This window comes from Candoia aspera, chromosome 6, assembly GCF_035149785.1.
Source record: "Candoia aspera isolate rCanAsp1 chromosome 6, rCanAsp1.hap2, whole genome shotgun sequence".
NCBI lineage: Eukaryota > Metazoa > Chordata > Lepidosauria > Squamata > Boidae > Candoia > Candoia aspera.
This window is the reverse complement of record NC_086158.1, coordinates 97004420-97148598: the sequence shown is the minus strand read 5'-3', so window position 1 is coordinate 97148598 and position 144179 is coordinate 97004420. Positions and strand designations below refer to the sequence as shown.

Below are 144179 nucleotides of genomic sequence, written 5' to 3'. Positions count from 1 at the left end.
ATCACCGCTCATCTCCCCCTGAAAATTACTTGGTGCAAAGGCTCCATGTATGGTGCCAAACCTTGACTGAAGGCCTGCCTCATTGCATCTCTGTCCCTTATGGGCATCTGTGCAGGAGAAGATCCTCAAGCTGTTGTGTTCCTATCATCTAGACACAAAGGAGGACAAACTGGTGCTTGGACCTTCTAGTCAGGTAATCCACACCTTTTGCCCTGAGAGCTTTTAAGTTGGAGAAGAGCAACTTGAGGTCCATAGCAATTGACTGCAAAGAGGATTTTCTTCCCAGCTGCCCCTATGGTGATACAAAGCCTACAGTACTGATATGTATCAGCTTAGCAATGGGTCGGTAATGTTATGAGATCGCATCCAAACAACGGTGGATCTTCAGTGAAGCTGTGTGCAGTGGCCTTGTATGTACATTAAGCCTGGCAGTGGCCTATGGCTACAGACTTAGGAAATGCAGTGCTCCCCATAATTTTCAGCCAACATGGACAGAGACCATTCTAGCTGGGGATAATGAGGGCTGAAGGTTGTGCTGGCTGCATTGTCACCCATCATCTCTGGAGTGCATTAGGTTGGGCTGACATTAGAGGTTCAGGAGCGATTTCTGATCAATAGCAGCTGATTCTTGGCAAAGAAATCTACTCCAAAGGCCTCTTCAAGGGTGTGGATCAGGTAATGCATTGTGACTTTGCAAAAAGATGGTGCTTCCATAATGACATATGATTTTGTTGTTTCAATGTCATGGTCAGGAAGGGACACCTATGCTATATTCTTGACATTTCTACACAGATGCAGTTGGTCTACACATTCAGCCACTAGGTCACAACTTGAACCCAACCAAACCACTGCCCATTGGGTTGGCAAGCTGTTTCCAAGCCTGTTTTTTTTTTTTCAACTTTATTCTCACCAGATGCAGCTTTGCAAAAACCTTTTCAGGAGCTCGAGTTTACAAGAAGGGAGACAGGGCACCCGATGTTGAATCAGCCCTTCTAATCCAAAGACACAGGGTGGAAGACACACACACACACACACACAAGCAGGAGACAGAAAACAATCTTTGTAATGATTGGAAAAAACTTAGAGTTTATGCCTGAGCTTTTGTGTGGCTGATGTTTAATATGTAGTTTGGTCGAAATGGTGAAGGCAAAAGGGTTATCTCATTCTTTCAAGAGAATGAAGAGTTAGTTGGAGGAGTACCAGTTGGAGAAACCCCCAGTGACTATTTTGCCCTTACAAAAAATTATGTGACCCAAGGACTGTTCATTGCAGATGGCAGGTGATGCAAGGACAGCAGGAATATGTGGAAATGGAGAATGTTCCATGGGATGGATAGGATCTATTATCCCTGTATTGACTGCACCATTAAATCACATAATCCAGCTCTCTTTGTCATGCAAAACCTCCTTCTATCAGTAGAAAGAACCATGAGAGCTTGCTTTTCTTTTGAGCTGGTTCAGCCCTGCTTTCCAAAGAGCCCTGTGTCTATAATTATGCTCCAGAAGCACTTACCTGTCTCCTTTGGTATAGTCCAAAGTGCAACAGGTCCTCAGAGGCTCATAATCATAAGCTCCCCATCCCAAAAGTGGCATTGCAGACCAAAAGCCAGCGAAACACCAAGCAAACAGCCCCATGGAGAACACGGAATTCCACGGTAGTCTGCTTCCTACAAGACAAGAATGGAGGTTCACCAACTTGCAGTGGAATGACAACACAGGAAGGAAAGGCAACCCCTTCAGATTTTCCTTGAGTGTGGACTGTATTTAGAGAAGAGGATCTGGGGATGAAGCTGCTGAAACATTAAGACGGAACTCTAGGGGTGCTGAAAGGATTTATCCTTGGATGGCCGCCTCTTGCAGAGCTGCAAATTTGGAGAGAAGAACTTCAGGTTCTCTTGTGAGTCCCTGATGCTTTTGTTTGTTATACATATGAGTTGGACGCTTTGTCTGATGGAATTTTGGGATGAGGAATAATATAAATATTAAATCGAAATGTCAAAAGCAAGGCATGCAGAAAAGTATGGGCACTTCCCTGTGCTTTTTAAATTTGGCTGGCAAAGATTTTAAGCGGCAAACAGGCCACAGGAATCAATCCGGCCAAAGTGAAGCATTTTAAAATGCATTATTTTCAATAGGACTTATGTGCCAAGCTCTCCCACTGAAATGAAGAGTGCTTATTAGTGGTGCCTGTGGATCATAGCTTAAAGGGACAGCATTCAAGTACAGCCTTTGACATCTTCAGAAAAGCAAAAAAATCAGGCCTGAAACCTGAAGGGCTATTGCAAAGCAATGATACAGTGAATAACTTTGATTCCTACATCCTAAAATTTGGTTCCAAGATTCTCTGCTTAAAATCCAGGAGTTCTTATTTTTAAATTATACTTGGTGATCCTTCCAGATCATGTTGTGTATGTGTACATTTTGGCCACAGTTCTCATTTTTTATATGTCAATCTATCCCTAAATTACACAACAAATACTTTTTTTTTCTTTCTTCAGCAAAGAATCGTTACCTTGTCGTGGTGCTGGAGCTTGAGCACCTCAGTGATGCCATGAGCTAAACTGTGAAGGGCCACCCAAGACGGGAAGGTCATGACAGAGAGGTCAGACTAAATGCGATCCCTGGGGAAGGTAATGGCAACCCACCCCAGTATTCTTGCCGTGAAAACTAAATGGATCAGTACAACCAGAGATATGTCGGTATACCATCGGAAGATGAGACCCCCAGGTCGGAAGATGGTCAAAATGCTACTGGGGAGGAACAGAGGATGAGCTCAACTAGCCCCAGACGTGATGATGCAGCTAGCTCAAAGCCGAAAGGATGGCTAGCGGCCGACGGTGCTGGTGATGAATGGCGAATCCGATGTTCTAAGGATCAACACACCATTGGAACCTGGAATGTAAGATCTATGAGCCAGGGCAAATGGGATGTGGTTATCGGTGAGATGTCAAGATTAAAGATAGACATTTTGGGCGTCAGTGAACTGAAATGGACTGGAATGGGCCACTTCACATCAGATGACCACCAGATCTACTACTGTGGACAAGAGGACCACAGAAGAAATGGAGTAGCCTTCATAATTAATAGTAAAGTGGCTAAAGCAGTGCTTGGATACAATCCAAAAAACGATAGAATGATCTCAATTCGAATTCAGGGCAAGCCATCTAACATCACAGTGATCCAAATATATGCCCCAACCACAGATGCTGAAGAAGCTGAAGTAGAGCAGTTCTATGAGGATCTGCAGCACCTACTGGACAACACGCCTAAAAGAGATGTTATTTTCATCACGGGAGACTGGAATGCTAAGGTGGGCAGTCAAATGACACCTGGAATTACAGGTAAGCATGGCCTGGGAGAACAAAACGAAGCAGGACATAGGCTGATAGAATTCTGCCAAGACAACTCACTCTGCATAACAAACACTCTCTTCCAGCAACCTAAGAGACGGCTTTATAGACTTCACCAGATGGACAACACCGAAATCAGACTGACTACATCCTTTGCAGCCAAAGATGGCAGACATCTGTACAGTCGGTAAAAACAAGACCTGGAGCTGACTGTAGTTCCGATCACAAACTTCTTCTTGCACAATTTAGGATCAGACTAAAGAGATTAGGGAAGACCCACAGATCAGCTAGATATGAGCTCACTAATATTCCTAAGGAATATGCAGTGGAGGTGAAGAATCGATTTAAGGGACTGGACTTAGTAGATAGGGTCCCGGAAGAACTATGGACAGAAGTCTGCAACATTGTTCAAGAGGCGGCAACAAAATACATCCCAAAGAAAGAGAAAACCAAGAAGGCAAAATGACTGTCTGCTGAGACACTAGAAGTAACCCAAGAAAGAAGGAAAGCAAAAGGCAACAGTGATAGGGGGAGATATGCCCAATTAAATGCAAAATTCCAGAGGTTAGCCAGAAGAGATAAGGAATTATTTTTAAACAAGCAATGCATGGAAGTGAAGAAGACAATAGAATAGGAAGGACAAGAGACCTCTTCCAGAAAATTAGAACCATCGGAGGTAAATTCCAGGCAAAAATGGGTATGATCAAAAACAAAGATGGCAAGGACCTAACAGAAGAAGAAGAGATCAAGAAAAGGTGGCAAGAATATACAGAAAACCTGTATAGGAAGGATAACAATATCGGGGATAGCTTTGACAGTGTGGTCGGTGAACTAGAGCCAGACATCCTGAAGAGTGAGGTTGAGTGGGCCTTAAGAAGCATTGCTAATAACAAGGCAGCAGGAGACGACGGCATCCCAGCTGAACTGTTCAAAATCTTGCAAGATGATGCTGTCAAGGTAATGCATGCTATATGCCAGCAAATTTGGAAAACACAAGAATGGCCATCAGACTGGAAAAAATCAACTTATATCCCCATACCAAAAAAGGGAAACACTAAAGACTGTTCAAACTATCGAACAGTGGCACTCATTTCACATGCCAGTAAGGGAATGCTCAAGATCCTGCAAGGTAGACTTCAGCAATTCATGGAGCGAGAATTGCCAGATGTACAAGCTGGGTTTAGAAAAGGCAGAGGAACTAGGGACCAAATTGCCAATATCCGATGGATAATGGAAAAAGCCAGGGAGTTTCAGAAAAACATCTATTTCTGTTTTATTGACTATTCTAAAGCCTTTGACTGTGTGGACCATAACAAATTGTGGCAAGTTCTTAGTGGTATGGGGATACCAAGACATCTTGTATGCCTCCTGAAGAATCTGTATAACGACCAAGTAGCAACAGTAAGAACAGACCACGGAACAACAGACTGGTTTAAGATTGGGAAAGGAGTACGGCAGGGCTGTATACTCTCACCCTACCTATTCAACTTGTACGCAGAACACATCATGCGACATGCTGGGCTGGAGGAATCCAAGGCTGGAGTTAAAATCACTGGAAGAAACATTAACAATCTCAGATATGGAGATGATACCACTTGAATGGCTGAAAGCGAAGAGGAACTGAGGAGCCTTATGATGAAGGTGAAAGAGGAAAGTGCAAAAGCTGGCTTGCAGCTAAACCTCAAATAAACCAAGATTATGGCAACCAGCTTGATTGATAACTGGCAAATAGAGGGAGAAAATGTAGAAGCAGTGAAAGACTTTGTATTTCTAGGTGTGAAGATTACTGCAGATGCTGACTGCAGTCAGGAAATCAGAAGACGCTTAATCCTTGGGAGAAGAGCAATGACAAATCTCAATAAAATAGTCAAGAGCAGAGACATCACACTGACAACAAAGGTCCGCATAGTTAAAGCAATGGTGTTCCCCATAGTAACAAATGGCTATGAGAGCTGGACCATAAGGAAGGCTGAGCGAAGGAAGATAGATGCTTTTGAACTGTGGTATTGGAGGAAAATTTGGAGAGTGCCTTGGACTGCAAGAAGATCCAACCCATCCATACTCCAGGAAATCAAGCCAGACTGCTCACTTGAGGGAATGGTATTAAAGGCAAAACTGAAATACTTTGGCCACATAATGAGAAGACAGGACACCCTGGAGAAGATGCTGATGCTAGGGAGAGTGGAGGGCAAAAGGAAGAGGGGCCGACCAAGGGCAAGGCGGATGGATGATATTCTAGAGGTGACGGAATTGTCCCTGGGGGAGCTGGAGGTGTTGACTGACAGGAAGCTCTGGTGTGGGCTGGTCCATGAAGTCACAAAGGGTCGGAAGTGACTAAACGAATAAACAACAATACGTTTTTTTAAAATAACCAACCAGAGGACCTACTGGTGCAATATTGATGATATCGGTCCCACGCAATTGCAGCTGTACAGTTAATGCTTGTTAGGGCTGTTAAAAATCCCTGAAACCCATGAATTTGGCAGCCATCGGAACCATAGGGCCAATATCTGAAAAGGAAGCAATGAAACAGTGGGAAAACATGTCAAGAGGAGTACTGGAGCATTTTTTTCCTAGGGCACAGCCTTAAAATGATAGCAAAATGGATACTCCAAAAATTATGGATGTGTTGGATGACTTTCCAGATGGGCTGGGGTGACAGCTTCCAGAATTCCCAGCTCACACTGCTAAAACAAAGAAAGTCATGAATTATACAAAGCAATGTGAAAATGTTGTGTTTTCTCTCTGTCTGAGACAGATGAAGTATGTTCTCAAAATGGGAGGGAAGAACAAAATCACAACTCCCTTTGCTGGGAGGTTCTGAGATGCCTCCTGAGGTATTTAAGGCAGCATCACAGAGGGAGTCCTTAATTCTTTTTGCCACCTCCAGGTTCTCCTTTGCAAATGCCTCTTCCTGCCAGTTTTGTTTGCTCTTCTTGAGCCAGTTTTGAATGCCAGGATGTGCAATTAAAGGAGGTGTTGGATAGAAGATGACTCTCCTGGGACAGTTGACTTCTGTTGATATGCTCATGTCCATGCTGTTTTCTCAGCACAAGACCAAGATTCTTTGCTTTTGCCTTCTTCTGGGATATTTTGGGTTTCCACATCGCAGCCTAGTCTACAGTTCTAAGATTTTCTGGTGATCTCCCATTCACATATTAACCAGTTCTGGCCTGCTTAGCATTTTTCAAGACCAGCCAAGCTCTTTCTGGTGGTGAATTCTCCTTGTCAATTCTGCCCGGCAATAGTGCTTCTTTAGAGAATAATGTGGCCTCCCTTCCTTTTTTCTCCCCAGAACAGAAACTGCATTTCCCCAAATTAGAATTGCCAAAGACATACATTTGCATGAAAAGTGCTGTGGGTGAGAGGTTAGATAGAGAAAATGATTCTCTGCTTTGCTCGGTGAGCATCAGTCTGGGGACTGTGTATGCCCAGAAGGTGCACAGCTGTCTTCAGTTGTTTTCAGTGCTACTTTTCAAGAGGAAGGGCCTGTTAAAAGAACCATGTATCCAAGTAAATAAAACCTACCTTAAGAAACTAGAGAATGCAGCAATGAAGGCATTGATGCAGATGCCGCAGTCAGACAAGGCAAGGTTGAATATCAGAAAATTCCCAGGGGTTTGAAGCTCCTTGACCTTCCAGAAAGAAACAATGGTCACGACATTCAGAGAGAATCCGAGTAAGGCTGGAAATAAAGAGATTCATTTTAGTGTGTTTTCTAATTTTGTCTTAGACACTTACGCTAGGTTGATCAGCACAAATCAAGAACAGCAGCAAGAGTATAAAATCTTGCAGTTTTATTTATTCAGATAACAGCATTTACATCTTATATAGATTAAATATGCCAGATAGCATGGGAAATATACAGTACATCTTCCATGAATATCCATAAGGTATCTTTTATGAATTCTCTATCTGGTCAAGTTCCAAAAAATATTCTAGGCTGGATTACTAGATGAAGTCCTTACTATAAATTATGTGAAGTCCAATTGTCAGATTTCTGGATCCCTTTTTTTCTTTTCTTGCTTATGCAATATAATGCCAAGAAGAGGACCTGATCCAGTTTGGTCTACGTTGCACACCCATCCCGCCTTACCTTCAGCCAGCATCACTGTGCCAAAGCTAGACATTTCGAGTTCGGTGAATCCTTCTGGAAGAGAGTCAGACCCTGCCATCTTCTGAGCTGTAAAACCAGACTAACCTAGGTTGTGCCTTGTCTGCCTGGTGTTATCTCTCTCTCTCTCTCTCTCTCTCTCTCTGACTGCCTTTCTGCTCTTCAAAAGCCCAAGACAATTTCCTTCTTCAAGTGTCTGCCCACTGCCAAATTTAGCTCTTCCGAAAGCAAAAAGTGGCCACTATCTGCCTTCAGTTCTGCAATCTGTATCACTCGTGAAAGAGAGAGTGTCAGAGGGAGAGAAACAGCAATGCGTTGGGGGTCTTTGCAACAAGCGCTGTGTGACTGTGAATTGAGTCATAAATCACATCATTTCAGAAAAGTACTTTTGACATGGACACAGAAGCATGTTTCTTTGATCCTACATGTGGGCAGTTTGTTTGAAAATAAAGGTCAGTGAAGAAGAACTCAGCCAGGATCTATGTTTTACTATCTTTATTAAACAGCATTCCCCCCCACCCCCTGCCAGTAATGGGCAAACTATTTTTGAACATGAGTTGAACTTCTAAATAAAGATGTCTTGATTCAAACACAACTGAGATCAGCCAAAATCAAACAAACTGGATCAGGTCCTCTTGGCATTATATTGCTTAAGCAAGGGGGAAAAAAAAGAACCAGAAATCTGACAATTGGACTTCATATAACTTATAGTAAGGACTTCATCTAGTTATCCAGCCTAGAATATTTTTGGGAAGTTGACCAGATAGGGAATTTATAGAAGGTACCTTATGATATTTGTGGAAGTGGTATGTTTCCCATGCTATCTTGCATTTCAAAAGTTGTATCTAAGATACCATGCAAAGTTACAGTTTGACGGAATGAAAAAAACAACAACTTCTACAAGTTTTTAGAATAGCCACTTACCCATTGCCAAAAAAGAGGAAATGTGTTTCCCCAAATGAGGATCACCAAGGTCATATAATGTATACAAAAGAGGTGATATATTGCTCTAACAGCCACCCCCCCACACCTTTAAAAAAAAAAAGGATTGTGGCTTTAAAGCACATTCAGATGCCAAACAAAGAGAAGGATGTCTTCAAACAAACCTTCAAAATAAAGGACTGTTTTGCATACTAGAATTCATGGTCCTGCTGTTTAGCATGTTTTCTAGGACTTAGTCTAGATTTCTACAGGTTTCAAATATATCTCTGAATATTTCACCGAAGAAGTGTAGGCTAATACTTTGAATGCAAATGTAGAAAGCAAATGTATAAATAGCAAGGGAAATTTTTATTATAGCCCATCAGGAGTCTTCAGGGAATATGGGGGAATAAAGCTTTAGTAAATAAATGTATAAACAAGTAAATCTTACACACACACACACACATACTCAGGACACTGGGTAGGTATAAGCTGTACAGAGATAAGCTTCATGTTTCATAATATATGTGTAAACGGAAACATCTCTTTATTTCACCTGAGAACCTCCATCCTAAGCACTTTTACAAAAGTCAACAGTAATATAATATTCTTTTGCCAGCAGCTGAAATATTTCTGTTTTATGTACATTTTCCTCTGCCTTCAGGGAAAATCTATCCAGAAATTGGATTTTTTTGTTGCACCACTTAATATCTCCTCTCTGAATTCAGGGAGAGGAACATCTTTATTGACAGCAACAGAAGGAGAAAGGTCAAGTTGCTTGTTAGCAAAGGGGAAGAAAAATTATTGTTAAGGAAAGTAGAAGTAAACCACGTGGTTGGGATTATTATTATTTGTTCCACCTTTTTTATCTATCTATCTATCTATCTATCTATCTATCTATCTATCTATCTATCTATCTATCTATCTATCATCTATCTATCTATCTATCATCCATCCATCCATCCATCCATCCATCCATCCATCTCTATTGTCTGTCTGTCTGTCTGTCTGTCTGTCTGTCTGTCTGTCTGTCTGTCTGTCTGTCTATCTATCTATCTATCTATCTATCTATCTATCTATCTATCTATCTATCTATCTATCATCTATCTCTCTCTCTCAAGGTGGCAAACATACCTAATTCCTTAAAGCCTCCTTTCACCTGGACCAGGGACAGGAGGAGAAAGAGAAGACCCCAACCATCATCATGAGCAATTCTTTCTCAGGCTATCTGACCTGCAATAGTAGGTCTGTCTGCTTGGGTTTCAGATATGGGCCACACTTCCCTGGAAGAATGGGTATTCCCCCCCAATATTTTACCCTGTCTTTCCTCTGATATCAAGATGGCTTGCACTATGCAACCAAAACAAACCATGTTAAAGTGCAGTGATAGAAGCCTGAAGTTACAAAACGTAGACAGATGTATATATCAATGTAGGGTGTAATCCTATGGTCTCTGGACCAGCACTTCAGAGATTAGAGGACTCCTCAAATTCCCCTCCAACATCAATGATAAAGTTCTTAGTCTCTTGTTCTTTTCCATGCTTGTGAACTAGGGAGAAATTTAGACCAGCTTCTCATTGTCTGCACACATGGGAGGGAGAGGGGGTGAAGGTTCCACAATCAAGCATTACAACCACCACCACCACCACCACCACAACATATCTCTCTCTGTTGATATCATATAGTATAGCAAAAATACTTTGAGCAGTTTTGAATAGGGAGAGAAGCTCCTTTAGATACTTGCCTCAGGTTTGAGCCTTAAACATAGGTCCTAAAATTAAGCTCAGAACCAACCAGGGTTGTCCAAACAGAAGGCTTGGAAATATCAGTAGTTAAGAGAGACAGTTGAAGTGCGTATGCAATTTCTGTTTTAAATTCTTCCTTGTTCCTTTTTTAAAACCTGAAACTGTGGAAAATTGCAGGGACAGCCTCCTGACTGTTTAACATACCCCACCTTACCTTCAACCAGCAGGATGGTGCCAATGCTAAAGACTTCTGTTTCAGTGAAACCCTCAGGAATGGGATATGCTGAATTAACCATGTTTGCAGTAAAAAAAGCCCCCAACCCCCCTCAATGTTTGGATTTTCCAACACCGCCAGCTGACTGTCCTGGTCAATTCTTTCCCCTGAATTTTCTTCTTTCCATCCGGTAACCTACAAATCTTACCTTCTTAAAGGGCCCAGCCACGTGGAAAGTCTTAGAGAAAAGCTTTGTGGTGTTAATCCCAACCCAACAATCCCTACAAAATTCTTCCTCACATCCTTCCCACGCCTGAAACCGCATAAAGCAAAAGGAAGCATTCTCTGCATTCACAAGAAGGCTTTTGTTAGAGACAGGGTTAAGAACCTACCCAGCTAATTCTGGAAAAATAGCTAAAGAATATGGGAATGGCAGCCAGAGCAAATATTATGCAATTAGGAGGTGGTAGGAAACAGACAAACATGATTAAATCACTAATCAAGGGAATGGGGGGAAAGGGAAATGGGGGTGTAGATATTCCTTTACTATTGTGAAGCAAAGCAAAAATATGCTTTGGAGTCCTTTGTGGTCTCTGAGCTTGGTTGCTGGCTTGCAGACGTTTCGTTACCCAACTAGGGAACATCATCAGATTCGCTCCCTGTTCATATACAGTAACTTGCCCTGCCAATGTTGGTGGGGGTGTGGTTTTCTCCTTGATAGTTCCTTGATTGTAGTTCCTCGAATCAAGGAATCCTGAATCTCCTTGGGAGTTCCTTGGGAGTTTCTTGAATCAAGGAACTATCAAGGAGACAACCACACCCCCACGAACATTGGCAGGGCAAGCTACTGTATATGAACAGGGAGCAAACCCCACACTCACTTACACTGATGGGGTTACCTAGCGGGATAATGAAACGTCTCCAAGCAAACCACCAAGCTCAGAGAGCACCAAGGACTCCACAGTTCAACCCTGAGCTACAGGGATTCTCTTCTATTGACAAATACGCTTCCCTTGTAGTGACTGGGAAGCTGTTGATAAAATTCTCCTTGGTCTCATTTTGTCAATTGTTGTCAACTGTTTCCACCTATAAGTCCGAGCCTGACTGAGAGGAGAAGTTCCAAATTCAGTTCCAAACAGGTGCTTCAGGAAGGATGGTGGCACGAACACAGTGGCCTGAGGCTCCAGAAAGGAACAAAGGATAGGTCTAAATTTCCATCAGTTTTTTTTTTAATGCTATTAGTTTGGCAGTAACTGTTTGCAAAGAGTTTGAAGTAGTCCAGGAAAGAAGAGAACCTCATCGCTTGCGTTCTTCAAAAGTTGAGATGCCAGTGTCTGAAGCCTTGAATAAAATCACTCTCCAGCCTTGGCAGTGCAGAGTGAAGGGGGTTGCCAGTGGTCTGTGCCCACCCCTGCTTTAGATGCAAGGGAAGCTCTTGTGCTACTTAATTCCAACATTTTTTTTGAATGTGATAACATCAAGGCTGGAAAAAACACGTTCCTAAATAGCATATTCAGCCTGTTAAATTATCCAGGTCTTTGTTAAATTATCCCAGTCTCTCTACATTAGTCAAATTAGTCAACTATGTTAATAGTTTTCAAATTGCCCTAAATTTCATTGGCTGGCCAGGCAAGCATAATACTCTTTTCTACTAGTATTATATATTTGTGTTTTTTCTTTCCTCCTGCAACTTGCCACGGATTCACCCATCGGTGATCTTTTGGTAACAAGTACAACCTCCCCAGTATTGTCAGAGATATGCTCTTTGTGCATTGCAAGCTTTCAGCCTCGAAAAAAATGAAGACTAGGTTTCTTTCTTCTGCTCATCTGTCTACAAATATTGATCCGAGCAGAGCTTTGCTCTTCAGTGCCCTATGGACATGAAGATGGGATTATGAGCCTGTCGTGTGAAATATTTTTCAGTGTCCCTGTTCTGAATTTGAAAAAAAAGTCTTTCCAGCATTATGTTTGTCAAAATTGCCCAGCACTTGCATAACCTCTTCTTTTCCATATTCCTTAGGTGCTCTTTTAATGAGGTTGAAAAGCCACTTGTTTTTGATTTGTCCTGAGATCACACAACAGAACCAACAGGTTCACAATCCACCAGGGGAATCTCTTTGTTTTGCCCTTCTGACTGCACCCTTATGCTCTCTGTTTTCTTTCCAGAGGAGTCTGTGCTAGGTAAAGATTTTTCTTTTTGCCATTAAACATTTATTGATATGCCAATAAAAAACAAAGGTATGAGACTGGACTTGTTCATTGCACATCCCAGGTCTCTGAAGACTCACAATAAAAACAAAACGAAGTAAAGAAAAGCAAGAGGTAGAAGGGATCTTGAACAAAGATGGGCAGTTTAGTGAGTTGAACCGTATATTCCGCTCTTCCACAAAGGCGATTAAGATGCTTTGCTATCACTTTTTTGCCATTTGTTCCAAAGTGGCATCAGGCTTGCCGTGTTTCCGATCAACAGGGCAAAGGGCGCCATGATGGACGACATTAAAATGATGGAAATCTGTAAGTGCCCCATGGATCTTTACTGGAATACCCCATTTCTCCTGCTGGCAGTTCCTGTTTTCCATCCCATTGGTGAAGGTGCACTGCATCAACAGGCCTAAGGTTGAGGTTTATGGGTCGTGAAGTGTCCATTTTACAAACCATGCTCAAAGCTTTTCACTCTCTTTCTGCTCTTTCTGAACTTTCTGGGAAATGCCTTATTTATTTCTCCAAAGGCACCCCAAGGCCTCCGGTGCAAAACAGTTTAAGATAATTAAGTGATAGACCGACTGTCATGAGTAAGGATGGCGAGCAGGGGGCTCCCACCCAGACTGTCAAGCGCATGCGTAGCACTGAGGAACTGTTCAGCCATTCAAAGAGACACAGATCGGGACCGCCTTAACCTTTGGGGTTTATATGGCTGGGTTTTCCCACGCTTCCTCAGTTTGTTAGGATTCTTGTTAAGTACTACTAATAAATATTAGAGACCAAGTCATTGTCTCAGTGTGTTTCCTGGTAATCAGGACATCAACCAACTGATTTTCATCTCTTCTGTGGATGGTAGGTGAAAGTCACTTTCATTAATTCATATAATAATGACCGAATGGGAGATCTTTTCTTATTTGTAACACTTGAGGCCAAAAACTAAAAGCATGAATATGAAGAAACGTTATGAATATCATAAAATTATGGTATTGGAAGTAACATTGGAGGTCTTCTAATCCAACTCCCTGACCATGGCTGTCCAGCCTTTGAAAACCTCCGGTGATGGAGCTTCCATAATGTCAGGAGATAGGTGTTCCACTGCTTAATGGCTTTCACAGTCAGGAATTTCCTTCTTATTTTGAGTTTGGATCTCTCTTTGCAAAGCTTCCACCCTTGGTTCTTGTCCTACCCTTGAGCACTATGGAAAATAAATCCACACCATCTTCCCTGAAACAGCTTTTCAAATATTAGGAGACTGTAATCCTATCTCTGCCCAGCCTACCCAAGTCTTTTAACCATTCTTCATAGGATTTAGCCTCCAAGCACCTTACCATCTTTGTTGTTCTTTTCTCCACTTTTCAGTTCTTCAGCTGTAGATATTCTCCAGAACTGTTTATCTGCATTGGTTATCAAACATGAAATTGGAGACTATTGAGACAAGGCTATATTGATTTCTTCTTAGATCTGCATGGATTGGGAATATCAGAAGGGATAAATAGGGCACATCCCATAGGAAAAACTGATGTCATCTATCTGTAGGCCATGCAGATGTCCCAGAGCTTCTCTGAAAATAATTGCTTTGACGTAATTTTAAGACATCGCTAAATGCTGCAGGAGAAATCAAAGCAAGAAACACACAGTACTTGACCTTCACTATTACACATACCTTGAGTTTATAAGGCACATGTTGAATTATCACACGATTTAAATGAAAGCTGGGATTTACTGTATATGTATCATTAAAACACTGGTCACCCAAACATGCCTGGTTGGCAACTGTATCAAGGTTCCAGCCCTGGATCCAGGGAAACTTTTTTCCAGTTCAACATGCCTGCCTCTCATTAAGTATTACATATACAAGGGTTCTTTTCTTGTCTCCTCCAGGACGTTTTTGACCATTGCTTTACCTAATTATTTTTGTTGTGGTATCATATCTAGAGTGCAGAAATCCAGAGGACAGCTAAATAAGAGCAAAGAAATACAGAAAACTCTTCACTGTTGGCCATGATCTGGTGTTTCTCAGGATTTTTGCAATCTTGATATGGTAGCCTTAATTTTAGGTATATCCCTAAAAATGTTAAGTGCAAATGCAATATAAACATTTGTTTGGGTACATTAAGCAGCCCTCTCTGATTCCCTGTTAAGGGCACAGTTAGTGGCTTAGGCATTTCACTTGGCATAAGTGTGATATTTGATGTAGTATTTGCAGAACTATGATATATATGGGTTAATTTGACATAAATTCTTTGATAGTGAAGGGGGTTCTTGTATGGTGAAAGTGCTGAAATTCCTATTCCCCTCCCCAGAAAACTGTATTTCCCAGAATTCCCTGTGTTCTCTCAATGAATCCCATTAAGGTTCCCTCCTGCCATATGTTCCAATGGGCTGCAAACAACGTTGATGCAGAAGTAAACCGAGAATTGTTGCTGGAGCTACCCAGCAGGGCTTAAAATAATACTATTACAGTTCAAGTTAATATAGAGCGATTTTGCATAAAATGGCACGTGCTGTTACCCAAAAATAAAAGAAGTGTATTTTGAATAAAGGGTGGGCAATTGGTTTAATGCTTTCCCCACCTACTCCAATATATTTGGCTTGGATTGAAGAAAGAATAATCATGCGCTGTGGAATCTAGAGTGAGCTTTACAATAGACACCATCTATAGTTCTTTAAAGGGACATTAAAAAGAAAATCTGCTCACTTCTCCCCATAGGTTTTGGAATATGCCTAGTGCCCATATGGTTTGAGAATGCATTCAAGACTTGCTAAAAGAATGAGACTCAGGTGTGCCTTTCCATTATGATTGCATAAAAAGCATTTTGGGATATTTTGAAGTGGAGCAGCTATAGCAATGATTATGATTATTATTATTCAAGCAAGTCTGCCTGGCAGTGGCAAGAAAAGAAAATGCTACCTCCAGAGAGCAATAAAACCACCATCAAGCCCATGGTCTGAGCATTTGCCTTATTTTTGCACAAAATTCTTATGCAAAAGTCAGAGCATGTGATGTTAGCCGTTCGATCAATCCACTTAAGCTTCTTAGTGTTCAGAGCTGCTGTCGAGGACCTGCTGAAGGAGAATGGAATGTGAAGTGAAAATTCCATGTTGACCACAAAGGAAGATAACCCTGAATTTCTGAGACCTTCCTACCAAGGAGATCTACAAAGAAAAATAAAATTTGTCCACAGACAACAATCCTGCACTATGATATTTTCCAGGAGTGCCAATTGTAGCTGAAACCAATTCTGAAGGTTTCCCCTCCCCCCCTAAATATTCACGTGACATGTTTGTGTACTTATATAGAGACACATGTGTGTTGACCATTCAGAAGCCATACCCTCCAAAGGTGTAGGGCCAGCAGCAAAAAATCCATTAATATTTATTGAATTATTACATGCAAATTAAAATGAATCACCTGGCAAGTAAGAGGCCCTATTTACAACATTAATTAATCTGCACATGCCACCCATTCCTTTGCACACAGATTACACAATGAAACACAGGAGGAGTATGCACACACCCCATTTCTTCATTTGAGGAGAAGCTGCAAAAAAAGGAGGAGGAGGAGGAGGAGGAGGGGATGAAGACGAGGGGAGGGAAACAGAGAGTGAAGCCCTGCTTAGGCATTACAGAAAGGGTTAGATTTTAAAAGCAACTCTCTGCTCATTTACACCTCAGAAATCATATTCAAGATTGACATACATTTTCTGTTTTGAAAGGTTTAATTTACTTTAATCATTAGAGTGTTAATAGCTTCCAGTTTCTATTGTATAAATACCACTGTACTTGGCTATTATTTGTATTCTCTAATGTAATAAAACAGCTAAAGGGAAAAAAAAGAAATTAAAAAAGAGAAAGGATTAAATTCACCAGGTAAGCAGGTCACCCAAGCAAGAGTCAGTTTTCACAGGCACCCACACTTTTTAGTAGTGATGTCCTCTGCCTTTTCCACTTCTTGCTCGTCCTTTTGTTTTCAACTGCTTCTTCTATTCTTATTTTCAGTTGTGTAAGATACAGTTTCTCCTTAATTTGTGCAGGTGGGAAGGGGTCCCTTTTTGATAAATATGGCAGAAGACAATTGGGTGCTTTCTCTTTGGGGGGAGCTGGGCTAGAAACCAGGAGACTGAGAGTTCTAGTCCCGCCTGAGGCATGAAAGCCGGCTGGGTGACCTGGGCCAGTCGCTCTCTCTCAGCCCAACCCACCTCACAGGGTTGTTGTTGTTGTGGAGAAACTAGGAGGAGGAAGGAGTATTAGCTATGTTCGCCACCTTGAGTTATTTATAAAAAAATAATAATAAAGGTGGGATAAAAATAAACAAACAAACAAATAAGACAGTGGAAAATCAATCCAAACCCATCCTGCACCAATTGTTCATGGATTTATCACTTGCAAATTCTCAAAATGCTCATCGTAGAGAAAATAGTCATAAAACATCATAATATGAAGAGGGAATGGACGACATGGCTCTACTTTGTCACCTGTAATGTCCCATCCTGGATGCTGTCTAGCATTGCATCTTACCTTTTCCTGTTTTTCCTTTCCTTGGTGAGTGACCCATCTCCAGATAAAGCAACCAGTCAACGTTCTTCTTTTCTCATAAGGTCTGTGGAAACTGTGAGGGGTGGAGAGGTTGGTGAGCATCTTGTGCTTTGGAAGATGTTCACATACCCCTACCCCACAGAAGTAAAGGCTCATGCCTATTAATAAAATTGGTTAGTTTGAAAAGGTGCTACCAGATTCCTCCTGATTTTTGGCTACCAACATGGGTCCCCTCCTACAATGTCTCCTCCTACAATGTAATACACAGATTCCAGAAGTTATATATGATTAAGGACATCACTTGGGGAACACACTTCTAGTTGATCTTTTTATATTGTGCTGAAAGAAGAAAAGAAACGGCAATGGCAACCTTTTCCTCTTTTTCACCACTTCTTAATATACGAACTGACTCATCCTCCCATTATTTTCAGTTGAAAAGGAGATATATTTTCGTTTCCATGATCCACTGAACTTGATGACTGAATCTACCACTTCTTTAGCCAAGCGTTTGTACAAGGCACTAAGCTACGAATTGCTGTTATCAGCAGATGAGAGGCGAATTAAAGTGTTGGCTTTACATAATGTTTAGTATAGCAGTACAACTGGTTTTACTGTTTACTTACAAATAATACCAAATCAGCACATTTCTGTCCATTTAATCAGATTCTTCCTTGTGGCACAGAACATCATTAATAATCCTTTTTCTTTAATTCTGTTCCTTGGTGGAGAGTTTAATCCCTGATGTCCTAATATCCTTCTCTTTTTCTTGTGTAACAGAACTATTTCATTATAAAGTGCAGAAGAGAATAAGAAGCACAAACCAGGAAGTAGGGTTAAGAGAGCTGCAGATTACTTCATCAGAAAGCTTATGCCTTTTAATACAATGTGTTAATCCGAAAAGGTGTTACCAGGCTCCTTCTGTTTTTCTGCCACCATTGAGTAACATGGGTCTGCTTCTACGCTGGCAGGTAGAGGAACCCAAACATATTTGTTCAATGTAGTCTAAGATGAAGAATGGGTTCCTCTTTGACAATGGAGAAAATGCCCACTGATGGGGCAGCATCTGAGCCTTGGAAATCCCTGTATGCCTATAGGACATAGGGGGTCTCTGGTCCTTCAGATTTTGCTGAGCTACTAGCACCATCAGATTGGCTTGTCCAATGGGAACTACAGTTTCAGCAATATTTGGAGGGGCACAGGTCTCCCAAATGTAGGAGAACTTTGGTGATGATTCTGCAGATGACAGATGCCAAAATGTAGCCTTTCAGAATGATATGGAATATGTTTGAGATTGCTTTGTTTCTTTGCATCCCAAGATATCTCACTTCCTTGAAAGGTTCCACATTCAGCCTTATTAATTATGATAGTCTATAGCTATCATTGTCCCCACAACTAGGTGCCACCACCTAACCAAACTTGATTCATCTTGAAAAACTAACCAGGATTGGTTCTGGTTGGTACTTACATAGGAGACCCCTGGAAAATCTTGGAAGAAGGTTCTGGCAAATCTGTTCCATATTTCTACCAAAACAACTACATGAGCATAGGAATTAAAAACAAACAAACAAAACACTGGAAAACTTTAAGACTAGAGTATCATTCTTCGTTACCACTCCTCTATCATGTACGGTTTGAACCAGAGATATTTTGAGCTCACGAATTACAGCTCATATCTCAGTTACTCATTTTTATGAACTTCTTTTTGCACTTGTCTGTGGTACAGATTCTTTATAGCTATACACTAACATGTTCTTCCTTTGAGAATATTAGAAAGAACAGTGCTTTCCAATTCATGCCTCACTGCATACATCATTTGTCCTTGAGGAAGGTCACTCCAAGAAAGGCTGAGTTGCTCTGAAGGAAAAGCTAAAACATCACTCAAAATATGCACAGTAAAAAAAAGAGAGAAAAACTTCCACGTTCAAAAGCTGGCTTCCTACCCAAACATTGTTTTGAAATGATCCCTAGAGAGGAGGGAAGAAATCTTTCTGCTGATGATTCCAGGAAGCTATAAGCATCTCTGTTCAAATAACCTCATTCTTAATCCCCTGCCTATCCAATTTTATCTGGTGACTTCAGCAGGGCGCTGGGAGATCACTGCAGAACAGGAAGGGCAATGTGAGCGATCCCATGGACGCAATACGAGAGGAACTTCAGCCGCTCTGACCAGGATTTGGATGCCTTACTCAAGACCGGATCATGATGTGGGTCACAGTGGGCTTCCTTTGCTGCCTAAGTTTTGGAAGTCTGCCTTGGATGCTCTGTTTTTGCCCTTCTCAATGCAGCTGCTCCTTCTACAGCATCAGTGAAAGGACAAGAGCGAGGTAATGTTGCTGTGATTTGCCTTTATGGCTCAATGGGTGCCAAGAAGATTGTCTGGCCAGGGTTGGTCCACCGCACTTCCTTGGTGGAGGAGGAAAGTTGCTTCTTGCATTTGGGTTGCAAATGTTATTTTCCCGATTGCTTCACACAAGGACTCCATGTGCTGTGGGATTAACAGGGGGAGTACAGTATAATCTGATTTCAGAAATGCCATTTGATGGTCTTTTATGCTAAGGCAGAAGCAATATAATTAACATTATACAGTATTATGGGGAAATCGACCAAAACAGAACTTTGTAAAAATGAATATAACCTAAAACATTAAAAGCATAGCTATTATCATAATTTTTAAACGTTTAAACAATGTGCAGATACAGTACATTCTACTCGTTTTTCAGCTAGATGTTTTTTGGAAGCTATCTATGACATGAAAGTTTACTCCGAGCCCTGAAAAATTGTCTGGGGCAAACATGTTAAAAGCGTGAGATGAATTTATGTTTATTTGAGGAAACAGATGTGGGTTTTGACTGAAGGCGCACTTCAAAACAGAACCTACTGTCTCTGCAAGCGTTGGTAACACCTACACATCAGCATGACTTTATAGTCAGAAAGAATGCTAACCTTTCTTGATTAAGGTTTATAGGCTTTATGAAAGATAGTGTTTGGGTACTGTATGCCAAACTCTTTTTTTAAAAAGGCATGTAACAGTCAACACAGATGAAATGGTTTGGGTGGGGGTCAACTAAAAACCATTTATATATACAATCTTCACCTTTCATGTCACCCTTCTGCACCTTCTGATTTTATCACACATCTCTGTGTGGAAACACATATTCCCATTCCCAGTAAAATAAAAAAAGATGAAAGAAGTGACATCTTCAACATGCAATAAGAATCTTTGGCCTCTCAGAAGCAACTACTGCTACAAAATGTTCTGGACTCTGGCATTGCTTTCTCTGCGGATAAGCCAGGGGGTTATATAAATGTGCTTTAGCTATGTGCTACCATAGAAATTGGTTAGTCTAGGTCATGTAACATAATCTCGAAGGCCTGTCCAAGCAGTTCTCCAAATCAACTTATACCGAATGTAATTCAGGTGGAGTCCCTTTCTCACAATCCTTCCCTGGAGTCAAGAACGTCTTCTGAAATGGCCTGGTTTCCTCTGAACTTTTTTGTATTTCCAAGGCCTCTTAGATATTCCATGAGAGTAATAGAACAAACCACTCTAAGAATATTTCCTCAGAGACTTCAAAAACCAGTAGGGGCCTCAGTGGGATGGGGGTCAAAAAAGTCAAGATGGTTGTCACCATTGTTCAATTGAAGCTCCAATCGATGTGGAGCTTCAATCAGCTCAGGCCACCATTTTTTGAAAAGGTATTTATTTAGAAGGTTTATATGGCCCCCACTGATCTTACACAATATAACCCTGGGAGGATAACAACAGTCAAACCCAAATAATATATTAAGAAATACAAACACCCCCCGCCCCCATTACAAACCATCACACTCTAACCAGGCACCATAAGATCTCACACCAACTGGATAAGTGCTGAGCTCAACTCCTATCCTGGCTCAGTGCCTGGGATAAGTGCCGGCTCTCCAAGGCCTTCCAGAAGGCCAAGAGGGTTGGACTTTTTAAACCTTTTTGACACCCCATGGAGACCTCTGAAAGCCAGCATCCAAAGCTACATTAATTTCCAAAGTAGCCTTTGATCCCATGTCAATTCCTCTGGGTCACTTTTAATAGATAAAAATGGCATTGAGCTGCAACCTTGTGCTTTGTTTGGCCTATATTTTTCATTTTGTTTTGGTGTGATTGAGTGGTGCAGGTGGATGTTTAGCTTATGTGGTTGTGCGCATGCCAGGTGTTAGGTCTTTTCCTGGAGATGTAACAGTTTGCTTTTTCTAAATAGAATATCCTGTGTGCTTTGTGCACAAATCTGTGCCCATCCTCTATGATCAGGTAGAGTTGGCATGCTTTGGGCCCCATCAATTAGACTGTATTGCTTGATGGGACCTAGGAAGTGGGCTTTCTCTGTTGTGGTGCCTCTCCTGTAGAATGATGGCCCCCAAAATCTGTATGGTCCTGTCCCTATTTGAATGAGCTCTTAAAACCTGTTTTTTCTCCCAGGCCTTGGGCTACAGTGGGATGTGGGTCACTTGTTAGATGTTTGTTCAGGTGTGTGGGTGATATTTTTCCAGACATCTGTTTTGTATGATCCCTGTATTGTTGTATTTTTAATTTTTTTATGTTGTACACTACCCAGAATGGAGATGAAGTAAGAGGGCCTATAAAATCAATCAATCAATCCATCAACATGTTGGCCTGAGACTCCATCTCTGCCGTACGGTTGGTTTCCTAACCAAGTTACTTGGCTCTGAATTTTCTGTGAAATTGAAACAGCAGCATGATTCCAATAAGAGATGCTGTCTTTAGAATCTCAGTTCCCTACCTCAGCTATTTACTTAAGTTTTCAGGGATGTTATTATTGTTAGCTTCACTATTTTCCTTTTGTAATATGAGGCTATGTAGCCTGGCCATAACCACAATGCAAGCTATTTTGTGATTGACCAAGTCTCACCATGTCAGCTAAATTGTGAAGTTGCCCACAACACAGTATGAAAACAAGCAAGCCTATGCATTGTTCTTCAAACTTTAGACACCTTTCAGTAGTCAGGACTTTGCTCTCCTAAATCTTCTTGAGAAGAATATCTTCTCTTCTCTTAAGACCTTAAATCACACTGCCAGCGTCCAGTTTAATGCTTTTAAGACTGGGAATGTGTCTTACAAGAAAGAACCAGGGGACTTGTAAGTTCCCATTTGACAAATCCTGCTTTATAGGTGTAATTGGCTACAGAAGTCACAGGTTCATTAGAATATCAGGTCCATCTTGAAACTCCAGCGAAGTAGAAAGGAAGACGTTTCAAGATGGGCAAAGCAGATGTACAGCCAAAGATTGATCAGAAGCATACTAAGTGAATGTGAATTCATTTATGGAAAATTATAGGCTAGATCCAAGTTTTATAATCATAGGAGCCTGGAAGAAGAGAGCAAGACATATTCACACATAAAACTGGTGATTAAAAGTGTTCCAGGTATAATTTTGACAAATCTTTGTTCCAACAGAGCTATTCTGTGCAATGACCCGGAGATGACACTTACACCTGCGAACTTCCCGGGAGACACTTTTAAACTTCGGATAGAAAAAACAGCAATTCGAAGAGTCACTGGGGAGTCTCTCCATTCTCTTCACAACTTGGAATTCCTCTGGATGCCCTACAATGCCTTGGCAAGTCTCAGAGTGGCTAACTTTAGGGGCCTGTACCAGCTGCAAGAGCTCAGGCTGGATGGAAATGTCCTTGCCTCCTTTCCGTGGGAAGCTCTTCAAAACATGCCCCAGCTGAGATTGCTGGACTTGCATAACAATCAGATTGCCTCCATACCAGCCCATGCTGCTCAGTATATCCGGAACATCACTTATCTAGATATCTCAAGCAATAAACTGATGATGCTTCCTCAAGAACTTATTGCAGTCTGGTTGAGTCTCCAAGCAGTTCCACACTTCCCTAATGACAACTCTAAGATCATCTTAGGTAAGACATTTGGGGATGAGTAAAAGAAGAAATCTCTGCCTACATGATCCATGGTCATAGATCCTTGGGTTTGGTCCAGGCAAAGTTAACTGACCTTGTTTCCCTTGGGATCAATGGAAGAGATGTGAAGCCATCACCATCTTGTTCCATACTTTGCATAGAAGCTGTTGGATTTCTTTAATGATACCCAATTCAGGCCTGATATTGGTACTGAAGCAACTGTCTTCATAGCAGATGTTGAATGATGAGTAGCAAAGGGAATGTGTTAGTTGCCAGGCTCTGTGACTCTAAATTAACATGCTGGTTTTGGATGCTGTGAAGAATGCTATCTCATCAAGAGTATTTAAGTAAAATTCAGTTGTTAATCCAGCTGGCTTCTGGGTGTTGAAAGGTGGGAAGAGATTCCCTTTTCTTTAATTTCAGGAAAAAAAAATACTTTGGCCACCCCAATCTACTAGGTTGGATCGATTTTCAGTCCAATTTTTTGGCTAGATCCAGATTCAACCATACTTAGAAGAGATTCAGTGGAATCTGGATTAGTCCAGGCTGCCATAAACTTCACTGATTTCCATGAACCTCTACTAAATGTGACTGAATCTGGATCTAATCAAATGTCTCTGATAGATAAGGCCTCTTTTAAAAAAGGGTGAGACATTCTTATATTCAAACACAGTTCTTAGAAAATAAGAATGTTTCCTCTGCAGAGAAGACCATCTGTTTCATCTGTAAAAGCCACTGTTCTATGTATGCCTCCTCTGAGGACAGGGATTTGTCTATGCAATGATCAGTTGGTCTGGTCTGTACTTGATACAAAACGACAGAAGAAGTATATTAGAGGAGGCAATAGATGGAGGTCTAGAACAATTTCAGCTCGAGGAAGTCATCCATTATTTAATCAGTTTTGTTCTTGCAAGCCCCAGGTAGAGCACCATTGCCAGAATAAGGCAACTGGAAATTACAGCTAGTCTTTATTGAGTGACCACTCGTTCAGTGACTGATAGAAATTACAATGGTACTGAATGAGAGGAACTTATGACCAGTCCTCATAATTGTGGCTGTCATAGCATCCCTGAGGTCATGTGATCATGATTCAGGCACTTGGCAACTGCCTTGCAATTATGATGGTCGCAGATTCCTGTGGTCACGTGATCATCATCAGCGACCCTTCCTGCCAGCCTCCTACAAGTAAAGTCAATGGGGAAGCCAGTAGGAGGTCACAAATGGGGATCACGTGACCGTAGGATGCTGTGACTGCATGGGATTTGCCTAATAATGCAGTTGGGATTACTGTAACTGCTGTTGTAAGTCAGCATGGTCATATGACGTCAAGTTTTATGACTGCATCACTTAGCGATGGAGTTGCTGGTCCCAATTACCATCGTTAAGTGAGGACTGCCCATATTTTGTTTTTTCTTATTAGATCTTCATAGTCTACCAGTGGAACCTGATGCAGAACTGTAGGCTTAGAATTAAATAGTATGTTTTAGCTTTAGCTGGAACTCCCAATCATTATCTTCTGATTCCCCAAGTTTTCTTGATTTCAGTAATATAATGGAAAATGGAGCGAAAAAGGAGCCATTTGGTTGTTGCTATTGTTAAATATTGAGGAAATCCTTTCTGATCTACACTACATTTTTGGAGAGCTACTAGTAGATCATAAGTTACCTTGTGCCTTCTACTACTCTTGGACATATACGGTTACTCTGTGAAGAGGGGAATCTATAAGACTTTCCTTTGGCTCTGTCTGGCAATAAATATTGCTATATTTGCCCAAATTGCATTCTGCTCATCCGAGTGGAGCAAACACCTCTTGGCTCTTTCCCTCTCATCACATTTGGCCTGGGATGTCCTTTAAAATAATAATAATAATAATAATAATAATAATAATAATATTGATATATAATATATCAATAATATAATAATATAATTAATAATATATAATAATATATATTATAGAGCCCCCCACTGGGGGAAAGGGGCAGTAATCTAAATCTAATATATATATATATATATATATATATATATATATATATATATATAATGAATTTGCATCATCATCATCATCATCATCATCATCATCATCAATTGCAGCATTGTCTGAAGCTATAGTGCTTTGTCATGAATTCCCACTGAAATTCAGTTCAGATTCTTTCCAAATATCCCTGCTTCCATTAACTGCTATCGCAGAGATTCATTTTCTTCCCAGGTCCCTCAAGTTCATTCTTCCCCAGATGCATTTCCTCCAAGATTTCTTGCCATGAATGGAGTCTCTCTAACTTGAATTTCCTCCATGAAAATTTATTCTCCAGTACCATCAATTCTCTATCACACTTTGCTTTTCCCTCAACACATTAAGAAAAAAATGTTGGCTAGTTTTCTTCATCATCCTTCACTGGTTTTCCTCATCATGTTTAACCCTGAGGCCCAGTGGTTGTGCTAATATTTGCACCTCTGTGGTCACCATTCCATTTGAAGTGAAGGCTGAATAAACGTACTACAGTAAGGGTAGAACAAAACCAAATGTTGCATATCTTTGTCCTGCTACAGATTACGGAACCCTCATTCAATTTATTTCCTTTGATTTTTCTTTTTTCTTTTTTTTCCTGGAGGGAAGGAATTGGACAAGGTTCCATTTGAAAATATGCTAGAAAGGGGTGATTTGACTGAACCTCCATTAAACCAAATCACCCATTCAAAGCTTCCTGCTGCTTTTAATGCCTTAAAGATGACAATTTTGCACACTCTATGCATTATACCCACAGTTGCCCCGAAGAGGCTAACCTATATCTAAAACCAAATGTAGAGGCTGGGACAGTATAGATCCAGCCAAACTGAACTTTGGGGGGGGGGGGGGAGCAGGGAGAACAAAAATTGAACATTATTAAAATACAGGGAGTAAAAATATTAACTGCATTAATGAATGTACTTTACTTCTAGTTACATTTAAATCTGATTTAAATTTAATCTTTTTCCTGGCCTCATGTAGTTTTTAGAGCAAGGCTCTTGGCTTGGCATTCACCTTAGAAAAGCAATTTGCACATCCTGGTCTAATCAACTCCATCAAGTTTTTTTTTTTTTAAAGTAAAGTTTCCATCCAGTGAGGATGTCTGTTGGGAGGTGGGTCAAAAAAGCCACAGAAACTACAGCCCTTTTGTGTATGCGCTAACATCATACACATGTGTCTATCACTGCAAAAAGTTATTTAACATTTAAAAGAAAATCTATGTTTGAAGTTGAAACTAGCATGGGCGATCATTTAAGACCACAGAGAATCAGTATGGCTAATAAACAAACTAGTAAATAAATTTGTAAGATCCCCACCTTCCTAATTGGTCAAACAGATGCAGTTATGTAATGCCGGTGGGGAGAGATTCTGCAAAAGGGGAAATTTGGTGGCTTTGCAGCCTGTGTGATTCAGCTGTTAAAAATTCTGTCCAGAAGGATCAAGCATGTGTTTGAATAACTGCTTGAATAGCATGTCTTTTTGTTGTATGTCTGCAAATGCTGAACAGTGTTGTTCAGGATGAAGGAAAAAATATGTGGAGTCCCTGGTGCTCTCTGAGCTTGTTTGTTTGCTTGCAGATGTTTTGTTGCTTGACTAGGCATCATCTAGTCGGGCAATGAGATGTCTGCAAACGAACAACCAAGCTCAGACAGCACCAAGGACTCCACAGTTCAACCTTGAGCTACAGATATTCTCCTCTATTGAAAAAAGATGTGCTAGAAGAAGTCCATCCTTGAATTTTCACAGGTTTCCTTTGTTCATGCAACAGTTGATGAACCCCTTTGATGATGTAATGGTTGACACTCTGAATGACTTCTCTTCCCAGGCTTACAGGACAATCCGTGGGCCTGTGGCTGCAGCCTCTATGAGATGGCTCACTTCCTCAACTTCCAGTCCCTCAATATAGCATTCATTGAACCAAAACTGAAATGCTTCAATCCTGAGAACCTGGCTAGAGTTTTCTTCAGTCAAGTGGAACTGAGGAAGTGCCAGAGCCCAGTTGTGCACACCTCAGTGGCTAAAGTGAAGAGCACGCTGGGAAGCACAGTCCTGCTGCGGTGTGGGACCACTGGGGTGCCGGTTCCGGAGCTGAGCTGGAGGAGGGCTGATGGAAAACCACTCAATGGCACAGGTTGGTTCTACTGCCCCATCACATCTGCCTGAGCTCAGGACAGAGGGAAGTGATTACTATGTTTGGGTGTAGAATAGCCACTGTGTTCCTGACCAATTCTGAATGTGAATGTGGGGTTTGAAACATGTGAACGCATGCTTCGAGGATCTGTCTGCAACTCCTTAAAGCAGTTGTATCTTTTTCCAGAATGGAAAACTGCAGTTGCAAATGAATTCCACAAAAATAGACACTTGGTTTAAGGAAACGCAGGTAGAGGTTACATGGACGTACCTATGTGCTCCAAAGCACCTTTTTGACTTGGAATCCAAGGCACCACACAATCTTATTCTCTGTACTATCTCTCCTTGTCCCTCTCCATAATACTATAAATATATTAAATAAGTAACCCTTGAAAAAGTACTTCTGTTCTTAATTGGTTGCATGTTTCTAAACCACACCATTAGAATTATTCTAATCTGAAGTTTGAGACCCAGTCTGGTGAAGTAGTTAAGGCACCGGGCCAGAAATGTGGAGACCTTGAGTTCTAGTCCTGCCTTAGGCACGAAGCCAGCTGGGTGACCTGGGCCAGTCACTCTCTCTCAGCCCTAGGAAGAAGCAGGCAGTGGCAAACCACTTCCGAAAACCTTGCCAAGTAAACTGCAGGGACTTGTCCAGGCAGTCTCCGAGAATTGGACACAATTGAACAGACTAAAATAAATAAATAAATCTGAAGTTAACCCATAACTAAATGAAGTAACCACTAAAAGAAAAATGTTAGAAAGAAAAATGCCATTAAAAATAAATACCTTAGAACAGCCTTTCTCAACCTTTTGACCCTGGAGGAACCCTTGAAATATTTTTCAGGCCTCGGGGAACCCCTGCACATTCTGGCTCAAATAGAGGCCAAGTTACAAAAATATTTTATTTGTTTTATGCGTAGCCCTGTATATATGAATTAACAGTGTTCTTAAACTAAACTAACTAAAAATAAAGAATGGAATGTATCTCTTTAATGTGAAGTTGCCCCAATTTGAAATAAGTTTTTAAAGAAATTGTGATGTCCCAAGGAACCCTTAGTGACCTCTCACGGAACCAGAGAGTGCCACAGAACCCTGATTGAGAAACCCTGCCTTAGAAATTCACCATAGAATATAAGGGTGCCCACCAGCTTATCTTTGCAGAACCTTTATCCACTTTGTTTTACTTCTCTCTCTAGTGCACCAAGAAATTTCCAGTGATGGAACAAGCTGGTCTATTTTAGGACTGCCTGTTATCTCTTACTTTGATTCGGGAGAATACATATGCAAAGCAAAGAACTTTCTTGGCACCACTGAAGCATTTATCTCCTTGATCATCACTGATTCGAAAAGCATAGATGACCCTGCGGCAGATTTGAAAGGAATGTGGAATGGACCAGTCAAGGGAATGGAAACAGCAGCCCACAACGACAATCTAGTCGCAAGATATGTCATGCCAACTTCAACTCCTCCCACTTCGGATGTCAGACCAGGTCCAGCCAAGACCGATGGGAATCTGGCGCTTCAAGATCAGGCACTAAATATGAAAAACAACCCAAGAAATATTTTAGCAAGTCTGCCCACCACTCACCAGGAATCTGAATGCATAGTGAGGTCTGTCAGAGTTATTGGAGATACTGATCATAGTGTCTCCTTAGCGTGGAAAGCCCCCCAGGCCAATAATACTACTATATTCAGTATCCTTTATGCAATCTTTGGAGAGAAGGACATGCGCAGGATCGATGTGGAGCCAAGGAAGACCAGGGCCACCATCAGTGGTTTGATGCCGAAGACCAAATATATCGCATGCGTTTGTGTGAAAGGACTAATACCCAAGAAGGAACAGTGCATCATCTTCTCAACAGATGAAGTTGCCAGTGCTGGTGGAACCCAAAAACTGATCAACGTGGTGGTCATCAGTGTGGCTTGTGTCATTGCGGTCCCTCTGACCCTGGTGGTCTGTTGTGGGGCTCTGAAAAGACGCTGCAAAAAATGCTTCATTCAGAAACCCAAGGAAATTCAGGACTCTTATGTCACTTTTGAAAGCCTCTCTCCAGGAACAAAAGCAAAAGGCATAGAGGGGGAATACTTGACTCATCACATACTTGATGAATCTAATAGGTTACTCTCTTCAAGGTCCAGTGTGGACTCGGAAGCAGTTCCGAAGGTAGATGGACAGCTAAATGAATACTTCTGCTGATAATGGTTTCTTAACTAACCTGACAACTGCAATTCTGTCCTGATATCTGGCAGTCCCTCTTTTGCCTGAGGTCTTTCATGTCATAAATGCATGTTTCATATAAGAACACAATGTATAGCTTGACCGGAGGCTTGAAGTTAAAATCTCAGTAGTGTAAATAAATTATGAGCAAGTTTCCTGGGACTTTCCCCCCTGTTTTTGAGATTCAAAATTCAATGAGGGGTCCATTAATATTCCATGGCAGAATGTTATTAAAACTAAATAAATGAGAGTATGAAACCACAAAGGGAAAGGAGAGAAGAGAAAATGTAGAAGCAGGAGATGATTATTGGATTTATATTTTCTCTGGATTTCAGGAATGAAGCCTGACTGTGGAGGTGGAGGTGGAGGCTGGGTGGAGGCCGGGTGAGGGTAGATGTGATCCTTTGAGTGTGGAAGGGATTTGAGTTTGTGTGAGGGAGATACTGATTGAATTTTTAGAAGGATTGGAGTTGTGATGTAAATTCAAGTTCCCTTCCACAGCCTCACATTCTTTTATCCCTACCAGTTTCTAAATACCGTGTGTTGCTTAAAAGGGATTGGAAAACCAAAGGATGGGAAGAAAAAAGCAAGGTGGGTACTGAAGTACCACCTGTATCTACCTGGCATCTTAGACTGATTCTTCCTTTTGGCAAAAGGAATTCAGATCAATAAAGAAATATGTTTACACGTATGTGATGTTGCTGGTGTATATTATGGCATCTTGTCCATTCTCAGTTTCAAAGACCGTTACATAACAGTAGAGAATATATTTAGCCCAGACTTGAACTGTTGGGTTCTTGGTGTTCTCTGAGCCTGATTGTTGTTTGTTTATTCGTTTGTTTATTTATTTAAAACATTTATATAGCCACCCATCTTGTATCAAACTATGGGAGGCTCACAGCCAAGACATAAAACCTCATTTATGTACAATAAAAATATTAAAAACAAAGATATTAAAAACAAAACAGAAACAACCCCCCCACCCCTGTTTTCCTACAGACACTCATTACCAGATTAGGTAGTGCACTGGTGATATTACCTAGCCAAGAGGTGCAAGAGGTGCAAAGACTAGGCCAACATTCAGAGAAACCATTTTACTCTCATCATTATAAGCCAGGTTTCAGCCCTATTAGGTAGACCAGACTAAGAAACCAGTGCCATACAGGCCAAGACTACTTTTATCATGATAGCTACAATAACAGAATCCTGTAAGTCTGAATATGCTTCCCCCTCCCTCCCTTTATCTAGGTGTGAACTAGGATAAACCCCATCTGAGATGTGTACTCACACTAGTTTCAAGCCCTGTTTATCTGATCATTGCCTTGGTAGCAGTTCTTCCTCATGTCCTTCATGACCATTCTATACCCCTCTACACCAGGATCCATGGAAGCATCAGTTGTTTCCAACCTGAAAACAAAGGAGTCTATGAAGATTGAGTGCCTTATCATTCTCCTAAAACACTAGCCATTCAGTGTATTCAGACATTTCCAAGGTGGTGGAAGATAGGAATACTTGGCTACAGTTCCTGGTGCTTTTGAGGGTGAATGGGTCAAAGCTAGAGAAAAAGGGCTGCTAAAAGCCAAAATACTTCAGCAGGAAGGTGTGTATCTCATGACTATGAAATTACTTAATAGACCAGCATTCTACAACGCTCATGTTCCTTTTGCTACATCTGAGATCAGGCAGTGGCCAAGGTGGGTGGTTTAGAAGACTATGCAGAGGCAAACATATCCTAGTCCAAAAATTAACTCAAAATTATAAGGGAAGTATTTTTACACCTGCTTACCCGATGATCTGTCTCTTTGAATATAATAGTATTTATTTCTCAACAGACATATATGATTGCTTTGTAAATAATGACAGTTAGAATATTAAAACACACAACCTTAAATCTCGGGCCAAGGATTCCAACTATCCACCATGGCTGATTACAGATAAGACAGGGCAGAAAAGAGGGCAGAGACATTTGATGAAAACTTCAGGCACCTATGATATGGCCTTTGTCAAAACAAAGAAGCACCCAGTGAAAGAAACATAGGTGGGGGTTTTGTTATTATGAGATAGGATTTCAGGATATGATCTGGAATAATCACTATTGTAAATGAGTATACTGAAATAAAAGTGTTTCCTAAACAACATTTTTTTAAAAATACCTCTCAATCATTTTCAGTGGGTCTTGGGAAAAAACCAATCAACTGTGTTCAACATCCCCTAATTTTTGTATGCAAAGACTTTCTCCAAAATTCTGTGTTTGAATAGCCCTTGACAAACCAGTCTCTGGATTAGTCAGCAGCCTTGTTATCCATTTCTTGATTTCAGCCCTTTTTCTCCACATCATGGCATTTTACAGGTGAAGGCAGAATCCTACATGATGTTAAGAAAACAAAAAGGCTTCCTAACACTCAGAGCAGCTCAACTGTAGAATGGATGTCCCATTGAGGTGGTGGACTTCATTGGAGGTCTTCAAGATTGAATGGCCATCTGCTGGAATTCTTTACTCTGGATTCCTTTGGTGATTCTGCAAATGTTAAAGGGGAGGCAGAATAAGATTTGTTATGTATGGATAAAGTGTTACCTTTCACAGAGAGCCAGAAAATACCATTCCAAATCTCATTTTGCCACTGCAAAGCTTTGGAACACCTTCTGTTACTCTGCAAATTGGAACAAATCAGGTTTGCAGCCACTGGCAAATTTTGACATGTCCAGGGATTGGAGTTCTGGACTGAATTCTTACTCCTTTGTTTATTATGGTATAAGGGTTCCTGGAAAACTTTCTCAACCGGTGAATATGAACATATCCCTGATTTTTAAATATATGAAAGAAATTCTGAACAGAAGGTCTAATATTCCTTTGAGAATCTGAGTTAAACATGATTAAGATAAATTTAATTCAGACGTTGAATTATGTTTTAAGAAGCCTTCCTATTTTTATTCCCTAGTTCAAACAACTCTTTTACAGAAGTACATCTCTAGATTTCCACTGTGTAAACTAAAATAACTGTTTGAGGAAGTTGGATTTAAATATCCCTCCCTCCCTCCCTCTTGTCTCTTGTATGTATAGTTTGTTCCAGTAGCCCACTTATTGTCAGATTGTCCTGGTTCCCCAACATCTGGCACAGACATTGTTAACCCAGGTGATGTCCATACTGGCATGACTCTCTTAGTTTGTGTCACTCTCATATCTGAGGTAGTCAGGTGAAGCGTTAAGGGGGTCTTTGCCCAAGGACCCCCACTGGTAAGGTAAGTACCAGCTGGGATTCAAAATCCTGGTCTCCCATGTCAAAGGGTGGCACTCTAACCACTACACTATCCAGCTGCTATCCAGTCTGATCCAGATGGACAGGCAGGTACTGGCCAATCAACCAGACATCATGGTAGCAGACAAGGACCAGAAGACAGTGGTGGTGATAGATGTAGTGGTGCCAAGTGACAGCAACATCACAAAGAAGGAGCATGAGAAGCTGGAGAATTATCAGGGCCTGAAGGAAGAACAAGAGAGGATGTGGAAAGTGAAGGCCAAAGTGGTCCCAGTGGTGGTAGGGGCACTTGTGGCTGTGACCCCCAAGCTGGGGGAGGGGCTCCAACAGACCCCAGGAACAACATCAGAGCTCTCTGTCCAGAAGAGTGCAGTGCTAGGAACAGCTAAGTTCCTGTGCAGAACCCTCAAACTCCCAGGCCTCTGGTGGAGGACCTGAGGCTGAGGAAGACACATGCCACCCATTGGGGTGAGAAGGGAATTTTTAAAAATATATTATGGATTGTAGTTGTAACTGTAATTTTAGCTATGAAATTATATTGTGAGATAATTCTAGTTTAAAAACAGCAGGTATATTTTTCAGGTAAAATGAACCATTCACAGCATTGCTGTAATTTGGTTTTGATGTAGGCTATTTTTTTTTTTTTTAATGTAGAACTTAGAGATTGATTCATCTAGGAGTGGTTATTGGCTATTTATTCAACTTTTACTTGTTTTCACTATTTGGTCTTCCTTATGCGGTCTCTAAAGTTCTACATGGAAGAAGCTTAGAAGAAGTAAACCAACCTTCTTTTATAAGAAACTGCATAAAATTGACCTTCACTGTTTGCATGAACTGGTATAATGAGCTTAATGCTCTTGTTTTTGTGAACCAGTAGAAGGTCATGAGATTAGTTCCTTTTGATCTTAAACTGAAGTGACTATCACGGAAAATCCTATTTCACATACAGTATATTGGACAGCTCAGAGAATAAAGGGTAGATGCGCTCCTTTGGGTACTGGGATGTTCTCCTTAGCTATAACCCCAACATTTGGAATCTATAATGGTATTATATAATATTAGAAAGCTAAATACCTGGCTGACTTGCAGTGATTAAGTGTTGAAATGTGTGGTCTATCAACATTTGAATTATTCTTATTATCTCAGCAAAGAGACAATGAAGAAGACTTCATAGCAATCAAATCAACTTTTTTCAGGTGTTTTATTTGTGTGATATATCCCTCCCTCCCTCCCTTGCTGTGGAAAGAAGACTCAATTTTGATACTCTTCTACTTGGTTAGCAATACTTATGCATTCAATTTTTCTTTGTTATTTATTTGTCTGATGAAATAATATAGGAACAGTTTTTTTAAAAAAAAAATTAAACCAAACATGGGGTTTCACTGAATCTGATGCATCCATTTTATAACAAGAACTCTCCAAGAAATTGGAATTCAAGTTGACGTTCTATGAAACAATGATACCCCTCAATGTTTTGCCCATGGCATGTATGATATTCTGAATTTCTTATGATTGCCAGCATTTTGTTACAAGTAGCCTGACAATTTATGGTCGAGGGCTCCAATATACAGTACTTAGACTGGTACTTGAAGTTCTGTGAAAGCATCACGGATGCTTTCATAAAAGGGCTGCTATAGAGGCACCCATTGACTAGAGGGTGTTGTAGGACCTTGTTAGGTTGGTTGACAATCTAAAGGGCAAACTGGGATAGTTATAACTAATACACTTGAATCCTGAAGAAATGATGCCAACAAACCCTAATCTGTTCCTTTTTAAAAAAAACAACATACAGCTTTCTCTCCTTCAAGATCTCTACACCCCAATGTTTTTGGTCACACCAAATCAACAACCAACACCAACACCCTGATTCATAAGTACAGAGGCATGAATCCTATAAGAACATTGTCAGTATTCTTTGTGTTTCAAAGTAGTGGGATCCATGATTATAACACTCATATTGTATGAGCAATATCTACATAGGTCTGAAGCATACTGCCTAGATGAAGACTGCAGTCTCTATCTCCCCACTATAACCATTTCTGGTGTACAGTATCTTATGAAATGGGGCTACCCTTGAAAAATATCCGGAAGCTACAGCTGGTCCAGAATGCGGCCGCGCAGACAATCTTGGGTGCTCCAAGATTTGCACACATAACACCTTTGTTGTGTGAGCTGGACTGGGTCCCGGTTTGCTTCCGGGTCCAATTCAAGGTGTTGGTCATCACCTTTAAAGCCCTACATGGCATGGGGCCAGGATATCTGAGGGACCGTCTCATCGCTGTCATAAGTAAGGATGGCGAGCAGGGGGCTCCCATCCAGACTGTCAAGCGCATGCGTAGTACTGATGAATTGGTCAGCCATTCAAAGAGACACAGATCGGGACCGCCTTAACCCTTGGGGGTTATATGTCTGGGCTTTCCCACGCTTCTTCAGTTTGTTAGGATTCCTGTTAAGTACTAGCAATAAATATTAGAGACCAGTTCCTTGTCTCAGCGTGTTTCCTGGTTGTTAGGACAATCGCTATTACATTGACCCGGCCCATCTGATCATGCAGGGAGGGCATGTTATGGGCCCCATCTATAAAAGAAATCCATCTGGCGGGGTCTCGGAAGTGGGCCTTCTCTGCTGTAGCTCCCGCCCTTTGGAACATCCTTCCCCCAGAGGTAAGACAAGCCCCCTTGCTCCTGGACTTCCGCAAAAGATTAAAGACCTGGTTCTGTAGGCAGGCTTGGAATGGGAAGGCAAATAATTACACCTGGGGGTGGCTAGAGCGATGAAGTGATTTGGAGGGACCTACCACACTGAAGGACTGATTAAGATCTCTTCGCCATGTAGATGTTATTATAATTATATTTTTATTGTATTGTATTGCATTTTATTGTATTGTATTTTATTTAATTGCAATGGTTTTATATTTTAATCTTGTTTTATTGTAAGCTGCCCAGAGTCCCCCCATTGGGGAGAGATGGGTGGTGAATAAATGTATAAAACAAACAAACAAACAAATGAAATACAAGGAGTTGTTCTCAAGGTTAAGCAGTAATAAAATAACCAAGTTTAGGGGAAAATAACCACAGTGCCTAATGAATTTTTTTTTCCTAATTACAGTAGTTACTGTCACAGTGCCTGATAGGCAATGAAGAGAGCATTCTGCCATTGTATATACTGTGAAATAAAATATCCATAGGAAAGGGGATTTTCTCTCTTATTTCTTCAAGAATTATTTCAAAGACTCATTTGACTGAAAGAGCTCAACATTTATAATTCTGGGTGTATGTATGTATGTATGTATGTATGTACTGGTCCTGTAAGGTGGTGACCAAAGCAGGTTTAGACCAACCCCTGTTTTCCACCAAGTTTCAGAGCAACGTGGCTAATCTTTTCCCCTCATCAGTGTAGGTTGTGCTGAAAAGAATATAAGAATAAATAAAAGACAGTAGATGGCAGCAAAACCATGGAGATTTTTCACCTGAAATGTCCTATTTTATATAAATATTTTTACAAGTTAAGAAGTTCAACTTTGTTTTCAATCTCACTTCAGAGAGATGCAGATTTTACTATTGGTACAATGTCTGTTTTGGTTTCCAAATTATTTTAGGATTAGATTTTAAACCTTTTTTTTGTTGTTATTCTCTATATTTATGCTACAATGAAATGATCCTTTTGTAAGCATTTACTTTCAAACCCCCTCACCCCAACTTACACATTATAAAAATGAATTTCAAACTTATAATAGCTGCTGACACTAGATGTCCTCAGACAAATAAGGATTTTTCCTTTTGAGATGTGCCGGCTAAGCCTGCATTGACATATTTAAAATCTCATAATACATTTGATATCTTATTCTATAAAGCAAGGCAAAACGTGACATGTTAACAATTAGGTTGGGATTTTCATAGAAGGGTAAAATTTCAGTGGCATTAGCTCTGTTCTTAGACCATCAGCAATATCCTGAATGAATTGCCAGATTAAGAGTTTAATAAATGTACAAGCTGATGAAATACATATATACAGAAGCTGTTTGCTTAATAATATAAACATACAATTGGAAGAGATTTTTCATACATAACAAAAGACCTTGTGCAGTCTCAGCAGCGATTGTCTGGCAATTAGACCCAAATTGCAGAGGGACACTTTTTATATGATTAACTGGGGGTGGGGGGAGGGGAAAATATTTCTTCTTGGACCAAATGAGTAATTAGATTTATTTATTTGTTTAGGAAATGCATAGGGCTGCCCATCTTGAACAATTGTGATTCTGGGGAGTGCATTGTCAACAAACAAGTAAACAATAACTAAGTACAGTTAAAAACCACAACAAAAAATTAAGGCAATTGGAATCCAAATTTCTAACATCCCTCCAGGCAGGTACTCCAGTCAACTTGACCCCCAACGTCTGAAGAAAGAACCAAAGTTTTAGTGCCTTTCTAAAGGCTGGTTAGATTGGGGCCAACAATATATCTCAGGGAGATCTTTCAGAGGGCAGGAGCTGTGACAGAAATGGCACACCTCTTGTGTCCCACTGAATGTCATTGCTTCAGAGAAGGGACCCAAAGTGTGATCATCCTATTGAAGCATTTAGGCTGGGCAGATAACACCGGGGTTAGGCAATTTCTTCAGTAACCCAATCTTGGTTATGTAGGGCTTTATTGGTGATAACCAGATGTTGGTAATGGTAAAATTGAGTCCTTTAAGTTGCAGCCTTCAACCTCTTCAACTGATATTGATTGAGAAGAGAGCCATTTTTCCACCTCACTCCAGATCTTCACATGCTCCCAAAATATATTCTGAGTGTTGAAGGACCTCAGGTTTCATCAACATGGACAATAGCTCAGGTTGGGAATGTCATTGAACTGATTATTGCTACAGCCATCTGCCCATGAGTAGGCATCATGATTTCCTAAGGAGTGTAATCCCCTTCTTTTTATTCTGAACTTCTCTGCTCTTGGTTGGCCTTAGTGTCAAGAACTCCTTGATACAAATAAGTTCCTTCCTTGTCTTTTTTCCAGACTATTTGCCAATTAGGCAAGGATTTCTTTCATTGTTTCTTGAAATTCATTTAAATTGTTGCTTGGCAGTCTTATAACTTCATTTATTTTCTATTTCAAGCTTTTTGGTAAGTTGCTTTGTGAAGAACAACTCTGAACACTAGTCAAGGAATAGGATAGCTAGGTAAGTGTAAACTATATAAATCTTATTATTTCCTTTCGGATTCTGTTTTTGAATACTTTTCTTGTTTTTGACCTGTGAGTCAGACTTTACTCCTGGTGACTGCATGAATCAAGACCATGCAGTTTTCTAGGCAGTATTTTCAGAAACGGTTTGCCCTTGCCTTCTTCCTAGGGCTGTGAGGTCCAAAGTCACACAGTTGGCTTCCATGCCTAAGGTAGTACTAGAACTCAGGTTTCCTCGCTCCTAGGATAGCAGTTTAACCACTACACCACACCGATATATTGATTATTATTACATTATTTTTCCTCATATGATTGCTTTGCACACATACAAACAGTTACAAAATAATTCTTTCCCCCACATTACGGTGAGGTGAGGTTGAAAGAGAGTTTGGCTTGCTGAAGGCCATAGAAGGACTTAACTGCCAGGAGTATCTTGGCTAGTGACTCATTTCAATTTCCTTTGAAATGGAATATATTCTCATTTCAGCATTGTAATAAAATACCTAAGCTTAACAGATACTTCTTGCACAGAAACATGTTGCACACAAGTCCTTCAGAAGCAGTTTTACCAGTGTTAAGAAAGATTAGGCCTAATAGGATTTGGGACGCTCATTCTATCTGCTGCAAAACCTTAACATTATTTATTTAGAGAAGAAGAAGATGGATCTCATCAGTCACATGTTTCCCCTTCTTTTTCTTTTTTACTTCTCTGGGATACAACCAGCAACTTCAGCTTGTGTCACTGGATGCTCCTGTTTCAATGATACTTTTGGAAGGTAAGAACATTTGATAACACTATAGAAAATCTCCTCTGTTTGGGATGGCTATAATATTGAATAACGTGATACGGGGAAAGTCAGCCAAACTGCATCATGAAAAGAATACAGCCTGACATCCTGATATCCTATCCATATTTGAATATAAACTACAGAAAACTGAATAAATTTGGATAGGATTGATCAGCATACCTCAGTCCTTGGTTTTCAATGGAAATGAGTGCCTGCTAACTAAATAGCCAGATTCAACCCAGATGTTATAAATATATATTTGAAATATATTTATGTGATTTATTCCTGTAATATTAAGAGATTGTTGGATATTATAGAAATAATGGTTCAAATGTCATTTTTGTTTTATAATTTGGAAATGAAGAATAAACCATGTCACTGTTATGATTCTGGAGGGAGGGAGGGAGGGAGGGAGGGAGGGAGGGAAGGAAAAGCCCATTGGCTTGTATGACACAGCACAGAGTGAATTAAAAAATGAATGCCAGCTATCCATAAAAACACTTTCTGATTTACTTTCTAGGAGTTTGTTTTGTATGTCTACATTTTTGAGAAAGATCCCAGACGGCATCCCTCAAGATATCAAAAAAATCAGAATTGAAAATTCTCTGATGACAGAATTGTTCCGTGGCGCCTTCTCTAATATTAGTGCCTTGGAATATCTCTGGCTTAATTTTAATAACATCACAGTTATGGATCTGAAAAGTCTTGAGCACCTGAAGGATTTGAGGGAGCTGAGATTTCAGGGAAACAGACTGCGTTCAGTACCATGGACAGCATTCAGAGATACGCCAGCTTTAGAAATACTGGATCTGAAATGTAACAGGCTTGATGTCCTTCCAGAACACGCTTTCCGCTACCTTTCTAGGCTGAGCTACTTAGACTTATCTTGCAATGAGCTTACTGTCATCTCCAAAGAAGTGTTCTATAACTGGCCCGTCTACCAAAAAATCCAGCAGCTGGCAAAGAAAACAGAAAACATTTCCAGTACCATCTTGGCTTTGCATGATAACCCATGGCTATGTGACTGCCGTCTGCGAGGATTTGTCCAGTTCATCAATGCTATTGGGCCACCTATTGTTCTAATAAATTCCTACTTAACTTGTTCACGTCCTAAATCTAGGGCAGGCAAATATTTCCATGAAGTGGAGCTGAACAGCTGCATGAGACCTGTCGTGACATCTTCTGAACCAAATATTACTGTGTTTCTTGGAGGAAATGCAACATTGACTTGTTCGATAAAAGCTAATCCCTCTCCAGTGATTTGGTGGATCTATGTGTTAAAACACTTACGAGGGTTTAATGGTAAGTGTAGTTCCAGGCTGAGATACCTAATGGTAAAAAGAGATGCTTATTTTGCAATAATTATAAATTTTGGCAACTAATATTTCCTCCCTTTTCTTGGAAATTCTTCTAATCAGAGATTGGTCTGTATTCCAGTTATCCTGGCTTATTTATTCCATTAATAGAAGATCAGTGATTTTACTTCTTTGGAAAACTGGTTGCCAGGGCTGGAATACAAAGACTTGATCCATATTTATACAAGTAAAAATCACCCTAATTCTGCTACTAGAATTAGGGCAGAAGTATCAGATATTTTTATCTGAACCTCTTTCTTTTTCTTAGACTTATACCCTGCATTTTTCTATGTTTGAGCTTCTTAAAGCTCAAAACAGCATAATTGTTGTTTTCCCCATGTTATCTTCACAGCAATCCTGTAAGGTAGATAAGAAAATCTGGTGGCTATCCCAGAGCGATCACAGAACCTTCCTAGCAGATTGGGGATTTAAACCTGAGTCTTCCCAATCTAATCTAACTCTGTACCACGGACTTTCCTCTCTACAACAGCAGATAGAAGACCAGTAAATCAAATGTATTATTATATTGGTGAGCCTCACTGACTTTTTTGCATCCCATAATTTATTCACTAATATTTGTTTTTCGTAACATACACACGCACATCCTGCAAGTCAGAATGTCAGTCATGGGATGCTGACTTCAAGGAGTAAACTTAATCCAATGAATAAGCATATGCTTTCTTTACAAAAAGCCCCACACTTAATCTCTGGCCTCTGTGGTTAAAATAATTAAGTCATAGGTATTGGAAAGACTTGTCCAAGACCCTGGAAAATTGCTGTCAGTAAGAACAGGCATGACTGATTTACATGGACAAAGTGTCTGAGACAATAAACTAACTACTAAATTCCCAATTTAGAGCACCCCAATTGGATTTAATTGGATTTCTCCAGTGTTGATGAACCATTGATCACTGTTGAAGATTGTCAATATATGTCATCTGCTTTCTTACATTTTTTATTTTTTTGAAGTCTGTTCTGTACATCAGCACAGGCAACTTATCACAGGAACTAAGCATCCTTAACGGTATTGAGCTGTGGTTGTTAAGCACAAGGGAATCATGATTACATCCAACTGAAATTAATTTGACTTAGCTGAGTCGCACTTAAATCCTTTTCCCCTTTCTACAGCAGGATATGAAACTATTTCTTGTGGGATCATGCCTTGTTAAAAACATATCAATACTGTTTAGTATTCTTGAAAGCTGAAAGGCAGATATGGAGGTAGTAGGCAATATTACATAATTCATCTTCACATATTTGAGGATCAAGGTAGAATCAAACAACTCATTCAGATAGAGCACAGTAGGGAGCCAGATTTTATTTTGTAGAAGTACCAGCAGCCATGCCATTGACTTACACTTGTATGGCCAACTAAGTTTGGGAATGCCCATCTCCTATCAAGGTCTGGTTATTTGCAGACTGCTAGTTCTGAAATGAATCTGTCCATCCAGTAAGATCTGGAAGAGAAGGCCTGCTTGGGATCCAATTGTCAAGAGAGTTCTATCTGCAGGGGATCTGTAGCTAGGTGGTGGTTCCCTTTCAGTAGGGGGCTGTCACAGCTACATAGATGACCAGCTGCCTGATGTACCTCTGCAGAGATGTGAAAACCTGGCTCTGGGAGAGAGCATTTGGGGGATGCTAAGTGTGGGCCTGCTTCTGGTTGGTAGCATCATTGTGGTTGATACAGCTTTTTCTGCTGTTTTTAATTCTTGTTTACGATGTAGACTGTTTAGAGTTGGTTGGAAGAGAGCAGCATAGAAATGTTAGTAGTAAACAAACAAAGAAATCTTCATTTTTCACCAAAAACCTAAATGAGCTGCATCATACCCTGAAAATTGTCTTTGCTGTGGTTGGGATTTTTTCCTCCCTTTGTTTATTGTTCATCTAAAAAGACTTTCAGAAATGGCTGTTTGTTTACAGCCAAATCATTACGTTGTACACATCTAACATATTTGGAAAATAAGTACCTTCCAGTTGCTCCTTTTCCCAATCCCAAACCAACTCTGAGGACAGCTATCATGCATTCCAGAGTGTTGTTGTAGTTGAAAATAGAAATTGAGCTGCTTGTTTCTGCTTTCTCTCTCTCTCTTTCTCTAGTTTCTACTACTCACATGAGTGAAGAGACTTTCAAATCAGAATTGGTGATTCGTTCAGCCCAACTTATGGATGAGGGGAATTATACTTGTACAGCTGCCAACTTCCTTGGCAATACCTCTGTTACCACAAGGCTGGACATTCTAGCTCCTCAACCAGCGACATCCTCCTATTCTTCCTCCATCATCAATGAGAATTCCTACATTGATGTGCAGATTGCCAAGCAGACAGTCTATGGGGTTACTCTGGAATGGTATAGCATGACTGAAACTCCAGAAGAAACCTGGTATACCCTCCATTTTGGAAAATATGACGACTCCAAGAAAGATACAGTTTACATTGGGCCTGGAATTAACACCTACTCCATCAACGATTTGCTCCCTGCTACCAAGTATGAAGTGTGCATAAGTCTGAGAAAGCAGGTGCCCCCAAAGAGCCAGTGCATTGTGTTTGTGACAGGAAGTGACATCAGTGAACTGGAACAGAGGGAGAAGACGATCCATATCATTGTCATTGCATGTGCCATGGTGTTGGTGGTCCCTGCTGGGATGTGCCTGTGCACCACCGAAGCTAGGTGCAGCTGCACAAAGAAATGTACTAGCCACTGTCGCAAGAATAGCAGCAAGAATATCAGAGGTGTTCATAAAAAAAGCAAATCTGTTAGTTTGCCAGTAGGCAGTGAAGAGGGACTGTGCCATCGAGACTCCAGCGATGACCAGACAGAGATGAAGGAAAGCAAGCGGAAGGACCAAGCCAACAAACAGGCACCTGAGTGTCAAAATAGTGCTGTTCTCTATTAGCCATTATCCATCCATAGCCCCATCTTAGTGAAGGAAATCATCCTCTAGGAGGACAGACAGAAGTATTCCATCCAGGTGGACCAGTAGATAGACTGATTGATTGACTGACTGATCAATTCCACTTGTATGTCTCCTCAATCATGAAGGAGAAGGAGAAGGAGGAGGAGGAGGAGGAAAAGGAGGAGGGGGAGAAGAAGAAAAAGAAGAGATGATGATGATGATGATGATGATGATGATGATGATGATGATGATGATATCCAACAGCACATTTGGGAACAGCAAAACAAAGTCCACTAACAGTCATAAGACATGAATCTAATGCTGACCCAGGGCCTGTTGGAAGAGTCAAGTTTTTAAAGAATTGTGAGGTTCAAGGCCATATGGACTTACAGGGGCATACTGTGCTGCAGCTGAAGTCAAAGAGGAGGCCTATTTCCTAGATCCCACAAGATAATATTGCTTTACTGGTGGGACCTAAAGGGAGCAGATGGGACCTAGATCAGTGAGTGAGAATTACATACAATTTACATACAATGACATACAATTTTCAAAGACTACAGACCCCTAAAGAGAATGGTTACAATGTGGTGTAGTTGTTAATACTTTGAACTAGGACTGAGAAGATCTATAGTAAGTTCAAGTCCACCCTCTGCAGGGCAAGCTCACTTGTGACACCATCTCTCAGCCCAGCCTATGTTACAGGAATGGTGTGGAGATGAAAAAAGGGTGATTCCTATGTAAGCTACCTAAAACTCCTGGAGCAAAGCAGGATGTGAATAAAACAGTAACAATAACAATTAAAACCTGAGTCACTCAAGGTTATTGATAGACAAGGGACTAATACTCAGTTTACATTGCCCAACAAGAATATCTGACTTTTTTGGCCATGTGTTTGTAACGTGATTTATGAAGCTAGGAATAGAGCAATGGAATGGTATTCATGGACAATCATATAATTGCAAATTGTTTGTGTTCCCAGGACTTTTAGAGAGGTATATCCACAACTTGGATCGCTAGATTATTGGGAGGGCAGGGAGTTAACTATAGTATTTCTTTTCATTATAACTGTTTGTTTTATTGCATACAATTTGATTTGGAAATGCTCAGAAATATGACCTGAAGCTGCTGACAACTACATTGGAAAATCAAGAAAAATTGTTCAGTAACATTTTGAAGAATTAAAATGGGGGCCTTCCCTTTCTTATGAAGAACACTGCTCTGCATAGGAACTGCTCAGAAATGCAGCACAGTGTAAGATCAAAACAGTGAGAAATGGTATAAGGGATGGTTCTCTTGAAATGTAAATTGCGCTGTTTTCCCTTTGCTTCATTTATGCCCATCCCAAGTTAAGCTTACTCATCTGTAACTTCTAGAGGTTTGGGGAGTATATAACACATCTCCATCAGTATCAGAAGCCTTCATGGTACAATGTGGATCCATATTCACAACTGCTCCACATGAGGTCCATTCACTGGATTTTATAGGTATCTTCAAAATGGGAATATCATGGAGAACAGGTCAGTCACATTGAATCATATTTGGAAATCATGGAATGTCAGGTTCCTGGGAGAAGCATTCTTGTATCCTGTGAGTTTTTGTCCAGCGTGAATGCTTCCCGATGGCACCTTTTCTGCCTCCTTGTTGGCCTTCATCAACTAGCCTAAATCAACTCGTATGATCCAGGGGTATGATCCACTTAGCCTTCTCAAGTCAAGCATTTTTAGCTATACTATGCGCATTTATTTTAGCCATTCTTGTGAGCTTGCCCTAGCAACTTCATAAGTAGTATGAGGCCAGTGTGTCTTTTATAGAAGACCATATTAGATAACAGAGGATGTTAAGATCACTTGCTTTTAGAAAGCACCAAGCACAGACAATCCTCTTTGTTATTAACATGAAACTATGCTCATATTCCTGTTTTGATGCTTAAAAACAAATATATGAGCAGGCATTTGTTTAGACATATGTAGAGGTAGACATGCCAAAACAGATACACCAAGTAGTCAGTGACCCTCTAAATAGGAGGATGCCCAAGAGATTCCTTATTGTACGAGCCATCTATTATCTCTGGGAAACAGAGGCTTCGGATGCATTTCTTTTCTCCTGCCAGGATAAAGCTTAACCAGCCAATTCGCAATCTCTTTTGCTCCATGAAAAAGTAAAAACAAATAACTGGGGGGAACTTTACAGATCCTTTGCATTACATCTATGTTAAGCCATTGTAAGGTCATAAATCTTTCTCTACAGAAATATAAAAAAAACAGCTTTTTTGGCCCTGAGTCTATCCCTCTCAATCTGGGAAGAATTTACAATAGCAAAACACAAACAAAAAGAATGAAGAACATCCTTATTCTTTCTAAGCTTCACTCACTGTCTTTCTGAATAATAATTCTCCAAGCCAACCTACAATAAAACAATTAAAATACAAAAGAGAAACAGATCAGAGCCATCCAAACACCAGCAACAGAGCAGATGTCAGAAGAATGCTTAAAAATAGGTGGCTTGTTTGCTTTTGAGACTGTAGGAGCAGTTTCTTTTACATCTTTTGTCTCTCTCTCCAAAAATGCTTTTGTACACAGTTCTTTCATACATTTCTATCACTTACCTCCAGGCAGAGTTCCTGCCTATATATCAAAAATAATCTTGAGTTATATCTCAAACATTCACCCTTTTATGTTGAAAAGAACATCCCATAGAAATTGTGATTATTTTTGGTATGAATTTACATTCTTTTTTTCCTGAATGATAATCACTTTTCCAAGGCCACCCAACAAAAGTTCACAGGAGGGATAGCAACAATGTTCTTCTCAGTCCAACTTACTCTCTATTATGTGCCACATTATAACTTCTAATAAAATATCCTATTTCCAAACCTTTATCTAAATTATATGTTGTAAGCTGCTCAGAGTCTTTTGGATTCCAACAAATCACCACCACCACCACCACCACCACCATCATCATCATCATCTTACTGATGTTTTTTCAACCTAATCCTGAGGTTGACTAAAGGATCATGAATTTGGAAATGCAACACATTTGGACAATACCACATTGGGTAAAACTAACCTAACTTAAGAGCTTTCCAATTATTTTCCTTCTTAGATATGCCCGCTTCAACAAGATTTACCTCTTGGTATCAAGGGCATATGTGATAGCAATATATTCTTATTCGGCTGAAAAAATGGCTAATTAAAAAATTCAATTTTAAAATTAAACACTTTAGTTTTTAAACCTTCTGTGTTTATTTTCTGCTGTTATTTAACACGTGCAAATAGTGATTGGCACAGGGATTTCTATAAAGTTGAACAGAACCCCAACACAATAAAATTAAAACATTGAATCCATATTGCGCCCAACTGTATAAAATGGCCCAGGATGGAGATGGGGATCAGTGCTTTCATATTGAATAAACCTAAAACGCAGGAAAAATCAACTTCAAGGGTGAAATGTAGGTAATACTCTAACAAAATACAAAACTGGGGGATTTAAATCAAGCAGCATCTTCGGAAAACATTGTTTTGCCACTCTGTCTTGACCATTCTGTGGCATTAACATTAAAACTAGGAAAACAGAATGACAGAAACAAGGAAATGATAGATAGAAGCATATCTTTTACCTTTCCTTGCAACTTTTAAAGGATTTAATAAAATTTGGCTTGATTAGTTGTTGATTTGTCAGCTGGAATTAATATTTTTGGTAGGAAGAAATATAACCTATGTGTCGAGTTTCCTTTGGGACTGTTGACAGCTCTTGAGGATATCAGTCAATTTGATCTGAAAATCTCATGTAGGATGTAAAAATAGAGGCAACCTGCTGAGACAGTAAGGGAAGAAAGATAACAAAAGGCCAGGCTTGAGTAAAGTGAAGGTGGGGAAAAATAAGGAGGGAGAAATGTATTTCCAGTATAGGGCAGTGAGGGCCAAGAATTGAGGTAGAAATCATCTGGAACTTGGGGATAGGAAAGGCTGGATGAAGACCTGAGAGCTGTGAAGTCATTGTGTCTTGGACTGATTGAAGATGCTGCTTGAGATGATGACAGTCTGGAGCTACTCCCACTCCACCTAAAGAAACTGATTGAATTGGCAGTGAGGAACCACCCTCCACCATGACTTAGGACAGCCAGTATTTGAAGAGAGAGATTGTTGCATCTACCATTCTCAATCCTTTCATCATCTACATCAGCCATCTCAAGGCCTTCAATAACAAGGCCAGGACAAAAACAGCATTTTACACAATGATTTGCAAAAAACAACCAATGTTTTGTGGAGCTGAAGTTGTAAACACACTGTGCATAGCCTTGAGGATGTAGATAGGGAAGGGGAGAAAAGAAAGAAATCAGCATGAAACGGCAAATGCATTTTATTTGTTTTATTAACAAAATCATTGAGAGCTTGCTTAAGAACAACAGTTTACTCCATAAAGAACATCTATTTGATGAAAAAGTCACAAAAAATGGTTCCCCCTAATTATTTCAAAATTGTTTTGAAATTCAGAATAGTATCTCTTCTGAAATACCTCTTACTTATTTTGGGTTGCCACCTAAAGAGATTTGTGATTGCCATTTTATGGGGTGTGTTTGATTGACCTCCCAGTTCTAGTCTACAGACTTCAAATTTTTTGATTGCCTCCCTTCCAAGTACTAACCAAGACAAACCTGCTTAGTTTTCCAGCCCAGATAAAATCAACCAGATGCTGCCTCCTGCTAAGACTAACTTCTAACTTACCAAATTATGGGCTATATTGACTTTCTACAGCTCATTGGGACAGTACTTGATCCAATGGTTGGTGAGTTATGACCTCTTAAATAAATAACTTGAGTGACAGACTGACATATGGTCAAAGAGTCTTCTCCTGCTATTTCCTGAGTTACTTTAAATGATTAAATAAGCCATTGGAAGAGAAGTCATAAGAATCCATCATTATTATTCCTACATGGTCACCATTATTCCTACTTGAAAATTCCAGGAGAGTACAGGAAACCATCTATCTTTCATGTTGCACTTGCATTTGGATTTTTTTTTTCCTGCCCTGGAAAGGTTTCTGTTTCTCATTCAGCCACATCATGTAAAATGTATAAAAGATCAAACTTGGAGCATGCCGTCCAAAAACGCATTTCTAATGGCCTTTTGCTTGCATGCTTAGACTTCCCAAAATATAAATCATTCCTATAAGTGATGTTACAAATAGTAGCAATCCTCAAGTTGCTTGAGCCTTGCCCCATTAAAATGAAGAAACAATCCCACAGATATTCACCAGGAGCTTTTGGTGCCTTCTGAAATAAAAGTCTTTATATTATTTACATTTACACTGGATGAGCAATTTTGGGTACAAGAAGCACAAAAGAATGCTTTTCTCTATGTTTCATTTATAAGAACAAAGGAGATCTAGAAGCTGTCCATGCCTCTAAGAAAGTAAGGTATGTAAACATGACATCTCAGGATTCAGAATGATCCAAGAACATAAATTTGCTCAGTTGAAACTGTTTTGACTTCACTCATCCCTCCTCATTTTCTTCTAAACTTTAATTTCCCCCCACCCTCCAGATTCAAAACTTCACCTTCACCCTTAAATTAGTGAGAAGTTTAGATTGCACCTGAAAATTTGGAACCTAATTTAGAAGTTACACAAATAAATATGGGCTTTCATAAACTTCATGGTGAAAGGGGTGCTCAATAGATGTTAGCACATAGCCCGGTGATCATCTTTCTTGACTTGTATACCTTCTAAATGATGACTCAACTTTGAGTCAATCATCCTAGATACAAGGGAGGATGAATCACAAACTGTCACATGCATAAAAGAGATAATTACTACCATCTCTTGGTAGTAAGAATGCAGATTTGCAAACATTATGTTTTTGATGCCCTGTGCAAGTAATGAGACAGCATATATTCTACATAGCAGGAGCTTTGAAAATGCCAGGCACTTGGATTGTCAATGATATCAGCACAGACATTCACTTGGATTGCACTATTGTTCTTCAACATGCAACAAGATTCCATGGGAAGTCACTTTTTTCTCTTTTTCTCTGATTTACAGGTTTTTGTTGCACATCTCCACTTTAAGTCAACTATTTCTATCAATGCATTTCCCATAGAAATTGTGCCCCATCTGTAGTCATTTAGCATTATGGCAGCTTCTGTGTCCTTTCTGCAAAATATCTTAAATTTCTATCTTCCAGGCCCAACCAATAAAAGAAATTGAATAATTCCCTAATTAGGATATGTACAAAAACCATAAATAACTGCTTTGCTGGCAGAGACATTTGTGGGTGGGACATTAAAAAAAAGTTGAAACGACCATGCAATTGAATGGGTTGGGCTTTGACCCCTCTTGTGGGTGCTCCTGTTTGCTGTCATGTTCCCCGTTGCAAGGCATCCATGCATCACAACGGGGAACATGCCTTTCAGAAAGGGGGAAGGAAGGAGGAAGGAATAATCCTAATCCCTTAAACACTTTAACACTAAAGCAATCACCAGGACAAAGGAGGCACACCTTTGCCCAGACCAGAGGAGCCATCAACATATCGCCCGAACATCTCCACATTACCCCGGGGGACACACCTGCACCAGACACGGGAAGGAGACAGAGGAAACATGATCCTCATGATCGCCCATCGCCAGACCAGTATTGCTTCCAGATCGCCCATCAAGGATCCGGATCCAGCTTGTGGGACAATGGGGGGTGGTGGATGGCAAGGTCCGCACCGCGGGTATATACGAGGTACCCCACAACCACGCCCGCATTCCCGTCTTTTTGCGTGTATGCACTCTGTACCCAATAAACGGAAATCCTTAGCCCCATCTAAGTGAGTCCGTGTCTTATTGGGGAATGAGGCAACCCTGACATTTGCTGCTTCCTGTAGAGGGAAGGAGCAATTCTTTTTTCTTTCTTCTTTTTAGTAAAGACAAAGGATTTGATTTTGTAAACATTTTATGTCACTTGCTTGGAGCAACATTATGTATAAAAACAAGTCTGCACTGAAGAGTTTAGGGTACAGTATATCAGCCAAGACAGATTTCTTGGCAGTAACATGGTTTATGATAATGTGCTTTTTCCTTTGGCTAAGGACTTTGAGCCAGGATCTGCTGAAAATCAGCAACTGGGGCACCTCTGAGAATGTACCAAATACGTTACCTCTGCCAATGAATAACCAGTCCCTGCCTCTCCCCTTCCCAGGGAGGTTTCCTCTTCCTTGTTGAAGTAAGGGGGCTTCTTGAGAGAGAGGCAGGCTTGGCTCACTTGGCAGATAAACATCTACAAGGTCCGCTTCAAAGGTCGTGTTACAGCAGCCACCATCTGTAGAAATAATGCAATTTCTCCAAGACTACAGACCTGCATCCCTAACAGGTTATCTTTTCTTGCAGGGGAAATTGCAGCCTTGGTTTGAAATGGAGGTTGTTTTCCATAACTGCAGGCCATCAGAAGGTCTCCTTGTCCTACTACGCCTCTCATCTCAGAAGTTACAGCTGGTCCAGAATTCAGTGGTATAGGCAGTGATAGACTTGCCTTGTTATGCCCATGTGACCCCACTGCTTAGCAGTTAGCTTCCTGGTGCAATTCACAGTAGAAAGGCCTCCATGGCATAGGGCCTGGCAATTTGAGGGACCACCTATCTCCGGTTATTTCTGCCCATCTGGTGAGATCGGGCACAGTGGGCATGTTTTGTGTCTCAACAATTAAGCAGGATCACCTTGTGGGACCCAGGAAGCATGCCTTCTCAGTTGTGATGCCTGCCTTCTGCCTCCAGAGATCTGGATGTTTCTCACCTTGATGATATTCAGGAAGTTATTAAAGACCTGGCTATTGTCCCAGGCTTTGGGGCAGGGTGAAAGTTGCACCTGGACAGGCTTTTGTTTTTTTTTTATATGTTGTCCTTGGGCTGCTTATGGTCTCTTTTTTGTTTTCTGTTTTCTTTCCTTTTTATGTTATAATTATAAGCCACTCAGAGTCATTGGGACTCAGGCAGTCTATAAATTGTATTCATCATCATCATCATCATCATCATCTCTGTAAACACCAGCACTTACAGCTCCTCAGATCATCAGCACATCCTATTCCATCTCATGTGGTCCTTTATGATCTCTCTTGTGGCTTTCGTTCTTGGTTTCATCACTAGCTTCTTGCTTTCAAGAACTTGGAGAACTTGGGGAAAAGTGGATCAATCACACTTTGGGGAAAAGTGGATCAATCACACTTTGGGGAAAAGTGGATCAATCACACTTCACTGTGGGATTTAATTATTTATTTATTGGCATGCACATGATTATGAATAGTGTCAAATTGTGTCCCAACTAGATTTCTGATTGGGGCACACCGACCTCACAAATGGACTCAAGACTCACCAAATTTCAGACAAAGTCATCTAGTAAGCAAGGAGTCAGCTGAAACTTTCACATCTTCTCTGGGATGTGAAAGTTTCTGGGAACACATGAAGGTTCCTAATAGGAAATTAGTTTTTATGTATCTTTCAAACTGTTTTTTTTTTTAATCACTGGAAAACCCTAAAAATGATTGGCCAGAATCAGCATAAATTTCTCTCCATGCAGCAAAAATATTTTTCTTTTTCTGAGTAATTTGGATTGCAAAAGGTCAACGAAACTGCATGACGCACTATCACAACCTTAAGACAGACAATCGCAAAGGAAAGAGTATAAGGCTTGGCATGCAATCCCGTTGGATGGATGTGAAACACTGATATGAAATAACAAGGGCTTAGAGCTTCCAGGATAATGGGAAAACAGTACAAAATGCAAAATAACAGATCACACCATGATCTTGGAATAATACTCAGATAGGTATGCCCCCCACTGCTTTGCATTAAATGTGAGGTTGACCAGTTGCTGAATTCCTCATCTCCAACCTCTGCTTGAGCTCAGACACCAGAGCAGTGTGGGGTGTGAAAACAGCTCTCTTTTTCTTTCCCTGCTTATTTAAAAACTCGGGGCTAAGGGATCCTGATACCGTGGGCAGTTTCCAGGTGGGATCTTGGGCCTTGAACACTGGCACTCGCAATGCGGTTGGCACCGAGGGTGGAGGAGGTGGCAAAGAGAGCACCTGGGAGCTGTTATTGCTGTTCTCATTTTGCAGGCTGGTGGCCTCCTCTTCGACAGTAAATTTCTCGGCAGCATGGCTGGAAGATCTCTTGAATCTCAACCACTCCATCCTGATGGTCCGAGGTTGATAATTCTGCCTTTTCTTGATGATCCGTCGCACTGGCATGATCTTGGGAGACCTTTTGTTGCGCCAGAACATGGCAGTAGAGATTGAAAGGATGATCATCACCATCACCCCGATGACGCCCACAAGCACTCCTAAGGCTTTCATTGGGTTATCTTTAGTTTGCATCAGAAAGGCAGCCATAGGCCCTTTGTGAAGAGTCTATAAAAGAGTACAAAGAGAACAGGTGACATCCTCTGGGTATAGACAGAGATTGCACTTTCATTGGTCCCAAACATGTGCCAACTAGAATGGCTCCACCATCTAAACCATTTTGATTTTTGGCACTCGGTTCTAAAGATCATGAAGGCTAAAGGGAATCCTGGTAGCATTATGGTGGCAATTAAATAATGGAGCCATTCATCCAGGATGCAACTGTAGCACTTCAATCTTTCCTATGCAATGCTGATACAATTTGTTAATTGCAAGTGAAAACACATCTAGAATAATCCTTCTGGTAGGTGACCACATGCCTGTCAATTCTACAGATTAGCCCAGTGTTCCCTCTTCTCAAAGGAACTGAAGTTTTGAGAGACAGGAACACGATATCCCACAGAAAAGTTCAATATCAGTAGATTATGGTTCTTTGGATTCTCTGATGAATTCCATCACAATCAAACTAGAGTCAAACTGAGATAATTTCAAAATATAGACATAACTTGAAAGTGCTCATCCTCTTGAGATTTATGAATTGATGAATCTCAAGAAAGCAAAACAATGTTTTTAGAGCAACAATTAATAGGATTTGCTCAGCATATTGCTGAACTTTCAATATCAATTACTTTGAGGCCGTCAAATCAAGGTTCAGTGGCTGAAATTGAGCATGTTCTGTTTTCTAGTACTCTTTTACAGACATTGACAAAAATAAAACAAACCACCTCAACACTGAGATAACCCATTTCAGTTGGACAGACTGGTTGAGTTTTTTTCCTATGGCAAACTCCCAAGTTAAATAATGTACACTGAAGTCTCTCAAGATGTCATGTTAAGGACAAATGAATGAACAGTTCATTTAGCAATTTAACACAGAGAGTGCTGTGCTGGTCCCCGAATAATTTTCCTGATTTTGCTCTCAGGATGAAGCCTGGATCTTTTCAGACTTTTCCAGAATATGGCAGTGGAGATCACCATGGTTAAAGAAATGGTAGAAAGGAAACCACACATGCAGATTGCAAATACTGTCCACGGATGTTTCTGTAGGTCTAAAATATAGGATTTTACCCTTGATTTGATCTGAAAACAAAATAAGATTGATCAACGCATAAACACCAGTAATAAAATAAGCTCATACCTTTCCTTGCTTACTAAATGCTACCTTTGGTAGTGAGGACGCACTTGATCTTTCAGAACATTGACAAGAAAAGTGATGTATATGTAATCACTACTTTAATCTGAAGCTAAAAGTGTTAAGGATGTGTAACAGCCTGAATCTAAACAATAAATAGACTGCAGGCCTGGATGTATACAGATACAGAAGAAATTTATAGAGCTATTGTTTGGTGGCTCTGCTCTTTTGTGCAAGAACACTGCTGTATCTCAACCTAAAATAAATATGGTTTTTTTCAGGTGAAGGTAACTTGAGGTCCCAGGCCATAGCCAGCTAGAGTAGAACAGAAAACATCACTCCCTTGAACTGGGAAAAAGGGGGAATACAAGCTCTGTTATTTATATTATATTTGTATTATGGCAAGGCATTGTTCTCATAGTAATTGCAAATCACAGCCACCAGCATGGCTTCAATATGTGCTAGAAACAAGATTGTCGTTAGGAGTCATTCCTTTCTGACAAGGCACAAAGCATTTATATAATGATGGGAGCTGCAGAAAGAAAATACGTAGAGGCAGCTCCATGTAAGATGGAAGCTTTGAAAGCCAGTTCAGCTCAGTTGGAACATTCTTCTCTATTGGTTGGTTTCTTCAGGAGATTTAGGATTTCTTGGAGAAACAAAAATCAGTCTGTGGTCTTAGGGTGTCTAGAGGTAAGACAGGAGGTGAGTGCTCTGGACCTTCAAAATGTCAATGGTAACTTCTAGCGCCTTGTTCAACCTGATGAAAGTCCTATTCTGGGAGAGGATTAATGGCCATGTGGCCATATGTCCCTGTTTCCAGTTTACCACTGGCCCCATTTTGGAGACGGTGTTTGGACTGAGATTAAGAAACAGCAGTGATCCTTTCATTCCCAGGCAGAGGGCTGATTTGGGAAGATAACTGAAACAGGGACCATTATTTTGCTTTGCAACCATTATGCTTAAGAGTCTCAGAGCTCCTTTTATTGTTTTACTTGTTTTCCACATAAAGATCATGATGCAGTAACTGCAGCCTTTCCTGGCAGGGAGTGGCCCAGAGTTCACTCATCCCACTATGCCATCACTTTCTTGCTTGGTTCTAGCAACCAACCCCCTAATTCCAAAATAGCTTTCAGTGGGATTAAAAACAAAACAAAACTGTTGTATAGTTTGTTGTAGCGAACTATATTTTGATGTGTGAAACCACCAACCCTAGCCACAAGGCACCCATCTTAAAGGGGGTAGCTGTGTGCTAATTGCAATCAAAACAGTTAATAAAATATATGCTTAATTACTGGACATGATTCACATGGCTGAACACCTCCACTTATGTTGTCAGATGAGTTTTTCCTTCACAGAGAAAAGCAGCATGCCAACATGATCAAAGGGACCCAGAAGATTCCAACTACAGAATTGACTCTTCATTCAGAGAAGGTGCCTTGTTCACAAGCTCTGGGTTTTGATCAGGTCACTTCAACCAGAAGCACTTTTCAAGTGACAGGTGCTGGCCTATTTTCCCTTTCCAAAAAAAATGTAGTTCATCTTTAAAGAGGGAGTACATTCACAGATGGAATAAAGTCTCATTGTTGAAATAAAGATACAAACAAGAGAAAAATAAGTACAGACCAACTATGGTGGCCCTAGAGCCATACAGTGACCTAGAGCCATAAGGCCCCCAAATAATGCTTAATGGCCTCTTGATTCTTCTATTTTGATAATGTCACCAAATTCCTATGGCATAATGAACAAATGTTTATGACATACTTTCCCACCACTGAAAGTTTGCCCATTTTAGAAAAAAGGGAGTGAAGTTTTTGATGTTATCACAAAGCAGCAGAAAAAGACAAGGGGACAGGTGCTTCAGCTGAACCCATGGATTATAAACAAATACTGTTTGAATGGAGAACATGTTTTACTGCTCCTTTATTAAATCAGAACTGCTATCTTGGAAAAGTCTGACAACATTTGCTTGCTGACATTAGACCAACCTTGTGTCAACCTACAGGTAATAAGAAGAAGCAAGCCCCAATATATAAAAAATAAGCCCAAGGAATGGAAGACCATTTTGCAAAACCCAAGGATGAGTTAGACAGATGAACTTGTTTGACCCCCTCCTGTGAAATCTCTTTAAAATGTTCTCTGTGATTCATCTTCATTGCTTTGGTTGTTGGATATGTGCAGATATATGAGAAGGATCTTCTAAGGTACCTTCACATTTGCTCTTTTGCTGCCAACAAATCTTGGAGAAAACCGATGGCTTTCTATCTACCGCAGTGAAAACAGGCCTATTTATTCCATGCAGAATGGAAACCCCTTGTTGTTGTTGTTTATTCGTTTAGTCACTTCCAACTCTTCGTGACTTCATGGACCAGCCCACGCCAGAGCTTCCTGTTGGTTGTCAACACCCCCCGCTTCCCCAGGGATGAGTCCGTCACCTCTAGAATATCATCCATCCATCTTGCCTTTGGTTGGCCCCTCTTCCTTTTGCCTTCCACTCTCCCTAGCATCAGCATCTTCTCCAGGGTGTCCTGTCTTCTCATTGTGTGGCCAAAGTATTTCAGTTTTGCCTTTAATAACATTCCCTCAAGTGAGCAGTCTGGCTTGATTTCCTGGAGGATGGACTGGTTTGATCTTCTTGCAGTCCAAGGCACTCTCAGAATTTTCCTCCAATACCACAGTTCCAAAGCATCGATCTTCCTTCTCTCAGCCTTCCTTATGGTCCAGCTCTCGCAGCCATATGTTACTACAGGGAACACCATTGCTTTAACTATGTGGGCCTTTGTTGTCGATGTGATGTCTCTGCTCTTAACTATTTTATCGAGATTTGTCATTGCTCTTCTTCCAAGGATTAAACGTCTTCTGATTTCCTGACTGCAGTCAGCATCTGCAGTAATCTTCGCACCTAGGAATACAAAGTCTTTCACTGCTTCTACATTTTCTCCCTCTATTTGCCAGTTATCAATCAAGCTGGTTGCCATCATCTTGGTTTTTTTGAGGTTTAGCTGCAAGCCAGCTTTTGCACTTTCTTCTTTCACCTTCATCATAAGACTCCTCAGTTCCCCTTCACTTTCAGCCATCAAAGTGGTATCATCTGCATATCTGAGATTGTTAATGTTTCTTCCAGCGATTTTAACTCCAGCCTTGGATTCCTCAAGCCCAGCTTGTCGCATGATGTGTTCTGCATACAAGTTGAATAGGTAGGGTGAGAGTATACAGCCCTGCCGTACTCCTTCCCCAATCTTAAACCAGTCCGTTGTTCCGTGGTCTGTTCTTACTGTTGCTACTTGGTCGTTATACAGATTCTTCAGGAGGCATACAAGATGTCTTGTTATCCCCATACCACTAAGAACTTGCCACAATTTTTTATGGTCCACACAGTCAAAGGCTTTAGAATAGTCAATAAAACAGAAATAGATGTTTTTCTGAAACTCCCTGGCTTTTTCCATTATCCAGCGGATATTGGCAATTTGGTCTCTAGTTCCTCTGCCTTTTCTAAACCCAGCTTGTACATCTGGCAATTCTCGCTCCATGAACTGCTGAAGTCTACCTTGCAGGATCTTGAGCATTACCTTACTGGCATGTGAAATGAGCGCCACTGTTCGATAGTTTGAACAGTCTTTAGTGTTTCCCTTTTTTGGTATGGGGATATAAGTTGATTTTTTCCAATCTGATGGCCATTCTTGTGTTTTCCAAATTTGCTGGCATATAGCATGCATTACCTTGACAGCATAATCTTGTAAGATTTTGAACAGTTCAGCTGGGATGCCATCATCTCCTGCTGCCTTCTTATTAGCAATGCTTCTTAAGGCCCACTCAACCTCACTCTTCAGGATGTCTGGCTCTAGCTCACTGACCACACCATCAAAGCTATCCCCGATATTGTTATCCTTCCTATACAGGTCTTCTGTATATTCTTGCTACCTCTTCTTGATCTCTTCTTCTTCTCTTAGGTCCTTGCCATCTTTGTTTTTGATCATACCCATTTTTGCCTGGAATTTACCTCCGATGTTTCTAATTTTCTGGAAGAGGTCTCTTGTCCTTCCTATTCTATTGTCTTCTTCCACTTCTGCACATTGCTTGTTTAAAAATAATTCCTTATCTCTTCTGGCTAACCTCTGGAATGTTGCATTTAATTGGGCATATCTCCCCCTATCACTGTTGCCTTTTGCTTTCCTTCTTTCTTGGGCTACTTCTAGTGTCTCAGCAGACAGCCATTTTGCCTTCTTGGTTTTCTCTTTCTTTGGGATGTATTTTGTTGCCGCCTCCTGAACAATGCTGCGAACTTCTGTTCAGAGTTCTTCCAGGACCCTATCTACTAAGTCCAGTCCCTTAAATCTATTCTTCACCTCCACTGCATATTCCTTAGGAATATTAGTGAGCTCATATCTAGCTGATCTGTGGGTCTTCCCTAATCTCTTTAGTCTGATCCTAAATTGTGCAAGAAGAAGTTCGTGATCTGAACTACAGTCAGCTCCAGGTCTTGTTTTTACTGACTGTACAGATGTCTGCCACCTTTTGCTGCAAAGGATGTAGTCAATCTGATTTCGGTGTTGTCCATCTGGGGAAGTCCATGTATAAAGCCGTCTCTTAGGTTGTTGGAAGAGAGTGTTTGTTATGCAGAGTGAGTTGTCTTGGCAAAATTCTATCAGCCTATGTCCTGCTTCATTTTGTTCTCCCAGGCCATGCTTACCTGTAATTCCAGGTGTCGGTTGACTGCCCACCTTAGCATTCCAGTCTCCTGTGATGAAAATAACATCTCTTTTAGGCGTGTTGTCCAGTAGGTGCTGCAGATCCTCATAGAACTGCTCTACTTCAGCTTCTTCAGCATCTGTGGTTGGGGCGTATATCTGGATCACTGTGATGTTAGATGGCTTGCCCTGAATTCGAATTGAGATCATTCTATCATTTTTTGGATTGTATCCAAGCACTGCTTTAGCCACTTGACTATTAATTATGAAGGCTACTCCATTTCTTCTGTGGTCCTCCTGTCCACAGTAGTAGATCTGGTGGTCATCTGATGTGAAGTGGCCCATTCCAGTCCATTTCAGTTCACTGACGCCCAAAATGTCTATCTTTAATCTTGACATCTCACCAATAACCACATCCAATTTGCCCTGGCTCATAGATCTTACATTCCAGGTTCCAATGGCGTGTTGATCCTTAGAAAATCAGATTCGCTGTTCACCACCAGCACCGTCGGCCGCTAGCCGTCCTTTCGGCTTTGAGCTAGCTGCGTCATCACGTCTGGGGCTAGTTGAACTCATCCTCTGTTCCTCCCCAGTAGCATTTTGACCATCTTCCGACCTGGGGGTCTCATCTTCTGATGGTATATGGAAACCCCTAACAAGACTTAAACACATTTTAATAAATGCCCATATATTACCTAACCATTTTGGTATCCATTTAAAAGTCTTGTCTATGTTGTACTGTAGCTATCCTATTTGTCCACACTCATTTGTTGGCTTGTTTATAAGATTAATAAGCTGCTTCTTCAACAAAAACTGTTAGAGATACAAACAATGTAATCCTGAATAAATTGAGAGAAGAGAAGGGAGAGGCAAAAATAGCAAAGAGAACCATCTTTAAAAAATCACTAACTGAATCAGGGTATAGAAATAAGTCTGAATTCAGATAGAAAGCAAGCTCCAAAATTTGCCCCTGGAGTATGTGTTTCCAGTTCTTACTCCAGAATTAGTGACGAAAGAGAAGAGGCTGGTGGGGCTCCCAGGAGAGGGAATTTCTGGTTCTGAGTGACCACCATGTTTTCAACAGTCTCCAGCCATCTTTCAAACTGAATCAGGGTTTCCACTGCATATTTAAATGGCTGGCTTAAAGGAAATCACACTTTAAGCTACTTTGGATTTAAAATGTTTAGGGTTTTAAAGGCCATCATAGAAGTACTAATAAGCAGAATTTTTAATTGGGTGTAAAAATGTGAGCCAATGCAGAAAGAATGGGGTGGAATCACAGGTTCACATTGAGAAGCTGTCATCAGCGGTATGGTAATGACATTGCTACTGTCAAAATGGGATGACTAGTCCAGGTACTAGTTTTGTGAACCAACTAAACCTGAGCAAAGGCCTTCCTAGTCAGAGCAATCACCTGTCCAGGAACAGAGCTGGATCCAGAAGCATCTCAAAACAGAACCCTCAATTCATGAGAAGCAATGCCAAAGGAGGCTGGATCACCCAGTTAGGTTTCTTAGAAGATATTTCTGTCCTGGTTGGATTAAATTTCTATTTATTAGCCTCAGAGCTTCTGCTGTCCTCCTGGAGAGAACTGATGAAGAATGGAGCTGTGTGTCACCTGCATCATGACCTAGATCTCCAGACAACATCTTTCAGAGTGTGAAATGGACTGGAACCCTGAAGAAATACTCAGTGGATCAAAGCAACACCTTTTGGACTCTGACTCCAGAGAAGGCCATTAGCTGCAGTTTTCAATAAAGTAGAATTTTCCATTGGATCATACTCCAAGATTTTATCCAACCTCAGTTTAATACAATTAATAAACACTGAAGACAAAATCCCTCTTGGCTTTTCAGCCATCTACCTTGGTCTCCCACTTTGCCTTTTCTCATCAATTTTATCCTCTTACCTCTTCTGTGATGTCAATTTTCAGAACAGCTGTGGTACTCAACGATGGAGACCCCCGATCTTTTGCTTGAATAACCACTGACCATATGCAGTCTTTGTTCTTGGTGATGTTGTGAATGATGTCCAAGGATTGTATGTAAGATTTTAATTTTATTTCTCCAGTGCTTTGATCAATATCAAACACGTTGGCCGGATCAGCTTGCATAATGGCATAGTCAACAATGTTATTGGGTTCTTCTGCATCTTGGTCTGTTGCCTGTTTTGGATTTTTTTTTTTTTTTTCAGATTGATGAAAAATAGTTTTTAAATAAATGTTAGTCTATTTTAAAGAAGTCAAGGAGAAGAATTCACTTAATAACTAGTTATCATACCTCCCTATCTGGGCCCTGGATTTCGCAGCCCATTTCCCGATTATAATTTAGTGGAGTGGAATCCAATTGCATTTTGGAAACAGACTTAACTATTAGAATGTTAAAATCACATTTTCTTTTCAAAACTTAGCTCTTCTATTACCCCCCCCTTTTTTTTTTATTTTTCCCATTTGCAAAATTGGACGATGCAATGGTGAATAATTGCAATGGTGACATGGAACCATTCCCTCATTATAAATTTGAGGGGATGGGGGGACCTGGAAGTAATCCACAGCTTTTAAACATAAATATCCTTTTTATTTACATTTCATAAGCCAATCTCACCAAATAAAGGCCCAACTATCCTCAACTATCTCAGTTTCTTCATGGCTCAGTTGCAGAACATTCTCAACATTATACTGTGTCCCCCAACTCCTTTCTACAGATGTTTTTTTTTTTTCTTTCCATCTGCAAGCTCTGTGTTTTCTGCCTTCATAAATATAGCCCATCTATTCATGTCTACAGGAAAGTACAAAATATTCTCTGAAGTATCTTAATGAATGAAATTACACTTGATCTGTGCTCTTGCTGATTCATTAAGAAGAATGACTTTCCTTCTTATCCACCTAATTCTATAGCTTACAAGTTAATATTGCCCCTTGGAAATATGGGTATTATTTAGCTGGGCTGTTGAATGCTTGGAATTCATTTTCAAAATGGTGCCTTTGAAAGTCACTTCATCCTTTCTCAGGATCATGTAGAATCTGTGATTCTGGGAAGAGATGTACTGTGGCTGCTTTCAAGTGCTGGAGACAAGTGTCATGCTGTCATGTTCTCCAAACCACCTTCCTGGAAATGAATCTAAAGCATTGCACAGCCCTATTATTTGGCTTTTAAGGGTCTTCTTATCATGAACCATCACCTCACAGAGAGCACGAATATTATGACCCACCTCAACTTTAACTGGGGATCCAATAATCATGGTTTTTTCCTGAATATTCTCACTGAACTCTGGAGAGTGATCATTGACATCAAGTACAGTAATGAAGATTTCAGCCAAGCTATGCTTCCCTTCTATATCTTCTGCCTTCACATAAAAATGGTACTTAGAGTTGTTTTCTGCATCTAACATGGCCCATGGCTGAGTGTAGATAATTCCAGCAGATGGATGAATCAGAAAACTGGGGGAAAGGGGGCAAGTACACAGAAAAAGAATCACTACTGTCAAAATGATTTCTCCTTGTTACTTCTGCTTGCCTAGGTTGGAGGTTATTCATTAACTGATTTAGTTACATATCCATTAATCATTTTTCTGTACAGTATATTCAAAGCAACATACAGTTAAAATTTTACATAATCCACTATTCCAGAGAGCATTCAGAACTACAGTAATGAAGTAGCCATTCAGATGTGGGACTGATTCAGTTTTTTAAGAATTTCAAAAACAATTTTTATTAAAAAAAATTAAAAATGCAAACACATAGGACAATGAGTTGAAGGGCTGGGTTGAGTGCCTTGGGGAGAAGAACTTCATAGAATCATAGAATAGTGGAGTTAGAAGGGAACCACATAGATAAACGAATCCAACTCTCTGCAATGTATAGGAAAATCAATTAAACCATCCTTGATAGCTGAGCTGGGTCAGCTTTGGTTACCAATTAGATAGAAACGATCAGAAAATCCCAAAGTTGTAGGTATGACCCTGGATTGAATACTGTATCTATCTATCTATCTATCTATCTATCTATCTATCTATCTATCTATCCATCCATCCATCCATCCATCCATCCATCCATCCATCCGTCCATCCTCTATCATCTATCATCTATCTATCTCTTGAAGAAGAAGTTGATGGCAAGCAACTGTAAGTGCCAATGTAACCAACACATCTTGAGTTGCATTTTAAGGAGATTTTTCTTTCAATACTCCAAATAGAGACCTTCAGAATGCTAGCAAGAGAATAGTGAGGCATGTAGCACGTGGCATGCAGTTCATCAGATCCAATTTATAACACAAAAGGGTGAAGACTTTTTCCTTCTGATTGCTATCCTATGGTATATAAATTGTAGGTTTTGCATTTAATGTCAGAAAGACTGCAATCTCATCCATACCTGTTCCATTCTGGAGACTGCAGGTAAGAAAAACTATCAGTCACTCTTTCATTTAAAATAATAGACTTCTAACAGACTTTCACATAGACATTTGATTTGTGCAGGAAAGGGGAACCAGGAAGATTTGGTCCCTTCCTTATTCCTTGCCCAAATCAGAATAAGGCTGGTAAGAAATAGGAATGCAAATGATCGTGCTTGAATATGATGAGCATTTTCTTTACTCTTATTACTCCTGATGTATAACATTATTGCATTTTCCTTTAAAATATCCTATTTATATTACAATTGTATATATTTATATATCCATACGCTTATAAACAGACACACTGCAAACTTACAGGTCTGCTCCTGTTCCATATATTGAGTATTTCAATTCACCCCAAAGGCCTGAATCAGGATCGATTGCCTTAGGAAGAAAATGGAATGATTGAGATGGGAGTGATGCCAACATTCATATTATGCAGAAGTTCTGCAAATTGTTGCATATTTTGCCAGCAAAACAGATCATACTGAAGATTCAACATCAGTTTACATTCTAATGTACAGTAAGCGATTGAAATGGCTGATTTTTCAGGGGAGAAACAACTGCTGGGTAGTAACTTTTCCTTCTACTGCTTCTTCACCCCAAATTGTTCCTATAATTTGTCTTTTGGGAGAAAAAGTTTGCTTTCATGTATCTGCTTCTTTTTGCAAATTTTTGGAAGGCCTTCTAAAATGCAGGAGGTACTGGATCTGATTAGTGTCTATGCCCATGAATTTAAGTGTATAAATAAATATAAAAAAGGATTAAGCTTTCAGAGAGAATGGTGCAAAATAACTACATCACCAAGTAGATCGACTATTAGGAAAGCAATAAGTGAAACAGGGACTGGCTTAAAAAGAATGAAAGGTACTTACGGTTACAGCAACCACATTGGAGCCCCCGGGAGAATTCTCTGGGATCTTGACAATGTAGTAGTCTGATGAAAATGTGGGTATATTATCATTGGTATCCAAGAGATGAATCACAATATCAGCCGTTGAGCTAAATTTCTCAGGTGTATTCACTTCTATTGCAAGAAGCTAAGGAAGTAAACAGGGAATTAGGAAATCGTTATTTAAAAAGCGTAAAAAGCTGCCATTTAAACTAATTAACATGTGTGTTCAAATGGTCATTGTCTATAGGAAAAAGCCATTTTTATTTGTCATGCATTCTATGTATCTTTGGATCATTTCCCTCAACAAGTAAATGAACCAGTATCATGTTTTTGACTCATTTGTTTAATTGGGTTCCCTTTATCTAGTTTTAGGACTTGTGTGGAGAACAGACCACAGTTTAGGTCACATTTATGCAGAAATATTGAACGTTCAAAGGGGTGTGCAAACTTTCAAGCTCCGCTGCATACTGTATATGGTAAAAGAAACCGATAAACGTTCCAAGGAGTTGTAAAAGGAAATTGTAAGTGCACATGTATAATAGGACGTAAAGGTTCATAAAAGGTCACCAGACTCTGTGTCTCATGCACATTTCTATCTGGGAAGTGTGCCCACTCAGCTGACCACAAATAACCTCTTCTTGGAAATTAATCCACTCACTTTCTTGAGTGAAGTCTGGATCAAGATTTCATTCTAATACAGGTAGTCTTTGCATAACAACCATTCGTTTAGTGACAGTTCAGACCTACAACAGTGCTGGAAAAACGGACTTATGACCAGTCCTCACACTTATGACTGTCGCAGTGTCCCCGTGGTCACGTGATCACAATTTGGGTGCTTGGCAATTGGTTTGCATTTATGACCGTCGCAGTGTCCCGTGGTCATATGATTGCTTTTCGACCTTCCCGGATGGCTTCTGGCAAGCAAACTCAATGGGGAACCACATGATTTGCTTAATGACCATGTGGTCGCTTAATGACCTCAGTGATTCGCTTAACAACCATTGCAAAAAAGTTGTAAAATCAGATTGGATTCGCTTAATTACCACTTTGCTTAGCAACCAAAATTCTGGTCTCAGTTGTGGCTGTTAAATGAGGAGTACCTGTAGTCTGTCCGCTAAGAATAATACCATGCATTATCTTGGTATTCTCTGATGAAAACTATAGGTTAAGGGTGTTAGGAATATGAGGCACCACCATTTCAAAAATAGATATCCATCTATTGTATGTAAAATTTCACATGCAGATCTGGTCAGGGGGCATTTCACCTCTAGAACCTATGAAGTGGTTAATCTTTATTTTTCTTCTTCCTCAAAATGTTTGAAATTCCGAGCTCAAGGCAGCGAAGACAGTCCATTCCCACTTTTTGATTCAAGCTTTAATTACAGAAAGCCAAGGTCATTGCAATACCTTGAAGGCTAACTCCTGGAACTTCTCATAATCTATTGCAGCAGAATGTTCCACTATTATTGTGACTTGGGCTTCGTTTAGGACTGTCTGAGGGACGACACGGAAAATTCCACCAGGCCCAACGAGGTGGAGGTTAAATTTGGCATTTGCTCCCTGTGAAGAAAAGGTATGGAAACAAGTTAAGATCGGTTTGTGGTGGTGTGAAATTGTCCCATTTCCAGTACAGTGTGTGTCCATCAACAAAGCCTTCTTTTCACACTTCGTTCCCACATGCAAAGCCCACCACACCCACATTTCTTTCTATCATTTGACTATAACCAGCACTCATCATGGACCTGCTACTGAACATTTATAAGGACTTTACACATAACGGGAGATTTTGCATAATCTTTCTTCCCAGAAGAAGACAACTCCAAGTTCTTCAGAAATTTTGGACTAGAACTTCCGCAATACCTTGTTCTTGGCCCTGTTAGCTTAGAACGTGGGAACTAAAATCCATGAAATTTGGAGGACATCACAATAGTTGCCAGATGGACAGAGTTTCTCTTTTTTCCACCAGGGATCTGAGGCTGGGAGTTATGATCACATTCTTGTTATTGGATAACAGAGTACTGATTTCTAAAGTAATCTCTCTCATGTTGTACAACACAGCCAGCTTTTATAAAAAATAGATCTAGTGGTTGTTGATTTACCCATCCTCAGTGCTGGAATTCCTCATTTTGATAGGTGAAATGTGAGAGCAACCTGGAGCATAAGCTTCAGTGCTTAATATCAGTATGAAATGTGCAACCTAGTTGGTTGCAGGAAAGGTTAAAAAATTAAGCTAAATCACAGGTTGCAGGAATTAGGGATAGTTTGTTTTTGCTTGCACAATCAGTCTCTATGCAATTCAAAACACAACGGGCTAATAGTTTAGCTAATACGATAAATAAAAACTGGAAAACCACTGTCAGTGTCAAAAAGCAATATTAAATTATTTTATGGACTGTGCAGTGTTCTGGATTTGATATCCAAAAAGTGCTTTGGAGCATGAATGAAACAACTGTCTGCATCTCTCTAAAGCAGCCATGTCTTTTCCCAGCCACCGTGCAGGGGAGCTGTACCATCCCAGGAAATGATGCAGCTACTTTAAAGTGACACAGTCAAGTGCTAAAGAAATTTTGCACACCCAGAAGTACTTTTTCAAGACTGAACCCAAAGCACTGCACAATCCTATTGTTTTATAAGGTTTAAGGGTGCGGGTGGAGGATATAATAAGCAAATAAACAATAAACAAACAAGGGTCAAATGCACCAGGAATAATGATCTGTTGCCGGTCTCCAGGAAGCAGTTCTATTTTAATTTGGCTGCTTTTTGTAACAAGAACAGCAACAGGGATGAGATTCTGCCTCAACAGTTTGTTATTTTAACTCCTGGGATGACACTAAGTTTGGTTTATTATTCATTTATTTATCAAATTTGTGCAGCTGCCCATCTCCTGAGTGTTACTTCGGGTGGCATATAGTAAAACTATGCAGAATATAGAGAGCCAGTTGGTATAGTGGTCAAAGTACTGGACTAGAAACTGGGAGGCTGTGAGTTCTAGGCCTCCTTTAGGCATGGAAGCTGGCTGGGGTATTTTGGGCCTTTCGTCTCTCTCTAAGCCCAACCCATGTCCCCGGGTTGTTGCTGTGGGAAAAATTAGGAGCATAAGATATACCATCTTGAGCTGCCCAAAATAAAGATAGGGTATAGATCTAGTAAATAAATAATGTAGCCATGTTGGCCCAACATTTAACTATGATCTCCTTGTCCATGGGCTAGATTTTGTTTTCAATCATTGCAAATAATACATGGAGATGAACTAATCACAACTTAAGTTTTCTCTCCTGGGTTAGCTCAGGTTGAAGCTATTTCAAAGGTTTCCGTAGCACTTCTGTCACCTTTTCTTGGGGGAAGCTCTACTGTACTAGAAGGCCTTCAGTAAATTATTATGTAAATGAATCCCATTGCTCTGTTTAAATAAAGCAGTACTTGCCCCCAGAATGATTATTTTTCAAAGCCATGATCTAAGATAGCTTACCTGCGGAAGGATTTGGAAAATGAAATGGAAGAAGGAAAGCACTAGTGTATATATTTCATCAAGCAATGGAGCCATCTCTACCCAAAGAAAGACCACAGGGCTTGCTGGACACTGTCTAGTCCAGTGATTTGTTTTCAAAACCTGACCATAGGAATCTACAGAAAGCCCAAATCTCATCCACGTGACCAAATGTGCATTGCAAGATCCTGTTGTAAACTCCGCCCTCTAGCCTGTGATATTGCAATGCAAATATGCAAGGGGTGGAGCTTATACAGTGATGTTAAAATGGGTTTGCCCCTCACCCCATGAATGGCCCTGCTCAGAAAGCAAGCAATGGCCTTAAACAGTGATTTGTCTACAGCAATGTGTTTTTTCAAGTTGGAGTTTTACAACATACTATGCAATTGCTAAAATGGTTTTGCTCATTTCAGATTCTGCATCCTTGACCCTCTGTTTATTTATTTACTTATTTTCAAGCTAGTATTTTAGGATTGTGTGAACCACAGCAGTGTGTTAAGATTATGAGAGATGGGATCATGGGCATTAGGCTCTGTTAATCCAATTTTAGCATACAGCATGTTGCGTGAACCCAATCCCAATCCCAGAAGGAGGAAGATACAGGCTGGGTGCCTACTGACCTGATCTGAATCATTGACGGTAATTTTGAGGCCCCTCAAGATTTCACCTTCCAGTGGATGCTCATACATGGTGAGTTCAAATTGGTTCTGGGGCCCACTTTCTCCATAGAACGTTGGTGGGTGATTGTTAAGATCTACCACTCTTATGATGATGGTGGTGGAAGCATGGTCACTGCCACTGTCTTCTGAACCAATTTCGGAAGCCTATGGCAAAGGGGAAAGAAAAAGGATAAGGACCTTTGCCCACTCTCATCCCCTTCTGGTTTTATATTGTATTGTGGATGCTGTTCCTTCTGCAACACTTCCATGGGTTAGAAACAGTAGAATTTATTTGGGAAGAAAAGCAGGTAGCTGGTAGAAGCCACAATGATGTTAAATGCACCATTTTTGCCATGATGTCATAACACATATAAGGTTACCTGCTGTCCCTTGCAGATGCCCATGGAACCAGGTAAATTTGGAAGAGAGCAGATTAATTACTAAACAAATAAATGAAGGTATTTTTTTTAAAAAAAATAGGGCTTTAATGTTCAAACAAGTGAAGAAGAGACGGAATAGTTATTTGCCAAAAACCTTTAGTGTAATGAAATCCATTCTTGTGTTATGATGTACTTTCTTCTTCTTTAAAAAAAAAATGTTCTTGGGATGTAGATTTCCTTGGTAAGTTTATATAAAATAGTCAGGAGAGGAGAGGAGAGGATCCACATACCAACCATATATTTATATTTCTGCATATATCAACAGATCCCTTTATATCATAAGTAAGTTAACACTTAAGAAATGCACGCATTTCTAGTAACACTAAAAATCAGGATCAAATTCCATATAAAACAAATAAAGCCCAGTCCATGGCTGTGTCAGGAAATAAGTTAACCTGAAACATTTATTTGAATGCAAGCACAGGAGTCTGAAGAAAAATTCTTGTAGATTGAAAAAGAGACTCACCAAACTAAAAAAAAAAACTTGAGCAAAAAAACCTTAATGTTCCTCACCAGGAGTATAAAGAAGCAAATTCTGGCCTTACAATGTTTTAAAACTTGCTTAAAATGACCCATTTTCCTTTGGAAGATATTTTCTGTATGAGGAAATGTTTTTTCTGGAGGAGGTCTTAATATATTTAAAAGCCAACAATAAAACCTGAATGGTTTATTCTACCCTCCATGCCTGGATCCCATGCCAGCTTGTTTCTGGACCACCCTGTTGCAATTGCCTTTCGGTGAAGTATTTAGTTTACTGATGCTGTGAGTTTTGACACTCAAAGTCCCTCCATCTGTGTATCAGTCAAGGAGACATTCATTTAGCTGGCATATGAATGCAAGTTTTTTTTTTGTTTCACATTTTCAAACTCATACACAAAACAGAAGTTGGTTATTGTTTAAAGCAGAGTTTCTCAACCAGGTTCTGTGGCACCCGAGGGTTCCGCAAGAGGTCCCTAGGAGTTCCCTGGGAGATCATGGTTTATTTAAACAATTAATAATAAATTGAAATAATTATTTCAAATTAAGGCAACTTCACATTAAAGAGTTAAGTTTCATTCTTAATTTTTAGTTTAGGAACACTGTTAATGCATATATACAGGCCTTCACATGAAACAAATATAATAATTTTGTAACTTCTGGCCTATATTTGAGCCTGAAAAATATTTCAAGGGTTCCTCCAGGATCAAAAGGCTAAGAAAGGCTGGTTAAATGTGTAGTCTAAAGCATGTTTCAGCTGAACATCACAGTGCAGTTTGCTGGTCCAAAAAATGTAGGAAAAATCTGCATAAATCTCCAAATATAAAAATAATAGTCAGAGAGACCTTGTCATACCAGAATTCAGAATTTTTAAGTTACTTTCTTTAATGGATCTTCCATGGGAATAGTACTAAGAATGCAGTCCTTCAATACTCCAGATCATTTAGAAATTGGGATTTAACTAGTATTAATAGATTTGGTGATAATCTGCTTTAGTAGATATGGATTTAGCAATCAAAGAACTCCCTGTCTAGAAATTATTTTTTGCAGCAGAAAACTGAAGTAATTATCTGAAACTCAATAGAGGCAGCAATTTTATGCCTTCCTTTAAGCAATTGCCTTCATTTATATGGGCTACTGAAACATTTTATGAAGTTTTTAATGGAAAAGTGGTCAATAATTTCAGAAATACTGTAGAGTTGAATTCCTATAAAGTAAGCATGAGAGTAAGAGAGAAAAATCCTTCCAATCCCAATTCTATTAACTTACTCATTATATTATGAATGGACGGTTTTTGAATTGCCACTGAATTCATCTACAATATGGCAAGGTGAAGAGAGGGGAGGAAAAGAAAAGAAAATCTATTTCTTGTAAGGATATGGAAAATGAAAAGCTTGTCAATATTACATTATGGAAGAAAACTGTCATTCAGAATAGAAATGCTACAATTTTCGGAAAAGACGTTTTACTGACAGCTGAGCTATGTTAGTCTCTCTGCTTGTCTGTGCTACTTCAGAAGGCCAGCAGATTGGTCTCTCTGGTCCCAGCCTGATATTTTCACCATATATGCCACCTTGGCTCTGTAAAGTAGTGAAATCTTGGGTCTCACTACTGTTTTTGGTTAACCCTCCTTCTTACCATCCTACACATCCCTAATTATTCACTGCTAAGTGAAAAGGTTGTCACTGCACAAAAGGAGCTTTTCTACATTTCTATGAGTAGGAATGGGACAACTCTTGGTTCTTGGAAATCTCTGTTATGTTCTTTCCTCTTTTTCTGACTCAGATATCACACTTGGTTGCTTTTTTAGTTGCACATTGTTAAAGCTGGAAAATAGAGATCTAGTGTTCTCATTACCCCAACTTGTGTCCTGACTACACATTTCCTTGGAATTGGGGGTCTTGAAAGATAAGGATTTCTTGCTTGCCTGGAGTGATCTCATCACATTTAACATCCTCTGTGATTTTGGCTTGTGCTGCTTCCTAAAATCTAGCTATAACACTTTCCTGTCCTACTGTAGGTTCATATGAACAAATTTGGCTATTTATTCCACAATTTCTGGGGTCCTGATTAAGTAAGGTCAGTTTTTTTTCTCTTGCTTGTACCAAAAATCTCTTTGGTAGATGCAGTATGAACTGAGAAACCCATTTGTAAAAGATGCTCTCAGTGCCTCAGTTCTTGGGGAGAAAAGTGTGTGCTATCTTTACAGAAGTTGAGATTCTGCACAGTAGAAATCCACCACAACCATGGTAACACTAGAAATTTATGGTGGGAGGATAAGAAAAAGTACCTGGATTTTCAGTTCATATACTTCTTTCTTCAGCTGAGTTGGGCTTTTAATAACAGAAATAGCTCCAGTTGCATTATTTATTTCAAATGAACCTTCACTTCCTGTCATAAAACAGAGATATGCAAAGTTATGCCTGTGGGAATTTTAGTTTCCTAGAATTAAGAAAAGAATTGAACCATCCAATCCAGTTATTACAATCCAACTAGTTGAACACAGCAGCTAATGACCTTGGATGAGGACATACCACCGAGCACTGAAGTTATGTGGACTTCCCAAAATGGCTTCCTGTTTGGGACCTTAGACATTATCTAATGTCTATGCCAGTGGAGAAGGTCATCCCTCCATTAAATGTGATAGATGGCCACCATCCAGTCATGCTGCATAGGTAATCTGTACCCAGATAGGTTCTTCTTGGTCTCAAAAGAAGGGCATAAAAGCAATCTTAAATTATCTATTCTCTTTTAAGAAATATTGGCTTGGACTTAAAATAGTTGTCATTTGAGCAGACCTGCTGAAATCAATAGGATTTAAGATAGCTATGAGTGAATTAGATCTCATTCTTTTCAGCCTGTGCTAAACATGATTGCATCCACATTCAGCTTATTATGTGGAAATGGATATGCCTTTCATCCCTGCTTGTTTCAAAAACATATTTCTCTGCTCAGTGTCTTTCTGGAAAAACAAGGAGATATATGTATTTTTAAAATATATAATACAGGTGCCACTTTAAATTTCAGTAAACAGAAGGGATTTCAGGACCATGGAGAGCAAAAAACAATCAAAACATCCTCTAGGAACCCAATTTAGGGTAGAGTTACTGTTTCTCAGGGACACGTGGTGCTGCGGGTTAAACCCCTGAGCTGCTGAGCTTGCTGATTGGAAGGTTGGTGGTTCGAATCCGCGTGACGGGGTGAGCTCCCGTTGCCAGTCCCAGCTCCTGCCAACCTGGCAGTTCGAAAACATGCAAATGTGCGTAGATGAATAGGTACCGCTTCGGCGGGCAGGTAATGGCATTCGGCTTAGTCATGCCGACCACATGACCACGGAAGTGTCTACGGACAAACGCCGGCTCTTTGGCTTTGAAATGGAGGTGAGCACCGCCCCCTAGAGTCGGACACGGCTGGACTTAATGTCAAGGGAAACCTTTACCTTTACCTACTGTTTCTCAAACGAACATATTTTAAGAGTATGAATAAGAAATCCTGTTTTTTTTTCTGCCCCTTCTTTCTCTCAGACAGCTGCAATGTGGGGGATGGGTTGGCCCTAAATCAGAGATAAGCAGTGGCTTTTGCTGGGAAGGGGAATCAAGGAATTTCCCTATTCCTCCCAGAGAAAGGGCCAAATATTTTTACATTCTCACTCAAGAATACTAAGTTGGCAGGGGGGAGGTGATGTAGCATGAACTAGAGGACTGGATATGTATCAGTGTGTCTGGAGGAAAGTTGGGACATGTATTTTTGTGCCTAGCAGAGCCCCAAGGCCTGAAGGGGCATATGTTTGGTGCACAGAGATTGAATTAACTATTCTGGGGGGAATATGAGCTTCAAAGTGATGAGACCAAATAGACTGGACTTGTTCATACATAGGAGGGGCTGTGATTTTCTATTTTTCCCCTTTGGGTGGGGCTGGAGTTGGGGGTTGGTTGTTATATTGATGTTAAGCTTCTGTTGATATGAAACACACTTTCCTTGTGTCCCATGCTGAAAGAGGTGGGGAACTGCAATGATGGTTTGGAGGAACTGTGCTATTAAAATTCAAGGGCAAGCTTTGTGAGGGCTCCAGGCTCTTAAATTGAGGAAACTAGACATATTCCTAGCATTGAAGATTGTCCAAACTTTGGTTTGAGGAAAAATCACAAAATGACCAGCTCCTCCTGAAAAATAACCACAGAAGTCTGAAAGAGCAGCTGGCATGAACCTGTCTATGAAACGTCCCTGGATCTCTCTAAGAACCCATGCTGAGAATCAATGCCCCATCTCTGAATGCCAAATTGTTTGGCTATATGACACATAGTAAAGGTTAAGGTTTCCCTTGATGTAAAGTCCAGTCGAATCCGACTCTAGGGGGCGGTGCTCATCTCCGTTTCTAAGCCTTGGAGCCGGCGTTGTCATAGACACTTCCGGGTCATGTGGCCAGCATGACGACTCGGAACGCCGTTACCTTCCCGCCGAAGCGGTACCAATTAATCTACTCACATTTGCATGTTTTCGAACTGCTTGGTGTGCAGGAGCTGGGATTAACAACGGGAGCTCACCCCGCCGCGCGGTTTCGAACCGCCGACCTTCCGATCGGCAGCTCAGCGGTTTAACCCGCAGCGCCACCGCGTCCCCATATGACACATAAGCTAGTTAAAATAAATAGAACACTTTTAATTAACAGATGTATAATTATATCTTCCAACCGTGAGAATATCTCTCATAAAGCCCAGATAAGTGAGAAGGTTAAACTTTCACAGGTTTCATTTCTGATGCATGTGTCTGGAGGGGAAAAGCACACTCTCTCACACATTTTCAGTAACAACTTGAAATATCATAATATTAAGTATGAATGTCATCTGCCCCTGCCCCTGCCCCCCAAAAAACAAATGAACAAACAAACTCATGAAGGGATATGAGTCAGCTAAGAAAGTTAAATCTTCTTGCCAACAACAGCCAGTTTTAGAGATCAGTGATTTTTTTTCCAGGCTGATGACTGAGTTTGTGATTCACCAAGCCACAGACAACCTACCAATGCAGGGGATTTGGTGAGTCATATGAGGCCAAACATGGGGCAAGTACAAATTGGCAAAGCATAAATAAATATTTAAGTATATTTTACAGGCGTCTCCTTGAGAAATAATTATGATGGTTATCAGCCTTTCCTGCATGGATATAGGGTCTGACAATCACAGTCCTAGCCCTTGTAGGAATTCCAGAATTGGGATATATTGATTTAATCACTGGGAAAACTCTCTTCCAGAAGAAAACAGATGGAAGAGGAAAATGTGGGATCTATTCATCAGTTAGAAATAATTCAATCTCTGAAGAGGAATAAAAAAAAATACTCCTCCCAAACAAAAAATATTGATATCATAGATAACTGGCTCAATCTGGGTCCTTAGAAGTTCCAAAACTTGGTACCAAACTGTATTTTTTTAACTTGATCAAAGAAGAAAAGTAGTACATTCATAGTGAAGATATTACCAGTATTTCATTAATTTGAGTTCTTTTCAAGTAAACTAAATTAAAATTAAATCAAATTACATTTTGCTTTTCAGATCAGCCGACTCTTTTGTCCTAGACGTGCTAATTTGGAGAGGGGAAAACCTTGGTTTCTGGAGCATTTCTCCATTGTCAAGTGTGGCTTCCAAAATATTGCTTATCTCTGAAATAAGATTATGTGTATAATACCCACCCACAATTGCCTCTCACACAGATTAGTTACATGGGAGAAATTGCATATAAATATGGCACCCATGAGAATACTCTTCCAATTCAAATGCCAGTAAATTATCAAAATTAATAGTGATCCAACCATGATTTGTTTATTTATGTGTTAGGCTTATATTCTACCTGTCATCCAAGTATAGACACCATTTCCTCCTCCAATTTTCCCCACAGCAACAGTTTTGTTAGGCAAGCTGGACTGAGAGAGAGTAACTGGCCTGAAATCTTTGTTTAGGACTATCAGATCTCAACTGTAAATAACAAGACAGCACTAGATGATGGGAGGCTGATATTTATACCTCTTACTGCTATCTAGTGTAACTTTATTGATTAGTCAATTGACCATATCAGAAAGTTGGGCATCAGCCACTATAAGATATAAAATATAAAACGTGATACCATAAAACAGCTAAAAACAGTAAAATTAACTAGAATATACTATGGTGAGATGAAATATGATAAAATATGGTAAGATAAAATAGAGATAAAATTCTAAGATAAAAATGCAGGATGTGATAAAACAAGTGATAAAATACAGAAAGAATGAGAGTTTAAATGAATTTGTCACCTTTACATGCCACCCCAATGTGTTCTATAAATGGCGTTCTCAGTTGGACAGCCCTGGCTATAAACTTAACAGTTCTATTGACCACATACGCATTTGTGCCCTGGAGGAAGTAACATAGTCTTTTGTTGCGGTCCCAGTATGTGGTTCTGTCAATTAGTGTCTGAAGGTACTGAGCCCTTGCTGGGGCATATAGTTGGCAGTTAAACAGGACACGTGCAATGTCTTCTACTTCGGGTGCTCCACAAACACATGTCCGCTCAAGGTAAGGCACTTGGTGGAATCGAACGTATTTGACCATAGAATCTAGTTGCTCAAATCTTGCTCTAGTAAGAGCTATCCTGTGGTATTGCGTCAGACCCATTGTCAGGTACTTTTCTATTTGAAAGGACAATTTATTCTTGGCCAGCCATTTCGACGACCTATGGTGTGCAAGTGACTCAATGTCTATCTAGTGTTGACCGGATTCTTACAGCCCAGGTATAGTAGCCACTACAGAAATTTGAGACCCTCATTCAGCTAAAATTATTCTCCTAGCCTGGAACTGTGCACTGAAAGAGAAAGACAGCACATCCACACTCACACATAAACACATACCTGTAATGGCATGTGGGAATGCCCTTGGGAGACAGGGAGAAGGGACTTTCAGACTTACAGGATTGATGTCAGCCTTGCAAAGTAGACCAGACAGGAAGCATGGCCAGATGAGCTAATTCTACTTTATGGTAAGGTTACATTAACAGAATATTGCAAGTTTGAAAGTACTTCTCTCTCCCCGTCCCCTTTAAAGCCCAAGAAACTAGGGAGGGTCCCTTCTGAGCCACTTGCCCCACCCACATTCCTGCTGCAGGTTAAGTTGCCTTTTATCTGACCATTCCCTTGGCTGCATCACTTCTCCCTGTCTCCCAAGGTCATTCTCACATACCATTACAATACCAGACACAACTTTAGTAAGGAAGAAGTTTGCTTCTGCTCTAGAAACTGCCTCCTATCTGTATCTCCTTAATAAAGCCTACAACGGGAATACATTTTTAATTATCGATTTTTATGTTAATAGTGGAACCTCCCTAGTTTCTTGGGCTGTAAAGGGGATGAGGGGAGAGCTGGACTTTCAGACTTGCAAGATTCTGTTAATGTAGCCTTACCATAAAGTAGAATTAGCTTAACTCAGTGTGCTTCCTGTCTGGTCTACCTTACAAGGTTGACATCAATCTTGAATGACCTCACAAGATACCTGGAAGACTCTTAAGACCCAAAAGATGATATGGTAGGCTGAAATAAATTTAAATCTTTTTTTTCCCCTGCAGATCTCACGTGTTTCCTTAGGTTTGCTAAACCACAACTAAAGTATCTGTTAATTCAGAACCATGGTGTCACTTCCTTGAGGGAGGCCAGATCAGGAAGCAGACACTACAAAGATTCCAGGAATGCTACTTGAATGTTGAAGGATGTAATTGCAAAATCTTGAAAGCCTGCTAGAGTGCCTCTCTGCCCCCTCTTATAACAAACACAATTAAGATGAGATTATTGTGAGTTTCTTTCTCACATCTTTGCCTTTCCCAGGACTGGGTTGACTCTTATTTTGCCTTCACTGTTCCTCCAGACTTTCCTCAAGGTTGTGTCTGCCTTCCTCTACCTCTAGTTGATTTAGTGATGCCTTTACAGTTTCACCAATCACCTACCGTTCATAAGAGTGTAATAAATGTCATTAGGTTTTCCTCTGTCTCCATCAATAGCAACAACAGTTATAACTTCAGATCCCTAGGAGAAAAGAGAAGAAAAATCTCTGTATAAGGAGGCCTAGTAAAGTAAAAAGAATGTGAAGTGTTACTCCAAGGAAATGAGATGGGACTTCATACAGATAGAGGAAACTTGCAACTTTTTGCAGGGAGACAATGTATTGATCTTTAGGTTTCAAGATACTATCAATACCTCTATATAATTGTATGCTACTTTTAATTCTGTTGAGGTGTTAGCTTTTCATGTTCAGTCCAACACGGGATCATCAGCTTCCACATGAGATGGAACCCTGATCACCACTTGAAGGTCCCGGGTCATGTAGAAGGCTCTGTGTGGACACAAAATGTCTCCCCTGCTTTGTCTTGAAATGACAGACCTGGCTATGGAATCCTGGAAATTGCTTTTTAAATATCTCAAGGTTCCTGAAAAGTTTAGGCCACCATGTTTTTTTTTTCTAAAAAGAAACTGATGTGTTCTGATGTCTCCTTGCTTGATTTTTTTTTAAAATATTGAAACTATCCAAATATTGTATTGGAAATTGGAGATGATTTAGTCATTGTGCCTAGACTGGAGATCAGACTTATCCAAGGGACACACTGCAGGGTGAACACTGTTCTTAAAGAAAGAACAGGTCAACATGGGAAAGGGTGTTTATGTGCAGGGCAGTGTTTCTCAACCTCAGCCACTTTAAGATGCATGGACTTCAAGTCCCAGAATTCCCCAGCCAGCCAAGCTGGCTGGTAAATTTTGGGAGTTGAAGTCCACACATCTTAAAGTAGCCAAGGTTGAGAAATACTGGTGTAGGGTAGGGGATATCCTTTTCGTAATATTCAGTCCTTGATTCTCATGTATTGAACCTGAGTTTTATTAATTGTTGTTTGTTGCACAAACGATGATGGCTTACCTATCGCTGAAATATGTAACCAAGAGGATCTGGCTGCCTGTCCTGCTTTGCAAGTTTGGAGGTATGAACACCCCAGAATTCACACCCCATCAGCATATTATTTATTTATTTAATTTCTGCAGAGGTCCTTAATGCTTAACTGCATTGTTTTCTTCAGCGGGTTCCGTGTACAAGCCCTCTACTTTATTGTTAGGGTATTCCCAGTTCACTGGTTAATAGTTACATTAAGTACGTTATTATTACTGCATCTTTTATTGTCACAAATTACAAAGTGCACGAAAAATGCCTCCTGTATTCCCAGGAGGGAACGCCTTCTGATTGGCAAGACTCCTGCCATATAGGCAGGGAAATACAGTACCAGGAAACCGAAATTGCTGCAGCGCAAGATAAGAAAGTGCAAGAAGAGGAACCCGCTATAAATAAAAGCCTCAGGGAAACTCCAGGGAGCCCCAGAGATAACTCACACGCTGCTGGCCTTGACACTGGTTAATTTAAATTTTATTTATTTATTTGGTCAGGTTTATAGAGCCTCTCCTCTCGCAAAACAAGGGACTCAAAATAAGTAAATCCATTTGTACTCCTGCAAATGAAAGCAGAATTAACCAAAATCTCATACGCAGCCACAAACTGGACTTGGATCTCTGCTGAGACTAAATCCTGCAGTTGGATTAGATTATTAATCCTGCTCTCCTGTTTGGTGGATTGAAAGAGCATGGAGAAGGTGCCTGGAAGAAGAATAAAGTTACCATCCAGCCTCTTGCCCTATACATGAGAACATAATAAATTCACTGCAGAAAGCGACAGTTTTTTTAAAAAAAAAATCTCTCTTCTGTCTCTTCTGCTCCTATTGTCTATCTGATTCTACTGCATCCCTCTGACTCCTTCTCTTCCCCTATTAGTTTTTTTTCTTCAACATTCCTATTTCTATCAAGCTTCCCCAAACACTTGTAAACATCAGGGTCGATGTCACAGCAATATAATTTAAGGTCTTATGAACACACCTCCTCATCTTCAGGCCTTGTTGTGAATACAGGCAGTAACTTGGCCAGCCTTGTTTTAAAAATAAACTGGGGCAGCAACTTTTGGAGTAACAGGCTTTGATCCTCTCTGGAGGACAGGAGGAAAGAACATCACTTGGGTTTTGGGGAAAAGTCCTAGGACTACTAAATAGCTATGTTTACTTTTATGCTTTATGCACAGATCCTTGGATCATATATAATTGTAAAGGAGCTTCGAGATGACCTTGGTATGAAAGGAGAGTTAAAGAAAGACCTGGAGAAGAAATTACATAATCTAGAAGTTGAAGCAAGAATAAGATGAAAACCTCCAAATAACCCACCTTGATTGTGTTTGTATAAAAAGAGACAGAGAAGAACTTGGACAGGCTTTCAAGATTCTGTTATTATACCCTATTAAAAAAACAAAAACCCCAGAAGCAGAATTCCTGGAATCTCTGCAGTGTCTGTCTCTTGACCTGGTCTAGGTCAAGATTTTGAAAGTCTGGCCAAGTTTCTATCAGTCTGCTGTTATACTAACGAAAGCAAAGTCGGGCTATTTTCTTTCTTTCTCATGCTTGTGCCAACCCTGGATTATGTAATTGCTTCTCCAAGTCCCTCTTTATGGTTCTTTCATACCAAGGTCATCTCTAAATTGCTTTATAATGGACCAATGATTTTCAATCTCCTGTTCTAGCAGAATCTACCTGTGCTCCTTTGTTGTCTCTGACGATCTGCTGAAGTTGCATGCTAAAAGGGGGCTTATGGGCAGAAAGGAAATCAGCAAGTATTGCCTCAACATACTGCAAATATGGATATTTTTAAATCCTAGCCATTGTTTTTTGAGTTCTCCTTGCAGAATCCATAATGTTTGGGTAGGGTAAACAGGACCCCTGTAATACTTACCACCAGTGTGTCCTCATACACATACCCATAATAGGGTGTACCCACAAAAATTGGTGGGGTGTCTTGAACATCTTCAACATCGATCGTGATGGTAGTTGTGGCTGAAAACACCTTGTGGTTCCCACGGAGCTTTCCACCACCATCCTGGGATGCAAAATAATTCCAAGATTGTTATGTCTCATTGGAGCAAGCCAAAACTGAATTGGGCCAGAAAAGACCATTGTGAGAAATTCAGTAAGGATGGTTGTTGTTTTCTAAGCTATCCCTCCTGGAGAACTTCAGCTGATTCCCAAAATGTTGGTAACATGTGCCTCCTCTTTCTCAGTTTTGTTACCTATGGTTAAAGGGGTTAACAGTGAATTTTGATTATTTTCTGGAGAAACAAAGCTTATGGGTAACTTGCAGGAACTAGATTCTCCAAAGGAAGAAAAAAAACCCTATCTCCATCATCTCAAAATGGACCTCCTTTCTCTCCACTACCTAATGCTATTCAGTTCAGTTTCTAATTTCAGAAGCTTTATTATTATTTAATAGTTCTATAGTATAGCTGAGAGAAGAGTTTAACCCCCATTGCTGTCTTAGATAACCTTGGTGTTTGAACTGAGCCATTATCTCTCTTTTTTCACTGCTAGTAAAAGTCCCTTGTGAGGTTTCACAAAATGCTTGCTGACACTTAGAATAACCCTTTTGCTTTCATTTGCATTCACAGGGGATCCACAGGAGAGTCAGATGGACAAATGATGAAATGGAAATTGCAACATCATGATGCAAGTGCTGCCCCTTCCGTATGCTGTATGCATTGTGATGTCATACCCATAAGGGGGGGATCTTTAACATCTAAAAGCTGAAAAACTACTGAAGCAGAAATAAATAACATGTATTGGATAATGTATCTCTCCAAAATGAAAGTGGGAAGGGACTTGACTGAATGTTCCTCATATACATTTATTTAATAATTTACTTATTTGTTTCAGGTCCAACTCCAATTCTTCTAAGTTAGCCAAAATCATAAAATAAAAACATCAATGGAACAATAGGCATATACAACCTCTTTTAAACAATATAAAATCCATACAGAATCAATACATTACATTCATACTAACAGCACCAACCATTCACCTCGAACACATCCATGCCTCACTGCTTAGTCCAAAATGGAAAAGCCAGATCTTTAGCAGCTTATTAAATATCAGCAGTGAGCATGCCGATTTCCAGTGTCAGGGAGTTATAGGAGAGGTGGTCCTGCAGAAGATGCTGGCCTCTGGGTCCCTTCCCAGAGAACTGAGTACAGGTAATCCCCGCTTAATGACCACAGTTGGGACCGGAATTTCAGTTGCTAAGTGAAGTTGTCATTAAGCGAATCCAACTAAATTTTACAACCTTTTTGCAGTGGTCATTAAGCAAATCACCATGGGTGTTAAGCTAACCACACAGTTGTTAAGTGAATCATGAAGTTCCCCACTGATTATGTTTGCTAGAAGCCAGCCGGGAAGGTTGAAAATGGTGATCGCATGACCATGGGATGCTACGATGGTCATGAGGACCAGTTGCAAGTCATTGTTTTCAGCACCGTCGTAAGTCTGAACCATCACTAAATGAATGGTTGTTAAGTGAGGACTACCTGTATAGCCATCTTTGCTGCTATCAGAAACATACAAGTTTAAGGCAACTTTTCTCAAGCTGGTGTCCTTTGACTGACATGTCTAGATCAGGCAGTTTCATAGAGGTTCAGGGATGAAAAACAACCATACATCACCAGCTTATGTTAGAACTTATGCCATTTTCCATTATCTGCACATCTGGCTTACAATTATGCATTTACCCCTTTGGGGAATATATTTTACCTTAGCCACTGCAGTAACAAAAAAAGTTCTTGCTTTTTCATAGTCGAGGGTGATCCCTGTTTTGATGCGAAGGACACCGCTATGACGATCTATAGTAAACTTATTTGTATGGATATTCTGGAAGAAAAAAAATGGGAAAGAAAGAAAGCAGGCAATATCAATCAATCAAATCTTTATTACCATCAAAGACCTACATTATGGCAGGCAATATTACATTTAAGGAATTATTTTTAAACAAGCAATGCGCGGAACTGGAAGAAGACAATAGAATAGGAAGGACAAGAGACCTCTTCCAGAAAATTAGAAACATCGGAGGTAAATTCCAGGCAAAAATGGGTATGATCAAAAACAAAGATGGCAAGGACCTAACAGAAGAAGAAGAGATCAAGAAAAGGTGGCAAGAATATACGGAAGACCTGTATAGGAAGGATAACAATATCGGGGATAGCTCTGATGGTGTGGTCAGTGAGCTAGAGCCAGACATCCTGAAGAGTGAGGTTGAGTGGGCCTTAAGAAGCATTGCTAATAACAAGGCAACAGGAGACGACGGCATCCCAGCTGAACTGTTCAAAATCTTGCAAGATGATGCTGTCAAGGTAATGTGTGCTATATGCCAGCAAATTTGGAAAACACAAGAATGGCCATCAGACTGGAAAAAATCAACTTATATCCCCATACCAAAAAAGGGAAACACTAAAGAATGTTCAAACTATCGAACAGTGGCACTCATTTCACATGCCAGTAAGGTAATGCTCAAGATCCTGCAAGTTAGACTTCAGCAATTCATGGAGCAAGAGTTGCCAGATGTACAAGCTGGGTTTAGAAAAGACAGAGGAACTTGGGACCAAATTGCCAATATCCGCTGGATAATGGAAAAAGCCAGGGAGTTTCAGGAAAAAAAACATCCATTTCTGTTTTATTGACTATTCTAAAGCCTTTGACTGTGTGGACCATAACAAATTGTGGCAAGTTCTTAGCGGTATGGGGATACCAAGTCATCTTGTCTGCCTCCTGAAGAATCTGTATAACGACCAAGTAGCAACAGTAAGAACAGACCATGGAACAACGGACTGGTTTAAGATTGGGGAAGGAGTACGGCAGGGCTGTATTCTCTCACCCTACCTATTCAACTTGTATGCAGAACACATCATGTGACATGCTGGGCTTGAGGAATCCAAGGCTGGAGTTAAAATTGCTGAAAGAAACATTAACAATCTCAAATATGCAGATGATACCACTTTGATGGCTGAAAGCAAAGAGGAACTGAGGAGCCTTATGATGAAGGTGAAAGAAGAAAGTGCAAAAGCTGGCCTGTAGCTAGACCTCAAAAAACCAAGATTATGGCAACCAGCTTGATTGATAACAGGCAAATAAAGGGAGAAAATGTAGAAGCAGTGAAAGACTTTGTATTTCTAGGTGCGAAGATTACTGCAGATGCTGACTGCAGTCAGGAAATCAGAAGACACTTAATCGTTGGGAGAAGAGCAATGACCAATCTCGATAAAATAGTTAAGAGCAGAGACATCACACTGACAACAAAGGTCCGCATAGTTAAAGCAATGGTGTTCCCTGTAGTAACATATGGCTGTGAGAGCTGGACCATAAGGAAGGCTGAGAGAAGGAAGATCAATGCTTTTGAACTGTGGTGTTGGAGGAAAATTCTGAGAGTGCCTTGGACTGCAAGATCAAACCAGTCCATACTGCAGGAAATAAAGTCAGACTGCTCACTTGAGGGAACGATATTAAAAGCAAAACTGACATACTTTGGCCACATAATGAGAAGACAGGACATCCTGGAGAAGGTGCTGATGCTAGGGAGAGTGGAAGGCAAAAGGAAGAGGGGCCGACCAAGGGCAAGGTGGATGGATGACATTCTAGAGGTGATGGACTCGTCCCTGGGGGAGCTGGGGGTGTTGACAACCGACAGGAAGCTCTGGCGTGGGCTGGTCCATGAAGTCATGAAGAGTCGGAAGCGACTAAATGAATAAACAACAACAACAAACAAATATTACATTGGCTGTAACCAATTGGTTTTGTATATAAGAAGCCAGTTATATATCATTTGCCTTGAAGATTCCCTCAGATATTGAACTTGACTCTTGATGACATTATTAACACACCCTATTTTTCTTGGCAGCAAAACAGAAGTGATTTGACACTGCCTTCTAGGATGAAGTGTTGACCATTTCTACACTGCCAATCTTCTATCTTACAAAAATGGGGACAGGAATGATAAGTTCCTGGAGGTCCCAAAGTTCAAGAAGCAGGACACGTCCCACCTTTCTTTAACTACAGTCCACTATATCAGATGTAAAGCATGCTATTTTCTTCTGCAGGACAGAGGTAATGAAATCTCAGAAATGTGCACAGTGACAATTTAGAATTCAAGGACTCTTTGTAAACAGCATTGATTGGTGATATTCCAGAGGGAGCCTTCTATTCATGGAAACAACTGAATTTTCACCAATTCTCTCTGCCATCCCTTTTATAATGCTTGTATGGATCCCCAACATCCTGGGCAGATTTTCTAAGAATTATAGCAGGAAGAAAGGATTGTTAATCTTGGCTTCCTTCATCTTTCACTTGCATTCACAGATGGTTGCCAATCATAATTGGCTGTAATCCAATCCCTTCGACCACCACAACTCAAACCAGTGAGCTGGTATATGCTACAGCCACTGTAATCCTGTAGATACTTGGCTACATGATCAAGAAGAAGAGCAGTACATAGCCCCCCCCCACCCATGGAAAATTAGGTTGGAGGCTAAGGTCAAAGCAATTGAAAGAGAAGTTAGTGAGATGGAATGTGAGGGTGACCTTGGAAGATGCAGGGGGGAAGAGATGCTGCCTAGGGAACAAAAAGGGAAAGGAGCCCACAACAGATTAATGGCCGGAGGAAGAAACTTAGGAAGGGCCCACCCTGACTGCTCAGTCAGTAAATAGGGAGGGTGGGAGGTTGGTCCTTTCAGACTTGCAAGATTGATGTCCGTCCTCCCAGGTAAACCAGACAGGAAACAGGACTAGATGAGCTAATTCTACGTTATTGTAAGGCTGCAGTAACAGAATCCGGCAGGTCTGGAAGTCTTCCTTTCCCCTACAGGAAGGAAGGAAGGGAGGGAGGGAGGTCTAAGTGATTTGTCGGAACTGCAAAAGCTGTGCAATTACCTTTCCTTTTGAACAACCTGAAGCCCAGGAACCTGGATTTGTAGTGAGCCATTCCCACAAATGGGGAAATGGACTGCCTACAACCTCCATGCCACAGCATTTTCCTCTGGTTTCAAACACACTGCTGTTAAACCGTGAGCAAAGCAGCTGAGCTCCTGAACAGAGATGCTGATGTTCGGAACTGAATCCCTACTGTCCATCTCTCTGTCATGGTACCCACCCTGATGATGTTCTAATAATCTTTAAAAACCTGGCTGTTCTCCCAGGTCCTGGGCATAGAGTGTTTGTGAGCCCATCACTGGGCTGTATTTGTTTCTTCCAGATGTACACAAACATTTTTCTTTTTATCTCATTGTTCTTTACTTTTTAAACATGTAAGCCATCCAGAATTGTTGGTCAGCCTCTAAGTTTAATAAAAACAAACAAACAAAAAATTATAGGTTCAGAATAGCGTAAAGACTCCATGTCTAAGTATAGTTTTACCTGCAGAAAATAAGTAATACTTCCTCCTGAACCTGTGTCTCGGTCTACTGCTTCAACTTTGAAGATGCTGCTCCCAGATGGAGTGTTCTGAAAATCCAGAAAAGAGTAGAATCAAGCTTGAATGCGAGAGTGACAATAGGAAGAGATGGGATGGAAGCATGCAGTAAGTGTGTGTGTGGGGGAGAATAAATAGGTGAGACGTGATTAATGAAAAAGAAGAATACAATACCTAAGTAAGACCGTACTAGAGAAGGAAACAATGAGAAGTTGTACTGAGATGAAGCCAAAAAAGAAAGTAATGTCTTCTCCATCCCCACCTGACATCACAGTGATGAAATGAGACATAAAACAGATAGGAAAATAACCTGACGTCAGCTGTATCTCCCCCAGGAAAAATCAGATATGATGTTGCTATAACATTTGACAGATATGACATCTGTAGACTGGATCTACTCAAATACGTGCATAAGTTGGTCAATAAAAAACTTATTTTTCAAGCTCTGGAGATAAAAAAAAATGTTTTAATTTCCAGGAGAACTTGATGACTGCAGCTGATTGGCTAGTGCCCATAACTTCATACAAATGATATCTCCCAATTTCTAGATCAATTTTTCAGGTTACTATGTTTCTGATGAACTTTAGAAGGCTAAAGGTGACCACATAATATCAAGAAAATGGTGAAGCTACAATCATGGTGGGAACAAGCTCTTACTTTTTCAGTATGACCTCTGCTACAATGCTACTTTGAAGCTAGAGATGAATCCTATGTAAGAATGCATACTGGTTGGTAGCAAATCTTGGTGGAACCTACAGAATTGCTTGGCTTCTGAGAGTTTGCCTGCCTTCAAGGGAAGCTGGTTTTCCCAAAGCATAATCTCAAAAGAGCAGAAGCTAGCCAACCACCCAGAGATGAGGGCCATCTCTCAAATCTGAATAACATATTCCTAGGCCACTTGGATTAGGTCTGGAGAAACAGCTTTCTTATACTTGACTCCTTAAATGGCTACTTTGATATTTTCAATAAAAGATTCAGCCAGCTAGTCATGCCTCCCTTTGACTCATCAGATACCTACACATGGGATGGAAGTATGGAATGTCTCTACTTGAAACTCTTGGTGGTTTCTCCTTCTCCTTCTCCTTCCTCCCCTTCCTTCCCCCTCCCCTTCCCCCTCCCCTTCCCCCTTCCCCCTTCCCCCTTCCTTCCCCTTCCCCTTCTCCTCCCACCTTTTAAATATATAATTCTATATATGGAACATAGCTATATGGAACATAGCTAACACTCCTGCCTCCTGTTTTCCCAACAACAACCCTGTGAAATGGGTTGGGCTGAGAGAAAGTGACTGACCCAAAGTCACCTGGCCAGCTTTCTTGCCTAAGGGGGGCTTAGAACTCACAGTCTTCCTAGTTTCTAGACCAGAACCTTAACTGCTACACCAAACTGGCTCTTATACTAGTCTAATAGGTATGCCCCTCATGAAGCATTGTCTTTCCAGCTAACCAAGAGTCTAAACAAGTTCTACCAACCTCCAGGACTTGAACGATGTAAGGTGTGTTGATAAATTCTGGACTCTCATCATTTGCATCTGTTATAAGGATTCTGACCTTCTCAGCCACCTGAAGTTGAACATGGTAACACTTCAGCTAGGCAATGTGAATGACGTTCTACGTATAATTCTATGTATGCTTGCTTGTTTGCTGCATCCTAGTCTAGTGGTAATCAATAAAATAAATACGTGGTAACTAAAAACATGGAAAAATACCCCAAAGAGCTAAGCAATCAGGGCAGTAACAGGAGTGAACCTTCTGAAAGTGTTATTGGTTACATTCAAAGAAAGGGTACTATGTTCAGAACAAATTAGAAAAATCAGATCAATGGGTTTTTAAAAAACAATCTGAACATTTGTTTTTAAAGGACACAATGGATCAATGGTAAAACACATAAACTGCTTAGAGGAGTCCCAGATTCAGGCAGCAGAGCTGTCAAAGGTTGATTTCTGGGATTTTAGAAAATTGCAGTCAATGAAAAGTAACCTGAGCTAAACTTGGTATAAGACAGCTTCCAATTTTCCCCAATAGCTGAAAGATATTTATCATGCTGAGCCATCGTTGGCTTTAACCATGCTGGGTTGACAAACCCATCAGAGCATAGGTCACACCAAATATAAAGCTATAAACCACAATTCGAAAATGACAATGGCTGGGTTCATGCCTTATAGCGAAGCCAAAATTAAACCATGTGATGTCTTGGTGCCTTGTGTGAAGTATGTCCTTTCTGCTTGAACAAGAATGTAAGGAGACAGCCCAGTTAGAACTGTGACTCCAGCTGAAGTCATAAAATGGATCAACGAGAAGAATTCAGGAAGGCTTCGGGTTCCCCATCCGTGGTCCACAAAACTCCATATATACATTCATCTTTGGATCATGGGCATAATGTTCTGACAGTCTTTCCCATTTTGTCCTCTATTTTCCAATTTAATATGGCATGATGAGATATATCGGTCTATATTCTTTCTTGTGCAGAGCTATTCAAGAAGCTCTTACCTTTTTTTCTTGTCTGGGTCCTCCCTATATAATTGCGCAAACCAATTTTGGATTCTTAATAGTTTGCAAGGCCAGGTGAATGAGTGAACTGCAGAGACTGGGTTGGGACAGATGCAGGGGACAGGAAAGAACATTGGGCTCAAGCCAAAGAAATGAGTTTCCAGGATAAGCCTCATTTTTGTCTAAAGAAGTAAGTATCAACTAATCCAAAGAATTCTGCAGCATGTTGTGATGCTGCCTCAACAATGTTACTCTATAATGGCCTTCCTTGATTCCCTTTATCAAAACGCTCATTGTTATGAAGATCTCCCTAATGTGAATTTTGGCTTCTCTGTGGTATTCAGAACCTGGGCTGAATTTATAGCTATGGAATCAGCTTAACAGATTCAGCATGGCAATGACCCAGATAAGGGCCTGCCATTCAGGATGATTCATCATGTCACCCAAACTTGAAAATATGTATGCAATGATTTAATTTGCAGTTTCAGAATTGCAACCTAAGTCAGAGGCAATGATGTATGGCCCAGTTAACATGGAGCAAGGCAGGGTAAAGGGAAGACTGGAACCAGATTCAGAACTAAACGAGGTATCTGCAGTTATGAAGAGCATATTCTCTACTGATATACTTACTGTACTTAAGCCATCAGAAATACTAACAACCACCTCAGTCTCATCTTCTGTCTAAGGAAGTATAAAAGGATGTGTTTTAGCAATTGTTCATAACATACAAATTACCTGATTTCTGAAACATCGGTTTGCTTTGCATTTAATAAAACTAGGCAGTGCAATCCCCATGGCAAATTCACAATGCAATTCTATGACTGTCTCTCCAAAAGCAATTCCTGTAAGTTCAATGGGGCTTACTTCTAGGCAAATGTGTCAATATTTACCTGAGAGTAAGCTTCTGTGAACGTAACAGTAATTATTTCTGCGCAGTTGTTCACACAACTTGTTCTTTCGATTTCTGCATAAATTGTACATAACCTACAATCAGCCAGACTAATCCAATAAGTCAAATTACTCTAACGAAAAGAGGCAGTCTTGAAAAATAATGCAACTATTTGTCTAAGCTAGGATCCAATTATGCTGGATGTATTATCATGGATTCATCTGTTGATAGCAATTGATGATAATATACCCAGGGTTCTGTAACTGATAGAGACATCTGAATATTTATTTTAGTAATAAAAAACTATGTTTGGGCTATACTTGAAATTAGAGGTGGATTGAGTATTCCTAAACTCACATCACCCAGCACAGAATAATGAATATGAATGTGACAGGGAGAAGAATTCTAGACTAGATCTCTATGTGGAAACTTTTTCAAAAGATATGAAGTATTTAATCATTTTCCCAGCTCCATCCCTCTTTGAATTTTAAATAACCTAGTTCATACCAGGATCACTATAGCAGCTGTGTGAAAATATGAGTTCTAAAAAGATACTTCTGTGTTATACCTCTCGATCAAGCTCTGCAATCAATGTAACATTTCCATAGTTTTCATCAATAGCAAAGTATTTTCTTGATCCTGCTTCGAAGGTCATGCCATAGGTTACTGGATCTCCTTCTGGATCTGTTCCATTTAGTGTATAAATGTGTGAACCTACAACAGAGAGAGTTTTTGACTTTTTGTAGAACTTCTCAAAGATTTTCAAACGTTTTTGCTAAGAGTTGACATGATTATTGTTTTATTAAGACTTTGTTATTATGACAATTATGATTATGATAATAATTAATGTATAATGTCCATAATTCTGGAGAAAGTCAATCTAATGTTCTCCATCTATTTTGGAGCACAACTGACCTTGTGTGTGCATCTGTGCCTTTGAGTCAGTTTTGACTCCTGGCAACTGCCTGGACAAGTCCCTGCAGTTTTCTTGGCAAGACTTCAGAAGTGGTTTGCCGTTGCTTCCTTCCTGGGGCTGAGAGACAGTGACTGACCCAAGGAGGCCCAGCTGGCTTCGTGCCTCAGGTGGGACTAGAATTCAGAGTCTCCCAGTTTCTAGCCTGGTGCCTTAACCACTACACCAAACTGGCTCCACCAGCCAACTGACCTTGGCTGATCTTAAAAAAGCTAAGCAGGGTCAGGCCAGGTTAGTATTTGGATGGAGCTAAAGGTGGCATACATGGATCTCCTTCTTCACAGTTTTACCTGCAACAATAACTATCTGAGGTAGGTTGGGCTGAGAGTGACTAGCTCCAAGTCCCCAGTGAGCTTCATAACTGAGAGTAGATTTCAACCTGGATCTCCCTGATGTCAGTCCACAATCCTAATCACTGCACCCCACCAATTCTCTTGTTCTTGTCTTCTAATGGCTTAATTTCAAATTGCCCATTACTAAAAAAAAAAAAAAAAAAAACAAAATTGAGTAAAAACATAGCTGGTCCAGGACATTCAAATTTAGTGGAGCAGGGTGGGAAGTCTTCGTGATAAATCTTCTTCCAGATCACTGAGACCAGCTGGAATGGTCAAACAGTGCTTTGACAAACTCCTCATAGTCAGCTGAACACCTGGAGAAAGTCTGTGTTCAAGGCCACTCTAGTTATCCAGGCATAATTTCCTTCCAATTGATGAAGGAAGATATCAGAACCTCATTGATATGGGGTGAGAAAATGCTGTAGGGGATAAATTGGGGTATGTACCCAAAACTGTGGATCAGCCGTGGTGACAGGCTTTTGGACTCACTCTGTTTGGCCCTCACAGAGATTGATGGAGCTGTTAAATCATGTAGGGATGGAGGAAGAATTATAGTGTGAAATGCAAGGTCGTATCTCCAAGACAAATTATGGGGATGGCTCCCTGAAATCCTAATCCTAACCTTCAGCGTGTTTCCTGACCTCAAGCAGGAAAAACAACAACATTAAGGGGGCAAAATGAAGCCAAGAAGGAACTTCTCTCATACCATTGGTTGTCAGAAAATCTTAATATCAAACCAGTGTTGGAAGTATGAAAAGAAAGAGGTGTCATGTTCACTGATTCAATGTAGTTCATACATCGTAACGTTTCCCATGCCATGGCGCTAATGCGCGTTTCTGTTTGGGAGGGAGCTGCTGTGAGACCTTGTACCAAGCTCTGTATGTGAAATCAGTACAATGGAATGTGTTTGGGTTATGTTCTCTGTTCAAGGCCTTTTCCCGCAGACCATCAGAGACCGTTAGGAGCACCTGGGATTGTGAACTTGGGAAGATTCTACGGGGGGAGGGATCTCGTTTGCACCGAGGGTTTTTAGTTTGCATTTGGCACACTTTCATCATTCTCAGCTTTCTCTGTGATCCTGCACACTATTCTTTAATAAATCAGATATCCTTGAACTTTGCCTGTGAGTCTGATACTGTTTTAGAATAGGCAATCATTACAAGAGGGAATTTTTACCATGCAAAACAAAGAAATCTTGGGTGCAAATTCATACAATGATGCAAAGGTTATTGTGGATTAATATTATGATGAAACCAGAATTATTTTCATTGGGTTTTATGGATGCTGAACTAGAAATGAAATATGGGAAACTGTGAATGAGAGAGGATTAAGTCATCCAGAGCTGGATTGGTGTTAAATCTGTCTTTCCTCCCCTTATTCTGACACCATCTAAGAGTAGATAAAACATTGGGTTTTGTTACCCATTACCTTGGTAAAAAGTCAGGAAATAGGTCATGACTGTAAACAGAGGCCATAGAAACAAAATTGGAACTGGCAACAGGGACAGCACATTTTGTGCCTATAATAGGTTTTTGAAAACTTGTGGATGGATGGAGAGCTTTTCTACCCCACAGTGAGGAAAGACCCTAAGACTCACTAGGAAGTGGAAATATTTTACCTTCATTGCATTGAAGGTCTTTGATTACCAGTGCAATGAAAAATACTGGACAATATGAAAGATTAATCTGCACAAACTCTTAAAAAAGGAAGTTGTTCTTCGGCCATGGACCAATGGAGTCTACCAATCTTTCCTGCCTCTTTTGCTGAGATGACTTCCTGAATACTATTTGATGCTAGGCTGGTTGCGTGCAATCAAAATGCTAATAAAATATTAAAACTGGAGGGCTTTATTTCTATTTCTATTCTAGATCAGACTTGGTGTCTAGCTGATAATTTTTACACCTTCTCAGCACATACTCTCCATATCATTAACACTCTGGGAACATTTTCCAGCACGGAGTTAACACCAATTAAAATCTGTCCTTGGCAGCTCTTGCTGAAAAGAAAGGTAAATTAAAATAAAGGCTCATCTTTATGAGTCCAAGCAAGTGGAAAAAAATACTAACACAAGGGTCTTCAGTGGAGCAGAGAACTTTTCTCCCTTGTCCAGTAAGGATTTAATGGTGTTGAAACTTAACCAGGGTGTAAATTCACCCACATTCCCAATATAGCAATCTATAAAGGAACCAATAAAGCACTGGAGGAAATACATTAGAAAAAAGTGTTTTTAGAAACCACAAGTCCTTCCTGCTTGGGAAAATGCAGACTACAACAGGCTCAGAAACTGGAAACTTGGCACCATCTCCATCTTTCCCCAGAAGCTACTTGTCTAGCTCCTACCAAAACTCCTAAACACAAAAAGATGTTCTCCTGGTATATTAAGGATACCAAATCTGGGCCGCCAAGTCCTGCAAATGGAATTATTTTTCCGGGAGATGTAGAATGCATGTACCTCCTTGCCTTTCTGTTTGGAAAACACCATTCTATGTTTTTATACCGGATAACCAGTAAATGGTAGCAGAGATGTGCAGTGACATAGTGGCTATGCGTGGCTTTGCAGCCCAGATTAAGGTATGGCTAGTTAAAGCAATGGAGAGGCATTTGGTGTAGTGGTTAAAGGTGCTGGGCTAGAAACCAGGAGACTATGAATTCTAGTCCTGCCTTAGGCACAAAGTTAACTGGGTGTCCTTGGGCCAATCATTCTCTCTCAGCCTCAGGAAGAAGGCAGGAGCAAATCACTTCCATAAATGTTTGTATATTGTAGCCAAGAAGATCACATATCCATGTAGGCTCCAAGATTTGAGCTTGACTTGAAGAAGACTTACCACTACACGAAAATGCTTTACTCTTTGTTTCAGAGTAGACTGCATGACTATGGCAGAAATCACTATATTCTGTGTGACTTTACACCTGTATGAAATTACACTTCAATAAAACAATTTGGATCCCGGAAGTGATCTAATTTGCTTTGCCAACATGAAGAGGCCCATCCAATTCACCTTGACAAAGCAACATGAATGACCTCAGATTCCTCTGGGCCAGTGTTGGGAGGCATTAGGATTGCAAATAGACTTCACTGAAGGCACCAACCTGGAAGTCCTTCATGCCAAGGGATCTCCAGGCTGAGGAATCTTCATGGTTTCTCAGCCCGGAAACACTTTTCCCAGTCCTGTGGGAAAAGGCTCTTGTCCACTTTTTTCCCCTGCAGCACTCCCTGAAGAAGCTCTTTTGGTCCTTTCTCACCATTGGCCTCCTGATAATAGGTGGTCACTGAGAAAAAAAGATGTGTCCTTCTCCATCTGCATTCTCTAAACTGATGGACAGTGGGGAATAGTTGGAAGAACCAGAGGGATGAAAAGAGCTCTCCCATTCTGCTGGCCACCCTCAGCTAGGTGAGCTATCCAGAGGAAGATTCTCTACAGCTCATGCTGCAACCTCCAAGCCTGGGAGATATCTTGTGCACGGGAAGAAAAATGATTGCTTTGCTTCAGGTCTTCGAAGCAAGGAAACAACAGATCCTTCATGAAATACATTTGAAGAAATGCTTTGTTTAAAGCTTTGTCAAAATGAAGCCCTCCTCTGAAACTTCACACAGCAAAAAACTGAAATGTACCTCCAATATTAATCCAGAAGAAATAAAGAAGGGCTGGGTTCATGTATGATACCCAAAGGCTTTGTCTGGTTTGGCGTTAGCACCATATCTGAAGCCAGCCATTCAGACGTGAAAATTTAAAAGAGTTCTGGAATGACATTGACCCAAATCATGATGGCTTGTGCCAGAAAACACATGAGTGTGTGAATCCCAGCAAGAAATTTACCCAGAAATCACAAATTTAGGAATGACTGCCTTTAAAGATATATAAACTAGTAGAATTGCATAGATAAAATGATTTGCTATGGAAGTTGACATCATCAACAGACCCCCAGCATAGAAGGCAATAATATCAGTATCTCTGTGACTCTTTTTCAATCTGGCACCAAACCTGTTGGGACATCCAGTCTTGGAATTTTGGGAGTTGTTACCAATCCAGTATGTTGTAGATGTTAAAGTGTTGGACTAGGACCAGGAAGACCTGGGTTCAGTCCACCCTCAGCCATGAAAACTCCTAGGGTAAATTTGGGCCAGTCTTTCAGTCCAATCTAACTCAGAAGAGTTGTTGTAGGGATAACACAAAGAAAGATCTTCATGTAAGCCACAGTGAGCTCCTGGAGGATAGGCAGGATGTATAAATAAAATTGGATCAAATGGACCCCAACTTGGAGAGATTGGCATTATAGTCTCAACAGATAGGGTGCAGCTTCCTTGGAGAAACAAAACCTCAACATTTCTGTCTTTAAACACACACACACAGGCACAAGATCATAACACTGACCCACAGCTGTATCTTCGGAGAGGCTGAAGAGTGCCATATTCCCATTAGAGCTGCTTGCTCCATTGTCGAAGAAGTAGGGTGCATAATTTGCCTGAACTACAAGTCAAGAGAAAACAGGACCCAAGGGAGGAAAAAATAAAAATCTATAAATGGCAAGTCAGTGAATGAGCTTCTTTTCTTTTTTCTTCTGTGTACAAAGCCCAGATCAACCCCTGGAGTGATCATTTAAGTCTGTAGGAGTAATCCATCCATTCGTATTTGAGAAAGTTCCTGAGCATCTCAAAGGGAACCTGCACTATGCCACTAACAATACAAACTGCTACAAATCAGGCAATGTTTTAAATACAAACAGATGGTAGGCACAGGGAAAGAAATAAGGGGGACCCCCTCAATGTTTGCTAATCAACCTTCATAAAGTGCCCCTGAACTGCACATGGGTACTATTTTCCACTGAGCAACTTCAACCTCCAGGCAATCCCCAAGCAACTTAAACAATACTCTAAACATATTGAGTTTTTAAAGGGATGCTTACCCCGAATCTTTAAGGAAATAATTACTTACTTGCTGCAAGGAAACAGCAACATCCAAAGAAAAAGAAGAGGAAAGATCCATTAGGTATAATTCAATCGTTAACTTATTAAAAAACAAAACAAAAACAAAACGCAGCCCATTTCATGTTGCAAATATATAAACAGCAGAAAAAAAGAAAACAAGGAACGAGCAAGTAATATTGCTATTTGTACAGTTCTGGAGTTGAAAGGTGCTATTAGCAAGATTACACCAGAGCTTAAACATCTGCTTCAGATTGATTCTAGCTTGCTAGTCGCGAGATTTGCTGTACTCACCGAGGCAGACATGCATCAAATTGAGAAATAAGGATGGGGGAAAGTGGCGTCCTTGCTTCATCCCCCCAAACGGACGATCCGTTTCTTCTTAATTTGGGGGGTGGGGTGGGAGAAATGTCCCCCCAGGTTCCTGCTTTAAACCTCCTTCAGAACTTGGCAGTAGGAATCTGGCTGAGAGGCAGGAATAGTTGTTAAGATGTTAAGCGGATGACCCGACTTAATTTTGGAGGCATTTAAAGGCGTTCCTTCCTTCCACTTAATTACTCCAATTACTTTGCCAGCAGTGGGGGACTTATTTACAAGCATTCAGCATCTCTCTGTGTTGGAGGGTTTTTTGTGTGTTTCACTGTACGGTGTGGTCCAAAGAAACATCTCCAGATCTAGAAAGCAAGTTGGTTTACCCTGACTTACCTTTTTCCCACGGTTTCATTTTTCTCACCCCCAGCCCCCACAGCAAATAAATAAATAAATAAATAAACAAACAAACAAATAAATAAAATGTTAATAACTCCCAGGGCATTCTTCATTTTCTCCTCCCCCCAAAACACATAAGGAGCCATTTCTCAGGACTAAATCAACTTCATCTTGATTTACTTGAATTAGCAGCCATACGTAACATTTTTTTTTCCTGGTCAGGAAATTAATACATGGGATATGCAGCTGAACATGCCGGAAAGGGCAGCCAATCCAGAATTGATCAAGATGGTTAATTTTTAAAATTATTTTGTTAAAAAGGAGACCCTTTTTAGTTGAATACTTCATTGAAAAGACAAGGAAGCATTCTATAACCAGCTATAAAGACTTACCACAAAACAAAAACAAACTCTTCATTGATAAATTAAGCAAGGCTTGTATTCAATTTTCGGCTTTCCATTTTTTAAAAGAAATGAATATTTTGGAATCAGTCATTTTTAAAGAGATTTTATCACATCATGAGATAAACCAATTTTTTAAATGGGGAATTCACCAAGTCATGAGATAAACCTATTCTGGAATTTATATCTATAGTTTGGAGGGGAAAAAACATCTTCACAAATGGCTAAATATATCTTATTTTTCTTATTTAATCACACACACACAAATCTTACTGAGTACAGGGGGATCATGGCTAAATGGAGCAGTCTAAACTGCTTTTTATTTTGAAAAATACTGTATATCCCAACAAAACATTAATTTCAATGTGCATTTAATAGAAATCATGAGAAAGATTCTTACATAAATCAATATTTTTGTCAAAGACTTTCTGGATTGTGATTTCCCATAAAATAAATATTACTGGACGGGAATGAAACATGATGCCATTGGCAATCTCAGCACCAGCCTCAAGTCAGAAACAGTGTTAGTACACAATCATGGTTTGTGGCCCTATCACCAGAAAGGGTAATTTGTATGGAGAAAGCATTGTGCTGTCATGAAGAATAAATCTATCAACTACTGTCACTTTGGGAGAAATGTTCTGGGCCACGCATTCCTCTAAATTCTACAATTCAATAACTAGTTGAAATATCTACAAAATGCCTGTATATAAAACATGTGCTGGTATGAACATTCCTATTTTAGCGGAAATTAAAGTGATATCTCAGGGAAATTGGGATACAAAAAGGCACGTTTTAGGGGGAAGTGTTCAAAATGCATGTTTTAGGAGAAGTTGCGTATGAAAATAAATGCAAATGTTCACATTTTTTTTTAAAAATCAGACTGATACAGAAATGAGTTAGAAAGGATGTTACTGGACAGCTGGATTTCAGTTACTCAGATGGCCTATTAAGAGTCTGCATTGAAGATTTTCTTTGCTCTATTTATTAGTATTTCTCAGTGCCTGTTTATTATTCACAATCAGGGTTTGCCTAACAAGCAATGGGAAAAGCCAAAAACGAGCCATTCACCATTGCAACCAAATTGCAAGAGGCAACAGTTCTTCTGTAGTCCAACTGAAGGTTGGACTTGATGGACTTCAGGGAAGGACAATGCAGATCCTGAAGAGATGGTTGCTTTGATAGAGGGTTGAGTGAAATGCTCCTTCGGACACCTACCTCCACAAAGGAAAATGGCAGCGGTTCCTTTGCCCAGAAACATCAGCATCTACTCATATGCAGAGCTTGCCCTGAAGTCACTGAATGTGAGGCAGATCTGCCAATTGACGTAGGCTGATCTCAGCTACATTCATAAATGTGGAATGATGTCCTTCTGGAAAACCCTTGGCTGCATTAAGGTAGACTGATGCACCTATTGAGACTGATTGCCTGCAGTCTGTTCACACCTACTTACTTTCTGAGGAAGGATCTCTTTCCCAATGGATCATTGATGCCCTTGTCATTGCTTTTTAACCAGAACAAACACAGGTAAAATTTGGTGGCCAACTTTATTTTGATAATATAATCTAGAGGCAAGCTATAGACAGGAAGAGGAGGGCACAGACCTCCATCAGCAGGTTTTGAAAGGACTGGTCTAAAATCAGTATATAAAATCAGGAATTCAGAGTAGAATTGCCCCTTACCCCACTGCTCACCTTCTGCTTCCATGTGCATTTATGATAATGTTGTCAGGTGTGAAAGAATTAGTGTTCCCTTTTTTTTATTTAAATACCCCTTCTGGCTTGGAGTGGATAAGAGCTTTGCTTTGATGCATGCTAATCCTCTCAGAAGCACAGAGCCATCTGTCCACCTTGCCAAAGTGTAAATGCAGAAATTAGGTCATTCTGTGCCAATAGGAACAAGTGGGCAACAAGAGACTTAGCCATCCTGACATTTCCTGTTGCAAGAGATTGACTCAGAATTGGGTGGGGGTGGGGGTGGGCCCAGGCAGGGAGGGGGGTGCTTATTAGGTGGGGGTGGGGGGGGTGGGCCCAGGCAGGGAGGGGGGTGCTTATTAGGAAGCTTCAGAAGTTGAGCCGAATAACTAAAACAGATGCTGTTTTTTAATCCACTCAAGTTCTTCAGGTTGACTTGGATGTCCAAATTTACCCATTTCTTGACAGAAGGTCCAAACCGAATCACGCTAATTTCTTACACTGAATCAGTGATGCAAATTGCATCAGGGCTGAACTGCATTCCTTGTCTTTGTGTACATGTGGGTCTGTGTGTTGTTGTTGTTTATTCGTTCAGTCGCTTCCAACTCTTCGTGACTTCATGGACCAGCCCACGCCAGAGCTTCCTGTCGGTCGTCAACACCCCCAGCTCCCCCAGGGACGAGTCCGTCACCTCTAGAATATCATCCATCCGCCTTGCCCTTGCCTTTAATATCATTCCCTCAAGTGAGCAGTCTGGCTTGATTTCCTGGAGGATGGACTGGTTTGATCTTCTGGCAGTCCAAGGCACTCTCAGAATTTTCCTCCAACACCACAGTTCCAAAGCATCGATCTTCCTTCGCACAGCCTTCCTTATGGTCCAGCTCTCGCAGCCATATGTTACTACAGGGAACACCATTGCTTTAACTATGCCGACCTTTGTTGTCAGTGTGATGTCTCTGCTCTTAACTATTTTATCGAGATTGGTCATTGCTCTTCTCCCAAGGATTAAGCGTCTTCTGATTTCCTGACTGCAGTCAGCATCTGCAGTAATCTTTGCACCTAGAAATACAAAGTCTTTCACTGCTTCTACATTTTCTCCTTCTATTTGCCAGTTATCAATCAAGCTGGTTGCCATAATCTTGGTTTTTTTGAGGTTTAGCTGCAAGCCAGCTTTTGCACTTTCTTCTTTCACCTTCATCATAAGGCTCCTCAGTTCCTCTTCACTTTCAGCCATCAAAGTGGTATCATCTGCATATCTGAGATTGTTAATGTTTCTTCCAGCGATTTTAACTCCAGCCTTGGATTCCTCAAGCCCAGCATATCGCATGATGTGTTCTGCGTACAAGTTGAATAGGTAGGGTGAGAGTATACAGCCCTGCCGTACTCCTTTCCCAATCTTAAACCAGTCCGTTGTTCCGTGGTCTGTCCTTACTGTTGCTACTTGGTCGTTATACAGATTCTTCAGGAGGCAGACAAGATGACTTGGTATCCCCATACCACTAAGAACTTGCCACAATTTGTTATGGTTCACACAGTCAAAGGCTTTAGAATAGTCAATAAAACAGAAATAGATGTTTTTCTGAAACTCCCTGGCCTTTTCCATTATCCAGCGGATATTGGCAATTTGGTCCCTAGTTCCTCTGCCTTTTCCAAACCCAGCTTGTACATCTGGCAGTTCTCACTCCATGAATTGCTGAAGTCTACCTTGCAGGATCTTGAGCATTACCTTACTGGCATGTGAAATGAGTGCCACTGTTCGATAGTTTGAACATTCTGTAGTGTTTCCCTTTTTTGGTATGGGGATATAAGTTGATTTTTTCCAATCTGATGGCCATTCTTGTGTTTTCCAAATTTGCTGGCATATAGCATGCATTACCTTGACCGCATCATCTCGCAAGCTTTTGAACAGTTCAGCTGGGATGCCATCGTCTCCTGCTGCCTTGTTATTAGCAATGCTTCTTAAGGCCCACTCAACCTCACTCTTCAGGTTGTCTGGCTCTAGCTCCCTGACCACACTGTCAAAGCTATCCCCGATATTGTTATCCTTCCTATACAGGTCTTCTGTATATTCTTGCCACCTTTTCTTGATCTCTTCTTCTTCTGTTAGGTCCTTGCCATCTTTGTTTTTGATCATACCCATTTTGGCCTGAAATTTATTTCCGATGTTTCTAATTTTCTGGAAGAGGTCTCTTGTCCTTCCTATTCTATTGTCTTCTTCCACTTCCGTGCATTGCTTGTTTAAAAATAATTCCTTATCTCTTCTGGCTAACCTCTGGAATTCTGCATTTAATTGGGCATATCTCCCCCTATCACTGTTGCCTTTTGCTTTCCTTCTTTCTTGGGCTACTTCTAGTGTCTCAGCAGACAGCCATTTTGCCTTCTTGGTTTTCTCTTTCTTTGGGATGTATTTTGTTGCTGCCTCCTGAACAATGTTGCGGACTTCTGTCCATAGTCCTTCCAGGACCCTATCTACTAAGTCCAATCCCTTAAATCTATTCTTCACCTCCACTGCATATTTCTTAGGAATATTAGTGAGCTCATATCTAGCTGATCTGTGGGTCTTCCCTAATCTCTTTAGTCTGATCCTAAATTGTGCAAGAAGAAGTTCATGATCGGAACTACAGTCAGCTCCAGGTCTTGTTTTTACTGACTGTATAGATGTCTGCCACCTTTGGCTGCAAAGGATGTAGTCAATCTGATTTCGGTGTTGTCCATCTGGGGAAGTCCATGTATAAAGCCGTCTCTTAGGTTGTTGGAAGAGAGTGTTTGTTATGCAGAGTGAGTTGTCTTGGCAAAATTCTATCAGCCTATGTCCTGCTTCGTTTTGTTCTCCCAGGCCATGCTTACCTGTAATTCCAGGTGTCGTTTGACTGCCCACCTTAGCATTCCAGTCTCCCGTGATGAAAATAACATCTCTTTTAGGCGTGTAGTCCAGTAGGTGCTGCAGATCCTCATAGAACTGCTCTACTTCAGCTTCTTCAGCATCTGTGGTTGGGGCGTAGATTTGGATCACTGTGATGTTAGATGGCTTGCCCTGAATTCAAATTGAGATCATTCTATCATTTTTTGGATTGTATCCAAGCACTGCTTTAGCCACTTTACTATTAATTATGAAGGCTACTCCATTTCTTCTGTGGTCCTCCTGTCCACAGTAGTAGATCTGGTGGTCATTTGATGTGAAGTGGCCCATTCCAGTCCATTTCAATTCACTGACGCCCAAAATGTCTATCTTGAATCTTGACATCTCACCAATAACCACATCCAATTTGCCCTGGCTCATAGATCTTACATTCCAGGTTCCAATGGTGTATTGATCCTTAGAACATCGGATTCGCCGTTCACCACCAGCACCGTCGGCCGCTAGCCATCCTTTCGGCTTTGAGCTAGCTGCGTCATCACGTCTGGGGCTAGTTGAACTCTGTGTAAGGCAGGGAAACTGGAGGAAAGAGATTTCCCATTTAGATGCTGTCCAGTTCTACCGGGCAGCTTGCAGTCCAGGGCAGAACAAAATTCTGTAGCCCTTATGATTATGGTCTCCAAGCTCCAGAATTACTTGTTCCATTTACCAGGACCCCTCCCCCACTCCAGGTGCTTTTTAACTTTCTCTTCTCTAAACATATGCTACCATTCTTCTATTGACAAAAAGTAAAATGCTGTGATTAGGAACAACTCTATGGAGGTGGACAAACCTTAGCCATAAATCTCAGTAAATTCCATTACTGGTTCAACAGAGAATATTTAACTAGCTGATCTCTGCACATTTCCTGGCCATCACACAGCCTGCATATGCCTAGTAAACAATAACCCCGCGTCTTCATTTGGGAATGGTTGCATGCACGTTCTGTTTCCCAAAGGCTGTTCTTCTCAAGCAGCAAGATTTTTCCTAACCTTTCACTCTATCAAATCAGGATAGACTGTGAAACTTTCCCCTGATAGGCTACTTATCTGTGTGCAGGGAGCTTTATATCTGAAGGAATCATTTTCAGCCCTTCTGATGAAGTTACAGCTAGATGGAACTTCACTGATCTCTATGAATGAGTCTCCTAGATTGTCTTCCTGTTGCTGTGGAGAGCCCTTAAGCCATTTATTTATCAACATGTTCATTAATTCTCCAACCTTACCTATCCTGCAGCTTCCATTCTAACATGTTACGCCATCAATGAAGTCAAAGCCATCATAATGAAATTGTGACTATAAACCCCTTTCTGCAAACTTGAATACATCAACTTCCTTTTACTTGGTCCGATCCAGTTATATGGGATATAGAGCCAGGGTTGCCTGTGAGGTGAAAATTCTGTGAATTGTAACCCAGCACTCACATCTTGCACAAAACTGATGCCTTCAAACCTTCAGACAATAAATCAGAACTACACAACTAGACATGGAAAATATCACAACTTCTCTTTTGCACAAGCTGTTTTAAAGGCCACTTCACTATCTAGTATATGGCCTATTACTTTGTTTTTCATCAGGGCCATTATCGCTGATAACAGGGCAATAAATCTTTATAGGCAACAACTTTGGAATCCCATAAGAAATTTGCTCAGAGCTGTAATCTGATAGCCACACCTGGGATAATTCTAATAACACTCAGCAGTACTTCTTGGTAAACTTGAGTAAGATTATACTGTGAAGATAACAGCAGAGGGTTATGCTCGAGTGATTCCCCCCCCCCCTCCTTAGAAGATTTCTAATCATGGAAGTGTGGAGTCCTTGGTGCTTTCTGAGTCTTGTTGTTTTCTTGCAGATGTTTCATTGCCAGACTAGGCAACATCTTCAGTGTGAACAGGGAGACGGCCATCTCCCTGTTTGCACTGAAGATGTTGCCTATTCTGGCAATGAAACATCTGCAAGAAAACAACAAGGCTCAGAAAGCACCAAGGACTCCACAGTTCAACCCTGAGCTACAAATATTCTCTTTGATGGGAATCATGGAAGTTTCAGCAATTCTACACTCCCCCAGGTGATAAATTCACTCTTATTTCTTGGTCCAATTCTTTTGCCTTCTAAGTGGACTTCTACTTCCATTATGACATTTTACAGCTGGCAGAGGTAATACCACTTCATGCTCCACCATCAGCCCAACATGGGCCTCCATCATTCACTGACCCAGACCCAAGGAAGCATCATTTGTGTTATCCCACACCTTAGCACCAAGACCCTACCATGTAGTCCTGGAGCCTGGTGGTGTAGCCTAAGTGCCAAGAAGATTAGAGCAAATTCAGCCCTGTAAGCATTTGCTCAACCTTTGCAGATCAGGATCCAGAACAGTGTTTCTCAACCTTGGTAACCTTAAGATGTATGGACTTCAGCTCCTAGAATTTCCCCAGCTGGCTGGGAAATTCTGAGAGTTGAAGTCCACACATCTTAAAGTTGCCAAGGTTGAGAAACACCGATCAAGAAGAAAAATGAAAGGCTGAAATGAAACACAAGGATGAAGCAAAAGAACAGATTCTAACCTTGCAGGTTAGAACTGAGTTGTATTCTGTTATTTCAGCAGGAATGTTTGGGGTGTATATTTCTTTACAGTGTGGGTGTATGGGATAATACTTTGCAGTAACTAGGTGACACTTTTATTAGGAATAATAAATTGTTACTTCAGTGAATGAAGGAAGCAGTGGGTGATATACTGATGAGTAATTGATGAGCAAGGACATGCTTCCTCTTCCCTGCCCTCGGTTTTCCTTCTCAAAATCATCCCCCAGTTATTTTTCTCCCTGTTACAGAAATGATACTGAGGCTGGGTGGAAATTGGATTATATTAACAATGCTTTTGACTAGCAGATTGCCTTCATCTATAGAAATGCCCTTCTGGATAAGACAAATGAACGTGGATACCTTAAGCAGTTTTTGTTTTAGAGCTGGGCCACATCCAGACTGTCACAACTCATTTCCTGTTACAGAAGATTTACTTGCAGGAAGTTGTCAGACCAACCCAGAATGGTGTGGGCACCACTTCTAACCCCACAACCAGGTGTCACTCCAGAATGAGTGATTTGATCAAATTAATTTTGTCTGAAAACTTCATTTGAAATCAATGTTCTTAGGTGTACAGTAGAAGCCACAACAATATCACACACACCACAACTTCATGCAGATTATGTGATTAGAGAGATAGTGTCATGATGCACAAGACATTACTTGCTGCTCCCTTATGGACACCTATGGCAGTGTTTATACAGGCCAAAACTCTCCTCCTCCTCCTCCTCCTCCTCCTCCTCCTCCTCCTCCTCCTCCTCCTCCTCCTCCTCCTCCTCCTCCTCCTCGAAATCAGGTCAGAAAACAAGACTGGGCCTAAACAAAACTGAATGATCTAAAGATAAAACTTCCAGAGAAAAAGATGAATATAGAAAGCTGAATCTTTTCTTCCAATTATGCACCTCTGTATGGCTTTGGGGAATTCTGGAAGGAAGGAAGAAAATCCCACTCAAAAGTGATGCAGCTGAAGTACATGAATGAGGAGCTGTGGCTTTGAACCCTTGCCCAAACTTAGAGTTCACCTTCCTTGTACTGCTAAAACTGTAAATGTGTCCATGAGGAGCTGCACAAAGATAGAAGATGGAAGAGCATGCTGTAAAGTGGCACAAGTTTGAGATGCTTGAATATCGGTAGGAGTATTGCTTAGGGTCAGACACAGTTGATTATTCAAGAAAGCTCTTGTGCAATAGTTATGCCCCTTTTTTAGTATATAAAAAGATGATTATTTATTTATTTACTTACTTATCAAATTTGTCACCGCCCATCTGCTCCAACCGGAGGGACTCTGAGCAATTTACAACACCGAATAAATATACAATAAAAACTCAGATAAAAACACAGTAAAATTCCAATAAAATCCCATTAAAAACCAAAACAATTTCTTGACTACCCCAGCTCATAAAATCCAGATGGCTATGATCTCTTCAACCATCATGTAGGAGGGGCACTTCAAGGCACCAGCCAACCCCAAGTATGTCGATTCTCCTCCCTGCCCCAAGCCCGGTGGCAGAGCCAGGTCTTCAACTTCCTCTGGAAGGCCAGGAGCGATGGGGCTAATCTCACCTCCAGGGTCAGGATGTTCCAAAGGGCGGGCGCTACTGCCGAGAAGGCCCACCTCCTGGACCCCGCCAGATGGAATTCCCTTATTGACGGGGTCCGCAGCATGTCCTTTCTGCATGAGCAGGTGGGACAGGCTGATGATATGGGGAAGAGGCGGTCCCTCAGGTAACCCGGTCCCATGCCATATAGGGCTTTAAAGCTTTAATCCAGGTCCAATTCAACACCTTGAATTGGACCCGGAAGAAAACTGGTATTCAATGCAGCTCACGTAGCAAAGGTGTTATGTGCGCCCTTCTAGGGGCGCCAAAAATAGCCCTTGTGGCTGCATTCTGGACTAGCTGAAGCTTCCGGGTACTCTTCAAGGGTAGCCCCATGTACAGCGCATTGCAGTAGTCTATATGGGAGATAACAAGGGCATGAGTGACTGTCCCAAGGGCTTCCTAGCTTCCTAGCTTACCTAGCTAGGCACACATCTGTATCTGTGCATCTAAGTGTTTCATTTGGAAATTTGCTAGGACACATTGATTATGTACATACAAGGGATGGATGAGTAGATATGTGTATATATAAGTAGGAAATGTCCAAATTAACAATAAGTGGTAGCAGGTAGAACATGGCTGGCTCTGGGTTGCAGGTCTTTATGATGCTGAAAGTCTGATTTATGTTTTTAACTTTGTATTACATTCTGCCAATGATTCTTAGTGTTATTTAAATCACCCCTGCTGCTAGCAGGATTTCACATCTAAATGTGGGGGGTGAAAGATGTAATGTTTCTTTCCTGTAGTTTCACAGCACCCACTGCAGGTGAGACCCTGAGAAACCAGCTTAGAACATTTTGCTCATGGGAAACAAGGTGCCAGATTCCAAGTTAAAGAACAGTCATCTAGATCAGCCCAGAGTCAGACAAGTTATTTGTGTGTGGATATGTGAAGCATTTTATCTCCATCAGCAGGATGAAGGATATTTTTGTCTTTGGCACTTCAAAGTGTCAGGGAAGGCAACTGGTTGTCACTTCGGAAGATCTGATCTATAGATGAGGTGGAATCACCCCTTCATAGCTTTCCCTGGAGGATATATTATGGCGTATCAAGATGGGGAATGATATGGTCTCTGCAGCAGATTAGGACAGGTGGGAAAATTCTGCCAGGACCAATTTTATTCCCTCATTGTTTGAATTAGATCCGCCGTGGCTTGGACTTTATTGCATTTTACACTGATTGATTATTTGTAGTATTTATGATTTTATCGAAATTTTAAATTGTTTTTATTGTGAACCGCCCAGGGTCCCCCGTGTGGGGGAGATGGGGGGTGATAAAAAATTGATAAAAGAATAAATAAAAAAAAGAAAGATGTTATCTTGATTTCCATTTGGTCACCTCATTTCCCTTTGGGCAGGAGGGATTCTTTCATGGAAGAATGTGTGGTGATGTTCTCCAGTGTTTGAATCAAGAGAAAGCTGGAAACTTTCACGAAGGGGGAAGTCTAAATCTGTTGGAAGAATGTGGGGGAATTACTACATTCATTTACTTTTCCCTGGGAACTCACAGCATAGACTTTTTACTTCCCATTTTCACTGATCCTTCTTCAAGTTTCCTAACCTAAGAGTCCAGGAGTGGGCTTCAAGGCTACACTCTTGAGAAACCATCTTTTCCTTCTTTTCTTTTCAGTCAGCTTCCAGATAGCATGATATCTGGAAGTTGGGTAGAAAAAGAAAAGGACCGCTGTGTAAAACTGAGGTGAGATGAGGGAGGTGGACCTATCCCTCCAAAGGACTGGACCTGGTCATGAAACGGTGCAGGAGGAAAAATCTCCTCCAGTGCTGAGGCTGCAGAATGGACATATGACAAGCAACGCAGAGGATGCCAACTGGGTTTGGAATCTGGTCCCAAAGCTCAAACACCGTAGCTGAGAGATAAGCAGCCCCTAAGAATATTCCCATGGAACAGTGGTATCCAAAAAATCAAGATGCAACACAAGTGAAAAGGGGGCAAGGCTCTGATTACGTGGTTTGGACTAGTAACTTGACTTTTTTAACCCTCCTGTGGAAGCCTCTGCTGCAGATGTGATGGAATAAGATAGAAAGAAAATCTGGCTTTCGTGACTGCATCACAGCTGAGGCCATGATGTTCCTCTCCCTCCCTCTCTTTCTATTTCTGTCTATCAATATGGAGGGACAAGGTGAACTCCTTTAGTATTGCACATTTGATATTTTATTTATTTTTTAGAAAATCTCTTGGGTGATACTGAGTGCATCTTCACCTTCCCTGCTTGCTCTGTAATCAATTCACATACTGATTTTATCAGGGAGCCTTAGCTTAATTCTGTCATCACTTTACCAATCCATATATCTAGATCTAAATCCATCTATCTTGATTTCTCCTGCTTCTATAAGTGCATTTTCCCCTAGCAGAAACCATAAAATAAAGGTGAAATGCTACCTTATGGAACGCAGGGTGGACTGATGCTTACTCACACACTGTACAGGTGCTTACTCATTAATTTCAGATGATTGTTAAAGGTGCTTCCAGATAGAGAGCTCCTAGCACTTTTTTGCCAAAAAGCTTCTCATCATTATTTTGGCCTTTACTCCTCTATGATGACATGTCTGTGGACATCTTCTATTTGGTCCCCACCTAATGGATGTGTTCCATTTAAAACAGGAAGTGCTATTTAGTAGACTTTAACTCTCTGGATTCCTGATGAGGTATTTGGCTTTTGTTATCCAGAACCTATTTTTTAACTGGTTGAAGCTGTAAGATAGTGCAGCCCTGATCTTACATTCTATAAATGTGCTGAAGACCACTTGCTCCTTCAGCCTTTCTCAACTGGGGTTCCGTGAGAGGTCACAAGGGTTTCTAGAATTCTTCCCAAGACGTCTCTTGACACAGCTTTCCCCAATCTGACACCCTTCAGATGTACTGAACTCCTGATAGAAACCAAACATCATCACAGACCAGAAAAACGACCATAACGACAGGCTAATCTGCAGCTGATGCTGTATATTTGTCTAAGCCTTCCCTTCACACTTGAGGCAGTGGTCCAGGAAGAAAAACGTAAGTGGAATGTTTGCTTGTTTTACAAAGTTTACAGCAACATTTCCTGGGTTGTCCAACGATCTCTGTAAGGCAGAATAGGAAAAAGAAGAGGCTAAACTTAATTGAAATAATGAATAATGTCATATACACAAAACTTTAGCAGTTGATAGCTTTCAAGAATGCTCTTAAGAAAAAAAATCAGGTCCAGCAAAGTCACTAATCAAGGACACATGTCCCCAACCTCTGATTAGATATTTGGGGGGGGGGCACATGTTCCTATACTGCCACAGTGCTGAGTTCTTATCTTGACCAAAAATCCCAGAAAGTCCAAAGAAACAGACCAACTAAACTGACCAAATGGATTAGCTTAGGCTGTCACTGTTATCATTTCACCTGGGATCTAGTGAATATTTACACCAACATTTATTTCCTGTGTTATCATTCTGAGGGCAGAAGAGCCTCCATGGCTGGCATTCTTCAACTGGGGTTTGCTCCAGTGGCGAAACAACACTTTTGGATCAGTGAAAATTGAAAGACTTTTGTTGGGTGATGGTTCAATGTACTATGCAAAGCCAGAGCATGGTTAATCCAGTAACCAGTAAACGTGTTGCATGAACACAACCAGTATGGCTGAAAGGGCATAGACTTTGGGAATTATTTTTTCCTGAGACAGGATGTACAGTAGGAATTAAACCCAGCCCTCTAGATTATATAATTGTTATATATCCTCCTCCCCCTCCCCCTCCCCCTCCTTTGCATTTATACCCCAGTTTTCCTCTAGAAAGTCAAGGCAAGATATTCTTCTTCCTGTTTTATCCTCTCAATCAACCTGGAGGGCAGATTAGACTGAGAGGGAAGACTTCACTCAGGGATAATCAAGGAGATGCATAAATGGACGGGGACTTCAATCTAGGATGCCCCGAGTACCAGTCTAGCATTCCAGCCATTCCCTTAAATTTTTTGGCCGGGTTCGTGGGATAACAGACCAAAACATCCAGAGAGCCTCAATCTGGGCAAAGCTAGACTGAACTGTATGAACTATCAAAAAGGACATCAACATGGAGACTGTCACCATGAACATGTGGATTGTATCTACCATTTTTTCAGTGTAAGACAGTAATCACACTCAAAGGAAAGTTATCCTTCGGTGCTCTTAGTTCAGTTTGACTTTCTACCAGCTGGCATCTAACATCACAGACAAAAGAATTGCCAGATACCACTCATCTGCACCACACAGCTGCAGATGCAAATACCAGGACATTTCCTTTCTGCTATTCATTAAAGCAGACCCTCTTTTTCCTGGGTTCTACACCAAGCAGAAGAAATATTCAGCTGCTTTAGGGAGTGAATTCTTTAAAAGCATTGCCTCTCTTAAAGCAACTGTATCTTTTCCCCAGACTTGCCTGGAAGCTCGAAAAAAAGAGGGGCTACTTTAAGGGTTAGGAGAGAGAGGCGCTGTGTTCATGTGAGGTCCAAGGTAGTTACTGCAAATGATTCTCAAAGCGTACAAAGTTCTAGCACCAGATGTGTCCATTTATCCTTATGAAAACTAGCAGGCAAACGTACTTCTGTCCATTGCAGATGAGTTTTTCTTCATTCTGCAGGAGCATTTTCTTCTCATTCTTGGCCCTAAGGAATAATAAAGTACCAATAAATGAGGAGGAGGAGGAGGAGGAAGAGTTCTGAGAACAATGCATGAGCCCACAGAATTTAGTGGTAGAGAATCAAAAAGCCTGGAAATTCAATCCACCAAGGTATCCTGTAGCGAGCAGGCAGGGTGTAAATATTTTAAATAAATAATTAAACGAACAAACACACACAAAGATGTCACAGTGAAAATGGGCAGTGCACATCAAATAATGACAACGTCAAGGTGGCCACATCACATTACTCCCTCTGATGGATAACTGAAATCATGAGAGGGCATCCAAGGACAAGGAGGAGGTTCTGCAGGCTCAGAGAAGCCTGAGCTTTTGCCAGAATATTAACCACAAAACTTTTTATAGAAAAAAATCTAAATGAAGAGGTAACTCCAAACAGCCAGATGACAAATGAATGTGTTCAGTAGCTGAAGGTCAAATGGAAAGGAAGGTGGGTGAGCTGTGGGGAGGGAATGAACTTGCCTGCAGGTGTGGTGGTGTTGCACGTTTCTTTGCAAATCTCCCTTGTGAGATTTAGATAACCGACATTTAGGAGGCCCCGTGCAATTTCCAGGCAAGGGCTGGTATTCTGAAAATGACTGCAAAGAATTTCACCTGAGCTTATATGCTGTATATTTAATTTCTTAACCCCAGTGGCACATTGTCCTCAGAATTGCACCCATCTCATTACAAGGAATGACTAATATTTACTCTCCTCTGGAAGCACAAACAGGAATATTGCTTTGAAAAAAATCGTAGAAGTATTTTTCTTGCTTGATATTTCAAGCCACAATTAAAACACAGATTAATGCCCATCAATGCCCATTGTACTTGCTTTAAAAATGCTGCTGATTCAATCATTTCTCCAATATTCAATCCCAAAGGGTTTCTAATATATCAAAGGTGCAACAAAATATATGTTAATTCAAAGTGCAATATAAAACAGTTAAGACCACCAATAGCATAATCAGTTACAACCATAAATTAATCTCAGTATAGCTAACACAATTGTATGCAGTTGAAATCCAGATCTTTTAAATCTTTTTTTCTAACAGTGGTGAACCATCTTTTCAAAGTATATAAATTGTGATGATGTTTAACCCTTTTGGGGTTCCCATTCGGAGGTGCAGTCCCGTTCTTGGAAACCGTATGCTAGATGAAACCAATTCATTACTTAGTTCAGCTTGGCAGTTCTTTTGAAAATTAAATATTTATTAAGTATTTGTGGTGGACCTGAAAGCTTACCTGCATGATCAGCTGAGAATATCCCAAGACAGAGACTCAAGATGAGCAGCAAGCCAAAGACTTTCACAATCTTCATGGTTTCAGCTAATGTAGGAACTTTTCTCCCTTAGAAGAAGTTTGAGGAACTTAATACTAGGCTGTGTTTATTTATACGGCATATAAAACCTCACGTGATTGCTATGGGTGGAAAGAGTCTTGATTTTTATATTGGCTTGTAGAACAGAAAGATGGCTAACCCACTTTCCTATTCAGAGCTGAACGTTTGCCAAAAAATTCATGGTAAAGAGAACTTTGGAGCTGTTAGCTACTGTATGATCATGTCAGACTGCTCCGATGACTCATAGAATTATAGAATGTATGGCTTGGAAAAGAACTTGTAGGCCGTCTAATGCAACCCCCTCTTCAGTGTAAAAATCCAGTAAATCATTTCTGACAGGAGGCTATTCAGCCCCCTTTGGAAAGCTTCCTTCAAGGAGAAATCCACCATGTTCTAGGCATACTGTGTGACTGCTTGATATCTCAGATCTTACCAAACAACTAAGTGACAAAAACAGGTCTCCTAGTTGCTCCACTCTGGAAGCAATATACACACTGCTCTATAAATGCAAGTAGGATTCCTTGGCAGCTCTTGGCTCAAAGTGGGCTTCATACTTCCCAAGGCCCAGCTTTAATGCTACACATGTAATTCATTAAAAAAAAATCAGTGGAGGTCTTGTCCTGCTCTTTCTTATATTTCTCTTTCCCTAGAAACTCTTTGAAGGGAGGGAGGAAAAAAGAAAAACAGAGTGAGAGAGAAGAAGGGAAAGTGACTTATAGAACAAAAAACTGGGAAGACAAAGGGGCTCCTTGGAAGGTATGTGGACCTCTGAAGGGCATCTTTTCCAGGGTCTCCTTAACCCAGACTGTACCAGTAGTTCTTGTGTAAAGGCAGTTCACCTCATTTAGTAATAAAATAGGGCCCCTTTCAGGGCCTGCACTTCAATATTTCATTAGGGTCTCCAGAACCATTACTAAACAACTGGATGACCCACATCCTTATTTTTCTCCATGGAAATCCGTAGGATATTAGCTCTAGGACTACGTAATACTTTCTAATGCAAGTTGAAGGCCAGTCTAAAAATGGGTGGGGCCAAAAGGTTTGATCCCACCCATTCCTTACTTAAGACATAAAATCCCAATTTTATAATAGCAGACGAATGCATTTTCTTTCATTCGTTAGGCTCTTTCTATAAGCATATTTACTACAGAATTAATACTGTGCTGAGCCCATGCATGTTAAATTGAGGCAGCTCTATTCATACTTCTCCCAGGCTTGCTCACAGCTTCTTTCTTCTAACTGTAGAAGGTTGTACTGATAGAACAGCGATGGTTTCTCTGGGTGTGTAGTGTGATGGAATGTGAGGGTGACCTTGGAAGATGAGGGGGGGGGGAGAGATGCTGCCTAGAGAACAATCAGATAAAAAGAAAGGAAGTCCACGGGAGGGTGAAGGTCTAAAGAAGAAACTTAGGAAAGGCCCGTCTTGACCACTCAAGCAATTAATAGGGAGGGTGGCAGATTTGTACTTTCAGACTTGCTGGATTCTGTTAATGGAGCCTTATGATAAAGTAGATTTAGCTCATCTGGTCGTGTTTCCTGTCTGGTTTACCTGGGAGGGTGGACATCAATCTTGCAAGTCTGAAAGGACCAACCTCCCACCCTCCCTATTTACTGACAAATCAGGGCAGGTCCTTCCTAAGTTTCTTCCTCTGGCCATTACTCTGTTGTGGGCCCCTTTCTCTTTTATCGGACTGCTCCCTAGGCAGCATCTCCCCCCGTCTTCCAGGGTCACCCTCACATTCCATCACCTGTAGGCAGAACACAACCGCTTCATCCATTTTCAGGGATCTCCATTTGATGCGCACACAACTGAAAATGTGTTTGGTTTCCTGCATGGAGCAAATGTATTTGGCTTAAAGTTCTGCTGAACTGTTCCAGGAGCGTCAGTTTGACTAAGTCAAAATTGCTTGGGGTTTCACTTCCAGCCGAGGCAAATTCCAGGTGTCCTGTAGGTCCCTCTTCTCCATATTCAGCCTATGCACCCGTCTCCCCAGCATTTTCCTAGCCAGTGGCACTATGCTTGAATTCAGATGCAGCATACTCAACTGAATGGGTTTTGCTCTGGGTTTGGATCCACCAACCGTGTGTGCTGTGCACGAAAGTCGGTGCATGGGAGATTTTGCACATCCCTAGTTCTAGTACGGGCATTTGTTGCATTTTGGCAAATGCATTGATACTACGCACATATTCATCTTAACTATGCAGTTAGGTCTGGTTAGGACTTAGATGGGAAATATAGACTAGACTGGCAGAAAATTTTTTTTTTAAGTCAAACCACATTGCTAAGAAATCTGCATGCGCATATACATGTGTCAACTAAATAGTATTTTGACTTTAAGCATATATATCTGTGGTAACTTTCACAGTAAAGTTGGCAAACTGGTGTATTTTTTGCATCTTATAATTAGTGCTAAAATGGTTAATTAACGTAGCCTAATTGAAAGCAAGCTGAGGGGTGGGGGGAAAATTCCATATGGCCACAATTATGGTAACGATCCTCCTGCCCCCCCCCCCCAATAAATACATCCAATCAGGATTTTCTATCCAAAACAAATGCCAGCTGCATTTGATATTATGTTATATATATATAGACACACACACACACACTCTCTCTCTTAGATATATATGTATATCTGTAATTGGGATAGCCCGAAGTCTTTTCTTTGTTATCTTCTATTTTCACATTTATACTTCGTGTCTTTTTTTCTTTTTATGCTATCTTCCATCTCTATCGTATTTACTGCTTTGTATTTTAACTATATTCTGATAAAAATAAAGCTTTAAAAAACAACGCATGCTAGCTGCTTTATATGTTGTTTTTTTCCATGTAACTAGGATTAATTGAAATTATAAATAAGCATATCATGTTAAATAAATCATCGTCACCTTCATCAATGCTTGGCCTGATTTATTTTTTTTTAACGAGGCAGCAAAACGATACCCACCAGCCATTGTGGACGTATCGAAGGGGGCAGACACCAAGTGCTGTTTCCACCAGTGTGTGGAAGGCCCATTGTAATTCCACTTGCAATTTGCTTATTTTCTAAGCAAACTTATGTCGTTATGCAAATGATATAAATGGCCGTGGAAATTTTATCCAAGATATTGTACTGAGGTCTGTTAAATCAAAATCTTATTATAGTCTATTAGTATTACATGCATAACTAAATTAAAGTAGAGCAACATTTTCTAATCTGGTATCCACTAACTTGGCCATGTTGGCTGGTAATTCTGGAAGTTGTGGCTCCTATCAATGGATCCAGAAGAGGCTGCGCCATAGCTCCTCAAAGAAAACAAGACCCGTGAAATGTTGTGCAAGGATTTTATTTATTAAGAACCTGATAGCATAGATTGACAAGGGAGGAAACTTACATCACTGGATTGCTGTCTCCGTTAAAGAAATTGAGTACTACAGAAGCTGGGAACTTTGTGCAGTTTTGAATTTATTTTTTCCCTTACAAATTTATATACAACTGTCTTCCCAGCCCATAAATTTAGAGTATAGAAACACAATTCTGGAATTCAAGGGAGAGCCCCACTTAATGTTCTTTTAGAAATCACTATCCACTTATTGAAAGAAACAGCCAGTCGGATGCTAGTATTTTGCAGAGGATTTTGAGAGGAAAACATGGTTTAAGATGGAAGATGGGGTTCCAATCTGACTTTGGGACAGAATGCAGTCCCAAATGGAATCCTTCCTCATTTAATCAGATATCCATAATGAGGACTGTTTCAAAAGAAGCCATGCTCTGTTGATGATATTCATACATTAGTAGCAAATACGCTTGGGTAGCTCCCTGAATTTCTGCTAAAATAATTTAATAGTTTCTGAATCCACAGCTGAATTCAACTCTTACTGAAGAGTATAATGCTCTTCATTATATATACGTGTATCCTATATACAGCGCCAGACCACAGAACGGCAGAGAGTCATCTTTGGAAAGGAGAAGAGAACTTGACAGTTGCTGTAAATACAGATTTATTGATATGAACTTCTTTTCCATTTCAAGAAACCCTCCAACTGAAGCAAAGGGATTGAATGGTACGTAGCAAACTAGGTTCCACTGAATGCTTTACAAATTACAACTGGAAACCAAGACCCAAGTCATGCTGCACCCAAAAGAACTTGGAGCTCATGTTGAAATGCTTAGAATATCAAACTTCTACATGAAAGCTGCTTGGACGCAACAAACGTTTTATTAGAGAGTTTGCACTAAGCAGAGAAACTGACTGATGACCAATCAATGCAGCTGCATCTACTTCTTCCTGCCCCCACCACCAGCAAGCATGGTAGCCACTCTGATGAAGATATTGAGGGTGTCCATATAAATGCCCATACACCTGAAAGACAGAAGGACATTCCTTGAACAGAGGTTAGCAATACAACATTTATTTTGACTATATGTAGAAGAATGTGATGTTGTTAAACTGTTCTGCATTCCTTCAGCTAAATTCAGTTTACTGTTCTTTTACAACAATTGCAAGTAACGTCAATGTACTCTTCAATATTACTTTTACTAGCCAATTTGCCCATACATTTTTCTTCAGCTCTGAAAAACCTCTCTGCTTACCTATCTGGAAAGTATTCATAAATACAAATGACTATATCTAAGTCTCTGACGCAGACTATGGTTTCAATAGTAATGCAGTAAACCAGCGTTTCTCAACCTTGGCTGCTTGACGATGTGTGGACTTCAACTTCCAGAACTCCCCAGCCAGCATGCACACAACTTCAAGTTGTCAAGGTTGAAAAACACTGCAGTAAACTCTCAATTGAACAGACCACAGTGGGCTTTGGATTTGCAGACCGAATCTGCTGGATCTGAGTTGTGTTTAAATTTCAGGCAGTAACAGGCTGACTTTTGAGCAATCATTAATTATGACCACAGGCGGGCAGAAGGCTTGCCTCAAACTATTACAAAGTGTGAAACTTTCCAAAACGTTGAAAAAGGTTTTGCCTCATGTGCAAAACTACCATGGTGTGGGAGAACCTATGTCACCCCATTCTGTATAGAAAATGGCAGTTTTAGACTTGAAATGGGATGTTTCATCACACTGAAAATAGTTCAAAAATGACACATTTCGTACAGCCCTATTTAAAAGTATCAAATATTTTTCAAAGGCCTTATTAATAAGGCTGACATGCAAAGGAGTTTAAGCAGCTGATCATACGCCCACAAAAGAGACTTCAATTTTCCTCTACTTTATTCCGTGCAGGGCTCTGTGCTTTCCCAGCAGAACCTTCCAACTGTCAAAGGCCAATCCAAGATAGGGGCAGGCACGTTTTTGATTGCCCAGGACTGCGCTTTTAATGGTAATTATTATTCTTTGTGTCAACAGGATGGAACAGAAATTTCCAGCTTGGTCTTAAAGCCACGGGCCTCTACTCCACCTCTGTGCTACACCTATCTGAGGCTTGACTTGTGTTACACCCAGCAAGAAGAAATACTTACGCATTTATAGGATCATACTTCCGTACTCCAAGCCCATGCAATGGTTGATTCTCCGCGCGTTTTATAACTGCCTGGGTATCGTGGAGCAGGAACAGGCTAAAGAGTACCAATCCACCATAAACAGCGATAGAATACATGCCAGCACCCAAGACAGAAGTTGGAGGCAGGAACATAGATCCTGGAGGACATACCCAAAGACCCCCAAGAACAAAACGGTCAATTGGTGATGCATGCCTTCACCGCCCACACCCAACAGAACAGTAAGAAGTGTCCCAGCAAACTAGTTCAGCAGGGTCCCTGAATGACCTTGAGAAGCTACTTATCTAAACATACATTGTAATTTTAAACTTCAGAAGTCCAATAGATATACAGAGGTTTAGTAGGGGGGAAAAAAGAGGCACAGCTACGTGAAAGATTGAATGGCTGATTTCCAATCAAGCATCTCTAATATCAGAGCCAGTCTGGTGCAGTGGTGAAGGCATCAGACTGGAAACTGGGAGACTGTGAGTTCTAGTCCGCCTTAGGCACAAAGCCAGCTGGGGGACCTTGGGCCAGTCACCCTCTCTCAGCCCTAGGAAGAAGGTGACAATAGCAAACCACTTCTGAAAAGCCTTGCCAAGAAAACTGCAGGGACTTGTCCAGGCAGTCTCTGAGAACTGGATACAACTGAATGGATTAAAAAAAACAACCCTCTAATATGGCAAGCCACCCGCCTAGCCAATTGCCTGGCTCCAGTAGGAATAAATCTGTACATCCTAAGCTTCTGGAACCGATGGACTACCTTAGATACATCAAATAACGTCAATTTGGAGCTTTCAGCCTGACTCTCGGAGAGCTGATCCACTTACCCACAGAAGAAACGAGCACAAATCCCAAGCCCACGCCCAGAGGTGCTCCCATGTTCAGGAACTTCTCACTTGGGGCACACATGGCCACAGCGGAGAGACCCCCCACGATTCCTGCCGTGTACCACGCAGCTCGAACAAGGAGGGGGCCACCAAGAAGGGTCAGAGGAGCCACCACTGCACCCATAACACCTAGGCGAAGAAAAAGATCCTGGGATGGATGTGGCAGAGAAACTGCCTGCAAGGAGCATGAAGATACCTGGCAGCTTTGTTTATTCAGCGGGGTTCTAGATGGGACATGTCTCCACGAAGGTACAGCTCGAGCCAACCTACTGTAGTGGTTGCTGTGGCGTGAGAGGTTTGAAAGCCATGCTCCATGCCCTCAAGATACATACACTGTGGCACCTGACCCCCCCAGGATTGTCAGCGAAAGCTGCCTTTTGGAAACTGATGATGAGGCGAGGGTATTCTGACTCCAACAGCAACGTTGTTCCCCCACAACGCTAGGCAAACCCACTAGAGACCCCCATGTAAGTCCTATCGCTCTTCAAGGGCCAACCGCAAACCAGAAGAGTTTTAGATACAGTGTGAATCATTAAGTACTGAACGAGATGGGCCCTACATCCTAACTCTCTTGAGGTTGAAGCCCTGAATGTCACAGAAGTCCGGCAACGTTCACCCAACCTGAGACTCTTCTTCCTCTTTTTTTAAACTAATAGGAGGAAATGAGACAATAAGGAAAATACCTCACAGGGTGTTGGGAACATATGTGGTGATAACATCTGGAAGATGCTGGTTTAAACACAAAATTAGCTGGGTCTCCAAACCAGCATCTTCCAGACGTTTTAAGCTTGCCCCCAATTTAATTTTTCTTCTACTGTAGATCATTGAAACACCGCATGGCAGAGCATGCAGAGGTACTTCTAAAGGCAAGCTGCTAGAACCTCCAATCCTGCTACCAATTTTACAGACAAGCAGCTCTTCCCAACAGGAGGTTCAGGTGATGGGACCCTGCAGGAGCAGTTATCTCCTTGAACCTGATGGGTCTCCAACGCTCCAGGTCATGCCACCCGCTCATTTCTTGGCTGCTAAGGAGGGTATCTCCACCTAACTCAATGGCAAGCAAGGTTTTGAGCTGAAGAAGGATCTCAGTGCTGTTGGAAAAATAAAGCAAAATCAAGAAGGAAAAGCATTCAGCAGGGATTTCTCAATAGGCATTGTACTTGGTGCCAGTGTTTTAAAAGAATCCAGAAAAACAAGTACCTGCATGCAGCATCCATGCCACGTGTTTCGGGATAGGGCTATCTTCGTAATCTATGGATCGAACCAACATGCCAGCTCCAATCATTGCTGCAAAGGTGGCACCAATCGCCTGGAAATAAAACATTCCTATTAATTAGGCTAACAAGTAGCACAGCTGTTACATCTGGCTAAGTGCTTCGCAATCCAAGCTTCCCTTCTACTGTTCTTTTGGGGTGTTTTCACAGATGATACGACCCCGCTATGAAAATGTGATCCCAATCCATTTCCCACCTGTTCTGTTCTAGTGGCTCTAGTCCACCATGTCTCCCATGCATACATGACAATTTGAAGCACAGACCTAAAATGAGCTTCCTATATTAAATGCTAATCATATTCAGTACAGAATCATGATGACATGTAACAGAAAATGGGGTGGGTGGGAGGAAGATGGGTTATTCCTGAATTTTTGAGAAGTTTAGAGCAGCCTTCCATGTGTTGCTTCCAAGGATACAAATCTGAGACTAGATGAGGTTTGAAGTTTTGGTTCAGGGGACCCTGTTTACTCTGAGTAAAGGACTGATCCCCAAGGCATGTTGTTCTCTTCCTTATGGAAAAGCATGCATACATATTTAACAAACTACGTTAGTTAAATTCTTAGTAACCAAAGGGGTGTTGTGTATTAACATTCTTAACATTCCTATTGGTTCATTCTTTAATTATGTAAGATCAATAAAGTCCTCCATTTATGCTGTACGATGTGTGGAGGGCCCCTACTTCCTGAGCCAGGCTTCGGTTTTGCCCAGTGTTCTAGGGCAGAGAGCAAGAGAAACTGCAGAAGTATTTTCCTGCACCAGGACTACCAGAACTTTTAACCGTTTTCAACAAAACTTGCAAATCGTTCGATAGCAAGACACAACTTCATAGGACCACCATCTAATAAGTAAGCTACTGCACAATGGAGGTTTTGAGACTTCTGTTTGCACTGAACTGCATACCACTTCCTTTGACCTTCTATATACAGGTAGTGTTTGACTAAATCAGTGTTTCTCAACCTCAGCAACTTTAAGACGTGTGAATGGGAACTGAAGTCCATACATCTTAAAGTCGCTGAGGTCACTGAGAAATCCTGGACTAAATTAGCTTCCATGCCCTCTCGTGGACACAGCTGGATCTTCAATTAGGGCACAAGAGCATAGAAAAGGAAGGTCCAGCATTTCTGATCTGTCTCCTAAACATCATCCAGTGGCAAGGCTGGAGTAGAGCTAAACAACTGATTCTAAACAGCTTCTGGGGAAAAAAGCACTGTTTTAAATTCCCGACAACTCTTTTTACATAAAGTTTAATGCAGGTAATCTCCTTGGAGGATTTCTGTCTGTAAACCTCTACCATCAGCAGAGTTAGAAAAGCAGAGCAAGGACTGCATAAAGATGGAGCATTTAGACCAGTGTTTTTCAAACTTGTGTGGTCCGTACATCTTAAAGTCGCCAAGTTTGAAAAACACTGATTTAGACCATCGTGAGTTATTTCACAGCTTGCCTTTTACAGGATTGTGTTACGCTGGAGGTGGGCCTCTTACTTAATGTTGCTCTCCTGTTTCACTCCCTGAAAGATCCTATCAAACTGAGAGGCAAATTAGCAAAAGCTTCCAAGGGCCTTTCACATTAGGAAATCAAGCTATAGCAATGACTAAAAACGTACTACCAGCCCTTGGAAAATACAACGGAGCACAGGAGGGACAAATATCTCCCATTTTCTGGAACCTGAACCAAACAGGTGGGTTCTCTTCAGCCCTCCTCACAACGGTTGAGGGGTCGCTCAAGCAGTCTGAAAAGTCACACGAACATTTCCCATCACGTCCAAGGAGACCAGAGGCTGGAGAATGGGCCAACGGCCTCACGGCAGCTTATGAAAAGCCAGTCCGGCCAGTGAGAAGTTAGCCATTTCTCCAGGTGTGTTTCCACACAGGGCAGGCAGCGGGCAGTGAGGAAAGGCCTTACCAGCCAGGACCCCTTCATCATCAGTCCCATCAAGGCAGGAGATCTGCTCACTAGCACCGCAGACAAGGCGGTCAAGCCAATGCTTCCAGCAAAGTAGGTGTAGGTGGAACGAATCCTGTCCTTCACATGCTGTGGCCAAATGCTGGAAAACCACCGAAAACACACAGAGGGTCAGCATTTCACAAAATCCACAGGGCAGGCAGCTAGGCGCTCTCTCTGATTACGTCTGGTCTTATCATAGTTACATTCTTTTTAATCCGTTTGATTCTCGGAGACGCCCTGGACCAGTCCCTGCAGTTTTCTTGGCAAGGTTTTTCAGAAGTGGTTTGCCCTTCCCTCCTTCCGAGGGCTGAGAGGGAGGGACTGGCCCAAGGTCACCCAGCTGGCTTCGTCCCTAAGGCGGGACTAGAACTCACAGTCTCCCAGTTTCTAGCCTGATGCCTTCACCACTGCACCAGACTGGCTCTCGTTATATAATTACAGTGAAATACCAGAACCCAAATCATCAAGGAAAAGTGGCGCATGCTAGGGTTACGCAAACCCTTCAAAACAGAACATGTTGGAATATGTCAGTGTTGGAATGCATACAAAGTATTTCTTTCTGAATCGTTAAAGCAGCCACCACTTTCTCCAGACCCGCAAGGATGCTTCTGAAGCCGCACTTGGCTGTCCCTGCAGGCCTGTAAATGCACAGCCATTCAGCTTTGCATTCTGCCCCCAGCAAAGGTACTTCCAGAATAGCTACTTGAGCCTTGCCAGCAACCTAGGTTCTTCAGCCATGCAAGCAGAGGCACTCTGTATATGCTCTGGGCATTCTGACATGCCTCATTTTAAAGGGTTCGCACAGCCTCAGTGAACTCTCCGTTTGGGGCTAAGGCCTGCTCCTCAGTCCGAACTATCTTCTGAGCTGGCGAAGCCACTCAGGTAAAGCTTCAAGGTACTGCACTTTCTGCAAAAAATATTTGGAATATTCCTGCAACTGAAATTCTACTGTACAGTAAGCCCAACAATATTTAATGCGTATCTTCTGCAGCCATTTTCTTTCATTTTTTCTTAAGTAAATCTAGCCGTTTATGGGATGAAGTCACAAAAGTCAACAGAAGCCCATTCTGAATGAGAATAAGCATCCCTTATTTGAGGATCACTCTATACCAGTGTTTCTCAACTGTGGCCACTTTCAGATGTGTGGCCTTCAACTCCCAGAATTCCCCAGCCAGCCATGCTGGCTGGGGAATTCTGGGAGTTGAAGGCCACACATCTGAAAGTGGCCAAGGTTGAGAAACACTGCTCTATGCTCATTAAGTACCTTTAATTCACCTGCTAAGCCAAGCAAACAAATGAGAAAGCATTAAGATTTTTTTTTTTTTGGCCAAAGCCTTTCCACTCAGCAAACTCAGTTCTTGGCATAATGAGTAAATCAATACTCAGCTTTGTGAGTCTTTTTCTGAAGTAATTTCAGTGGATCTTTAAAAATATATTACCGCTGTGTTCCGAATCACAAATCAGCTTCCACTACAATTTATCTGGCGGGTGCTCAAAACTATCCATATATAGATTTCTACTGTAATTACTTTAATTGCGAGATGAATATGCCACGCTTCTGCCGTTACGGAATTCTAACCAGGAGTTTCTAGCTATTAGGTCACTAAACAGATCCACAACTGCTCAGCTTCCAGAAGGCCGGGGCGCCAAGAGACACTCTATCATTGGCTGCTATTAGAAATAAATTGCTTACACAGCTTTTTCAAGGGCGCCGATTTCACTGGACATCCCCAGGCCATAGTAACAGAGGGCTCCAAGACCGACAGCGGCACCCCCGGCAACTATCCATCTTCCCGCCTGGTCAACTGATAAAGAGAAAACAGCAATTAGCTTGAAGTAATTCTCTCCTTAATAAAGGACTACACCAAGGCAATTTCCTAAGTGTTTCTGCTAAGGGCCTACTTTACTACAGAACGCGTGCTGAGAAGCTGAACACGCATCAGGAACAGAGGAACAAAGATTCATAGGGCAATTTTGAGGGCATGCATCTCTGGCCTGCATAACTTTCTATCCATTCTGCCATATTCCCTTTAGCAACAATTTTTACCATGTCTTAAAGACTATTAGCTCCATTTGGGATAGTCTTCATGTTTTTGTTTACCTTCCCACCCACCTTTCAAAGACAAGAGAGGACAATCTTTCCGCAGTTCAGTGTCTTTGGTTATTGCTCTAGATGAGTTAAGCGCTTGATTTAGATGCACTTAGCTTCTCGTATTTTTGGGTCGCTTCCTTTTCCACTGGAAGACAGCAAACATTACAGTGTGGGTCCCAGGGAACTGCAGGCTGCCGGTGGCCCAACTACCTTCTGAATACTTCATTAGCACCATTTTGTATTTCTGCAGCCCTCAAAACCTGGTCAAATTTTCAGTGGACAATGGATTTGTAACTTTGGGTCTGGGTTCAGGTTGACTGGTAGGAAAGAAGCTCCAAATATTCTTTAACAGAGAGCCCAAAGCCTACAGTCATTTTCAGGCCTTTGTGCTAAGTTCTCCATTACTTAAAATATTAGCCACTGAATTCTGACTTATTCTCAGCCACAAATCAAACACCACCAAAAAGAGAGAGCACAGTGGCTTTGCTTCAAAGCCTGTTGACTTTGTGCCTATCCAGAGACTTCAGAGACCTACAGGAGGGCAGTGATTATCCAGAAGGCACAAGGTGGATACCAGGTTTTGATGAACAGACACTGATTTAAACCCCATTTCCTGAAAAAAAGTCACATTTTAAGCATATAACAACAATCAAAACACAGCAGGCTTCTGCGTATTTCAAAATGTTTTGTTTGGTTTATACGTCCGTGTCTGATAAAACTTATGTCCAGTTAAGATACAGGGGAGTGAGGAATTATGGAATTAGTGGGTTTTCTGGAGCGCTCTGTAATGTATGAACAATAGGATTAAGATTGTTTCCTTAAAAATGAATAGAAAATAAAGGTGATGGAAAATAAAGGTACTGTAGTTACTACAATTTTATTCTATGTACGTACTGTACGCATATACGCATGAACAGTTTTGTGAAGCTCGGGCAACTGCTGGGTACAACACAGAAACACACAACTTTCCAGGTGATTAAGATGATGATTGTGTGGAGAGAGAAAACCATGCGTTGAATCTAAACAGAGCAATGTCAGCACGTTAATGAATCCAACAGAACTGGTGCAACGACACACCCGGTGGCTTAGGTTATGTATCTTGTGCGTGTGAAAACTCCATCACTTCCCCCAGGACTGAGAATAGGAGGAGCCCATATGCTCAATCTGGAGTAGCCCCCTCCCCACTTGCCAGGGGCATGACAAACAATTTGAATGCAAAGCACTTCAAATGGTCCAAGCTGGAAACAAATCTTTGCACGGGGAGAGCTTTGTTTGGAGCCTGAAACAAAACCTCTGGCTGTTTCGAGTTTCGTTCTAACCAGGATGGTTCCAAGTGGGGTTGCTCGGATTGAGACAAAACCCATTTTCCTGTTTTGCACACCCCATCAAAGACCTGTGTGCTCCATTAAGGAGCTGCCAGGAGGGTGACCACACCAGATTCAAAGCACTTTTGCTGGCTCAGCTCTGAATCCCACACAACTCCAGTGTTTAATTTGCAATCAAACTCTATGCTTTGTTTGCATGGTATACCTCTTTCAGTCAGAACTTACAATAACTGGGGTGGAAAAACACAGAAGCCTACTAATTTATATCCACCTGGATTCTGGCAAAGAGTTAAGACTCACACACGCACATATATATGCACACCTACTTCTAAAGGCTGTTTCCATTGAAGGCTCAAAAGCTGCTTCTTTAACTTCCTGACCAGTTTTTCCTTGGCGTATCCCTGTCCGAACCCTGGAGGCATATCCCTATTATGCAAAAAAGGAAACGTGAATTTCAGAGGTCTGAAGGAAACGTAGCTAACAGCCGTGCCTTCCAGCCATCGGAAGGAAAACTAAACAGCAGGTTGAGGATCATTTCCTAGAGGGGACAAATGCAGAGGAGCACCACTTGCGTGCCTGTGCTCTGGGTCAATCAGTAAGATCAGCATGCATGAGAAATCACACGTGGCAAAAAAAGGCTGTGCGAGTAAAAGCATGGATTCTGGAAAAATAAGTATTAAACTTTGAAACCAGCTGGAAGACTCTGTAATATGACTGATCAGGGAAGTTGAAACTAGTGGCATTTCCAGTCCCTGCAAACATATACAACCCCTTTTTAGGGATTGACAAGGGCAAGCACTGGGTCTCTGACATTATCTCACATGGCTGCATTATAGAAACAATCGGGGCGGCCAGCTTCCCACCTCTGCCCTGTCACAACCCGAAGACAGAGGTCAGTCCTGTGCAGACATCCACCTGGTACTGCCCTCCAGTAAATGGTTTCCTGGTCAACATAGATGCGTATGAAAGAAGCCCAAGGCAGATGAGAGCTGTGGGTTTTGATACTACTACGTCCACATGAGGAAAATGTGCACCTGAGAGGTAGTACTTCATTCAGATCCTGATTAAGGGCCTCTCAGACATTGCTAGCTGGATTACACAAACTCTTGTCTGGATCCAGCATGGCCCTTACACAGGGTTTCCTGGTGTGCCAATGATCCTGTACGAACCTTGCGTTATTGTTTCACCCCTTCTCCTTCACAAACCAGAGGGACAGAAGACTTTTCCTTTTAAATCTACTATAGTCCCTGAGGCACCCAAACTGGGATGATTGTAATATGTTAAAGTAGACGGAAGATGGAGCACGTGAATCCCAAAGCAGAGGGAGGCTCCCTGGCAATGTAAAAAGCTGGTTTTATATTAAGCTCAACCCCCCACCCCCAACTAATGACTCCCCGCTTCTTTCTGCTGCATTTCACAAAGATATTTTTCTGCGAACCCAAGTCCACGCTGGCCCATTGATCCTGCTAGGCTTCCAGTTATGAGCCAGACCCCTGGCCTGCCTTCTGAAATGGTAAAAATTACAGTTGCTCGAATCGAAGGCAATTAATGGACTCAATAAATGCAAAAAAGGCAATGGGCCAAACTCCCCACCCAATGTCTACATGGACACATCCTGGCACTGCTCTTGGCAACCGTACGGAAGTGGGTCATCACTGACATCTTCCAGCATTTTTTTTTCTTTTTACTTTGCAGTCTAGCTCTAGTCTAGGATGTCCTGGTGCTTTCTCCTCCAAGGTCTATCCCTGCTTAGCTGTTTCCAGTTCAGCCATGTTCCACAAGGTCCTGGCACTGAGAACTTGTGCATAAAAGAAAAATAATAATAATAATAATAATGGCAGGATGGGATTCTGGAGACACATACCTGATAGGGCTGCATGAGCCATCGCTTTGTCTTTAGGGAGGGGTTTCTCAATGTTGGTGAAACCTGAGTGATGGTGGAATGAAGACTCCTGCACGGGAGAGCCCGAAGACACACCAGCCTTGCTGCCAGCATGGCTGCAGGGACCAAGCCAACAACAAATCCTGCCTGCAACAACACAAAAGCAAGGCAGTTACCACACAGCAACTTTGGTCTGGTCCAGCAGAGAGGAAAAAACTGAGCCACACAGCACTTGCTCACAGCGTTGTATAAAAAGAGTCCAACTCAACTTCTTTTGTGGGGGATTAAGGCTCCAGTGGGCTGTGATGATGAGGATGATGTAAAGAACACAGGACCATACTGGGATATTCTGAAGTCAGCTCGACCCCTGAGGACCTCATGTCCAGGACAGAAATTTATTCTGGAATATAGTTTTCTAGCTTCCCAGCCCTAGGATTTCCAATTAGTTTCCCACCCAAGTATAAATCAGGTCCAGCCCTGCTTAGCTTTTCAATATTGGCCAAGGACAAGTAGAAGATGCTACCAAGTTGGGTCCTGGAATAAGACAAGACATATAATTGGGTACGTAAGTGGCTTAGGACTCTCTCATTGAGAAGAAAACCAAGCCAGTAATAATTGGTCCCCAATATATTTTTAAATAAAATCCAGCTGCTTGGATATTAACAGAATATGCACTCCACATTAAACTGAGAAAAACAATAACCATTTACATACGTGCCTAGGCTTGCACTGTTGTTAGAATTGCAACTTTCAACAGAAAGAACAGAAATACAAATGCCTCTTGCAGATAACATTACACAGAGCCTCTTAGTAACTACAGTTCAGCTAAAAGAATCCTTCTGTCCGAGAGATATAGGAAATAATTCCTGAACAAGTGCTGGTTGAATACGCTGTTTCAATAAAGGCTCCATAACAGCCCTGTGTTGTAAAGTATTAACCAACTGGTTTTAAATTTAGTACACTCGCCGGTAGGCAGAAAAATATCCTCATTTCAGCTTTAGTTTTATATAACTTACATCTGAGCACAGGGGTATAAGGCTACGTTATTAATGCATTTTAACAAGAATCAGATGCCCAAGAAATGTATCATTTGAGCCTTTTCGTCCCAGAACTGACTTCCAGTTCTGAAGTTTTTAAAACCAAAAGGCGCAGCTGCCAACAGAGGGAGGCAAGAGATTCAATATTTCATAGCATGGAGTCTAGTGTGCAGTATCAGTCCTCAACAGCAAAGCAGAAAATGCTGAGTCAAAACTGCATGATGTCACAAAGACATGTGCAGCAAGCATCTGCCAGGTCTCTTAACCCTAAAACAAAATGACAATTATTGCAACAAACAAGGCACTTAGAAGGGTCAAAGTGTAGCTGTTCTGATGATCAACAACACACAGAGTTTTTAAACAGAGATCATCAAGATCTCTTAATTTCTTTGCACTTTTACAAATAAATTGCTATATTTTTCCACAGTTCCACATAGCATTTGCATACTGAAATACAGTTCAAATATTTAAACACTCCCTAATACAGAAGAGAGTTTTGCTTTTGCCCAGTTTTGTCTGTATTGTGCACACTCCCTGTATTTTTGCTTTTATTTTTGTTGGGCTTTTATACTGGTTTACATTAATTCATACCGTTTCATTGGTTGCAAGCTGCGCAAAGTTGTTTTTAAGATGGGCAGCTGTACCAATCTTTTAAATAAACGATCAGATAACTGATCTTAACTGTGCAGAAGCAGATTAAAAAGTACATGTGTTGGTTACAACATAAAATTCTCCTGCAGATTGAGCTTGGTTCTTGATGTCTCTGGGGGCCTTTCCACAACCGGAAGCTTTTCTGGTGGTCTCCCATCCACATGATTTATCAAATCTGGCTTTTTTTCAAGAGGAGCCAAGGCCAACCAGGAACGGCTTTTAGAAGTAAAAGGCAACGGAGCACCGACCCTCAGAGGACACCCCTTCCTGGCCTTTTCAGAACCTGGGGTAGCCAAGGCCCTGGGCTTCGAGCAGGGAAACTGAGGCAGGAGGGCCCACAGAGGTCCCTGGGGCGGCAGCCACCGTCTACCCGCCCCCTCCCCCGTCTACCCCCCCCTACCCCCCCCCCCGGCCCCTACTGATGGCTCGTTCTTCCTGGGCTTTCCTCAGGAGCGCTCAGCCCGCCACAACAACCCTGTCAGGTAGGCCAGTCCGAGAAACAAGGCTTCTACGCGCGGGGGGAGGGGGAGGTCCCCCGTTCTGCCCCGCTCAGCAGAGGATCCGCTGCCCTTAAGGCCCTGGCGGCACAGGGCCCAGGCACGACCACCACAACAGCCCTGCGAGGTAGGCGCGCTGCCGCCCCCCCTTCACTGGAGCGGCGGAGAGGAGGCGCGGCGCGCTGCAGGCCGCGTCCGCGTCTCCTGCCGCCGCCGAGCCACCACCCGCTCACCTGGGCCCACTCGTCCTTCCACCGGTGGCGCAGCGGCTCCCCCGGAAGTCGCGGCCTCCGAGAAGAGGGCCGCCCGCCCTCCCCGCGCTACCATTGGCTCGGCCGGCTCACGTGGTACGGTCCCGCCCTGAGTGGGTCAGCGGCGTGGCGGCGGCCATCTTGAGTGAAGGCAAAGGACGTTCCTTCCGAGAGCGCTCGCCAAATGGCCGTCGCCGGGCGGAAAATTCGAGAGGCTTCCGCTCGGAGGGAAGAGAGGGCGGCGGCCATTTTGGGGACGGGCAGACGAAGAGGCGGCTGCCATATTGGCCACGGGCACGGGCGCCATTTATCGGGATTCTTACAGGGCTTAGACACTAGTAGGTTTACTCGGAAGCAAGCCCCCCGCTGCTCAGGGGTGCATCAGATGGACTGCGAATGGGAGAGGACGAAAAAGGGGCCTTAATTAATGTAATTAATTAAATGCATTTAATTGCATTTAATTAATGCCTGTATTTAATTAGGCTTGCCAGACCGGGGCTGCAAACATTGCCTCGGCCGCTAGATGGCAGGGAATTGGCAGGAGTTTCCGTCGCTTTGCTGCCCCCTGGAGGCTGTCTGGGGTGCAGGAATCAATTTTACTTCGTAGAGCCGCAGCGACGATTTCGGGCAGCGTTTCTCAACCTTTAAAAAACACACATAAAGATGTGTGGACTTCAACTCCCAGAATTCCCCAGCCGGCATGGCTGGCAGCGTGGCCGGCTCGGGAATTCTGGGAGATTAAGTCCACACATCTTAAACTTCCCAAGGTTGAGAAACGGTGATTTAGCGGGTGGGAAAGAAGCTCAGGGATTAAGAAGGGGAGAAGCAGACTTATGTAATGCAGTTATTTTATTTTAAAGGAAACTTAAAAAAATCTAATTCTGCATTATTATGGCTACTGCATTTGGGTTGCAAAAACTTAGGAGACCACCAGGTGGCAGAATAGTTTTCTGTTTCTTTGCAGCCAAAGTTGTATGCGTGTATGTCTATGTGTATATGTATATTTAAGCATCAAGAAGGAATAAGGGAAGAAAGGGAAGAAAGAGTGGAGAAAATGGTCTGTGCTTTATCAAGGATGAACAATGCAATCTGACTGTGTCAAACAATTATTTGAGGAAGTCAATTTATATGGCTGCCCATCTCGCCAACACTGACACTGGGCAGCTGGCAGAATTAAAACACAACAAAAGAAACCAGTCATCGCAATAGACATATCACTGTAGCTGAGAAAGCCACATTTGCAGCCATAACCACTGTCCTATGGGCTTCCTTCACCTGACCCACAAGGCTGGGAAAACAGCTATCCTTTTAAAGGTTTCTGGAGTATTTATTTTTATTTTATTTATTTATTTAATTTTTATCCGGTCTTTATTATTTCCATAAATAACTCAAGGCGGGGAACGTTCCTATGACTCCTTCCTCTGCCTATTTTCCCCACAACAACCCTGTGAGGTGGGTTGGGCTGAGAGAGATGGACTGGCCCAAAGTGGGCCAACCAGCCCTCTGGGAGTGAGGTGCTACAGAAGAGAACCTCACAGGTATCTGTAACAGAATCTGAACAATTATGCCCCTGGTCATATTATTTCCCATACTCCAAGCCAACAATTAAAGCCAGGTTCCGAAGTGACACTTTGATTAAGCTCTGCACTGAAAAACCTCCCTCTAAAAATATTCTTCTCTGGCTCTTGCCTCTTGCCATATTGTGAATAAAGTGGGTACGGAAGAAAAAACTCACAGTTCATATGTTTAAAGATCAGGTCTTTTTATAAACCATTCCGCCCTGTGACGTGAACTGAAATGCTGATATATTTGGCACCCATCTCACTGGAAATATTACATTCCAACTTTGGCTTGGGTTTAAATTAAAAAGGGTGCTGTCATGTCACTCCAAAGCCATATCATCTGGCATAAAAGATCTTGCCCCAAATCCCAGACATTTAAAGTCAGGCTTACTTGTCAGTGAAGAAAGAATTTGAACATGTTACAAACTCGATTCTATTTCTGGGACACAATTTTTGGCAAATTGTGGCTGTTAGAATGGACAGCTTTGACCTCTGGCCACAGGATGGGTGCTTCTAAGGAAGAACATTGTGGAAAGAGGAGACCAACAGGTCCCCATCTTTATTCCAAGAAGGAGGAACTGCAAGAAGTTTGTTCTGTTTCCCAAGAAAGAATCTTTAGCCAAGATTACGGAACACAAGATAAATGTACTGTCATTCTTCCATCAACAGGGGGACAAAAAGTTAAGGATGGGTTTTTGGTAATTGGTATATTTTGGGATTATTGTTACTTATTACTAAAAAAGGAGATACTTGGAAGAAAAATCAGAAGAATCATTTGAAAATATTTTTGGCAAGAATGGCACATGGGATGAGTAATACTTAATTTAGTTCCTTATACAATTTTGTAACACAGGTACCTCTGTGCAACTTTGGTGCCCACTGCGTATGGTACACCTGGTCACAGAATGGACAGTGGAACTGAGCCAAGGCAAAATAAGAGAACATACATGTAGTGTAACAAGGTAGACCTGAAGATGTCCACAGAGCTCCCACCTCTTCCATGTTCAAGAGCTGCCCCAAAACTGCCTCTCTGTGCCCACAATGCCATGGGGCTTACACCATCTTGTTGAGACATCACTGGACTACAGGGTTAGCTTGTTTCACAAACTCAGTGCTGAAAATATTCTTTGGCAATGTTCCCCCTTGAGCTGCAAGACGGATGCTTCTCCATCAGTGGGAACTCTCACCTTGTCCCATCTTCTGGGGTCTTTCTCCTGAATCCAAGGTGCTGTACCACCATGTCACCATCTCCTTGTTCTTCAGGCATGACAGGAGTGCTTGATGGAGCATCATTTTTATTTTTTTTTCATTTCCCTATTGATCAGGTAATTGGATGTTTTATCTCCCCATAGTAACAAAGAAGGACATTCCCTCAGTTGTAGGCTGACCATATTTCCTTGAGACAAAAACAGGACATTGGGGTGGCAAAATGGGATGGTGTTAAAAACAGGATGTTGGAATGGCAAAACGGGGCAGGGCTGGGCAACGGGCTGGATCGGCAGGCAGGAACTTCTCTGGTTTTCTCGGGCTGGGAATCTTTGGATTCCTTCGTTTGCAAGAGGCAAGGCTGGGCTGGAGAGTCTAGTGAATGGTTGTTCCCGACAAGCTGTTCCTCCTCTGGCTGTGCTTTGACATTCTTTTCTTCCCGCCGTTTCAAGGCAGGAGCCAGTCGGCTCGCCCTTTGATCACCACCTATTAGCTGATCTTGTTTTTTGCTTTTTAGGTTTCCCGCCGGGTTGAGCTCTGAGGCTTTTTTCCTGCCATTTCTGCTGAGCTCCCCCTCCTTCCACTCAAAGTCAGACTGCATTCTGACAGGTTTGCGGGAACTTTCAAATTTTTAAGTAAGGTTTTTAAGAAAATGGGACAAAATGGACATTTATATTAAAATGATGGGACAGTCTGGAAATGTTAAAAAAACGGGACTGCCGTTCAAAATGGGACGTATGGTCAGCCTACTCAGTTGTGTTCCCTGTTGTTCACAAGCAAGAATTGCTGAAACTTCTCTAAAAACAAGCAGATAAAAGAGAAAACACATGTATCTTGTCCCTAGCATCTAGAACAATCATTATATAATGAAGAACATGTTCTATTCTTCCTCCTCTTTTGCTGCCTCCAAATTCTTTCCTGGGATTGCAAAAAGCAACTTGAATTTGCTTACATTGGTTTTGAGATGCTATTATTATCATTCTTCTGTTTTCTTTTAATACTGCATTTCAAAATTATTCTTTATTATGGGGCTCCATTCAGACTAAGTTACTCATAAGGAGCACCATAAAATTTTATTTATTTGTTTGTTTGTTTGTTTGTTTATTTATTATTCAAATTTCTATCACCACCTATCTCCCCCCAAAAGGGGGACTCTTGTAACAACTGACAATTTCCATTAATTTCAGTGGGATTTAGTCTGACTTCTCTCTTGTGAATTCCAAAAAATACTGTCTTAGAAAGACAGTATGTGAATATATACTGGAGATGCTAATGCAGTCTGCTTCGTAGTCTTACGACCTGTTCCTACTTTGGAGTTCTTTGGGCTATCGGCATAATAATGCCTTGGGGTTATTTGACAGCATCCACCAGCAAATAATTTTCACATTCAGCTTCAGGACCTCTTAATGGCTCCCCTGTCACCAGAGAAAGTCCAAATGTTGGTCTAGAATTAAATGATGTCACATACATTTCTAAGACAGATTGTCAAGTTGAAGGTTTATAGGAGTCTGCAGTTAGCTTTCTGCAGCTCTTTCTAAGCAAATTCTCCAAGAAAAAAATATTTTCCCTTGAAGGTGCCTCTAAACCAGGCAATAAAAAAAAGTCTTCAAATTTAGCCCACCGTTCCTGTGACTGGCAGCTCCTTCCCGTAATTGCATTAACAAATGGGGTGATTACGAACTTTGACGTTTAGGCTCATAACACAGCAGCCAGTAGGCTCCTTCTGCAGCAAGAGACAACTTTATCAAAGGCTCCTGTGGCTGTTTTCATCAGCAAAGCAGAAATCAGTCTCTGCTTCCACATTTCCTCCTTGGAGCTGGCTGGCTGGCTGATGTGGTTCAAATGAAATCTGAAACACGGCTGGGGGAGGAGGAGGGGAGGGGGAGGAGATAAAAAATGGGAACGTTTTGTAGCTCTGCGGCCTCTTTAGCATTCGAGCCCCTTTCTCCAGCATATTGCACGAGGCCTGGCCATTTATCTCTTGTATATTATACAGTCTATTTAGTAAGTAGTTTGTTCCTATTTTAGGCTGGACTATAAATAAGACAGAGTGGGGGGTTGAGGAGACAACAGGGACATCCATTGCCATTGCAATTTTTCACCAGTGGGAAAGGAAGGCGTTTTCTATTAAAAAGACCGAGCTCTTCCCGGTGGGTTACTTCTCTCCCTTCTGTACCTGACAGGACAAGGTTGGAATGTAGACCGAATCCGTCTTGGTTCACCTAGGACATTCTGCTGATTGAGGAAGACCAGATGGGCATCATCCTTAACTGTTCCAGCAGGGAAGACAAGTGGGTTGGCAGGGGAACCTCAGGAAGGGGACAGTTGGCAAATGTAGAGCATGCATGATCTGCACAGCCCTGTCCTCCAACAGATGGGAGGGGCTGGAGAGAGTTGCTACCTAAGGCCAGTCCAGCATCAAGGCAAAGGTGCCATTATTGCATCGTGATTTTAGGAATGCTCTCAACTTATCTGGACCACTGGGTAAAAGGGTCTTCCGACTTCCAGCCTTACAATTTCTTGATGGGAGTGGTTTCCACTTTCTTCTCAGGGATAATGGGAGAGAGAAGACCTCACTTGTGAATGCAACTGGGCCAAGGAAGCCAGAGAACCTTTTAACCCAGCAAGTTGGGGCCCATTACATATTGTTCAACTAGTACAAATTCCAATAAAATGAAGTCAAAATAGCTTTTGGAAAACCTTGCACCATCTATACCAGTGTTTCTCAACCTTGGCAATTTTAAGATATGTGGGCTTCAATTCCCAGAATCCCCCAGCCAACATGCTGGCTGGGGAATTCTGGGAGTTGAAGTCCACATATCTTAAAGTTGCTAAGATTGAGAAACTCTGATCTATACAATTACTATTTTTTTTATAGTTGTCCAGTTCAAGCCACAATGATAATAATGATGTATATGCTGTCACTTGCCTCATCCCATAGACCACCGTGTTTGTTGTTCTTAAATATAATCAATAATTGCTTTCTTAGCTGACTGGGGAAAATAGGATAGGAGTTTTCATATTTATTTTGGCAGTGGAATTTGGAAACTCAGATCAAGAGAGGTGGGGCTTCTGAATGTCAGCTGATGAGCCCCACCCTTTACCTTAGTGACTAGGGTGAGAATGTGTGTGGAAGGGTCTGTGCAAGGGATTGAGGGAGAAAAATTAGTTTTGGAATTAGTTTTTTAAAAAATGCTATTTGTACTTTCTGATTGCATTCAGCAACTAAGGTGCTGTTCTCTTTCAACTTTCCCAGGAAAAGAAAATAACCTTTTAAATTAATTAGGCTTTGATTTAAAATTATTGGTTTTCACCCCGATAAAGGGAAATGTTCTTGGGAGGTTTAATAGCATAATAATGCATGTAAATTCATGCATAGTTCTTTTCAATTTGGTCTCTTGGAAACATTTACGCACAGAAAGTATTTAATGTACTCGGAAAAACAACAGGCAAATCCCCAAGGAAAAGCTAAGGTGCAGAATGTTTAAAAATATTTTAAAACACCTCACGTCTGTTTGGCAAACACAATAAACACTTCAAGTATCAAAGTCAGCTATTATTAGTCAGGTCCTTCTTTGTCTTCTGAAGTGTATAATATCTAGTGAATGTCATGAACACTCACAGATATCATGCATTTCTCCAGATCAAACTATTTTAGACACAGTTGGAGTTTGTCCCCAAAGTGTAATGGGTTTTCTCTGCAAAGAGTTTTATCCCAACCTTGTTCCTTATTTGTTTACTTATCTGTTTCACGTATGTGGAAATATGCAGCTGTCATATCTTCAGAAACATGTCATGTGCTTAAAAAATGTTCACTTTTTTAGTGATGCCACAGGACATCGTACGGAAAGAATGGTACAACCACAAAGTCAGCATAGGTACTAATATAAATATTACAGCACATATATGATAAGAATTTCAAAATATCCATCATATTCTACTGCTGTGACCCTGGAAAACAGCCATAATGTACAATACAGGGTCTTTCCCCTCTGTTGAGCTGAAATGTTTTCCAGCCATCCTTAGGTAAGAAATAACTGTACTGCTGTAAAAGCCTGTTCCCAGACTAATAAAGATGCAAGATACAACCATATAAACAGCCAGAAGGAGCACATTGGAGGCATTTGCATATCCAGGGCAGGATCAGTAAGAACCATCTCAAGGTTTCAAAGAGTTGCTGGGACTTGGCGGAGTGAAGACGGTGACAGTCTGGAAGTGCGTGTGGCCCCAGGAGTGTGCACATCATGGGGGTTAGGGAAGGGCGCCTGCTCACTATAAGAGTTTATCACAAATTGCTTAGTGATCAGTACCAGAGTTCTTTTTTTTAATCGTATGGCATAGCACTTCAGTGTTCATGCTGCTTTTTCTTGCTGGGAAATCCTTGTGAGGTCCAGCAGCCAGATAGCCGTGACGAGTCACATTGCCCGGGGTGCACCATGAGGAGGCTAGTCTACATTGCACCAAGTTGGGCTGAGAGGAAGTGACTGGTCCAAGGTCACCCAGCCAGCTTTTATGCCTCAGGTGGGACTAGAACTCACCGACTCCTGGTTTCTAGCCCAGCACCTTAGCCACTAGACCAAACTGGCTCTCAGTACCAGAGGTGAAGACAAAGGATGGTGAGTTAGTGGGATTGAATATGGCTAACTTGAATTAAACAAAGGGGGCTTAGAATGTGTCTTGTGGAGGTGTTATTTCCCCAAATGTCCTTGCTTCTCAGGACCTGTACAGGTCTGAATCAGCATTCCTAGCAATTTGTTCTCCTTTGAGAAAGTGCATGTAGGGAGTGGGTGGATGCCTTTGAGAATGGTATTGCCTACCCTAATACAGCCAGCGGAGAGTTCCTTTTGTCTAACTGATTTAGAGCTGAGCTAGCTCTTTGCTTATCCTGGGACAAGGTAACAGGCTTTGTAACCTGATGCCCCAAATTCTACTTCACCACCCAGAGCAGGATCTCATTTAAAGATATGGTCCTGTGATGGGGATGGTATAGACAGCGATGAAACAATAGCAGCAAGGGTGGTAAACTTGATCTTGTACCTTCTCAGTTGTAATCAGGCAAGCCAACAAAGAAGACTATAGTTACTGTAGATATTGCGTTCCGAGTCGTCATGCCGGCCACATGACTACGGAGGAAGTGTCTTTGGACAAACGCCGGCTCTTTGGCTTTGAAACGGAGATGAGCACCGCCCCCTAGAGTTGGACACGACTGGACTTTACGTCAAGGGAAACCTTTACCTTTACCTTAGATATTGCTACTGTTACCAACAAAACTTGGTGGCCAAGGATTGGAAGGAGCACATATAATCCCTTTTTCTACAAACTCAGATAATCAGGTCTTAACTGGGGATATTTTAGTTGGCCTCTGCAAGGAAGGGTTACTTTGCTTCCATTAAATACTGTGTGTTTGTTTGTTTTTTGTCAGGCAGACCGTCAAACAGAAGGCAAACAACATAACAAATACAATATACAGTGCATTATCACACTACAGGGTGGTGAGGACTATGCGTTCATCCAAAATAGATCTCCTGGCTGGGCCCTGAAATTAAATAAAACTGTTGTTAGCATTGTCATAAAACAAAATAAAATGTCACTTACAGTCAGAAGCATGTGTAGCACACTTACGTACCCCCAAATGGATCAATTTATATTTCATCGTTACAAAGAGAACAGAACAGAACAACTGGCAGTCTACGTGATATTGCAGATTTGCTAAGTGCCCCTGTGTGTGGATGTTGGTTAAGAACAGATTTCCACAACGGTGGAACGAAATTTAGCTTTTGAGTGGGTATCCTTGGTCTGGAGATCTGAGAGAAAAAGCAAAATGTGTACATCATCTTCCCTACCTGGTAGATCCTTTCAGGGCGGAGAGATGAGGTTGACCTGGAGGTCCTTATAAAAGCTGCAGTACCATCACACTTAGCTCATGTCAAATGACACTGGCTAATTCTGGGGTTTCCTTCAGGAGTCCCAACAGCGGAAAGATGGTTCTACACAGGCAGCACACGTGGGATGTTCCATGGGAATCACATGCAATATTATAGATGCATTATGCTCATTAGATGTAGGGGAGGCACATTGCTTTGTGAAGCAGCAACATTGAAGGCAAGCCTTACTCAAAGCTTCATCAAAGGAAAATACCCTTCAAAGCTTTCCTCTTCCTCCTCCTCCTCCCCCCTTGGCTATTCTATCCAGCTGGATTCTCAAAATTCCCCTTAAAGTCTCCATTTAGTGTATTATTTATGTATTTATTTATTTATTGCATGGCAGCACATCATGCACATTACAAATATATTATATTAAAAACATGGGAATATTAAAAGGTATATAACATTTATAACCAAAAACAAACACTAAGATTACAAGTATGGCCTTTTGCAGCATCAGTTGCCATCAGAAAATCAGCAAAGTTCCCGTCGTAGGCTCTAGTCATACATTCTCGTATTCTGTGTTTAACAGTTTGCCTGTCAGCCCCACAGTCACACCTTGGAGATGGCGTCTTACCCCATTTATATAGGGAATCTGCACACCTGCCATGATTAGTGCACCCTCTATCAGCCCTCTGTGTGGCTGATCAAAAGCAGGAGGCTTCATTGTAATACTTCGTTGTAATTCTCTCCTTGGCTATTCTATCCACCTGGATTCTCAAAATTCCCCTTAAAGTCTCCATTTAGTGTATAAGTTTCTTCACTTTCCTTTCTATTTAGTCCTGCAGTTCCCCAAGGAAACCATCAAGGAGAAAAAGTCAATCAGCACTATGTTACAACTAATACAGATGTTCAGTGTTTTCCCATTACTGGTAGCAAAAAGCCCCCAGCTTTTTCTTTCATTCAATAGGCCAGTCTGTCATTAGAAACTGTTCAGGAGAGGGAAAAAGTGGTATTGTTTGGGGAAAAAAGAAGAAAACCTGCCTCAAATTATTCCTCTCTGCAATCAGAGTAAATATAACCAGAAGTTTCAGAAATATCTAAACAGGGGAAATAGGAAGAGCTGTCCAATAAAAGTGAGTGGAGATCCCATGGGAGGTTGCAGTATAGACTTCATGAAATAAATGTAAAAGCTTTTAGTGCCTCTTTGCAGTTTGTTTTTCAGTGAGGATTGTGAGCAACTTTGAAATGCCGCCCCTTTTGCAAAAAAAGGGGTATTTATATTCTCAAAAGGCAATGTTTACATCCTATTCAAGGAGCAGAGCAGTTTATACAGATGAGATCTTTGACAGCATTTCCATGCTCTCTGACGGCTTCCACACCACACAGAGAGAGGAAGGGATTTTGCTAGCATTCCCTTCGAGACTTGCAGCATGAATCCTGCCTTCGAGACTAGATCCAGAATGAAAACAAGTTTCAGCAAGGCTTGTGCTGTGGGTAGATATTGGGAATTTGAAGATCACGAGACAGAGCAAGGGGCTTTGTGATCAGAGACACAGCTGTGTCATTGTGGATTCTGGACACAATGTCCTTCTGTTCCTCATTCTTCAGATGATTATGTAGCTTACTTCAGAATATGGTAAGATATTGTGATGGTTGCCTTATTCCCAAAGAGACACAGACTCACTTAGCCAGGGCTAAGGATTTCCGGTTTATTAAGAATAGAATGCACACACAGAAAAAGACAGGAATGAGCACATGGCGTGCGAGGTAGCCGGTAAATACCCGCGGTGCGGACCTGGTCCTTCTCCACCCCCCATTGTCCCAAATTCCTGATCCGGAGTCTTGATGGGCGATCAGGGGGCGATTCCGGAGTCTCGATGGGTGATCAGGGGGATTAGCGCTGATTACCTCTGTCCTCTTCCTGTGTCCGGCGCAGGTGTGTCCCCCGGGGTAATGCAGAGATGTCAGGGAGATAGGATGATGGCTTCTCGGGTCAGGGCAAAGGTATGGCTCCTTTGTCCTTAATTAGTATTTGTCTTTGAGTGCTTAAAGGATTAGCACTGATTCTTTCCTCCTTCCTTCCCTTATCCGGAAAGGCATGTTCCCCGTTGTGATGCATGTATGCATCGCAATGGGGGACATGACAGATATCTGCTGAAGAGGGATAGACTTCGTTCTTCTCGTAGAGGTTCTAGACCTTTGCCATGAAGTTCTGCCCTGCTTTGAACAGAGAATCCTGAACCTGAAAGACACCATTGAGACCTTCATGTTGAGCCTCTTGCTCAGTCCAAGAATTAAAATTAAAGCACTTCCAGCAAATGTCTGTCCAACTTCTGTTTGAGCACAGACAGTGAAGGGAAGCCCACCATGTAACTGGTTTTACATTAGGATGTTCTCCAAACCATGGTGCACTTAGGAAAGGACATTGGGCTAGATATCCAAGGACTAATTTAGCAGAAAGAAAGAGGTGGAGTCGGACATGCTACAGTTTAACAGTGCCGAATTGCACATGGTGAAATCTTTAGTGAAGAGGCCTCAGAATTGAGAGAATTAATCTAATAGCTCTTTGTGTCATAACAGCTGCTTATCTGAAGCAATCTTGCCCAGCAAAGCCATTAATACCATTTTCAAAACTAAGAGCTGATTCTCGCATCCCCCAACCACAGTACAGTCATGTGCTGGTAGCCATTTTTTGATGCCGTGCCTTCAAGAGGTTGTCTACCCCACAGATGAGACAGTCATTTTTAGCTGTTCCAGTTTTAAAGGAGCATTTTCCTTCTCCTCCTGATGCAATTTTTCTTGTGGACAAAATCTAGCTTCACACGTCATCAACAATCTGGTTCAGACAGGGATGGATCCATCCAGCTTATAGGAGCCACTTTGGCCTGCTGCTGACATATTCCTTGTCCTGTGGTCACTGGAAACTATCTTCCATGGTCATTTTGTTGGGGACAACAGGATAGACGGGACGCCTGGGTTCTTCAGAGGCATCTGTTGCGTTCTCAACAAACATTTTCCATATAGGACTTAGAAGGATCCATTATGTTGAAAGAGATTAGACCTGTGTATAAGGATTCACTTAGTGTTCTTTGGAAAGACAGTTAGTGTAATAAGCAGTAGGAATAACCTTGAGGAACAGGAGAACGAGCCTCAGCCAAGATAACGGTCAGATAAAAGAAATCTGAGTCCGGGGCAGAAATGTAATTTGAGAAAGCTTGACCCTCCCTAGTTCTCATGTAGATAAAGAGTGGGAGAGGGAAAGAAGATCCAGACGTGCAAGTTTCTGTTACTATAACCTTATAATAAAAGCAGTGTAAGCATTCATAACTCTGGTTTCCTAGTCCGGTCTACCTCAAAGGGCTGGCATCAATCTGGCAAGTCTCAATATGCTTCTTGCTATGGAATAATTGGTGATGCTAGATGGGAAGGGAAATGCTACCAAGGGAATCCACCGGTTTGGATTTAATGTGTCCTATATCAGAACTGTAAGGACAGCACCACCAGCCTCATCATGGGGCTAAATTGGAGCTCAGCCTTTCGGTCAACAATTTGGTCAACGGCAATTTACTCTGACATATTTTTCTACCAACTCAAGGGCAGAAGGAATGTATGTTAACAAGCAATGAGGCAGAGCCTTTAGAATAGATTCATGGCTAGCTTTTAGCTAAGCAGAGTCCAGGGACAAATGAAATTAACTGTTCCTACCGAAGTGGAGTGATGAGTGTTTTTCTTTCTCTACTCCCAGCTACCACATATACTGAGTAACTCCTGTTATGAGATTTGCTAATTGAAAGAGAACATAATACAGATGCATTACAGATAATGCATAATCTATTATTCTGCTTGCCTTCTGCACCATTCCTGCCATATCAGCTCCGTATGTGACTTTTTCACACTTGTGGATTTCTTCATAGGTACCATGTTTATAATACTTGGCTTCAAATACCAAGACCACAGCTTTAAAGACCAGAACACATCCTCTCTATCAGCCAACACCCAGATAAGCAGGGATTAACTCCAGACAAACAATCAAGCAGAAATCAATACCCTAATCAAGGAGCTACCAAGGAGAAAACCACACCCCCATCAACACAAGCAGGGCAAGCTACTGGATATAAACAGGGAGCAAACCCCACACTCACTAGCACTGATGATGTTACCTAGCAGGGTAATGAAAGGTCTGCAAGCAAACAACAAGGCTCAGAGAGCATCAAGGACTCCACAGTTCAACCCTGAGCTACAGAGATTCTCATCGATTGGAAATACCAACCTATCTGCTAAGACCAACTTCTTTGGGGGTGGATTCCCTATTGAAGTACAGCATGACACTGGCCTGGTTCCTGTATTTATTAAGTCATGGTTTGTTTATTGTTGAATAAGACATGGTGCCTCCTAATGGCTTAGTGCAACGTATGAACTCAGCTCTTGAACAATGGGTCTACTGTCAGAGGTTGATACTGATACAGGCATTACCTGTCTTATTGCAAAACACTGGTTATCTGTTAGTTTTTCAAGCATAATTGGTCTTCTTCCCCATTTCATTGTCTATCACACAAGATTAAAAATAATCAACATTTTAGCAAAAATTGGTTCTTTCTATATGGAGGCTCTACAAACAGCTGGTCTCATTAACAGTGGTCACAAAATCCCAGGATTCTTCCCAGGAGTGGCAATGACTGAATGGGATCTTCAGCATCTTCTGAACTTTGCTGCCAGTGTAGGATGGTGGCTAAAGGGTTGGAATTGAAGAGAGAAGGTCTGGGTTCAAGACTACTCTTATCCATGGAAGCTCACTGGGAAACTTTGGCCTATCCCTGACTTAACCGTGCAAACAACCACATAGTTGTGGGTGGGGGGTGGAGGAGAAAATACTGTATATGCTTCTTAGAGCTTCTGGAGGAAAGTAGAGGATTTCAATCCATCAAATAAATGAGCAATGTGCCAGGGTAGTCTCCAAGGGCAGTCCCTTGCAGAGCAGTATTTTGGCTCATACGAAAACAGACACAGGCACAGTTGTCCTCATGAAGGGTCTTCTGCTGCATCTGTCATGGCTGAGCCATCAACATAATGGTTTCTCCACATTTGTTATGTTCAGAGAGGCTGAGGATGATCATAACAATGACTAAAAATAAAAGAGGACCTTGGTGGCTGGAAATGAAACGTCTTTTAATATTTTGCTTCTCCCAGATCTTGAAAGAGACAAAAAAGTGATCTGTATTTTGACAAAGGACTCAACAAGGTTGCACAGTCCAATCAAAGTTATACATGCAGGTAAAGAAATTAATAGAACACTGGAACTCTGTTTATTGGGCATCATGGACAAGGATTTGGAACATGAACATGGAAAACTTTTACGATACTTGATCACCGCAGCTAGAATTACGTATGCATCAGAGTGGAAGGAAGAACTGACCCCCTCAATGGAAGAATGGACATTTAAGTCCCTGGATCTGGCGCAGATGGCAAAACTTATGGACCAGCTAAATTATAAAAATGTGGAAGATTTTCAAAATGACTGGACCCCCTTCTTCAACTATGTAGACTCGACCCCAAAATTAATGTAAATGTGTAAAACATATGAATATAACACAAGATGTAAATATTATGTATTTGACTTATATAATCTCAATAGAACCGTAGAATTATTGTAACCAAATTAGTGAATTGTGAAAAGAAATTATTTAGTTAAGGTATAAAGTTGTATTACTTAGGGAGTTGGAAATCCATTTCCTTTCTTTTAAACCTCTTCTTCTCTTTCTTCTTCCTCCTTTCCTTTTTTCTTTCTCTTGTTTTTGCGTTTTATGTTTGTTGTTGATTTGCCATTTTATGTTTGTATTATCCGTGTAAATAATTTAATAAAGACTATTAAAAAAAATAAAAAGTTATACATGCAGATGATTCTAGGACCATATAATTCCACTTTAAAAATGTTTATGCGTGCTCTAACTTCTAGATCATTATTGCTAAGAGATGGTGAATAATTATAATTTGTTTTGGCTAATTGGTTGCTAATAAAATAAGAATGTGCGAAGTGCAGCACACTTGTTAAATTAAAGAGCATTTAATGATTTCACAGCAGTTGTGGGTAGCATTGGTTTACAGCAGAAGATAGATAATTTTTCCTTTAAATCGCTCACATTGTGGAAAAGATACAGATTCTGGTGGGATCCATAAAAAGGAGAAAAACAGTACTGCTTCCTGCATGGTTATAGAGATCACCAAGTGACTTCCCGCTTTAAGAATTGTTGTTATTGTAAAGGAGGGTGTTTGAACCGACTTCAGATGAATAAGAAAGGCGCTGTCCATGGTGATCATTCTCTAATGACTCAAGCAAGCAAAGCGCAACTTTGGTAAAGTACCCCGTGAGTACTGAACAACATATAAAGTGCCTATGTCTTACTATAAAGCACAGTGTGTGAATTGGATGGATGTTAGTGCCGGCTTAATTTGATTTGATTGATGTGATTGATTTGATTGAGGCACCATCCATCTCCATGCAATTCTGGGCAGTTCACGATACAACAAAGGGATAAAACACAATTCAATTCAAAAGCAAACCAGCAAAAAAAGATTAGAAATCAGAGGAAACCCCCCCCCCCCCTGCAAAAGCTTGATCCAGTAGGCCTCTTCTTAGGCTTTAAGGTCTGACTTCTTGTAATACCTTAATAGATAAAGTAGTGGTTTGTAAAAGGTAGGAAAAGCTGTTTCACATGACAGTGAAATGCAACATCCTTCTCCTTCTGCTTTGGTACATACAAAGCCTGCAACTATAATGAAGTAGGCATCAACTTCAAAGAGCATTTGGGGGTTTATATAAAATGCTGCTGCCTTTGATGCTTGGCACAAACACAGAGGCTTAGGTCCTAAACAATGCCTAAGGTGGGTCCTCCCCCTTCATTGGAATGTTTTTGCATACCAAATCTAACTTGTCACTCTGCTTTTCTAGGCATTGGTGGTGAAAATCATGACATCTCTTTGAATCCTCCCCCTTCCTCTTTTCTTGCTCCTCCCTTTTACTGACTGCAAAAGGATTTAAAAAACCAATCAAAATTGCAGCAACCAAATAAAACATTATTGAGAAACTTTGGGGTGGTGGGGAGTCATGCCAATCAGAAGAGGCTTTTTGGTTTATACGGCCAGTGAAGGGACCAGATCAGCAATAATCCTCTGCTTACCACTTCATTGTGCTTGTTATCTACATATCCATCAAGACTTCATCAGATTGACTCAGATTATTGGTTCAGATTGGTATTGACATATGGGAAATTATTTAATTAAGATGTGCAGAGGAGTGGTTTTGGCCTTATCTGGGTGGGCAGTTATGCAATGCTCTTTGCTTATCTCTGATGGTGAGTTCACTGGGATTTCTTCTTGTATGTTTGGCCTTGAGGACACTTCTGAACCCACAACAGGATTTTCAGATCTAGCTCATGGGAATCCTTAGAAGCCTGTGGTTGACCACCAACAGATTGGTCTGATCCAGTGGAACTGTCCTTTCACTGTGGGGACAAATGAAGACACTTGGGCACAATGTCTTCATGCAATGCCATAATGGCCACAGGCCAAAGTTACATACTTGTGGCCTTTGTGTGATGATATCACCATCTGGTGACATCATAATTTGCTGAGGATGCTGCTGTTGCCTCCCTATGGAAACATTGGTACTTATGAAGAAACTTTCCTCTCTTTAAATTGATCCATCTATTGAAGAACCTAAGAGATTAATACCTCTGTGTGTTTTAATGAAGTGATTTGAATGACCAAGAGCACTAAGGAATCCAATGACAAATGGAGTGGTATTCATTAAATATATATATACCATCAGCTCTAGTGATTTCCTAAGTGGCTGAAGATCCTTTGAGTGAAGTGCTCAATGAAATACATTTCTTATCATCATAAATATTGCTTAAGAACATTTCCTTTTTAAGTAGAGGGTCAGCTGAGTAATTGGTAGCATTTCTCATGCAATTACTTACATTCTCCAAGAGATGACATCCTTTCCTATCATCATTCATGGGCCAACTGAAGGACTTG

At 41.2% G+C, this 144179-nt stretch overlaps 5 protein-coding genes and 1 long non-coding RNA gene across 7 annotated transcripts in view; 2 read left to right on the top strand and 4 right to left on the bottom strand.

Moving 5' to 3' along the window:
• RGR (retinal G protein coupled receptor) overlaps positions 1–10425 on the bottom strand; it is a 12676-nt gene extending 2251 nt beyond the window's left edge. The window contains exons 1-4 of the mRNA XM_063307850.1: positions 10344–10425; positions 6878–7034; positions 5738–5859; positions 1513–1666 (exon numbers count right to left, since the gene is read on the bottom strand). Of these exons, the coding sequence (XP_063163920.1) occupies positions 1513–1666; positions 5738–5859; positions 6878–7034; positions 10344–10425 (515 nt within the window). The remainder of the gene's footprint in view (positions 1–1512; positions 1667–5737; positions 5860–6877; positions 7035–10343) is intronic.
• An 8858-nt stretch (positions 10426–19283) lies between these two features.
• Positions 19284–29329, top strand: LRIT1 (leucine rich repeat, Ig-like and transmembrane domains 1). Its single transcript, XM_063306279.1, has 4 exons — positions 19284–19405; positions 22531–22997; positions 26828–27133; positions 28329–29329. The coding sequence occupies exons 1-4, from the start codon at positions 19284–19286 to the stop codon at positions 29327–29329; spliced, it is 1896 nt and encodes a 631-aa protein (XP_063162349.1).
• Positions 29330–38522: 9193 nt separating this feature from the next.
• LRIT2 (leucine rich repeat, Ig-like and transmembrane domains 2) lies at positions 38523–42818 on the top strand. The gene is made up of 3 exons (XM_063306277.1): positions 38523–38557; positions 39090–39871; positions 42022–42818. Exons 2-3 carry the CDS (start codon positions 39103–39105, stop codon positions 42816–42818), a joined length of 1566 nt encoding a protein of 521 aa, XP_063162347.1. The 5' UTR covers positions 38523–38557; positions 39090–39102.
• An 8534-nt stretch (positions 42819–51352) lies between these two features.
• CDHR1 (cadherin related family member 1) lies at positions 51353–94959 on the bottom strand. Of its 2 annotated transcripts, XM_063307725.1 has the most exons (18): positions 94633–94959; positions 93788–93883; positions 88675–88820; positions 87848–87898; positions 86201–86290; positions 84677–84763; positions 81029–81145; positions 79185–79328; positions 76322–76400; positions 70650–70750; positions 67404–67607; positions 64704–64856; positions 63277–63441; positions 62718–62785; positions 61221–61449; positions 59920–60174; positions 53259–53270; positions 51353–52199 (listed from the first exon to the last, which is right to left on the bottom strand). In XM_063307725.1, the coding sequence occupies exons 1-18, from the start codon at positions 94691–94693 to the stop codon at positions 51639–51641; spliced, it is 2619 nt and encodes an 872-aa protein (XP_063163795.1). In that variant the 5' UTR covers positions 94694–94959; the 3' UTR covers positions 51353–51638. The 2 variants fall into 2 exon arrangements, with proteins under 2 accessions (XP_063163795.1, XP_063163794.1); XM_063307724.1 differs by lacking the exon at positions 53259–53270 and having other exon boundaries at positions 94633–94958.
• Positions 94960–107158: 12199 nt separating this feature from the next.
• On the bottom strand, positions 107159–110338 carry LOC134500408 (uncharacterized). Its single transcript, XR_010068241.1, has 3 exons — positions 110100–110338; positions 108781–108843; positions 107159–107297 (listed from the first exon to the last, which is right to left on the bottom strand). It is a non-coding gene; the product is annotated as an uncharacterized LOC134500408 (long non-coding RNA).
• Positions 110339–113504: 3166 nt separating this feature from the next.
• Positions 113505–127571, bottom strand: GHITM (growth hormone inducible transmembrane protein). The gene is made up of 9 exons (XM_063307723.1): positions 127493–127571; positions 125057–125221; positions 123519–123618; positions 121469–121580; positions 119734–119875; positions 117758–117866; positions 116498–116686; positions 115650–115827; positions 113505–114537 (listed from the first exon to the last, which is right to left on the bottom strand). Exons 2-9 carry the CDS (start codon positions 125186–125188, stop codon positions 114453–114455), a joined length of 1047 nt encoding a protein of 348 aa, XP_063163793.1. The 5' UTR covers positions 125189–125221; positions 127493–127571; the 3' UTR covers positions 113505–114452.
• Between the last annotated feature and the right edge of the window lie 16608 nt (positions 127572–144179).

Excerpts from the sequence above, each read along its gene's own strand:
- LRIT2 (XM_063306277.1), top strand. The coding sequence starts at position 39,103 with ATGTCTACATTTTTGAGAAAGATCCCAGACGGCATCCCTCAAGATATC. Across the intron at positions 39,872-42,021 it reads ACACTTACGAGGGTTTAATG|TTTCTACTACTCACATGAGT; the intron begins GTAAGTGTAGTT and ends CTCTTTCTCTAG.
- LRIT1 (XM_063306279.1), top strand. The coding sequence starts at position 19,284 with ATGTGGGTCACAGTGGGCTTCCTTTGCTGCCTAAGTTTTGGAAGTCTG. Across the intron at positions 19,406-22,530 it reads AGTGAAAGGACAAGAGCGAG|AGCTATTCTGTGCAATGACC; the intron begins GTAATGTTGCTG and ends TTGTTCCAACAG. Across the intron at positions 27,134-28,328 it reads AAAACCACTCAATGGCACAG|TGCACCAAGAAATTTCCAGT; the intron begins GTTGGTTCTACT and ends TTCTCTCTCTAG.
- CDHR1 (XM_063307725.1), bottom strand. The coding sequence starts at position 94,693 with ATGAAGCAAGGACGCCACTTTCCCCCATCCTTATTTCTCAATTTGATG. Across the intron at positions 88,821-93,787 it reads CTCCGAAGATACAGCTGTGG|GTTCACACATTTATACACTA; the intron begins GTCAGTGTTATG and ends TCTCTGTTGTAG. Across the intron at positions 64,857-67,403 it reads CCGTCAATGATTCAGATCAG|GGAGCAAATGCCAAATTTAA; the intron begins GTCAGTAGGCAC and ends TTTTCTTCACAG.
- GHITM (XM_063307723.1), bottom strand. The coding sequence starts at position 125,188 with ATGCTGGCAGCAAGGCTGGTGTGTCTTCGGGCTCTCCCGTGCAGGAGT. Across the intron at positions 116,687-117,757 it reads GGCATGGATGCTGCATGCAG|GTGTTATGGGTGCAGTGGTG; the intron begins GTACTTGTTTTT and ends TTCTTCGCCTAG. Across the intron at positions 115,828-116,497 it reads TGTGCTCGTTTCTTCTGTGG|GATCTATGTTCCTGCCTCCA; the intron begins GTAAGTGGATCA and ends TATGTCCTCCAG.